A 101,650-nucleotide genomic window follows, 5' to 3' on the forward strand; every position below is an offset into this window, starting at 1 on the left:
TCCCGGTGCAAACAAGCATAACTCAAACATATTGAACTTCCCGTAAATGCCAAACGCACGCGCGAGCCGCGCCCGCCAACTCCACCGGGACTGTACCCGTCCAATATCAGGGGCCACGTTTCATCACCCGGGCGTCGACATTGATGAAGAAGGTGCTGATCCTCTTTGACGGCTTTTCAAAATTAATTCTGTCGCAGCCGCCGGCCCATGTTTTTCATCAGCGGGTGTTAAACCGAGGGGGGGGGTGGTTGCTTCCATGTGGATGCACTGACCAGGGCAAGTGCGGGCGAGACAGGTATATTTAGGTGTAAGAGGAGTGCAATGTGGCGTGAGGAGCTGGCCGAGTCTTGTTGACGCTAATGCATCATTGTTACCTCCCATGCAAAATGAGCAACGGCACCATGTTTGCACTGCAAGTCGTCAGCCGGTGGCGTGAAGTCAAGCTTGTATTCTCCCCCAGAAGGGTGACAACTTCTGATTCAACGCATGCAGTGAACGTCGCCCTTTCTACACCGCTGTACTCGCAGGAACATTGGAATATCTATCACCCTCCATCACTTTCTAGTCTCGGTACAAATTGAGTCTGCCGTTGGCAATACAGCTTCAAGGTTAATTTCTCCCGCAGTGCTAGAAATTGGGTTGACAAGATACGATTCCCTTAGATACAAGGAATAATGAGGTCCGACATAGTAGATGTTGCGACCAGTTGTCTTAAACTACATCTTTCAGAACCATTTCCAATTGAATTTAATACTACGCATTGGTTGAATGTAAGGGCGATAAAGAAACCACGCAGTCAAAAATAATGGTTTGACAACGACCACTACAACCTGTAACCAAGTCTTACAGTCATGCCTAATTTTCATCATTTAGGGCCTACCCGAAGGCGAAGGACCTGGCAAATCTCTTATTGTGTGGAAGATGTACAAACGGGGAACCGTTGAGATATACACTGTAATGCCTTAAATCTCTTTCAGGGTTTTGGTCCTTTGGTCCTTTGCTCCATAATGCATGGCAAAAGTTTTGCATTTCGATCGTAATATCCTCATTAGATTTGCTAATCTTCTCCTTTGGCAGCCATTTATAGTTGCTGAGATACAACGTGAAAGCATTTTGCCAGGTAGTGAAATGAATGTCTCGAGTATGCGGTCATTTGGCACGTTCTCCTGAGACTAAATCCCATGTACACTAAGAGGACTGCAGAACAAGCTGCCCTAAGTTACATAAAAAGTCAAGTGTGTCAATGGTAATCGAATAGTTAAGTGCGTCGTAAGTTGTTCCACAGACTCCGGTTACTAAGTAGTGCCTACGGTGGCAAGAAGGGCCTCTTCACGGGCGGGGAAGTGGCTTGACATTTGGCGGGAAACGTGCAGTAGCAAGCCGTCAAGCATTTTTTTTTTCTGTTGAAGGACCCTGGCTGCGCGAAACGTGCGCTGTGTTGCAGCCTGGCCGGGATCGTACATCGTGCCTTGTTCATCATGCACTCTTGATGCTTGCTTGCAACGTGCGAGGTCTAGGGATTACGACTGTTATCAGCAGGGGAACAAAATGTTGACACATTTGGACTTGACCCACAGGCTCACCGAGCATGTGGCACGGTAAACTTGGAAAAAAGGGGAGGGGGGTGCGATAATATAGGGACGAATTACTCTGAGTGTTGTGATTAGGAGTCACCCCGCTTGAGCCGATATAAAACTTGCCCGAGGTTGACACTTTCGTAGATAGATTAATCCGTCGCGCCACGTATGCTGTCTGTTACCGCATATCGGACGAGGTTCTTTTTTGAGGTAGCAATTCTTTGGTAGAAACGGGTTTTGAACAAGCCGCGTGTATACTTTCAATATCTACTGCCCAAGACGCTTCTCCGTAATTTGTCACGTGGTTCTACATTGTACATGGGCATGCGCGTCTTCCATATAGACCTATCTGCTGCCAATTATCAGATATGTCTCCGTCAGTTGTGTTAATGATCTATTCGCATTTTTCAGGTAGGCGCCTATGTGGCTTGACTGCACAGTAGCTCCTTAAAAGTGAGAATGTGAAATGGAAAAAAAGTTACCCGTGTGATAAAATGGGCGTAATGATGTTGGTGTTCTTCATGCTAATTTATTTCGAGTGCACACAGCTATTGTTGCACGACGTTTACGGGTCACTTACCTTCACCCGTGCAAACAACCTCGAGCACAGACCAACTGAAGTAACAACCAGCAATGTGTCCAATATGCCGGCAAATTTTAGCTCAGCGATAGCTGTAATGTTGACGTTCTTTCCGGTACTCCGCCAGATAACCTCTATGACGGAGGGTGTTCACACATGCAGTCCGGCCTCGGAACACAGTCCAGTCCATTTGCTTAACTTCCCGCCCAAAATCCCGGAAAATTTAATTCTGTGTTGATGGGTTCAATAAGGTTCAATAACGTGCAGTGCTGGTGCGTATCGCACGTATGCGCACGAGGGCATTCCTACAGTATGAGCACGGTTACATTATGAATTATATCAGCGCACGTAGTGACATGCGCTATTATGCGTAAAATCTTGTATTTAAGCCCAATGGAACAGAACTGAGTACAGGAATTATTGTCAGTACACCACATGAAACTTTCTCTCTGCATTAAAACCTGAAACTATCAATAAAACTGTAGGGTATACATACCATGTAAAACCAAGGTACCTAAATGATCACCTTGGGTCCTTACTTTTAACACCTTACCCATTTGCAACAATAATTAACCAATTTCAATGCTACTGAACGCACCACTTGAGGGAAAATGCCACTGTGAAACGAAATTCCCAGAGGTTCCAAGCGTGTTCAGGTTTTGAAAATTCGCAACGTTGACGATCCTTGCTGTTTTCATATAAATTTCAACGCAGGGAAATTCATCTGAAGCCTGATTTTGACCGTGTTGATTGAAGCACCCGATTGGTGATAATGCCAGTGTGTTATTGTATTTATACCAAGCTGCATCAGGAACGTGGGTAACATTTCCCATCAACTTCCTTGATAATGCATGAGATGTGGGTATATAAGGATTGCAAGACGTCCATACGACTTAACAACACACGAACGTATTATAACCTGTACGTATGACTATAACCCATGCACAATCCTTTTCAATACAGCATCAACGGTACATAATTATTTTTACTTAACATAAATCTATAATGTGGAAGTGCAACTCATTTTCCGTTTATATGGTTTAACAGAAGATAGCTGGAAACAGTTATGCAATGTACCGTATATATTTTGCTCAGCAAGGTCTAAATACACCAAGTTGAATCTCTGGATGTGCCCCGAGTGCGTAGTATTCATTAATGCCACTTGTCGTTGTGGCCGACCGTGTCCGTCACGCTATTTCCCTCGTTTATTTGCCTTTCGTCGCCAATCAACTGTTGCAGCTTAATACCTGATACTTTCTCCGTTCCCCGGGAAAGTCTTCACCGTCACTCGCTCCAGTGGCAGGGAAATACATGGTTTGTTTACCCTTGGCCGAAGCGCGGGGGCCAAGTTTAATTAGCTAGGTGAGTCAATAACAAGGGACTATATGAATCGACTCCCAAGAGAAATTAAACTGCCTTGGAAATGACATAATATATCATTCTTCCCATTTTAATCCTAGGGATAATATTTTGGTCTCTGAAGTCTCTCCTAGTTAAAAAACGAAGACAATATGAGCCTATTTTCGGAGCAAGAAACGTTAGTATTTCGGATATTACCACTTGTTCCAGACAGGTGTGCTAGAGTGTTCCGAACCAATTAGAACAACTCGGTTTGACCAAATTAAATTTTGGTTTCGGACGGACGAACTTAATACACACATTTTGCTTTGGGTTCAGCTCATGGGAAGAGCGACGTCGGGAACCAAGCCGCTCTGGTGTCGTTCCGGGCGCCTTCAAGAGGATGTCGATCTTTAGCCTGCTAGTAAACCTGGTCGCTCGTAATTGTTTCAGAGGCCGAACTTATGCCGTACTTAATTTAAGATTTGTTTTTTTTATTTCGTTTGGCACGATTCTAGAAAGTCTTTCGGAGGGGGGGGGGCGCAAATACAAATACTAACAGCATAAATTTGTTGTCATGTATACTTAAGTTCATACTATTTTCTTCGCTTTTGAAGCTTAATGGAGCATTACTCAAAGCTTTACTCCCAGAAAAAAAAAAGGATTTGGAGAATGAAATGAAGATTATTTATACAGATTATCTCGTGTGGCTTGTTCCTGTATGTAAGATTTGACATGGGTGAATGTATGATGTTGATTGCTGAAAACAAAAAAGGTAATGTGGCTTTGTGGATTATTTTCTATTTTAATGCGACTTTCAAAGCTTATTGTCCTCTTCCCCACGACCAAATTAAGAGTTTTGACAACTGATTCTCAAATTTCATCACTAAATACGATTTTTATATGGAACAAAATTACAAGTCCACTACCATTGTTTGATTTCATCGATCTAGAGCAGCAAAGAAGATTGAACAGCTTATACGCCTCCGAAATACCACAACGTACAGCACAAAAAATCGTGACTATATAAAGATTGTACCAGGACACTGCCCCATAAGCCGACAGCACAGGAGAAGACGAGGTAGTGATAGTGAATAAGGCAGATGGAAATAAAAAAAACGTCTGGGCACTCTGCTCGCCTCTAGGTGTCTCCTTTATCAACGATGCCATCTTAAATTGCAGTAATCCGCCATGTCGACGACTGCATTAGCGTGTAAATGCCGTCTCCTCCGGGGCAGGGGTACGAGGCGGGAGTCCACCCCCCCCGCCCGCAGACGCCTTTCCGTACAGCGTTAACGGCGGTCTAATATTCCGCACGTTATAATCCACCCTGGCAGTAATCATGAAGGAAACTAGTTCTTGCCGCAGATTGAGTGCTCATTGAACAGCGTCAGCGACGTGTATCTTGCTTGGCTGAGTAGGCCACTGAACCTCTACATCTGCTGACGGGAACTATCCAGTTCGATTGGTGGTCCACGCCCATTCTGATTTCATACAGAACCATGTTGTATGGCGAGCATCCGTTTTGAGCAGAAGCACCTTCTCACCAATTGAACAGAGCCAGGTTGGTCGGGCCTGTTCATTTTGCGAGTAGCTATGCGACTGTAACGCGTGGATTTCATGATCGTACGTGAACCAGCGAAGTGCAGTTCTGACCCAAAGAGCCCCCACTGCTAGGAAGGTTGCACCCTCTCTTGGTCCAGCTTGGGGCTCAAGTAAACCCACCATTCCAGAGACCATACACGTGCTGCGCAATCTTTCAGGTAAATCCTAAATTATTATTTGTACTTCAATAAAGACATGCAGATTCAAAACGGTTGCTAATCACATGTCTGATGTTGAAAAGAATTTACACTAAATAGACCAGCCTATACAACTGTTGTACGCCAGCGGTCGGTTTGTTGAATTTATTTTTCCCCCATAGCAAAACAATCTGCTGATTACTTACCGCCGGTTTTTTGCTGGGGAAGCATTTTTAGAGCCAAGCCTAAAAAGTATAGTTACAGGCAAACCAAACATAATTTGTCCAAGGATATTAGACCAACACAATTGAGACGTCTGTAGCAAAAAAGGCAATGTCACCCCTTGAACTCCCTGGTATTATTCGAAAAACTGATGTTTTTACGGTCGTATTCTTCTTTGTAGAAAAACCTCTTCTCTGTCCCGTTCTGCAAGCTACCCAGAGACTTCATTGACCGATGTTTCCTGCAGCGCTTGGTATCGCTGGTACCCGTGCGTTGCCAGTGTTTTAGTATATACAATTCCACTCTGAGCCGTCCCTTGACGTTTAACCGTATGTTCCATTCTGGCGAAAAACAGCAAATTAATACCGCTTAGAGCACTGCGGTCTTGTAATATCATGTTTGACACTCGTGGGCGTCTTTTTCACCGAGACTACTATTAAAATACGCAGTCAAGAGTCTGAAACTAATCACATGCAAAAAAATGAAAATAAATAAAAAAAATTGCTACATTTGATATTTAAAGGACCAAGCCCCCAGATCCACGGTATTTGTGAGGTCTGGTGGAGCTGAATTCGGGAAGCTGGAATTGCTAGCTAAAGGCGTCGAAGCTTGATGAGATTTCCCCGTGAATCGTAACACCTGCAACAGACGGCTTCAGTTGAAGGGGTGCCTGTCAGAAGTATGTAAAACGGGATGGATTCTCCGTATTTGGGACTTTCGTTTTTTTAGGTACTGTACGATTTACATTCAATTTTGTATGTCTTTCTTTCGTGAAATCGGTTGGGAGAATATCCCCATCTGGCATGCTGTCGTTCAGTTGAAAACACAAGCTCTTGTGAAATGTGATAGTAAGAGTAAAGCCACTCGTATATTCGACTAGAAACATGGTTACACACCCAGTTCATCCGCGGAATTAATGGCACCAATATGACCAGCTATCTCAAGGGAGATAGGCTTGAAGCCATCTGTCTGATGAATGTTTTCTACCTCGGACAATTCACACCTGTAATAAAGACGCCTGCCTGGAGGGATCTTCGTGTACTTTTTTGTCAATTGTCTTGTCACATATTATTGAAAGAGGTAGTGTAAGATAATGACTCTACGTGTTTTATCAGTTTTTATCAGTTCCATACACATTTACAAAATGAAAAGATTATATATAGTAGTTTTAAAAGGCTCCCTTTTAAACAAAGAGCTCGAAATGTTTTAGTCTCAAGCAAACTTCCCCATTTCATTGTTCATTCCAGATATGTTATGGTACGCCTGGGTGACAGACCAAGCTGAAATTGTATGTGACGCTTTGACGCTGTCATTCCCAAGAGCGAGCAACCCCAAACAGTCTCCCTTTTTTTAACAGCGTGCAACTTGGAAGTGTGTATTAACATTTGATAATGCCTGTAGCATACATGGGAGAAAGGCTGTCCAAACTGTTTATCTGAACTCTCTTTTTATTTCTCCACTTCTAATCGAGGCCATGAACACTGTCAAAAGGTGTACTGCTGTCTCACGAACTGTAGCGGTTGTCTAACAATGTGTGGCAATTGTGTGGTGCACTGTAATAAACCAATTTAAGTAAATTGTCCAAATTTTCAACCCAATTTACACCCTTAACCTCGCCAAATGCCCCAAATTTACTTGAATTTATAAGGATTTCGATAAATATGGAAAGTTTATGAATTTGTGCTCAATCGACTTTGACAAGGCTTTCAACCGTGTGAACCACACTGTTGTTATCGATAAGCTTATCCAGCTTGGTGTTGATTGATCAATTTTGATTTATAGGTTTTTTACAAATCGATCCCAAACTCTTCGTTACTTTGGAGCTTTATCGAGTGAAGTTAGTCTCACTTTTGGTGTACCACAAGGGACTGAGCTTGGTCCTATTATTTTCTTGTCACTTGTTAATGATGCCGCATGTATTTTAGACAACCGTTGGAAATATGTGGATGACCATACAATTCTTGACATCATTGCTAGTAGAGAGCAATCCACCTTGCAGACCCATATTGACTCTCTCGCTGATTGGTGTATATTTAACGATATGTAACCCAATCCTAGTAAGTCCTGTTTTCGTCAACCCCCCCCCGCGCTCTTCCCAGGTTAACCATTAAAGGAAGTCAATTTCTGATTGTCCCGTCGATGAAACTCCTTGGTGTCACAATTAAAAAAATGACCTCAGATGAGACCAGCAGGTGCGGTGTATCATCACGAATGCCTCTAGACAGCTTTTTATCTTGAGTAGACTAAAGAAAAATCGAGTTGCTGTTAGGATTTATTTCTTTTTACAAAATGTATATTCTCCCAATCCTTGAATTCGGGGCAGTTGTCTGGTTATCCGGTATTTCTAAGGCTCAATCGCTTAATATTGAACGTGTGCAGAAACGAGCACTCCACCTAATAGCCTATCCTCATTCTGTTGCCGATCTTCTGAGTAATTACAATGTCCAGACTCTTGCTGCTAGACGCAATCTACTGATTATGCGATTTGGAAAGTCTTTTCTGGTCGCAATCTTAGGCAATTCCATCTGCTCGATACTCCCTGTTCAAGTTAAGGACTCAGCGATGTAAGCAATTTTCCGATTCCATTCAAGCCTACGTTACTGAACGCAGGTACTTGTCTACAAATTTGTGTCTGTGTTTTAATTTGGTATTATTGTTTACCGTTCCTGTATTTATTAAAATTTCCAGTCTGTCTTATAAATATCTTTATAATAACTCTCTTTTTGTCGATTGGATGTAATCTTCATGTTATAACTTTTTATTCATTTGTGTTGTAAATCAGACATTGTTAGTCTTGTGACTTTTTGTTTGATCAGTTTTAAAATAAACCCTGATGAATGAATTAGAAAAATATTGAACTCTTCAAGGTTTATATTTTATAGCAATGTAGACCTAATACATACCGATTGTGTCGAGTCTGGGGGAAATTACACCTGTTTCTGGAATTTCAGGTTATCCTTTTTTGACAATGACATGAAAGTATAAGGGTGCACCACTACAAATAAATTCCCATAGACAGCAGTGATAAATCCCTATACTTCACAAATATTTTAAAAATACTCACAACTCTCACTGGTGTTCAGGCTGCACAGAAAAATGATGTTCCACATGTCCTCTTTCATTTTCCTTTCAATTTTCGGGGGGTTGACCAATGAATTTTTGAGAAATTTTCACCAGAAGCAGACCACCCCTAAAATGCAAAAATGTCCCTGTCCAGAAAAGTAGCCATTTTGAAAAACCCTCCCTCAGAAAAATGGCTCAAATAGTGCCACTTTTAAACCCGATTGCATCCAAATTGCTCAGACTTGGAAGCCCTGAGTCCGGCCCAGAGGTCCAGTCTCATAATTCTTGAATTCCTCAGTTCCATGGCTCTCAGGACCCTCTAATATAGAATATTTTGAGTGTATAACTTTTATTAATGAGCTCGGCGGACATATTTCTGGCCTAATTACCAGGGTTCACCCATAACATGCGCGACCCCTTGACCCAAATCTTGTGAATGAACAAAATATGTGGGCGCCCTATACAAATTATAGTAATAACAAGTCTGGCAGGTCGACGTTACATTCCCAGTCCCAATTGAATGTTGATTTGCAAGAACTCATGCAACGTCCTGACCCAGCTTGAAAACTGAGCCTTAGTTCTTTTCATTATCCACAAGGAACAGATTGCTGATCGGTCGTCTCAAGTAGCTGTTACCGGTCTTAACTTCCACCTGGCGGACATTGCCCTCATGGTCTGGGTAGGTTTGGCTGATTCTTCCCAAAGGCCAACGACCGCGAGACACATTATCATCAGCCACCAGGACCAGATCTCCAACTGGAAGATTTTGCTCTTGCTGGGCAAGCTTTTAACGAAGTTACATCAAAGGCAGGTACTCACGCACCCAGCGTCTACAAAATTGGTCAGCCAAATAATGAGCTTGATGACGCCAGCGTCGACGGTCATATGCATCTTCCTTCTAGAACAAACCCGAAAGCAAGGTAGGACTACCCCTTCAACACCAACAAATGCTTCGGTGTCAGAGGCTCATTGTCACCTGGATCAAAACAGGTCTTGCATTAAGATTGGCTTCAACCTCTGCCCTATCAAGGTAAGCAAAACTTCATTGCACACCATTTGCTCGTCAACAGACACCTCAAGATGTTGCGTACAGATCGTATCATTTTCTCCCATGCACCACCCATATGGCTAGCTGCTGGAGGATTAAACCGCCACTTGATAGCTTGCTGCAGTAGAAAGTCACTGACCTTCTGCTGATTCAGCTCGTCAAGACTGTCTCTCAGCTCTAACTCTCCCTGATAAAATTCGTCCTTTTCAAGATGTATTTTTTTTTTTGCGTTGGGGAGATGTTAATTATATATAACAGGCAAGCTCTCGGACAAGCTCTCGGACAAGCACTGAGCATACAGTGCTTATTAATATACGTTGGGTAAGGGCAAACCTGTTATATAAAATTCGTCCTGTTGTCACTCATGGTGATCTGTGGTTTGATCCGTCTTGCAATAAATCGTCCAAGCGCATTGATGAAGCTATCAGTGTGGAGAGAACGATCAACTTCAAGGTAGACTATACGCATCTATAAAAACGTGAAGACACACCCGTACCGTTTAACACGACTTCGGCCTTGCTTTCACGTAGGTGGGCCCAAAGTAGTCAGCTCCCACTGATGTGAACAGTGGATCATCTGGTGTTCTCTAGCAGCAGCTCGGTCAGCCATGATGTCTTAGCGGAGCATTCCTCTTCTTGCACTCAAACCAAATGCCAATGGTATGTCTAATGGTTGCACCACCTCTGATGATCCAGAACCTTTCCCTCAGCGATGGTGTATGATGATGAGCTCTTTCACCTTGCGTTTGCTAGGAAGAATAATTGGATGCTTCATCTCCATATTATCTGGCACATTTCTGAGGCGACCGCCTACTCAAGATACCACCCATCAAAACAAGATTCAGCTTGGGAAGAGAGGACACTTCCCCCTTAGATTTCCTTTCGCTGACAGTACAACCTTGCTTCGTGAGGTAAGAGCATCTATTTCCCTGGGGAGTGCTTGACGCTGCACGTACCTAATTATTCCTCTTTCTGCAGCCTAGTACTCTTCCACAATAAGACCTCCTTGCTTCAGGGTCTCTTCTATTGCCTTTCCCCTGATGTGAAGGTAGTTAGCAGAACGCAAGAGCCAAGCAACCTCTCTCTGTAGTCGGTTCCATGACAAATACTTGGCCAGGAATTCGTTGATCTTTGCGTTCTCACACACTAAGGCTGCCTGGGTCACAACTTTCTTGACTTCGGGATCCCTTTCAAGTGCATCATTGACTGGCTGGACTCCAGGGTCTTGTACAGTCCCCTGCAAAACAACTGGACGAATTAGCCATTCAACATCAAGAACTGTGGCCCCTTCAGCCAGCTGTCTTCTTTGATCATTTTGTCGGCACTAATTTCCCTGGATCCCTCATCCGCTGGGTTTGACTTCAAGTCAGAGTAGCGCCACTGTGACTCATTAGTGGCATGCTGAATTCTTGCAACTCGATTTGCCACAAAGGTGCAAAAGCGTCTATTCTCGTTCCTTATGTATTGCAGAACTGAAGTTGAGTCAGTTGAGAAGACGACATCGGTAATGACAAATCTAAGCTCTTCTTGACCTATCTTGCTAAGCTGAACTGAGAGAACAGCCGCTATTAGCTCCAATTGTGGGATGGATGTGGACTTCTTGGGACACAGCATTACCTTCCTCCTAATGAAAGAATACATAGTTCTTCCTGTACTATCCACTGTCCGCAGATAAGCCACAGCTGCGTATCCCAGCTCGGAGACACCTGAAAAGAAGAGCAGCTGACTGACTGCTGTGTCATCTAACTCCCACCTGTCGATGGCAAGAGCCTCCAATCTTGGCAATTCGTCCAACCACCGCGTCCACCAGAGAAATTCTTGCCCCTCAACCTTCTCGTTCCATCCCAGGCCTCTGCAGCAGACATCCTGAAGTAAGATCTTGGCTGCAAGGATGAACAGTACGAGAAATCCGAGCGGCTCTAATGGTTAGCTGACAGTCGACAAGATACCCCTGCAAGTAGCAGGCCTTTCCTTCAGAACCATTACGAATCCAAATGCGTCAGACTCTACATTCCAATGTATCCCTAGAGTACGCTCAAAAGGCAAGTGATCTAAATCCATTCAAACACGGCTGATGCCCTCTGATCTACTGGAATAAATGCCAGAACCTCTCGGTTGTTGCTGATCCATTTCCTCAGCTGGAAGCCACGCTTTCCTAGCAGATCAATGAGCTGGCTGAAAAAACTGATACCCGCTTCTTCACTGCTTTACTGACACCGAATGGTCGTCAACATAGAAATTGTCACATACTGCTGCAGTAGTGGCCTCCCCGTATTCAGCACCATGGTCTTCGGCTGTCTTCCTCAGAGCAAACCCTTCACAGCTGGGAGATGACGTTGCCCCAAACAAGTGGACCAGCATCTGGAAGTCACTGGGATCCTTCGCCAAGTCATGATCAGGCCACCACAGGAATTGTAGGGCATTGCTATCTCTCTGGGGAACCCGCACCTGATAAAACATGGCCTCTGTGTCTGTTTCCCAAAGGAAACGGTTGAGCACACGGGCTAAGTTATTTGTGAAATCTGGGTCTGGCAGGAGATTATCATTGAGTGATGTTCCTCTGAATCTTGCAGCACAGTCAAATACCGCTCTCATTTTCCCCTGCTTCTGGGGGTGAAATACAGGATGATGTGGTACATACCACTTTTTCCCAGTCTCGGCATCTGAAACGTCATCCGGTATTGACCTAGCATATTTCTTTTGGATGTAACCATCGATGGTTTCCTTATACTGCCGACATAAGTCATCATCCTTCTGCAGGGAACTCAGCCTCGTCTTGGCAAGCGCTCGATTGTCCAAAATAAGTTCAGAACCTGACTCCGCCACGGCAGACTATTTATTCACACTGCCCCTCAACCAGCCTCACTGATTCTTCCATGGTGGCTCTTGCCCTGCGATCCTCAACCTAGTCACCAGGCATTTTCGGGGGACGAAGGAGAGTTTGATGCTTCAATGTGCATCCTGCAACTCCACAATGACGGCGGAGTCTGCATCGTCTGGCAACATGCCACATAATGAAGCAGTTGTCACACATTTTGTTATCCCTAACAAACTGGCGGCGCTCATCATATGGCCTTTGTGTAAAGGACAACTTGTGTGGCTGAGAACAGCATAGACATTTGATCTGTTTGTTCATCTTTTTAGCTTCTTGAAAACCTTCGCCATCAAAACTAGTTGACAGTGTCGTCATCTTTGGTGTTTTAATCTTCAGACTGGAGCGTGAAGACTGACCGAAACTGGTTGGGCTGAAAACCTTGCTACTATTCTGCCCAAACAAATTGCTGGCAATTTTGCTTTTCTGCTCGACATACTCTGTCATCTGTAAAAAAAAACTTGGTTCTTGTATCGACTCTATGGTTTTCTGTGCCTTCTTTGGCCAGTCTGCTCGTAGATGTAAAGGTAAGAGATGCTGAACCTTAAGTAGATTCTCCGAACTGTTCATGTCTGCACTGTATCCCAGTCGGGACAAGGTTATTTGGCACCTTCTCATGTCCAATGCTAAATCCTAAACGGGGTTGCCATCATTTTGGCGTATCTGACTACAGTTGGTGACCTTGCGCAGCAGAGCATGCACTACCAAGTGTGCCTGTCCAAACTGCCCTCGCAAGATGTCGAATGCAGTCTTGTAACCAGCGGGGGTTCCATCGGTATGCAGTTTTCGACGCTCTCCTCGGCCTTACTGCAACAGTACTGTACCAGGTAAGTCATCTTGTGCGTGCATCAGTCAGCTCAGAGCCAATGTTTGTCTCAAAACGTGTCACAAATGCCCAATATTCTTTGAGGCTACTGCAGGTGATGCAGCACTCTCCCCTGTACTATTTGAAGGAAATGTTGTAATGCCACTAACACCATTCATGTCGGCCTGCGCTCGATCGTGACCGTTGACTGCCAGAGCATTGCTTGTGACTTCTTCACTTGCATCTACCGCTTACGTGACATCCGGTTTGTCTTCTGTGGCATCACCCCCTGCTTCAAGTTCATCTCAAGCGTTATTCTCTGTTAATCCTGTTCTTTCAGCATTCTTTTCAGCTGTTCCTTTCTCAGCAATTTCAAGCCTGGCCTTCGCTTCTCTATATTTTTCAATTGACGCAATACTACATAAACCTCACATTGATCTGTTCGATATCACTGATCCACATTCATACACTCATATTGTCATCCTGAACAGGTTGATTCGGTGCGTTTGTTTTCCTTGTATTCTTATCTGACTTCTCTGATTGTGCCGACTTCACCGATCCAAAATTACTGACAGTGTCTTTCTCTGGTGCTGGTGTTGATGTAACTGCATCTGCCATTTATAACTTACAAATACTATGTTGTACACTTGTGTGCACTCACAGCTAGTCCCAGAAAATCGTGAACCTCTATGCAGCTTACTACATGGGGAGAAGACTGTCTAAACTCTTTACCTGAACTCTCTGTTTATTTCTCCACTTCCAATCGAAGCCATAAACACTGTCAAAAGGTGGAATGCTGTCTAACAATGTGTAGCGGTTGTGCGGTTCACTGTTATAAACCAAAGTGGGTAATGAATAACAATCCAACAAACATACATTTCAACCCTATACACGTACACTCAATGAAGCGATCCAATAAAGTTTGATTCTGTGCCCAAATGTTCCCCCAAATTAATACCTTTTAACCTCGCCAAATGCCCCAAGGTTACTTGAAGTGAACTCTTCAAGGTTTAAATTTTATGACTTATAACAATTTATACCTAATATATACCGAATGTGTTGGGTGTAGAATTTAACATTAACCTTTTGTGACAATGACATGAAAGTACAACATGCGCGCAACCGTTGACCTACATCTTGTGAATGAACAAATAGGGGCGCCATATACAAATCATGACAATAACAAGTCTGGCAAGTCGACATTACCATGCCCACTGAGAAGTGAAAATGCCCGCTGCGTAAATCACACGCTGGCACCTGAATATGAGATAGTTTAATCGATTCTGATTGGTCAAGAGTCTGTGCGCCCGCGGCTCGCCACGCGCGCGACAAGTCCTCATCACAAGATTCTTTTGGACAATGTGCACGTACAAGGAATATACCATAAAATGGACAGGGGCATTCGCCAAAAGGAAAGTAAAATTCTAGAACAAAATTGCTGGAAATCCATCCTATAGGCAGAAACAGAGTAGGAACCACATTTTGTATTCGAGCCCTTTCGAGTCCTACACGTATATCATAAAATGAAGTGGTGCACTGGGGAATAAATTCAATTTAACTGAAAGCAGAACTTTACGGAAATACGAAAAATTTCAATGTTGGTGATGATGGCCTAACTGGTAAGAAGTAGTGGCATATGATTGCAGTATAATGTGAAATTCTAATTCCAGTCAGCTGAAAAAGACGCGTTGTCGGCCGGGAAGCGAAAGGAGGGCAAATCTCATATGGGCGGGTAAAGATCATACTTTCAAAGCGCGGTGTTGCTGTTGACCAATATGCTTATTTATACTGGGCGCGTGCAATCCATGATTGATGGTGCTCAAACACGCCTGCAGGCAGACTGGAACACCTGGTTAATGCAAATTCCACACAGTGGCAGATGTAAAAGCAGCCCTGCATTGCGGCAGATCGCGTGTCACGAGTCAGCATAAAATCAAATGCTGAAATATGTAGAATGCTCGTTTCCCGTCTGACGAATGTCAGCCATTGTGAAAGACATATTCATCCTGAGAAGGATGGAATGGAAAATCTCACCTTGTGTCTCCATTGGAATCAGGAGTAAAACTTGCAGCTCTGAAGAGTTGATGAATAATAATGACGAATGATAAATCATGATGAACAGCAGCCGTTGCAAATTGCAATTACGCGGAAAAGGAACTGTTTGTTTTGCTATGGATTGGTTTTTGTTAGTTTTTTGTTTCAGCTTTATATTTGTTTTTGGTATGTTTTTATATTTTGGCCGGGGTTGTGTGTTTGTTTGATTGGGTAGTTTCCTTCATAAGTGTGTTTGTTTTACTTTCGAAACGTACTCACATGAAAAGCACCTAACCATTTCAATAAAAGTGTGTGTTTATGTTTATGATATTTTTGATATTTGTATAAAACTTTATAGCTAGCTCTAAACGGAATCAAGGAAAATGACTCAACAACCTTCAACATTTTCCCAGGGCATATCCTTGATTTCGGTCCCCTTCACGCCTTACTCAATCTCCTTGATGTAAACCCCTGTTTCGTGAAAGCTATAGACGTTGACACCAAGCATGCAGATATTGCAAATGTTTTAATATTCAACGCCACGGTTATAACCTCTAATAATTTGTTGCTCAGATTGTTTGCAATAAAGTGGAAAGAGTAGATATGTCCCCTGTGGCTACAGCATCTCTCCTCGTGGCAAGGGGGAGTTCATTTTCTTCGTCCGCATTTATAGCCAACATCCGGCCTTCGAGCTGCGGGCCATAAAAACGAACGCGCGCAAGAATATGAACGATCCCAGCCTCGACGGAAATTGGACTGAGCATGGCACTGTTTCTCCCGTCAGCCGCTGAATTCCTGCCCATTGTCACGGAAGTGCTCCATGCAGTATTCTGTTCCGGAAATTGAACCTCCTTTTCGGAGTGTCTTGCATTTTCACTGACTGGCAGATATTATGAGCAAGTCCAGACAGCGGATACCTGATGAAGTCGCAATGGGCGACTGGTTTGTTTACACCAATCTCGTCAGGACAGGGTAAACATTTCCGAGTTCGGCTGGTCATGTTCAATCTATGATTGAAGTCTGTTTGGTGGGGCGGACACGTGGGATGCGTCAGTGAGTCAACTAATCGACAAGGCGAATCTTTGATCCTTCGGTTGGGTGCGTGCGAGTGTCTTCAACCGTGGAGGTATACAAGCTACTCCAGCCCAACAATCCCCACACTCGCTTCCAAGTTACACCCAGTACACGCGGCAATCCTAGGTCGTGGTTGTGCCAGTGAAGCCATCCAAATACACCAACTATACAATTAGACCACAGGTCGACCACCTTGAATTGAAATCGAAGCTACACTGTATTGTTTTAAACAAACAGGGAAAAATAAATAACGACATTAATTTAAATTATGAGTAAAAGGATAAGAGCAGGAAAAATAATCAAGTTCTTGGAAGCAAGGTTATTGGACATTTTTGTAAGTATTTTAAAGTCAATTTTGATGATGATTGCTGCGGTTATCGAAACCCTGAAGTACTCTATGAAATTCCCACACCACTGAATTTATACGCACGTAGATTAATCTAAAGGCAGCATTCCTGTTTTCCAGTGTAATATTGGCTGTGTTCATTCCTTGTGTCCAATTTTTCCCTCTTCGAGCCCCAATTTCCCTTACCCTCGCTGTCTGTCTCTGCACAAAGAAAAGGCTTAATCTTTATTCTCAACGGCGCCGATCTTCTTCCTCACAGCTCTTCAGACGAGCTGATCCTTCACGATGTTCCGCCCTCATCACATGGGCTTGCGGCGAAAAGAAGCCTGGAAATTGTCACGGGCGATTTTTTGGCCAGTCGATCACAGACAAGCATTATTCCAATGTATGAGACCTCGAGCTCTACGGCAAAACGAGCTATGGCGACTGAAATACGTCGAATGTGATGGGACAAGGTAGAAGTCGGTGTATGCAATAACGCGAGCAACGGCTGTTTTTACAGAGGCGATGTAGAAAAGTAGTTAAATGTGATAGACCAGGATTGCCAACTGAGTCGTTCAGAATTCGTGACGAGCCGATTCTGGACATGCAAGAAGGTATTATCTCATTAGTGTCACAGGTTTAATGTCACCGCGAGTATAGTAAATGACGGGAGGGATGCTGAAGGCATTAAATAACGGACTTATCCATATCTATAATATTCCTCGCAGGCGTTGACGCCACACGACATTAAGCGCACGAGGATATCTTGTTCTGGAACCATTCTTTCGGGAGCGGGGAGGGGTTCTGGCGACTGCATGCGCAATGGCGACGGTGCATTACTGACAGACGAAATAACCCATAATGGACAGACACCTGTGGCCGACTGCCAGGGTGTTTCCCGTTTCAACAATACGACTTTTGCCCCGTTTTAAGTTCAGTTGTTGTTGGGACACTACAAGATAGCAGTCGATGTCATAGATAAAACACTAAATGTAATAACCACATATTATTATTATTATTTTGTACAATTCATAACTGATCTATTTTCACTATCCCTGGTGTGCATGTATGATGTACTTTACTGTTCCGGTTTTGGTGTACTATGTGCTGTCGTGGTTTCTCTTTCACTAAGTCTCAACCCGTGTTCTACCACTCTCTCCGCCGCTACTGCCTTTGAGGTAAGGACACCGACACAGTACGTTTAAAATGCTGTAATTCTGCGCGAAATGTGTTCAGAATCCCAACATCTGCAGCTGTACCTCCAACGCTCCGTGTGTTTCTGGGATTGAAACATATCTCTTCGGTGACCTACAATAGAGCATTTGGAAGTTTTAATGACTCGAGTCAGTGACAACTCAAGTCACAATTTCTGGCGACCCCTACTCAAATCCCGTCGGGTAAATAACACGGCTAGACTTGATTCACTGCCAGCAAATAACTCGGCTCGAGTCCCTCATCAGAAACTGGAATCGAGTGAAAAGTAATAGGATCAAGTTCTGATATAAAAAAAAAGCTTTGCAAGAAATGCTTTCCAATTTCTCATGATGCCCGTTCATTGTATACACATCTCGAGAATACCACATGCTATATAGACCCATAACCTACATTGCCCTTCTTCTATGGTGCAGCGAATATGTCACGGACTCCCACTTTGTGGTTCTGTAGCGTGTAATGCTAGCCCGGAACAACAGTAAAATGTATTTCTCAATTCGTGGTTTCATCTTTTTCTTAGGGATAGCCTATAGCTAAATTTATGCCCTAATTTCTCAAAAAATAGCTTTTGATTTCAAAACACAAATTGACTGAGGTTCACATTTACATATTAAGAATCATAATTGCATCGTATTACAATTCGGTTGTGGTGTTGTTTTCATGGATCAAATTTTGCCTCCTTCACTGGAGGGAAATCACTGGCACCCTTTTTATTTCCATGAAGAGTGAGATGTGATGTCATCCATATGTGAATAAAAAGGCCAAAAATAGCTGCTTCTCGTTTGCTTATTGTTGCATTGTGTTCAATTATTAGTGACTCCAACAGACTAGCTGAGCTGAATACTGGACTCGATTCGACAGCAAAATGATTCGAATAACTGCCTTTTTTATGACTCAACTCAACTTGAGTCATAAAATTTACCGACTCGTACGACTATTGCGCATTCCTTCCCTCCCTCATGTTTATTTTTTTCTGGAAAACGAAGATCATACACCTCGATCTTAAACCACTGGGCATGCTCTAATATACATCCCAGTCCCTTTTGGCGCAAGCTGGGGGGGGGGGTTAAGCATCGTGAGCTATCCGGAGGGTGTAAATAATCGACCCCCCCCCCTCACACACACACACACCCACGCAAACAAAATCCTGGGTACGCCACTGAGGCCCCGCAGCCTTGTAATGCTCTCAACTATGACAGTCAGACTCGTTTCGAGCTCCATCTCTCTCAATCAGATCCCACATTTCAACGTTTCCGTGGCTCAGACCGACGCCGATAGGCGTCAAGTGTTCCTTCGAAAGCGTGAAGTTGGGACACGGGAAACCAAGTACGAAGCGATAGCTTTCGAAAGGGTTTTCAGTTGAGCACGTTAAGCCTTCTAAAACATGAAAACAGAAACAAACCAACACTATCCTTACGGGTATACCATTACGATCACTGCGATATTAATCGCGTTAATCTGTAAATATTTTGTAGCTGGCACCGTGTACACGACTTGGTAATGATTGTGTAAACATTTATCATTCCAAAATATCTGCGGTATAAATGTTTTGAGGGTGTATCAACCAAACACGCTATTTAAGAAACAGCCAAGCTCGATGCTCGAAACGAAAAGCCATGTCCGTTGAACTATTTATTTACAGTACATTCAGCTATTAACGTGCACTTTTGTGATCTCGATGATGAATAAAAATGAAAGCTTCTTCACGAGATTGATTCCTGTATCAGCTGCACAAACCCTGTTCATTTAAAAAAAAAACACAACGAAGGCAACAAGGTGCTAAACGTGAATGAAAAACACAGTCATGCGTGATTATGCACGGGAATTGTGTCACATTTCCTGCACACATTATGGCGAACCGGAAAATTTCTGGGCGACCTTTCGCAGCACCGCGGAGCGGGAGAAAATTTCACCCATTCAAGCGCCACCATAAATTGATATATAACGCGCCATTATCGATCGAGCGTCTTGAGTATAACCTGCCTGGCTTTCCTGATTATTGTCAAGGTCTTCCGTGCTCCATCAATAATAACGGAGTGGAAATTGCGAATTGAAAGGGGCGCTAAGTGTATTAAACTGACCTCACAATGCTGACTGGAGAAAAAAAAATAAACGTTGGTGTGAGTTTATTGTTCATGTATTCTCTTAGCAAATTATTCATAGTCCATGCACCATTGAGTTTGGATAATGTAGGCCTACAATGTGCATAGCTATTCGTAAAGATGTTTTATTTTTTGATATCTGACCTTAAGTGTCGCTTTTATTTATTTCAAGGAATTTATATGATTATCTTTTAGATTAACAAAGGCCTGTGGAATAGTTTAAAATTTTGTTCACACAAAAAGCCCTGCGTGGCACCGTATCAAATTTCAAAACTAATTTCACGAAAGATTGTACACAAATCATGCTGTCTGACGATGCCGGTGTTGGGTAGCTTTGATTTTCATGCAGGATTTCTTCCTGGTGTTGTGGTTGTGAAATAATAGAAGTCATTTCCTCGGGCTAGCAAAGGTGACCTTGTGGCTCGAGTTTCTGCAAAAGCAAAAGGAGATGCATGGAATGCAATTCTCTGACTTTTTTTGCTTTTCGGTTGTGTGTAAAATGAAATTCACAGTCAAAATGTATTCCGTGCACTAGTGATGTCACCGGAAGGTCCGACACCAGAGCCCATCAAAGCTTCAGCGTTGGCTACTGTTTACGAGGATGATAATTAATTGGTGAATACCGCGCGGTCTGGAGAAGCTGCACGCAGTTTTTAGTAACCAAAATGTCGCCTTTGGGCCAACCAGAGAACACTGAGAACATGCTATGAACCTGCGATAACTGTTTCCCTACGTTTCACGAGACAAAAGGATGCCGAGTGAATTTCCTGGTTTTAATACGTGTGTAGCGCTGCCATCAAAAACGTTGCGCATAAGCCTATACGACGGATACCGCAGGAGGGCGCTATTTGATTTGGATAAAAGCTTTTGTGCTTACTCCAAATTCATTCACCTCAAATAATGCCCGCTGAAGGTGTCCGTCATGCTTCAAAAAGGCTGAAACAGACGAGCGAACAAATAAACAAATTGCCACAGTAATTTGGTTTATAAAGGGAAAAAAGCTAGATGAACTGCATTTGGGGGCAGAACTACTAGAGTGCATAGGCCTATAGGCGTGAAAGGGAGATTCGAAATGATTCCCAAACGGTATCCACAAGCCTGGAATAAGTTACCTGTCCAATACTGTCTCCATTTCCTCATCTTTCTTGCTGGTGGTACCGATTTTGCTCAGCCTTTCCTTAGCAACCTTCGCCATAATGGCGTGCATTTCGGGATTTTCATCCAGAACTTTAAAAATAGAACAATACACATTCTTTGCGTAAGCTTATAAGTATCCTTGCCTTTCTCAAAATAATAATAATAATAATAAATAAATAAATAAATAAATAAATAAATAAAACAAAAAATCCTGGGGGAACATAAACACTGATAATCAAAAATGAGATTTTAGTATAGACTCTCAGTATATATAGGATCCATTAAACACAATTAAGTACCATCTTGGAAGTCTTCCTTGGCGAGTCTGTAAAGGTCACAGGTCGAGGCAGCCACTACAGATGCAACACGCCGCTCATCAATCAACAAGGAGATCTCTAGAGAAACAACCAGGGATAAAAAACATCTCCGATCGTTGAAAACCCCACAAAGATACACCTATTGCTGGTGGGTCTCGAGCTGTGAAAAATATGAGGACGGACGTTAGTGGGGAAGGAGATGCAGGGACTTACCCAAAACGGGGGCGGGGTCAACCCCTCCCGCTCTGTCTCCCTCAGTAAAAAAAAAAAAAAGATGAGATAACAATGCAATACTCCTAAACAAAGATGGCATCCTATACTCTATAAATATCAGTGCACCATAAACAATTTAACGCATTAACTATGCATTCGTCTGCCCAAATCAATCGGACATAAAGAAAAAAAAATCTTACAAGCCTCACGCCCCTGGCAAAATTCTTGGAGGCCCCTATCCGCCCTAAGATGAAGCGGATTCTCGAGGCCGAAAATCTAAATGTTTCTTCCCAGTCCCGATAAATTAAAATGTCGACAGCTGATATGATCCTGCTTTTAATTATAGTATAGAGTGTGCATTTTTTAAGCGAACCTCCAAAGTGGTCGCCGTCCTGCAGAGTACCCACTACTCGTTCGTTTATACATATCTTCACTGTCCCGTGCTCTATGAAGTACATGGCGTTGCCGCGGCTGCCGGCCTTTATGATGACGTCACCAGCCAAATATACCTCGAAGTGGAGCTTCTCAATAATGTCGATGACGAAGCCGGGACTGCCTTTGCTGAGAAATTCCGCTTTCTTGACGAGCGATCGTAAGTGGTGTTGAACAATCTCCTATTTTCGACACCGTTTACGGAAACTTGCTTAATTAAATACCTTTCGGCGAGAGAGCGCGTGAACTAACAACCTCAGAAATCACGTGATCTGATTGTTCTACCAACTGCCATGCATCACCTGATTGAACTCCAGTGACTTCTCCTAACTTTTCCCCACCTACTTTTTGAGAGAGTGTCAATCATGGTCTCGCCCTGGCAGTGACTGAAACGGGGGGGGGGGCATATCCATCTTCATATGTTTGTGCACAAAACACTACTAAATATACATGTACATGTATGTTAATACACGCAATACCTACTCCCCTCTAAACTACTCCTTCCTCCTGTGGAAAATGTAGCAGGCCACTGTCCAGGATAATTGCCAATGCGGGAAGCCAGCACTGTGAACAGATACAGCGTAAGCCCCTGTGATTGATAGGGCCGAGCATGGGTCAGGAGAGGCTGGCCACGTGGAATTATTTACACTGTCTAGGCCCAGCTGAAGTGCGTTATTTGCCTTGGATGAGTGAGTCATGTTTCAAGCATGTATAGGGAATTTTCCGTGTATTTTTAGTATTGCCGATGTATTTCAGTTTTGTTGAATTCAGCGCCCCCCCCACTGCAGACAACGCCCCTCAAGGGACACTTCCTTCACAAAACATACTAGGAAGTCTGCCAAGGAAGGCCTCCGTCCGATTTGATATTGTTTTCAGATCATACCAAGCACCATCGGGGGCATGAATATTCAACTTCCTATACTACAGTGGCGTTTTAAAGATGCAGCTTAGCTGCGAAAAATTACGGCGATGATCATGGGGTACAAAGGGGGTTTACGGTGGTGAAACACAGGTGATGCGTAGCAAGCTTTCGCTGTGCTCTGGTTATGGACATTCTGGACATGCCAGAAAGCAGTGATTTTCCAGATGTTATAGCCCGGGCAGTTCACTTCGCTGCATGGTTCACAAACGACTACGAAATGCACGCGTTGCGTGCGTGTTGCTACCGATAAAAAACGCTCCCGACCAGCATGGATCTCCTCAACTGGTGATGGGGTGCTTCTGCTCAAAACGGACAGTACAACTTAAGCAATATCTTCTCCTTCCACTGTGCAACTTCGGAAATTACACTCTCGGGGAAGTATGTGTCTGAACGGCAACGACAGACTGCTCGCCTCTTTTTAGGACAATCAACCCTGCACGTACCTTTCTCAGTGGTGCCGACTGCTCTCGCAATATGGTGTCCTCGTCGAAATATTTTCGCTGGTAACGATGCTCGTAGTACCTTAGGACGCGCTTCTGCGTGCTGGCTGGTATCTTTCGGTAGCGCATGTACTCCTTCACTTGGCTTATCTGTCGGTTTCCATCGTAATTGCGCAATTAGTAAGCAAAGATTAAAGTCACTCATGCGTAAGTCCATAAGCCCACCCCAAAAAGGAAGCATTCTCCTAAAGAGCCAAAACTCCAAACAAACCTTATCCTTGGACTACGCATTTCAGATACATATACATGTAGAGTTGTTTGAGAGATCCAAATAAAATGTTCCTGGAAGTAATCTCAAAGAACTTGCCATATGAGTGCAGCGTAGAACCATTCTTAGATAATGGCTTTTCACCTTGTGTAATCAGTTTTCATACGCAAATTTGTCATTTCTGAACGTTCGTCCTACTTTTTCGTTGTAAATGCGGCCGGACGCGTCGATGGACAACAGCAGTGTGGACATGTGGCCGATAAAGAGCGCATAGAAGGTTGCTCCCAGCATCATACTTAGCGTGGCACACCACATCTCTGTCAGGTTCTGAGGGGGATGCTGCCCGAAACCAATGCTCAGCATGTGACAGATGGCCTTGAAGAAAGACCAGGAATACTGCTCCCACTTGCTAGCATTCTGACAGTGATTCCAATGGCAGAAAATGTAGAATATATGCATTGTATTCAGGAAATGCTAAGGAAAAAAAATAATTCGTACATACGGAAAACTATATTGCATGTACGGATTAGTATTTCGAACATACGAGTTACTAAACCGTACCTTCGGATTACTACGCACGAGTTACTAAACCGTACCTTCTGATTACTAAACTATTAACTATTGGTCATCAGTATGTTGCAGTGCATGACTGTTGGGCCCCAAGCGGATCTAAAAGAGGGCGTGATTTCCTTGCAACGAGATTGCATCGACGGTCGATTAACTGGGTTGCCGTGTGAGCATTGTGGACTTTGTTCATGGAATCCGGAGTGAAAATTCACAACAGATTCTTATGAAACGTTTACACCATGACTGGCAGTTTAATCTTGTTGGTCTTTGTAACAATTCAATATACGCCATTGCCGTATGTAGGAGTCCAAGTTAAACTGCTGTAGACCCTAGCGTGTATAACTCACTCAAGTAAATGCAGTGGCGCGCCGGTGTCGCTGGAAGGGGCTGGCTTACACAATTTATTTAGTCCCTACTCATGAGCGCATGATACTCATATAAAAGCCCCCCCCCGGTTACGCCACAGGGGACTGGGATGTACGGCTGTATCAGAGCTAGTAGATGATAGTAGATGTTAGTAATAGATGTAGCACTTTATTAGTTGTACCTTTGTTTGGAGGGAAAAATTAAAAACTCTTGTGAGAGGATTCACCTGCAGCCTCTTTCTTTATAGACATTTGCATGCAACGCATGTCTATGAGTTGATATTTAAATTTATTGACAATGGACGCCAACAAGATCTACTCCCGTATCACAATGAAACAAAAGCATAGGGTAACCGCGCAAAGGATCTTTTTATCAGATTGAGCCATCTTGAAAATAGATTGAGCCAGTTTGGTATTTCAAAAAGGCGAGGCCATTCACAAAGCACGCGCGGGCGGTTCATGGCCGCGCTGATTGGGCAGACAGTAGCGCGCGCGTATTGCTGTTCCCGAATGAAATCGGACGGGCTTCCTTTGGGGCATGCGCTGTTGGAATAACAAACTGACGTTTTTGGGATATTGCCTGGTTGGGCACGACCTATTCAGAAAGAGTATGAGGTAAAACTATTGTGTGTCACTGACCTCGAGCCCACTGATAACGACCCAACTGTCCCGCGGAAAACCCTGAAAGAATGGAACCAGGAACTGCACGCATCCATTCCAGTGGATCATCACCAGCACGACGAGAACGAGGTTTGTTATACGAATCACTTCGCCTTCCACATTCAGTATCTGAAAGGAGGTATTTGTATTTGAACGTCTGGTCAAGTTATTTCGAGATGTCCCAATTTAGTCATCGAGATTGCAATTTCTTCAGAAAAAGAAAATCTGTAAAGTGGTTTTGTACCTAAAGCGAGCTGTACCGAGTAAATACGGACCAATGGGCCGTCCTGCACGGAGCAATGTCAAAATCAGAAACGCAAAAGTTGGGGGGGGGTTCTACACACGAGACAGCGTTTCCTGGGAATCTTTGGACGCCAGCTCCGGCATAGTTGTGCAACATACTGATCACATCCAAAGCCAACACGAGCATTGGGGATTAACTTCATGATATTAAGATGGAGAAAGGGCTAATGTTTTGAAATTGCATATAATCACCGCGACGGCGTTATAATAATAATTTCCCTTCCAAAAGGTGACAGTACAGGCACTGAATCATTTCGAAAGGCCAGAGTTTGTTTTTCTGGCTCGTTCCCTTCGGCAAATACATGTGGTGTGTTCTCTAAAACAAATCACAAAGCAGATCTGCCAATAGAACGTATTATTATGCAGCGCGTCCTCTCCATACGCTGCACTTGCTTACGTTGCGGAATTTGGTCGCGTTAAAGATGCAGATGTAAAAATTTTTAATCAGGTGAATACATGATAACATTGGACGCAAAACAAGATGCACGTCTTATTTTGTAGGGAAAGTATTTTCTGCACAGAAATTAAGAAACTCTGTGGGGTCTATTTGTACCTCTTCAAGACGATGGATGTAGCGCAACAGACGGGTAAGACGCAGCAGTCGAAAGACACTCAAAATTTTCGCCAGCCTGGTTGGAAAAACAGACCAAATCAGTACGTTTTCTATCATCAAGACAGTTTTGAGAGCTCTTGGAACCATGGAACCATTTTCATGAACACGAACACGGAGCAAGGCATTGTCATTTTGTATTCATATGAAAAAAAGGTAGCATGTCACTTGCGCTTTTGAAAAACTAAGTGAGCTTCTTTTATTGAAAAAAAGTCATATTTTTACGTGGGGCCTGCTTGATAACAAGTTCAGAACATCATCCATTTTAGACATTTGTGCGACAAGCTTCCTACTTGATTGCCCGATATTTGAGCGCAGTTTCGTCGAAGTCCGAATCCCCTCTGAAGAGCAGGTAGAAATAATCCATAGGGAAGGACGACGGAAGATCAACCAAGAACCATCCGCGCAGGTAGTTGCTTGCGATCGCTTTACGATCTAAGATGACCTGCGGAGACAGTCGAAATAGTGGCGTTGTGGGAAGTTATGTATGGCGCAGTAACTGTATCGATCGGCGACGATCTGGCAGTACTTTGGTATTTGATGTTCCCCATGACGTCCTTACAAAACGCTGGGATGGGTCACTGCCCCTCAAGCTTGCGAGGCAAGTACGTCATATGGAAGAGTGAAGCACCACAGGCTGGTTTAATACTGCCTTTTAATATACATGTACATTCAGCGCGCATGTGCCACGCCGAAAATTCCGACCTATTTTGTTTAAACGAATTCTATCCAACGTTTTACGATCTAAGATGATCCGCTGGAAATGATGATGTTGTAGCACAGAACAATTCAATCTCCTTTCGCCCTGCCCACTATGCGCCGGCATTCATGTTTCACGCTAAACTAAAGCTTAGAATTATACCAATATTACATTATCCGCCTCGATCAGACGCAAAGCCTAGCGTTAAAAGAGCCATGTTGGTCGGAAGTGTTTGTTTGTCGGTAGCAATGTGATCGTAACGCGTGCACTTCATAGTTGTTCGTAAACCAGCAAAGTTTAGTTCTGACCAAAGGAGCCTCCGTTGTTCAGGAAATTGCACCCTCTCTTGGTCCAGCTTGAGCCTTATACATGTATCGGCAACCACATACGTGCATGCTAATGTGAGCAGGCTAAAAAAATGCTACCTCCTCGTTCTGGTGGTGAATGATTCCGGTGAAGAAGTTGAGCACGATGTCTGCCATAAAGAAGCTGTCGGTAATGCAGTTGGTGATGCTCCACTGCAAGGATATTTGCTCACTGAAGAAGGCGATGTTGATGGGGAGAATGACCAGGGTGATTGCCATCAGCAGGATCATCCAGAGGTCCCAGTACCATCTGGAATAAGGAACGGCAAGTTCAGTGTAACCGCTGACTGTCTTACAGTCTTATTCCAACACTGTTACTGGCGATTCACAACACAGTGCACTACCAACAGGTTGGAACGGAAAGGCTATTTGGTCTACAAATTTATTCCAGCAGCTGCGCGAGGGAAACTAGAATTATTTTCCCAACGCTTTTTTTGTCAGGGAAGAATGCCTTTTAAAAATTAATCTTTTAGTCTTTCTATTGCATGAGATGTCCCAATCTGTAAAATAACTTATCAAAGTTATCAACTGACAAAATACAGCAAATTGCGGGGACGTGGTCATGTTTTTATCGACCACAAAATAGTGCCAGGGGCCCTTTCCGTGGCAACCTCTCGGTGGGGCACTTTCCCCCATTCACGACTTTTGAACCTGCACCAAGGTTTAAACACAGACCTCCATGCCGACGTAGACCTACAGTTACTACAGTAAAAGTAGTATGAATTCTCAATGTGCTTTATAAAAAACGTACAGCAAACAGCTTGCTGGCAACAGTGACCTAAAATATACCAGGGTCTGACATCTCGATCCCGTCAGTACCTTTCTTCTTCCATCTGTTCTTGGAAATGATTCTGCTAGGGGTCAAAATTTCAGGCCTTGTAATATTTATATAATCAGAAACATCTTACAAGAAAGACTGTCGCTGGGCCTAAATTTCCTCATGGAATAAAATGAAATGTGTGAAAGTAGTCGACTAGCATTGTCCCGAATTCTATGCGCTTTTATAACCCTCTGTGGGAACACAATGCCACGAGAATAATGTTTTATTACACGAACTGAAGTGATCTAATGATCGTTCAGTCTCTGGCATAAGTCGAGTACCTGAAGTTACTAAACGGGTGGATAACGAAGCTCTTGATATGCTGCTGTCTCTGTTGCTCCTCTTTTAGCGCCTTTTCGCTGCGGTAAATCTTCTTGACAAAGTCTTTCTCTGCGGCATGGAAGAGATTCTCCCGGGTTAAGGCGGCGCCGATGGTTTCTGACACGGAGGACCGGCGTGGTTTTGGCTTGGGGGACACGGTGGTAGTGAGAGATTGAAGCACGTCCAACTCGCTCTTTGCCCGTTCCGCTGGCAAACGAATTTCACTCAGAATAAATTACATCGAAATAGCTGAGAAACATACTAATGATTTTGACTTCAGTTGTTTTTCTAGTTGAAAATGTAAACACATTCCAGGAATGGGAACGTTAGAAACAGTTCTGGACACAATATCATTAACCTTACCTTTGCGGTATCGCTTTGAAAAAATATTTTAATTAAAGCAAGTAAAAATATCGTAAACGTAGACGAATCTCATAGGAAGTATCTTCACGTTGAAGTTACGAAGACCAGAGAGAACACTTAATACACTTGACACCAAATATTGATATAGGCCTACATGCAACGACCGACGTTCGGTCACACTCTTGCTTGCTTTCTCACTTCGCTGTTTTAGTTAATTTTTTCGGGGGGGTTCTTTGATGCATTTTGGCTTCATTTAGAAACAAGACCGCGTTTTTCACAAACCATACCCGGTAGATCCCGTTCAACCTCTAGCACATGACGGTCCGATGTCTCACCGTCAGCGTTTTTTAATCCTTCCTCGGTTACCGTCTCCAGGGGCGAAACCTTGTTGATGACAAACACAGGCCGGCTCGCGAAAGACATTTCTATCTATCCACGCCTGTCCCGTGCCTGCAAAGCAATCAGGACAGTGATGTGTTCAAAGGCACAGGACTTTGCATGATGGTACACCGCGTCTTGTTTCAGGACAGAAATACTGACTATAGGCAATCTGGGCTTCTTTGAGTTAACTCTTGATCAGAGTCATCCCTTCCCAATCTTGGATGACAACCTAAATGACGCATATTATCAGTGGTTTATTATTTTTTTTAAGATAAATCATTCACGTTGTCATAGGCGACGTCATATCTGGTTTGTAAGTGTGACGTCACTTCAGATTAAACCACGCCCACTGCACATACACCATACATAGAGTTACATGCATTGATCACCGTTTACATGGAACCATGGAACCGGAAGTTAACGCGCAGTTTCAGCGACTGTCCAATTGGAGCCAGCAAATCGTGGCGCGTCTGTCTTTGTGACAAAATACCTTACTAGCCGGATTGTCTCCAGGATCGTTTTAGACGTCACAATCAAAGCGCGTCCTGCGACGCTTTCAAACTCGGCAAGGCTCTACACACGCGCAGCAGTTGTTTAGGTATTGGGCATTGACCTCCATTACAGTACAACGGAGATCAATTCCAAGGACGCGATGTACAATATGAATAGATTGATCTCAATTCAGAAAATGAGATAAGTGACAGATATCTCCTGATATTAATTATCACACGAGTGCGAGTGGAACACCAAATAATGTTGTGCGCGCCTATGTCCTTAAATTATTGAGTTTAGCGCGGCGTGGTAACGAATTTATCGTCAAACAAAATAACAGAGAGAGTTTGCACGGGGAAACAAACATCGGCCCGTCTAAAACAGTAACAGGGATGTAGCACAGTTTTGAAGGACTCGTTCGCAACAATATTATTAACACGGGCGTTTCACAATAGAGCGCCTCCAAGAATTTGCATCGCGTTGGCCAATCACAATGCGCGAAATCTGTCGACCCAGTGCGCGTTCGGATATATTATACGTTATATTAGCTTAAATTAACCTCTTACAACATGAGATTTGAATTTTAATAGCACTGCAGAGTATTGGCGGAAGCAATGGAAATCACTTCTTAAGCGGCTGTAAACAGGTGTTTAATGTTCCGATGATAAACACTTTTTATGTTAAACATGTTCACGTCCTAACACACGGCATGTTCAAAAGTTTAACATGTTTAGTATTCATTCATTAGAATCAAACTCTTTTTCATGTGGATGAGCGATGCGAAAGAGCATGAAAAAAAAAACTTATTGAGTCCGTGATAGAATGACTGCAGACCGACCGATGGGATCAATGCTGATCAGTCAGGGCCTATCTACTGCTATCGAAAATGCTACCTTCTCAATCAAATCTGATCCAAAGCCTTTCGAGCTGATCCATATCTCTCAAAGACTTCAGATCCATGGGATTTTAAGAACATTGTTACCCTGCTTTTTTGAGAAAACGAAAAAAAGATGTTCAAAATTGGAGCTTAGTCCTCCACAATGATGCTTCTACCCACCCCGGCCCCGGCCATTCTCCTCGCCACAATGGTCTAGACACAGCGTTCGCCTTCCAAGCATCCCAAATACTACCCAGGTGTCAGGTGGCAACTGGATGAATCCTGATGAATGCTCGTCCCCCTCACAGCTTTAAAGCGCAATGCAAAGCGGACACCCGCCATTAACAGTCCGAAGCCGCACATAAGGCGGTCATGCACACTGTACATTTTTCATGTAAATTTTCACTGTACTTTACTGGCAGCACGGGCGCCAGTAGAATACTGTTAATGATTTACATTATTTTCTTACGGTAGATCGCCGTCATTTATTGGACAGTAATTAACCGTAAAAATAACAGTATAAGAAGTAAGAAAGAGACATTAAACACAGCAAGTTACCGTTTTTTATTGTTTATGGGTTCCATTCTACATGTGTATTTAGGTATAAATTTTGTTGATAAAGGATTCTCAAAATTCACGTGAATTTTAACACTGCAAATATAATGACGTAATGAGGTACGCGGAACACTGTCGACTTATACACCTTTTTAATACCACACAAACCTAATGTTGATAAATGTTATAAGCACTCAGATGATGTGCTAGCTGCAGCTTAGAACGATTGTTATATATACTTAAGCCCTCTGTAAGACCAGTTTTTTAATCTGTCTTGGATTTCAAGCGTATGTTCGTCTTTTCTATTCTTAATTTTGCCAATAGAATGTCAGTCAAATTACACTGGTGTGGACTTTTATGCCAACGTCCCGCTTTCACCGTTGAAAAGGCAAACAAAATGTGTTATGTCCCAACGGTGCGTTCCATTTACATTAGCCTCAATACATTATTTCTATCCTTAGAACGCTGAGCAGAACGGCCAACTCAGCAGACTTTACGCCCATCAAACTCAATTAGCTTGGAATAACTGAAATATTTCCAAAAGAAGGCATGAGCCTGCTTCCTATTTCTCGAAGGCGCTTTTTACACTTCACTGCGCCACTCCCTGCACGAAGTTGGTCTCTTTATCGAGCATCATCAGTCTGAAAATTGTTCAAATCCAGAGACTGCGGTGTCATTGGCAAAAAGATTACTTCTAATTTCCACGGAAGAACTTTACAGATATTTTTAATAGGCACTGACATGGTATATAAAGATTATGTGCATTGTTTGGCTCCTAAGTGCAATCATGTTTGGAACATGAACAAGTAAGATTTTTCATGTTTGATTTAGTTTTTTAGGCAATAGTTCCCATTTACGTGTAAAACTACATCCAAAAGCACAAATAAATGTCAGACTAATGGTAAGTACTTGTGTAGAATGGAAAACCTCTGAATTACTTTGGCAAAAGTAGCAACGCCCTATATGTGCCATTATGCACATTGAGGTCAAAGCTTAGGCCTATACCGTAAAACATTACTGTTATACAGTATTGTACAGTTAGGTTGACTGGCTTTCTGGCTTAGATGACCAGTGTAGGCGGCATATTCGCGCCCATGACGGTCAAGCCGTTTCATCATCATGGGCCTATTTCATAGGGGTTTATGTGATAGACATTTCCAAAGCTGCTTGTTGGAAGACCCCTACCATATTCACCTCCTGTTATATCTCAACGATGTTTTGAAGGAGGACCAGATATACGGACTGGCTATATTCCGGACGGTATTGCAGTAGTTAATCTGCTGGCCGTCCTCTGCCCTTGCAAGAGGAGGCACTGAAGCATTTTTTTAACGTTCAGTTGGTTTGTGCTCTTGTAATCCTGATAACATGCGCTGTCATTGTTAGGTACATGTGTATGTATTAACCTACTTTGCCTCCTTTATGGTGGAAAGAGTTTAGTGGTGCTTTCTCGCCTTAATTCCCACCATCCACGAGTTTGGTGCTACTCTGCATGGATATATGGTAATCTAGGTTACTCTCCCCCACCTACTGGTAGAGTGGGTTGAGTCGCTACTGCTACCAGATTACCAGTCTCCCTCCTTTCTTCCCACGCGGCCTTGGTGCACTTTGCGCATCAAAAAAAAAGGAAGAACATGGTGACCGCCCTAGCGGGGGTTCAAGCGAGTAAAGGGGCACTACTGGTGATTGAGAATTTAGCAAATGGAAGTATTGGACTAGGAAATAATGCATAGGTAGGTATCTGGTAGGTATGCAGTAGTAGACTTAACCCACTCTAGGTGGGGGAGAAATTGGTGTCAAAATGACCACAAGATGTCAGTGGAAAAAAAGCTCTTTCAGACGTATGTCGCATGATAAAGCAAAAAAAAAAAAAATGGAAACGGTATATGGAATTTAAGTTTCTTTCTAAAATATAGAGTTACATGTTTATAATGCAACAAAGCAAGGAAAATACCAAATTGTACCAGGGTAAGGTGTCTGTTTTTCTAATGGTATACACGTATTTGAACTTCTTTACAATGTCATACATACTAGACACAAATCCATTTTTGGTATTCTTAACCCTGTCCATTTCAATATGACAAATGTACATTAAGTCTCATTTTAATAACTATTAAATAATGCATTGCCACGTTTTGGTTCCATGAATCCTACGAACATCTTTCACAGAATTTTTGTTGCAAAGAAATTTATGTTTGGCTGCACATTTCACAATGGCTTTGAATACATGGTACACGTTTTGCCAAATAAATTGCATTTTGCTTTTAGGATTGAATGTCCATCTGAAAGCAGTACATTAGTACTTCAAACAAGAATATAATTGTTTCTATGCTTACAGTCACCTGTACTGATAGGCCTTTGCCAATACGAGATGAACCCTGTGAAGGCCGTGAAATTCTTGTGCATCGGATTGTTTATTGCCTTCAAAGTGTAAATGTCTTTTTAAATTCTGAAACCTGATATTCACAGCTTTGTATAGTACACTTACATGTTTGCCTTTTCCAACTTTTGTGTTTACCTCATAGGTACAAAATACACGCATACAATGAATACACAAATTATTCTACCTATAATACATTTGAACATATAGTCATCACACTTTTCCTACTGAAAGGTGGTGTGCTCTTAACTTCATTCAGTGTGTTAAAATGTTCCTGCAGTGAAACAACTGCCGAGAAGAAAACTAGTGATGAAAATTTTCCATAGATGTGTTCATTGCAAGTAAGAAGTTTTTCTGGAGAAAGTTGTCTGGTATATACATACATGTGCAGATATGCAAGTGGAACTCTTAAAATTAAATGTACGGGCACAGTGCTTTGATCTCAGTTCGATTTAATTAAACAATACATTTATCTCTCTGATGTATGAAACTGAACAACAAAATTCAAATTACACTCGCGTGAAGTGTGTCCCGTTACTCAGTCAAAAACTTTACACTGTCTCTTCTCTGATAATGAAAATAAGTTGTGTAACACAGATCTCTTAATCTTGTCACGTTTGCATTAATTGCTGCCATATCAATGCATTTGTGTCCCTTTTCGTGAACATGCAGGACATGTACAATATCTGTGCATAGTGCACAGTTACGTGTACAGTATATGAACCGGTATGTACATGTACAGTACGTCTTTGTTCAGCACTATTAGAAGCAAGGTTCTGAGTACATGCAGAGGGAACCGGTGTCTTGAAACTTGGTCGGATCATCAGAGCGAGTGGCATTATTTAATTGGCACACTTTCTGTCCTCCTTGCATCTTGACATTGAAGGAGTAGCATCTTGGCTCCCTTAGGCAAGCTAGTCCACAGTTGGTAATGGTCCCGCAGACAAATTCTCTGATGAGGTGGCCAACAAGGCATTTTGAGCTGGAAATGCGTCCATGGGCGTCAGTTAAGAAACAGTATCTGGAGAGTTTTCTTTTTGAAGGACATGCACAAAGTGCCTTTCGGTTTTTGCAACATTTTCTGTCGTTCCATTTTCCGGATGTGAGGATTTCCGTACAGTCTTCTTCATTACCTGCATTGTTGGGCTCGTTGGTCTTCCAGTTGGAGAATTGGTCAATTTGTCCTTGCCCTTCACACATCCACGTCCCTTCTATTTCTTGGTCAGTGCAGCCAATCCACAGTTTCTTATCTGGCATCATCTTCCTCAAGAACTCATTTTCATAGGGTGAGTGTGGAACAGCCATCCAGCCACCTATGTCTTGGCAAGCCCGTTTGGAGTCATTCCAGGTAGCAGCCTCTTGTGTAAGACGATAGCAAGAGCCCCGCCAGAATGTCCACTCTGGAGGGCAAGGCTGCTCCTGAGCGGCTGTCGGTGATGGGCAAAAGTCTGAAGCCAGTGCAAATGCAACGATGGCGTTAAAAAGGCCAGCAAATTTGATCAAAAACATCGTGTCAAATTGCAAAATGTTACGGTTAAAAACTCTCAAGTGGCTTCAGCTCAGTAAATTACAGTCAAGTACAAGTACACCAGAAACGTATCAATAGTTTCTTTTCTTCGCTCTCCCAAGCCTTGGTAGTTACATGGTTCGGTTTGGATAGACGATGACAACAGACTATTGCCACCTGATGCTTGCAGCGGATCATGTACAGCTCCTGAACTGAGCAGCTCAATAGAATGCCTGGCCTTGCTACAACATGTACCCCGGTTGGCATTGTCCTTTCTTCCATGTCATCTTATCTTTATGTGTGCGATGTGCCTATGATGGATGGTACCCCATAAATGTTGAATTCCGCAATTAATGAGGCATGGCCTCTGGCTTTTAACAGAGTCTACCTATTATTTAAAAATCATCATATTAGTAAACAAAAGCGGCTACCTGTGGTATACAGTGTTTTACAACCAGTACAATGCACCTATATGTACATGTACTGTAAAGACATATATACCCTATATGTAAGTATTTTTATTTTCACTTTTTACCGTGTATGTGCGTGTACAACTATCGTTTAGCTGTAGTTAATTTGTGGAGTTATCAAATTGTTTTCTAGAGTTGTATGGACCCTGAAAAAACACCCTTATAGGAAAGATTATCATTTTTTGTTATATTCATTGATTTTTTTACTATTTTATTTAATCAGGGAAGCCTCGTCAGTACGTCTTACTGCTCTTAATGAGGTCCCTAAACATCAAAAAAATCTACAAAAGTTAATCAAAAATAAGAGAAGATAAGAAATAAACAAAAACTACTTTGTAAAACGAGAAAAACATGAAGTTTAATGGCATATGCATATATGATACACACATTTTGTACAAAAGAGAATTGGATTTACAAAAGCAGTTGCTGAGTTACTCACAATACGGTGTGCCCCATTGTTCAACCCCCACATGCTTTACATACATACATGTACATGTGTACAAATATCATCCTGCCTCAGGGATGTACATGTACAAGTGACCAAGGCTACCATACTTGCTTTGAATGTATCCATCGAGCACAGGTTTGAATTATACCCAATACGGACAATTTGCAAAATTGGCCTGCAAAATCACGGGGAAATATGCAAGGTGTAATGGTCGTCACGTTCGTCAACATGTCTGCACATAAATTATGGGTAAAATAATACGAGTGATTCACAATACAGCGCGCCATCAAGAGTTTGCCGCAGAACACACCGCCTCTTCAAGTTAACGGTTGACATACTGCCGCCATTAAGTGCAATTCGAACATAACCTGGGGACATTTGACTGATGGAGGTGTGCACCACACTAAACCATCATTTTGATTACCTAAACAAATCTCCTCTTCCACGGATCTCGACACATTGGTTACTCAGTACGGGCAAACTCTCAGAGATTTGGTTAATAAGCACTCACCCCTACAAAAACATCAAATCAGAGCCCGTCCTTTTGCACCCTGGTTTAGCAATGACATTAATTTGGCCAGGCGTGAGCTGAGTTGTCATGAGCGACGTTGGAAATCGTCGAAGTTGGAGGTTCATAGGCAGATTTTCAAAGAGCAGTGTCGTCGCTATAACAACTGATATCTGCTACAAAATCTAACTAACATAGGAGCGAAAAGTGTGACTCAAAACGACTGTTTTAAATTATCAATACAATAAGTACACCGACATCATCATAGCAAATTCTCCCCTCAGACTCAACGTCTGAACTGTTACCTGGTAATTTCGCAAACTTTTTCTCAGACAAAATAGAAGTCCTGAGAAATGAACTTGACAACTCAGATACAAATTCTGCTCCTGTCCATGATCCTGGTCCCAGTGCATCAGTTTGCCAACTCAGCACGTTGTCTGAGAATATAGTGAGACAACTAACCATGATCCTGTACCTACCTGGTTGGGTCGCTACCTGACGCCTGCGTAATGTGATGCATACGAAGTGCTGGGTATGTTTGGATCGTTGTCGCTAGGTTGTGCGGTGAGTAAAAACTTTCCCCGTAAAGTACCGGTAATTTGTCCTTAAACTCTAGGTCCAACGTTATAGGGATAAGGATAAGTTCAGAAGACTTTTGTTTGGGAGGGGGAATCGAGTGAGAAAGTGAAATTTTTGATTGCAGTAAAATGTACCGTGATCGGCATCGACATGATCAAACTGGGCTGTGTTCAAAACCCCATAGCGTTACGAACTCACGGAATGTGCCTTTGGGTCCAGAAGTTTCCCAAAGGCTACCATGAATTACCATTTTCACATGATTCAAGGGACGATTTGTCACATCACGTTTTATTCCTCCATGATCACGCTGACTGAACATCGACAAAAGTGCGTATACAGAACCTGCTAAGGATCATTGTGTGTACTTGAATGTGTGCGGCTGGCATGAACAATTAACCAAGAGGAATACGCCATGCATAAAGCGGTACATCGCACGTGCAAGCTTTAAGTTACCTCACATTTTAGTGGTCGGAACAATGTATGAGAGCCCACGAGTTGGCCCATATGCAAGGTACTGAAATAGGTTTGGTCGCTGTGTGGCAACAAATAAACTCAGGTGTGATTTTTTTCCTTTTTTTTTTCTTTTCTTTTTTATTCACCACTAATGACTTCAGAGTCAACGATAAAGTACATCTGTGTAAAAATTATGTAAGTAGTCATGTCTAGGTTGAACATTCATTTATGAACAGGTATAGGGATAACGTTTACCTGTATAAACATCTAGATCAGATAACATGTAAGTGTATCAACCTCTTCTCTTCCTTGAACATTTCTACATTTGCACCTGCAAGCTCATATTTGGTAGTTTTATTCTTATTCGATTTTTCAATTTAACACTTGTCTATGAATTTTCTATCAATTGTATTGTCCTCAAACCTAATGTAAGCAGAATCTGCCTTGGTATTTTCATGTTGATGTGAGTTAATCTACTAATGCCCCTAGTTTACATTATTCAGAAAGGTAATGATGCCTCCTGTTTGTATTTTACTTACAGGATGAAGCAAATTTACACTATAAGGTAAAGCATTCTGATAAATAACACTGAACAGTTTACTTGTATCTCTTTGGTGGACTGATATCATCTACATTTTGTGCATATAACTAACTAACGCCTCCTGGGTGTTTTACGTTTGTATTTTGTGACTTTGTGTGTTTGTCATTTGTATATTATATAATATGTTTGTTTTTATTTATAATTTTGTTGTCTTTTTTGCACCAATAGCCGCCCATACCTGAGCCTAGCTATTTTATATTCACATTTGTAGAACACGAAGTCCTAACTAAGTGTCGTAAATGCAACGCTGAAGTACCATACAGCATTCACAAATAATGCATATAGGCCGTTTAGAATATGTCATTTAGAATAAGCAACCAAAATACATGTATTTACTCTTTTAACATTGAGAACACTTCACAGTGTGTTTAGATTTTTTGGCGTATCTGCTTTGTAGACGCGTCCTTTCAAAGCAAAAGGGCAGGTATGCAAAAAGGTGCACAAAAACTCTGCAAAATGTCAAGTCTTCCATATGTTTGAGCACAAACCATAGAGGTTACATATTTCTATGGCACAAACATAGTTGCACCCAACTCTATTTACACATCCAGTTCAGCTCCAGTAATTGTATTTTATTAGCTCTTTGAGTTCGTGTCACTTTGCTCGGAGCTTTATCCACTAACCCGCATTAGTATTGTTAGTCTTTCAGAAGGGGTTAGTTTGTGACCATTTTCAAGGAAGTTGTGCCAGCCTGTGGTTTATATGTATATCTACGACTTACATTTAAAAAAAAAGTATGTTTCATTCCACACACAAGTCAATTTGTCAAAACTTAACAGACGCTTTTTCGCATAATTTTTATTTTTCACGTGTCAGTGAATGCAGATTTAAATAGTCATGCATCATCAAGTCGGTAATTTGCCGGCTGTTGTCAGAGTGCAACGCCGTGTATATATACCTCAATAGGTCCAAGTGTAGAGTGCGATATCAGAACTCCAGGGAACCTTCAGTGCAACCTTGGTCCTAAGATGGTCCTACCGATTCCCGGACCATGTCGTTAAATGGAGAACATAGCATTGACATTAACCCCCCCCCCATAGGGTGTATGTAAAATCATATTGAAACTGGAGGATTTGTGGGGTTGTTGTAATGCCAGAGCGCTAGTTCAACAAGACAAACACTTGTTCTGGCGACTGGATTATTTCTTTATTAAGGCCATGCAAACAAAAATTGGTGATTATCCTTTTTGCCCATAAAGTGAGGGTATGTGGGGTGTTAAAATTTTCATTTTCTGGTAAGAAATATCCACATGTGTTTAAACGACAGCAAGTTTATGTAGGATGTTGGTGCAACACCAGATCTGAATACCCTCCGCTACTTATAAGCGAGGCCTGTGCAGCAAAATAGCCTGCAAGAACTGTGATGGTAATATATAATCGTATGATGCAATACAGTGCCACTCTTATAAGTGAGGCTAGTCAGCGTCAAAAAAGTTGGAAGCAGAAAGCTCGAACAAGCCTCACTTATAATGTGCCTACTGTATTGCATCATACGATAATAAATTAGCACCGCAGCTAGTGCATGGCTATTTAGCTGCACAGGCCCCACTTATGAGTAGCGGTGGGTAGTCAGATCAGGTGAGTACAATCGAACCCTGCTCGCTTTTTCCATATTTTTGTGCATGCAGCCGCAGCCGCAGCCAATAATTCGGATGCGGCCGTGTCTGATTAGTCAGTGGTGCTGTTCCGTTCACCTCCCTTTCCTTAAATTGAATGGAGCCTTTGCCTGTTCCTAGCTTGCGTATCCGTAGATGGAACAGCCTCCGATAGAGAATGTCTTGCGCTAATTCTCAGACCAAAGGGTCTGTGTGGGGGAAAATAAAAAATATAAATAATAAAAGAGTCTGAAGGGTCGGGCGGGGATGATCACCAATCTTTTTTTTTAACTTGGCCTAATACCAGCCCAACATGTTGCTGGTACATTTTGATCACAGTCTTTTGTCCATGCTCAGTGTCATAGAATGTCCACCAAACGTCACTCAAGTGCACAATAACCACGGCGCCGACAATGCACGTCATGTGTGCATATATTCTATTGATAACTTATCTGGATTTCTGCAGTTAGAATAGTACATTTACACGGTATCGGAGGAAGAAGCTGGAACGCTGGAATGGAAGAACATATTTCACCAAACAGCCACTTGGTTGAACCCTTGTCGGTCAGCAGGCGAGGCTCTCTGTGCAGGAGCTTTCTGGACAGCATCAAGCGGAATGACGTCGACGCTGTGCGGTCCCTGGCCGGAGAGAATAAACCGGAGGACCCCCTCGCCTGTGACGAGCTGGGACGAACCGTGTTGGTTGTGGCTATCGACAAACACAGCTACGGTGAGTAAAAGACATGGAATGAAAACGGCAAAGGGGGTAGAAGCGACAAACAAAGGAGAGGAAAAAATGGAAATCGCCAATGGCATCGACCCTCAGGCTGGTGTGTTGATGACGACTGTCAACCCCCCTCCCCCCTCCCAAAGAGCTTTTATCCTCATGATAAACTCTCTTGGGGGGTAAATCCCGGGAGGATGGGGATAAATGTACATTTACATACTCCCAAGGCCTACTGCTGGATTAGGGGATGGGCCATTGAATCAACCCCTAGTTTTCATTGGTGAGAAAGTGAAGAATTTTGTTGGAGCCAATTCCTAACAACCGAAATTTATTCACTAGAAAAGGAATTAAGAACAATAAAAACTATAAATAAGCGTTCTGAAGTATGATTCTGCATGAATGTAAATACGTACCGGATTAAAGATATGGGCCTAGTATCTGCATTGTGAACATTGCCCCATAGCGCCATACAGTACCCCCATTGTTCTCAAAACGCGGGCAAACCAATTCCCTCCACACAGTTCAAAATTTTTGAAAAGAAACTCGTTATGTTCAAAAGTTCCCTTTGTCCTTCGCCAGCACTATCGATGTTGTGAGCAATGGTTAACAAAATACCCACGCAATTAATGGTCCCTGCACGTTTTGTTCATTCGTTTTTCAATTTGAAAACGGAAATGAAAACGAACAACCCCCCAAAAAATGTGTTTCTGTTTTTTTTATTTGAAAACGACACTTGAAAATCGAAAACTGAATCGTGTTTTGTTTCTTGGTATAAAAAATTCAAAACAGAGAAACAAGCCCTTTCTCGTCTTTTATTTAAAAACGAAAAACGGCAATCACGTCATTTTTCGCTTTTAATGTGACAACGACTAACGTCGTAATTTGATCCAATTTTTGAAGAAAGAAACACAGTTCTGTTTTTCATTTGTAATGCAAGAAACGTCTTTTTAACCAGCCAAATCAAACATGGCTGAACGAGAATACATGAATTCGTTGTTTGTAAAGTATAAAAGAAAGAGCAAAGAGGAAATTTCTCACATTCTCAAAGGCAACAATCTTCTTGAGACCCCCAGAGTGCCAGGGCGGCCAACTGCCATTTCAACAATTCAACACAAATATGGAAAGCGGCTGCAGCCAATTTCCATGTCTTGTGTATCGATCGCAGCCGTAGTCAACTATTCGGTAGCGGCTCGTCTTCGCAAGTACGTGAAGCGCATGACTCTTGGACGCTGATCGGGAAATGTTTGCACTTTTTTTTTTGGGGGGGGGCAAATTGGCATGGTTTCAGCCGGTTTTTTTCTTGGTACAAAGTAGAATGGTATGTAAGCTACCGTACATAGAACTCTTGGGGGAAATGGAGCAGCATTTCTATGGGTACACAACTAAAATATAATCCCTGTTCCTGCCCTGTTATACGTCATGTGTGGCGAAAAAGGCTCATTTTCTGCCGGGTTGATGGGAGCAGGGCGGACCGCGGACCCCACAGTTCTGGGGATGGAGGTGGGGGTAGACTAAATTGTTTGATGCCATAGGAACCAGAGATAAATGTACACCTGATGAGCCAAATGGGTCAGAGACTTTGGTTGCTTTATTTATATGTACAATTGTACATGTGTGATTTACACAACAGATGTGATCAAGTGTCTCCTTGAGCTACAGTATGACATTGGGGATGCCTTTTTCCATGCTGTTAACATTCAGAATGCCACCGCTGTGCGCACAATCTGCAAGAGTCTCCCAGAATCAGTAAGTGACCAGTTTCCTAATTAGGGAACTCGTGCCTAATTGGGCACAAATGTCAGTATCAAATAGTATGCAGAATCCATTGCATGTTTTTAAACATGAAAAACAAAATCACTAGTTCATAAACATGCAGATCAAACCAGGTTCAAATCTCAGCTCAGTTTGCTGTACACTCTAGGAAAAAAAACAACTAAAGGGAGAGAGTAGTCATCGAAACTCCCTTTGTAACGGATTAGTACTTATATCATGGCAAGGTACATGGATAGAAATTGTCTTTGTTGAAAAAAAAATGAAACTCTATTTTGATTCACTTCTTGAACTGCCCCTAGACCCAAACGTCTCCATTGGTCCCAGGAAGATTTTGGACCCCAATCCTTGTGCATCTTAAAACAAAAAGATACAACAGGCATGATCTGACCACTCCCGGGCCTTGTATTGCTTCATGTTTCATTGCAACACATAGCCTTAGCGACAGTTGAAAAGTTAATATGCTCTCCCTGAACTGTCATATGTCAGATGATTATTACAAGTACTTCACTGTAAATCCAGAAGACGTCGATGGAAATTGACAATGAAGATGCTTTCCTCCTCTTTCATAAGTGCTTTGTTGAATGTCATGCTAGATCCACATACGTGCATGTTCACATAATATCCAGGATGTGCCTTCCTTTCTTGTGTAAACAAAGTTGATGTGGATGAAAAGTGGATACCAGTATTGTGATATTAAAAAAATAGGCGGATATCTGCAAAGAGAAGCAATTATGCAGTATTTTCTGGTCTTAAAGGTAATACATGAAGATCAATGAAAGACGTTAAAGGAAATCTTCAGAAACAGGAGGTGAGGGTGGTGCACTGGCTACATGTACAAGAACTAGAGCTTTAACAATAAACTTGTACATGTATCTGTTGGCCTGGGAGCCAGACTTTTGAATGTCAAGGTCTGTGTTGTATTCCCTCCACCATTAGTGCAAGCTGGATGCCATCAATGAATTTCCATCTGGCAACCATTACCCAGCTGTCACGACTCCCTTGCTGCTCGCTGGCAGAACAAACAACTTTGAAATTATCAAGGTATAGTGCCTTAATTGACAAGGAATCCATTGATTTTTCTGATCTTGTTCACTGAATCTGTTTCATTAATTGAAAACCCAGGCTATTGAACGGTATTGTACCTGATTTTTGTAAATGTGCCTCAAAACACTAAAGGTACACTTGCTTGTTCAAAATTTAAAATTACGTGTACCACTGTACACTTGTACCAGCTGATTTGTTGCGAACATGTAAGTTCACTTTGTCACTTTCGTTCTGTTTCCCAATAAAATCACTATTATTATCACGATATGCCTATACAATTTCTCCATTTTCTCTCTCTTTATTGGTAGACTTTAATTGATCTGCACTATTGCGTGTAAAAGATGATAAAGACAACAGAAAAAGACAGCAGAAACATTGTTACTTTACCTCATATTTGGAACGATTATATGAACGAGCATGTATCAGATCTGCTGGTTTCCATGTTTTGTTTCGTTTTTCCCTATACATGTACATCTCATGCTTATGTGTGACACTGGGAATTTACAGTTACCCGAGGCAGACGTTTTTGTGGAGTTCGGAAATGTTCATGCTTTCTCTTAGTTGCGAATTGCCTGCGTGAGGGGTAGGCTAGGGGTGATTGAATCATTGAAGAACAACCTCCTGTCTCCGATCCAAACGTTCTCTTTTTAAGCTGTGCATGTACCTAGTGTACATGTATAATGTACATGGAGATCATTTTGTGCAGTGTATCCACATTTTTGTAACTACATACAGTTGTTGTACGTGTGTTATTTTATTATAAATTTTGAAAGGAATTTTGTTTTCCAAGAGCTTCTCCCGGGCAGATTTTAATAAGGAAAAACTGTCGCTTGATAGGATAACCATCCTACAAACTGTACCTAACCATCCTACAAACTGTAATTTGAGTTCCTCATCAAAACGGGCATGGCGTTATTATTTTTAAAATCCCATCTCCCAAGATTGTGGTGCAAGGAACCACCCCGAATCCTTTACAGTCTCCCACCGTAGAGGAACGCAGAGACACATTTGTTGCAATTTGCATGTAACTTTCGAAATGAGCCTCGAATTTCAAAATCCTACAAAACAATACCAAAGACTGTAAAAGATCCAGGAGCAAAACATGCCTTCCATTCTTCTGCACAACAGGTTCTCCTCAAGCACGGTGCCACGATGCCCGACCTTAACGACCTCATCCGCCGGGCAAGGAGTGACCCGTACCTGAGATTCCTAGCAGCGCTCTATTGGTATGAAGCAGCCAGCAGCGAAGCTTACATCCTGCTTACCTCAGACGACCCCCTGGACACCATCTTCAGACTGGGGAAGTCATTGCAAGAGGCAGAGGAAGCGTTGAATGTGAGCCAATACATACACGCATCAGATTCCACTACACCTGCTGGCGTAACTATGCACCATGTTTAGCTGCGCAATGTACATGTACATGTACTTGCTTAGCTGCGCACAATGTTAAATGTATATGATTCAATATCTTGGACAAGGACGATCACAGCTTTATTTAATGGATGACCCTTTTCAGTATAAAGCAGTCATGAAACTGTTAGTCCAGTTTAAATTCACTCGGCTTATCATTTTGGAAAAGTTTTTGTCTTGTCATTGTCAGAACTGGGCAGAAAATGTCGAAGTTCTCTCATAGTCGAACAAGTTTTATGTAAATTATAGCTAAACATGATTTAGTAAAACCTTTCTTTTCCAATTTGTTCATTAAAACATCAAGCCGCTTGAAATGATCGCCCACAAAGTAACGCAAAATGTGTTGTCCCAGTAACTTTTGTGAAGTGCATCTCAATTTACAATATACAATTTGGTGTTGAAGTTACACGATTCCGTATTAAAGATATGCATGCACATACGGCAGTCTACCCCACAGGTGTGTATAGGCTGTGACTTGCCTTTGCGGGGCAATATTGACGGTTAAACGGTTGGGTCGATTCACTCTTTGAACTCAATTCCATGTATACAACATGTATTTTTATTCCCCATGAGATTTTTCCCCTGTGCTCTATGCCCCTAAAATCAGGTTCCCCTGTTCAACATCGAGAGCGAGAGGATCCAAGGTAAGCTGGTGGACCTAAGTACCAAGTTGCTGAGCCTGGCCAGGGACAATGAGGAGATTGAGGTGCTACTGCGTGGTGGAGAAAAGGGCACGCCCAGCCCCCAGGTGCCTCTCCGGATCCAGCAAGCGTTAGACATGGACAGCTTCAAACAGGTTTCTACCGTTCATTTTCACTTTCCACTCAAAGCCCGTATGCATGAATTGGATGTGAAAATCCTCACAGTGTGGCTTAGGTCGTGTCCGAAACGGGCTTCCAGAGCTAGGTCTATTGTCTATGCATCTCCACGCATTTCCAATGGAGCGAAGACCTAGACCTAGTTTTAGACAAGAGATTCGGATTCAGCCTTAGACTAGTGTTTTCAGATGCTGTACGTGTCAAACTCATGCAAAGGACTGCATGTAAGTAAAAATAAAAGGGAAATATCTGCTTCACGAGATGCAGATTGCTTAGCAGCCCTTGATGGTATGCAATTACAGAAATGCTTAATTGCAACTGACACTGATGCGGATATTTGGCAAGGTTACCTGTAGATCATATTCCACTTCGATGAATGTCTGTTTTTGGCAGAGTAGGCCCATGCTTACACACACGTTGGCCTGACAGGTGTAGAACAATATCCCTCTCGCTTGAGTACCACGTATTTTGCCCATTTGGGCCTATTCCTTCTGACAAATATTTCGATTCCACTTGTCAACAAGAGAACTGACCACAAATGTGGTACCAGTTTTGATTCAAGAAATGGTGTAACTATGTTAAAGATGGACTTCACTAGAAAATATATGACGTTCATGATGCCACTGTGTACAATTTGTTTGTCAGATGACATCACACGCCATCTCTTCCATCACTGTCAACATCTTGACATCTTGGGTGCTGTCAGCATTCATGGTTATGACCGTGTGGAAGCTGACTGTGGGTCAAACAAACTGAAGCTGTGTTTACAGGCTCTTGTCCTCTTCACTTGTTGTCAAGACACTTTCATTGTTTCTCAACCCATCTTGACCGTCTGTAGTTTGTGTGCCACCCAAGTAGTCAGGCCTACATGTGCGCCCAGTGGGAAATTCACCATCCCCGTTGGTTTTCCAAGAAGCCACAACTTGTCCGTTCGTACCTCTTCAACATTGCAGTTGTACTGCTTTACCCTGTCCTGTGCGTCGCCTACATTTTGTTCCCAAAGACGACTTCGCCAATTATGAAGAGACCGTAAGTTGGCCATGCGCTACGATCAGTCATACCTGTGCTGTATTGCAGTGTTCGGCATAAGTGAAAAAGGAAATTTGGGAGCCAAGTTCGATGTAACCTATTGTTTGATACAGCCATATTGTACTGCAGTTATGGTCTAGAAAGAGCAAGCTCAGTTCTCCCAGAGAGGGTTCTGATGCTGACTTTGTGCCACACAAGATTCTTTTTACCCTCAATTCAAAAGTTTCTCAGGCAGCTTGTAACACTTTTGGTTGGGTTAGGTTGCGAGTGGTAAGTTCAAAGTGCTACATGTGGAAGTTTGTTGTATATTATTATTGTACATGTACCTGTACATGCGATTGCTCCACAAATAAGAAAGAAAACAATTTAGAAAAGAGTTGCGAATGTTTCTAGTGCCATGTGAGTTGAGTTTTGTACTTATAAATGTTTGTAAAGTAATGTTAGTATTCATGCTCAGTATAGATAAAAATAAACTTGTTCCTGTAAAAATTTTGCAAATTGCTGACCTTTGTAAGATAAGATGTCAGAAACTACTGCAGCAGTAAAAACCTGAACATTGAGTTTGTTGTCTGCCCTCCCAGGAAAATCCGGTTCTTGATTCATGCTGGCTCGCGGTTGACATTGCTGGCCATACTTATAGTCTCCACCAGGAGTCAGTGGGTGGAGGAGGTGGTGAGTGAAGATAACAGCAAAGCATCCAACAGAGAGCTCCTCCGTTTGTACATTCTGTATTCTGAACATCGGCTTTCGCTGGTGAATGCGTTCACAGTGATGTGGATTCTGGGTAAGCTTGTAAGATACACATGCATTCTTTAGCTTGACGTGCATGCGCATTTGGCAAACCACGGCACCCTATTGGTCAAAGAGGCATGTCACTTGCCTACCATGCATGTACCTGTCTACGAGTATTGTGCCACGCAGGAAGTGTTTCTAATTCTGGTTGTTACACTGTACAGCATATGTCATGATACAGATATGACATAATTATTAACATCACATGTCATATACTGTATGCCATAAGTAAAATACTGGTGGTCTAGCGTACAGGTCCCTGACTATAGAGTCACAGTGTGCATCATGTTCCGATTGGAATGCTCAGCGTTCGACTGAGAGAGTTAGCGCACCACTCTTGCGAGAGCCTTCCAACTTTTGACATGCTCTTTTATGCTGTGCTTGTCTCTGTCCTGTAGGTATGACAGTCAGAGCTGTCAAACAGCTGTGGACCCAGGGTGCACCTTTCTACTTCAAGAATGGCTGGAATATCATGGATTTCTTGCAGCTCATCTTGTACTGGATTTTTCTCATTGCTGCTTTTGTCGCATTTGTTAAGGTGCGTATGCAGTATGTAGTACAGGTATTTTATGAATTTAAAATACCTCAGTTTAATTTCCTATTGTTTAAGAGTTGGTCTTGTTGATTAGTTTAAGAAGCTGGTAAATTAAATTCAGAACCGTTTTCAACACTTGTTCTGTTTCTCACTGTATTTCTCCCCTGTTGTACACTTATAGACTCAAACACTGACCTTGTTATCATCTCACACATACGTGTTTACACAAGCCTTTTATGCACAGTGCAACCAGGAAGTCTGTGTATGCACACTCACATACATGTATTTCTGGAAGATTAATTTCCGCTGTACGCCAACATTGGTTTGTCTTTGCCACTACAGCACGCACAGTAAAGGTACATACTTTGTGATTTCATTGTTAATGGTTTATTTGATTGTACGTGTATTATTGCTGCCAGCAGCAGTGGAATTAAAACACAATTTACTTCATGAAGTTCATAAGTGTACATCGAACACTTAAATTGAAGATGGGGAAGGATGAGGAAGTGGGGAGATGAAAGGTGCAAGGTTAAAGGGAGGGAACAACAAGGGTAAAACAATCAGGACTTGAAGAAATTCTGATTCTAAGATAAACTTTAAAATGTTTAGAGAATGGGTAGAAGAGGGACAAAGGGCAGGAAGAAAACCATGGAGCTTGGAGGAAAGACGGGCAATTCAAAACAAAGGGGCAAGGTGGAAGGAAAGGCTAAAAGAAACGGGGAAGGAAGGGCAAACAGGACAAGAAAACCATTTAAAAATAAATAAGAACTGATATTGAAATGTAACACTCAAAAATTAAACCCCCCAATACATGAACTTAGAAATGCAGGGTAAAACCATTCATCCGTTCATTCATTAGGGTCAGCATGAACTTTTCAATAGCCATACCTACAGTATGGCAAGGGGCTAAATGCATTTGAGAAGACACGAGGTCAAATTATTTTTAAAAATCGTTTGAAAAAAAATAGTGTTTATTAACTGGATGTGTGTTCAGAAAAATAGCATTGGAAAAGAGGTAGAGTATGATTGAGTGGTTTTAAACAAGTACATGTAAAACTGATTTTATTATGCTGGTGCCGGTGATGGACTGAGTTCAGAAACCAACATCTTGTCCTAATATTCTCCATTTTGATCTACAAGTATTTATCAGCCTTGCAATTTGTACATGTATGCATGGTAATGTACTGTCGAATCTCGCTAATAAGAGGTCCTTTGGACTATAAACAGGAACCATGTACAGGTACTTACAATTTTTCCTTGTAATAAGCAGGGTTATCCCTAACAGTCCCAAATCCTCCGATTTCAGTCTGATTTTGCATACACCCTAGGGGTTTATTAGGGTTAACGGTGTTTTTATTAACAGAGTTTGACGGTATAATCCCATGCATTGTAGGCCTTCATGTGTTTATTGTAGAGCTAGCCCCAGGCTCCTCTTCTTTCTCTCAGCAGGTTTTACATGTTGCACAGTATTGCTTTATATAGGCTAGACGGCCTAAAACTGCCCTTAGTTACAGTCTCAGGCATTCCTGTAATTATGATGTACGTAATATGCTAATGAGAAAACAGGGTAGTGGCACCAGTTGATGCACGGCACCATTTCTTTTTCCATTTGCTAGTCCCTTGTGGTAGCTGAAGCAGGAGGCATTTTGGAAAGTCATGGTGATGTAGAGCAAGCCCCGTCTAACGTTGTCAACCTCAGCACTAGGTGAGCGCATAGCCAAAAGTTCTTTTGTTTGTTTGGTTTACACATGCACATTGTTTGAAATGAAGTGTCACAAAAGAGTGTTGTTCTAGTACTTATCCTATTTTTGCAGACGTCAGTGCCTCTTAACTGTTGTAAAAAGTAGAATACTTCTTTTGTATCACTTTAAAAGAGCACATCTTTTATTGTTAGTGCCACACCATTTTATAGCATCATGCTAGAGATATTACACTGTTGCCTGAGGAACAATTGATGTTGATGGGGGTGCACACTGTATGTAGTTCAGGAATATTGTGTCCAAATTATATAGACCTACAAGTTATATTCTGTGCATGAAAATGCACATGTATTTGTACATTTGGAAATTTTATTTTCCCTCTTTATTTTAACAGAACATACCTACCCACCACTGAAAGTACCAGTAGGGTTTCAATTCCTTATGGAGCAGTAGAGGCTCCTGCTAATGGTGAGATGTTGGAAATCATACTATTTCGATACATGCAGTGATATTGACACATCTTCATTACCTCCAGTCCAATGGATTTGAATAGTTTTGCTGGAAGTTTTAATGGTCGTTGTCCAAAAGGTCTCAGTGGTTTTGGTTGGAACAGTCACCACGGTCTGGCCGCTTTGCCATTAATTATAGAAACCGTTCCATTTCACTAAGTGAAGACACAAGTTGAAGAAAATGATACCTGTCAGATCATTGCTGTCGCGATGTTGATGTCATAAATTATGCATAACGCGATGACCATAGAGAATGCAGACATTCTGGACGCTCAAGGATTTCCCCAAGTAAATGTATTCTGAAAATATTCATGGTATTATGTAAGTGGATCAAGTGCAATTGCTAATATTTTTCATTTAATTTGTTCCGTTACTTTTAATTAAACAAGTTATTTTATATTACTTCAAGATATACCTTGTACTTTAAGTTATCAGGGAGATGTTGACTTTTGTTGATTTTGAAAAATAAATTTAGTGACCTATCTCAGTCTTGTACTCAATTCTCGTCCACTTTGCCTGGAAAATATCACAAAATTAATCCTCCAAACAGAGCATCATTTGCCAACCAAACTTACGTAGACTAGCACCACGTGCTAATGACATTGCTATTCACGGAAAGGTGTATCCCATTCCATGTAGGCAAAGTACGCAATACGGACGCTCGAACATGTCGCCAAAGTGGATTGGATCACATCATTACGGTGTGAGGATGTACCCTTAGAACATTTTACCAGCAATTCACACCTTTTATAATACCTTGAAAATTAAAATGAATAAAATTTGATATATTGATACAAAAACGATGTATTGGTATCGGTCAAAATACGATATCGACGATGCCTAGCTTGGTGCTGTTGCAGAATGAACTCGGATGCCTTTCAGTTTGGGCGTGGCTGTTGAATTAATACCGAGATGGCTCATTGAGTGCGAGTCATTTCACATAAATTGTCATCCTTTTTTTGTAAAACACTTTCAGCAGAATAGAGGTCAACATCATCATATTATCAAGCACAACTTTAGTACTGATGGGTGTTTTGATTGAATTGAAGAAAAAAAAAACAATTCCGTGGTTGAGGCTAATGTTGCCCCTCCTTTGCAGTGTTCTCTTTACGCTAACCTCCTCCTCCTCGCCTACTCGCAGGATCGCATCGAGTCTGGCATAACTGGCAGGAGTTCCAGGCCCAGCTAATCTCGCAGGGGGCCTTCGCCCTGGCTAACATGCTCAGCTTCCTTCACATTCTGCACCACCTGCTTGCCTTTGCTCTGCTGGGCCCCCTGCTGGTTTCCTTCATCGGTATGACCCGCGATGTCCTCAAGTTCTTTGCCATCTTTGGCTGCCTGCTGGTCACCTTCTCCATCGGAATGACCCAGCTCTACCACAAGTTTGAGGCCCTAGATGTCCACTTCTGCAACCGTGACGGGGAGCCCTGCCAGGACACGCCATTTCTTACGTAAGTGTAATTTTTATTAGAGGCTTAATTCTCTTTTTTTCCTGTTCTTTTGCCTGCGCAACAACTTCCATTTATTTTACCTTATCAACAAATATTCAGTCAAATGTGTTTTGGGAAAGTAGGGAAAAAGTTTCTATTGCAATTCCTGTAAAATTTTAATGTCCAAGAACCTTGCTACATGCATGTATTTATACATGTACATGTGGATAGCATTCCTCACTGGCAGTGGGGTACAGTGACTCCAGCATTTTGGAAGGAATCTTATTAGTACATTCAGTACTCATCGATCGGAAAATAAAGCAAAACCACCATTTCCCATGGGCGTCTCGGGAGGGACACGTACTCCCTTGGAAAATAACATAAAAATTAAAAAGGGAACAAAATAAAAAGAACTTTTAAAAAAGATGACACTTTGGATTGAAATTACCAGTTTCATTTAAAATAACTGCAAATTTATCTTCTTGCTATGTTTATCAGTTGGCTAAAAACTAAAAATACCCCTGTAGGCCCAAGTTTTGTTTGTTACCGTGTGTGGGCTTAAGTACATGTAGGCTAGATGCTGTTCCTCTGCATTGCATGTAGGTTGTTCATTTCATCCATAGTATAAAGGTGTTAAAATAATACTATTTCATTGAAACTTGATACAGTAAAGCTAAGATTTCTACATGTAGTAGTATAGGCCTACATGTACCTTTTTTTTCAATTTTTTGTGTACAACTCTGCAATATGCACACATCTTTACACAAAGTAGTCTACAATGTACATAGTCATCACATGTACCGGTATACACATACACACATATACATTTACTACTAAAATGTGGTGTGAAATTAATGTACATGTACGCGTGCATTAAAATGTACTGTGAGAAGATTTTCTGAAGAAAGTTGTCTTAAATAAATGTATACTCTTACATAATCTATTGAAATATGTGAAATTGTGCAGGAACAAGTGCAACTCTTAATACTATAGTGAAAAGTGGGGCCCCTCACACACAATTGGAACAGTCAAGCCAGTTTTCCCACCCTAAAGAAGACGTGGACTAGTCCAGGCCACCCAGTCACCACCTTTTTTTGGGGGGGGGGTTGTTTTTTTTTTGTTACCTCGATATCATTTTCATTAAACCCTTTTCAACCGTGCCCATTCTTCAGAAGGTAAGGAATGTTTATTTTACATGTACATATATAGCCTTTGAATGTGTTCTGGGCTGAGACCCCACCCAGGTTTCAAGGCTTGGGTGCCTGGAATCTGAGGTTGAGCGCTCTCGCAGGTTTTTCTGGGTACTCCGTTTTCTTCTTGTCTCTAAAACTGGACGTTCTTCCAAACTCTGTAATGTGATGCTGATTAATACAGGTTATGAATAAACATATAGTTATTGGCGCAAACAGCCTGAGTAGCTGAAAGTGCAATTAAGACAACAACATCTGAGGTTGAGTCCAGCATTTGAGTTCAGGAGGAACACATCTGTTATGGAGGGCGTGGCTCTCGGCACCGACAGATTTAGAGACAGCATACTTGTACATTTTTCTTATGTGCTGTTGTTCTGTTGGCAAAACTGGCGTGGGTAATTTTTCACACTTGTATTTCTAAAAACTTGCAACCTCTGTACAAGTCATTTATGTACCCGTCACTGAATCTTGACTTAAGAACTGCCCTAGTCTCAGCATTGTAAAAAATGTAATTCTTGTTTGCAAACTATTTTGATTTAAAGCCATTTGATAATTTGTTTTGGCAGAACATGTTTTGTCAAATTCTTGACTCTTATTATTTCTCTGTGCCCTATCTACGCTAAAATAAATGTACAGTGCTGCGATTTCGGTGCAGTTAAAAAAAAAACCAGACGATACAGGGTACATTTATCTCTTTGATATGTAAAATTGACCAACAAAACTAAAATTACACATACCTAACGGGTGTACATATACAAGTGAAGTGTGCGTCCTTCATCAGTCCAGCTTTTCACACAAACAGTCTCTATAAACACTGCTTCTCTGATGATAAAATCAAGTTGTGTCAAACAAAATCTCTTAATCTTGTCGCATTTTGCATCGCTACAGTATCAAATCATTTTTGTCCTCTTTTTCTTCAGTATCCAGACAATTGTGAGACAATGATTGCATGCTTGATCAGATACTATACATATACATGCAGTACATGGACAGGTTTGTACTGTAGGGTGCTTGCGTTCAGGGCTGTTAGAAGCAAGGCTCTGCATACATGCAGAGGAAACCGGTGTCTCGAAACTTGGTCGGATCATCAGAGCCCTTGGCATTGTTTAATTGGCACACTTTCCGTCCTCCTTGCATCTTGACATTGAAGGAGTAGCACCTTGGCTCCTTTAGACATGCTGATCCACAGTTGGTAACGGCCCTGCAGACAGATTCTCTGATGAGGTGGCCAACAAGGCATTTTGAGTTGGAAATGCGTCCACGGGCGTCAGTATAGAAACAGTATCTGGGTTGTTTTGGAGAGGGACGTGCGCATATGGCTTTTCGCTGGCTTTGACATTTTTTGTCGTTCCACGTGCCGGATTTCCAAATTTCTACACAGTCTTCTTCATTATTGTGATCGTTAGGCTCATGGTTATGCCAGTTGAGGAAAGGTTTGCCCTGTCCTTGCCCTTCACACACCCATACCCCCTCCTGTTCTTGCTGTCTGCAGCCAATCCAAACTTCTGTGGTGTTAATTCCAACTTCTGCCAGCTGCACTATGAACTCATTTTCGACCGGTGAGTGTGGAGCAGCCATCCGCCCACCCATGTCTTGACAAGCCAGTCTGGAGTTCTCCCAGCTAGCAGCCTCTTTTGTAAGACGATAGCATGAGCCTCGCCAGAAAGTCCACTCTGGGGGGCAAGGCTGCTCTGGAGCGGCTGTCGGTGATGGGCAAAAGTCTGATGCCAGTACAGATGCAATTATACCGGCAAAAAGACCAGGAAATTTGAACAAGAACATCGTGTCAAGTTAAAGACAAAGGTGCAGCTGTGCCAGCGATATAGTCAAATGCAGATTTGTATTGTACATGTACTGCATATGAAGAAAGTCCAGTGCAGATACACCCACAAGGAATGGTCCAACTACTTCTATTCTTTGCTTTTATTCTCAAGCCTGTAGGCAGTTCTGGTCCCGTTTGGATAGCTAATGATAACTGACCCAGAAGATGCATGCAGCTAGATGACAGTAATCATCTGTTAAATTTCTTATCAGCTCAATAGAGCGCCCGCCTTTGTTACGGTCTCAGTCGTCACGGCCCATTTCTTTTCACTTCAATTCTAATTGTTACCTTGCGTGAGATGGTACCACTGAAATTTATTAAATTCTGTAGATTTAACTGAAGCATAGCCTGTGACCGTTACTGGCGTCTGCTTAACCTTTTAGCTTTTAAATGGTGGAGCTCCAACGTATTGCGAACTATTGACAACTTTTGAAAAAATCTCATTCTCCTGCAGTATCTACAAAACATTTAGTGCACAAAAAAGATTAAGAACAAACTTTTTTTTCATTTTCCAAATGAACATTTATAATAAAATAAGGTTCGAGTGGATTAAAAAACAAAATGTTTATTAATTACAAAAATAAATTGGAACATATCAATACATTTTGGACAATTGATGAGTAGATAAATAGCTTGTAATTTGTGAGAGTCATCAGAATGAAAATCGAAACGAACATTGAATTATTTCAAGCCATCGTCAAACTCACGGCTCTTCTGGCAGCGAAGACGGATGGCAACCAATACATTTATATTAAGTAAACACAAAACAGAAAGGCAACTTCAAATCAGCCAGATAATTTTGTTATCTGCGAATGTGAACAGGGTATTATTATGGTCGCACTTGTTTAAAAACGAACCAACGTTGTGTTTCGTCGAAAGTAGTGGAAGTCAATCAAAATTTTACTTTTGGTACGATATTTCCACACAATGACGGGATCGGCGGATGATCGATGTCTGGAGGGAAGTGGACAGTGAGTGGAATTTCCCAAAAAGCTGGGATGTTCTGCAGATTGCATTGCAAGGGTAGCAGACCGGAACGGTTAAAGGACTACCGGAAAACTGCGTATGAGAAGTTGTGTCCTTGAGTTCCGAGCACAGAAGCCTGTTTGAGGACCTTCGCAGTGGGTTTTCTGGTTGGATGTCTTCCAGTCATTTCCATCTTCCGGAGGAAAGGTCGAGCAGGTCTTTGTTGACCGAAGACGGGGACAAAGGAGATGGTCTCTTTACCGGCACATTTAAATCTAACTTTTTCTACAACGTTGAGCAGTTTCCGGTAAAGTCTACAACAGTCTACAAAAGCAACCACAAAAAATAAAGGACCAAACTTGGTCTCTTACACAGTGAAAAACTGACATGAAACGAGAGCCCCAAAATTGCACCGCCTTCAAACAACAAACAAACAATAACCCAACAAACAAACAAACAAACAACCCCAACACCCCCAACAAACAAACAAACAAACAAACAAATAAACAAACAACCCAACTAACAAACCAACTTTCCCAAATGTTTACAAAGAAAATGATCTGCTCTCCGGTCCATACAACTTTAGAAAACCATGTGAAGCCACACAACCTGTACATGTACGGTATATGGACATGTACATTGTACTGGTAGATGGTACATGGACGTTTACTGGTATATGTTAAAATTGCCACGTGTTAAAGTAACTGTTGAAGTAGAATAAGAATTAATCATTATTCCGAAAAGTTAATTAGTCCCTATACCGACAGCCAGTAGAATTACACTGATCGTCTCAATTGAAATGGCCATTCTGCTGTGTTTCATTGAATGCATCCACCTCAGGAATGATGATGAGGTGTCATTTGCTACGGTAGTTGATATCTCTTTATGCGTTGGATTAACCACGAACAAAAGGCAGACTTATGAGGCTGCTTCTGGCAAATTCTAGTCCTGCAACAAATGATGGCGTTGTATGTATTTGACAACTTAACAAATTGGAGACAGTAATGGCAGGATAACAAATGACTCAGTACAATGTCAGTATACAAATTTAGTTTATCCTTTGAAATTATGTGAAAAGATTGCCTCACGTCTGCATGTTTTATTGAAAGCTCTGTAATAAATGATCTTTACTTTTAACGCAGAAAAGTATAATTCCTTAATCTATCCCGGATTTTGGACTTCTTCCTCATGTGTTGCCCGTTTTCTTCCCGTACATTATTTGTTTTAAAGGGGAACGTACCCCGGTAAATGCACTTGATGCACTATACCTTAAGTTGAATTTTATTTTGTCTCTTACTTGTGACATGGATAATTTCATCAGATGAGAAATTCAGTTTTGTTCCATGAAGTTGGCAAAGGGTGAAATGAACATGTACGTCTGCATGTCACTTGTATGTACGTTTTTATACGTTTATTAATTTTGGCAAACCTTTTGAGGGAATTGCAAATCTTTATGGTTATCAGATTCATTTAAAAATTAATCCCATTGTTTCTCGAACAGCGCTGCTATTCTTTTGCTAGCAGAGCAATATTTCTACATGTATATTTGCGTCATGTCCATGAACAGTTCGTGTGTCTGATTACTCTCTGCCCACGATTTAAACTTGCATGTGTATTTGTGTACATTTACCCTACATATTGGATTGAAATGCACATTTGCCAGAACATTACATTTTCTTTTTGTTTCTAAATTTTTCCACATACACTGTAGCTAGCTAGCTAAACAGAATGACAAGCACTTTGCTTTCTGCAGCTCTCTTATCACTGTTTTACTGCTCCGGAGAATGAAGGCCTACCAGTTTTTTGGTCGCTTTCACGCACCAGAACATGCATAACCCTCTATCTGCAATGTTTTCTCCTCTGCTATAAATTTGATCATAGAATTCAACATCATGTACATGCACCATTTGCCCCTCAAATAAACATCAAATCACAACTCACTACTCAGTCAGTAGATGCATATCGAGTGGTGTACGGGATTATATTCTTTAGAAAAGGAGATAAATTCCAATTCTTAGCACTGCATAAATATTGACACATTAAGTTTGCATTTGTTTTTACATTTTCTATGCTGTATTTCAACCTTAATGCTGGCATATTTATAACTTTATACAATTCAAATTCAGATTCCTTGCACTGACTACCCATAAATTCACCAAAATTATTTGTTAAAATTTTAAATATGAAGATGGAGCAGTTTCAGGTTTGAATTATGCTAAAGCCCATTTCTTTGTTGAGAATTGCATCACTATTGCATTGCAATGAATAGACTTGTGATGTCGATTCGGGGGTACAGGCACAGTTAGCCCACGCAGAATGAGGTTCAGTTCCTCGGTATTAGGAAGGCCAGTCTTAACAACAACAAGAAAGATTTTATTGTGATGTCATGCAGTATCTCTATCTATCCCGGTACAGAACCAAAAAAAATCCTAAATAGAAATGGCAACGTTTTATAAAACAGTTTACCACAAGCAATATAATAATCATCACAAAATCAAATATAAATTAATCTCATTGGATGATAATGTACTGTATGTCCATGAAACTCAACCGGCACCCCATCTTGACAGGCGCTGACCGGAAGATTACACGTGTTATCTATAATAGAACATTGCAGTTATCGAGCGTATGAAATACATCAGCATGCACCGTGGTGCTGCTGCATGCATGCACACACAATGATATACATGTGAGTGGTAGGAATCACGTGGGCAACTAATGATTGGAGTCACAAGAAAGGCAAAGAAAAGTTCAATGTTTTCATATGAAAACAACTGGACAATAATCATAAAAGGAATTACTAACACATTTGGTAGTAAGGCGATGCATGGCAGAATATCTTCCCTCTTACTGTCGAGGCCAAAATCCAACCAAAACAGAAAGAATGGTGGACGGCTGGCGTACACGCGCCCATGTTTGCTGAAAGAACGTGAAGAAAGGGCGGAGAGTCTGAAGACGCAAATCTTTATTCGTGAATCCCTACATTATATTCAGGTACACATGGTTTTTAGTTGGCAGTGTAATTTTTTTTAATCACAGTTTCATGAAGTCCATGGGCTCCCTCTTCTGGTCGTTATTCAACATGATGGACTTGACGAATCTTCAGATTGGGAAGGGCCTTGCCTTGACCGAGTCCATTGGCCTTGTCATGTATGCCAGCTTCATGCTGATTGGGTCCATTGTCTTGCTGAACGCGCTCATTGCAATGATGAGCAACACATACACAAGGGTAGAGGTGGGTACCAGGCCCTTTTAAAATTTCATCGTTACAGCAATGTAATTATTGATTAATGTAGGAAGTTTCCTTGTGATACCTTGGATATTGATGTAGTGATGATAAAATAGAAAGTGAAGATTGAAGAGGTAGAAATTTTTGTTGAGAGTATAAATGTCGATATTATTTGAACACTGATGAATGTTTATCCATTCAATGATAAGAATTGACAGATCTCATGTTGTTCGAAACAGTTCATCTTTCACTTAAGGAATATCCTGACAATTGCGTGAAAGCGAACAATTCATTGTCGATCGATTATACCTAATCACTGATAACTCCCGGACAAATCCTCGCAACCACCTGATCAAATGTTTACGAATTTTAGGGTTTGATCAGACAGCATTGGATCCTACATGTACACATACAGCGCATGGCGTGACTGCTCAGGTGGATGAATGATTAAGCATTCAGGTCAGTTCATCAGCAAAATGGAACATTCCCGTAGTTCTGAGGCAACCGTACTGTGCATTGGGTCTGTGTCCGTCCTCTGACAGGGTCAACAATCCACCAATTACGTGAGGAATTGATGCAGGTGCCGTACGATGCAATATATTCGCAATTGTCTATTTTCCCTTCATTCAGGAAAATTCTGAAGTGGAGTGGAAGGTGGCGCGTACTCGGATCATGGTGGAGTACATAAGCGAGAGTGCTTCCCTACCCCCTCCTTTCAACCTTGTACCCACCGTCAAGTTCATGCTCTGGCTGTTCAGGTGTCTCCGCCGTAAGTGCCGCCGGTCCAGCGACTCGGGCTCCGAGGTTGGTACATGTACACACACCGTACATGTTAAAATATTTGCAAAGTATTTGAACGCTTGGCTGTATTAGGTATTTTGGTTGTTGCTGAAATGGCAATCAGTATACCATCAAATGTTTCGTGCTCATAAACTACATAATTATTTGAACACTTGGCAGGTTGAGACTGAAATAAACCATTTTACCAATGTTTGCAAATTTTCGAACGTTTTATCCAGATAACCCTATAGTAACAAGCTTTTTGTGATATCTTTTGCTTGTTATTCTTTAGTTCTTTGTACAAATAGATTACGGTGCTCCTTGTATATATGTACATATAGGGTCCATTCGGTGATCTTACACATTACCTTGTAAAAATTAGATTGGCGTATGGAAAATGCAGTTCAACATTGATACATAGATATGTGTAATATTGAGTCTTGACTGTGGATGTTATCAGTTGTGCTAAATGTAGGCCTGTATGACCTCTCTTGTCTTCCAGCCGCCATCTAATCGAAAAGCACATGACCAGCAAGATAGCTCATACAAGGTAGGGCTGAGCTGAATACTTGAGCATAAGGTTGAACATGAAACAGCTGCATAATGTTATTTTTGGAATCAACCATCTTGTTGATGAACAGAGCCTGCGTTTGAAATATCAAGTTCCATGAGACACATCTGATGACTGCTCATAACCACACAACTCACAAAAGAGAATATGCTTCTATGTAATTCTACCCATTATTGTACATGTGTAGATATGTACCACAAGTTTCATCAAATATTTGGAGATGGAAAACAATGAACTGCCAATGGACCATGTCAGTCAGAAGGCAGTAATAGAGCTAAACCCATGGGATTAGGCTATGGATAGGCCTAACAATGAAGCAAAACCCCACTTCTTACCGATGCACCTTATTTTGTGTGGCCCCACTTTCCATTCCACATTTGTATCTTACACAGATAAGACGTTACACTGTAATTTCTATTTTAAAAAGTTGTTTCTGAACACTTTTCATGTTTAAAATTCTGCCATTGCTGTTTGTGTTTGCTTTCCAATATGTGAGCCGCACTGTGATAATGAGTCTCAAATTGCCAGAGCCACAGAAGGCAATTAAAACGAATCTTGCAAAATGTTAAATACTAGGAGTCATCAACTTTTGAAAGTTATCATGTACAACATACGTTGTCATCAGGTCACCAAGCTGAATAAAACATCAAAACAAGTGTAAACAGTTCATTTCAAACATTATATTATATCATATGTACATGTAGTACATGTAATGGCTTAACACTCCAAAAATCTTAACATTTTATTGCTTGTGGGCATTTTATGGTTGAAATTAGCTTTGCGTAAAGACGTAAATTTCTGACATTTGGTATAGTGCATCGATAGAGTTCTCATTCAGTTCAAAGGCACTGGTGATACCTATTGCTTGCTGGCTTTTGTTGATTATTTTGAAATTGCCAAAATAATCTCTGTTTAATTTCTTACTTCATGACGTGCTTTCTTTTGCCGTAATTGCTTGCCTTTTGCTTTGGCACAAACAGATAGTATTATTTATGTTTTGTTAATTTTTTACTACCTTGGATCCTCATTTATATTCACAATGCATTAGCGACTTTCCTGGAGTTGGCCTTTTCATGATTAATAACTGCACTTAAATACAGGCATATTTTTTGCTGACTCCATGGATTTCTGCTGTCTGTTTGATCAATGGATTGTTAGTTATTCAGGTTGCCCAGAGAGGTTTTTTTTTTTTTTATACTGGTTGAATTATTAAATTGATTCCTTTAATCTTGTTTGCTAGCAAAATTGCTGACTGGTTGGAAGGACAAATGCTGGTGGTTTTATAAAATGTAATCATAGGCCTAATGCTCCCACTGGTTCTAAGATCTCAAATTTTCCGGAGAAGAGCTTGAACACTGGCTCCCCTTTGAGGGTTTATTGAATTGTATTCAGATATGGTAGCTTGCAGGCATGAATGGCCAACTGCCATAATAATACTAATTTATTTTTACATAGCGCAATTGCATTAATAAATGCACAAGCACTCCATCTCAATGCGCTTTACAGATTAAAACAGCAGGAAATAGACCTATAATGATTCCCTAAAATGTCACACAATACATGAAACATAAGTTACAATTAACACACAGGATTATAGAACAATCATTTATAAGCCTGAAAATGTGTTTCAGGGCTGCCTTAAAAGTGGAAAATGATACCAAATTGCGAATATAATATGGTAGGCTATTCGACACACAACGTGCTGATACAGAAAAGGCACGCCTGCCATCGGTCGTTATTTTTTTTCTATTTGGTCCTTGCTTTCCTAGAAATTACATGTAGCTTGCTGTCTTGTTTCCACTCAGCTCATCTCGCTAATGGAATGTGCATGGACATTGGTTCTTAATTCCCTTTATCCAATTTTTACTGTACTTGTCTGCACTGTGTTCCCCATCCCCTCCAAGTCCATGGACTGTGGGGAATAGGTTATCACGGTATGACTGACTAATGTCGCTCCATTTTCTGTGAGTACACATCCTCTTCAAAATCATTTACATTACAGTTAGGCTGATTACCACAGGGCAGGCTCATCATGTGGATCGCTCATTTGCCGACTGCTTTACTTGTTGGTGTTTCTCTGAAGTGTTTTTGTGAAGCGTTTTGATGTTTCAGTGTAAAATGCTGTGTTAAGAATTGCCAGTACTGACTGACCGTCACCTGCCAGGCTGGTATGAATTTATTTGTGCACAAAATTCATATGTAGAGTAGATATCTGGCTACCTTGCTGATAATGCTTCAGAGCTGACTTGATTGAAATTAGGCCGAGCGCTGTGCTGGTCAGTTTAGCTTCTTATTTCAGTGGCTGTTCACTGATAAGCAGTGCACAAAGTGCCCGGTGCTTGATTTAAATGCGATTTTTGTTTTACACTTTGGAAGGAGGTGAGTCGCATTTTGGGAGAGCGTTGCCTACTGTTAATGGACATGGAGAGAGGGCAGTCCAAGACAAGCAGTGACATCAAAACCCTCAAGAATTCAGTCGAAAAACTCAGGTGAGGAGTGGCAATGACTTGTACCACATTACTACAAAGTACGATTCTCTGCTTAGACATCATTTTGGTTTCTTCTATTCATCACATCAGAATTGCGAAGCTCAGTGCGCTTTGAATTGTGGCCGTGCAGGTGGTAGTTGAAACTAACTTGCCAGTTAGTCATGTTAGCAGGCAATCTGTGCATTTTACATGGACACGGCAGAGTCCATCAGCTTGTGATGAAAGTACGTGACGGCACAGATTTTTGTTGACCGTAAAGCAGCTTTGAGGGAAACCATCGGCTGGTAGACATGCAGCAGATACTGAAATCTGTGGCTTTCAGATTTAATGAAAGCATTCATCTCATAATTCATGGAATTTATATTTAGTAATTGTATTGTTTAGTGAAAGAGACCCTGCTGGTAATACTGGAAATCTAAATCTGGTTTTGGAGAGTCAAATATAAAGACAGTCGGATTGTTAACTGTTTCATCTGTGATTTGGATATGTGAACTCATTCAGGGATTTTGTCCCACGAATACTCACTTACAGCTGCGAGGTTCTAGGAATCCAAAGGCAGCTTAAAACCGTCCTGGGACTTCTTAACCAGAAGAAAGGAGTAGGCAAGGGAGGAGACCGCCGCCAAGGCGAGATGGAAAATTAAGACAGGAACGTCTTAAGTAAAACCAGCAGACTTTCTTCCAGATAATTGAGTTCATCTGGCTTACTGCATGTTTGTGTGTATAAATGTTGTGGCTGAGACAGTTTTTAAAGGGATCAGAAATTTTAAGGTCAACATGTCATTCCATTTTTTTTCGCGGGGGGGGCAGAAGGCAAGACGACATTATATAGAGAAGTCAAAGGTCTTATTTGAGTGATAAACTAAGATTTACAATACTCACTATGAAAAAGTCGTTTTTGGAAGTATTTATCATTAAAGTGACGGGATTGTTTTCCAGATGGCCTTTGTAAGGAGCGAAAAGCTGCAGAAATGTAACAATTATGGCCCAGCGGGATGGACAGTGATCGGTCTACAGGTTGGAAATGAATGCCAGTTTTTGCTATAGCAGACAGAAAATGATAGCTGAATATAAACGAAATCCACGTGTGGGCAGTGATAGCCACTGGGTGGGACGCAGCACGCAAACTAAAGAGGGGATAACACGACAAGGCAAACCAGTCTTGCTCAGGTCCAGTTTTGGTAGTACAGAAATATATTTTATTGTTTATTCCGCACTGTGATCATGTTACTCGCATGTAGTATACAGATGCATGCCTACCTTTTAAAAGATACCACATGAGGCTTTCATTTGATACACCTAATGTTAAAATATCGCCGAGGAAAGTTTCATTTGAACATTTTACAGATGTGCAGGGTTTAGCTTAACATTTTATGATCCACAAGGTTTAAACTATATCTGTCAACCTAAAAGCATGTTTTTGATGAAATCAATTTATATTTGATGTATATGCACGTAAACTCTTGCGCCGAGCGTTGTGTGGCTGAACGCAACGCATACGTGTGCTATATTACGTTAAAAAAATAATGGAGTCAATCTGGATGGCTATGAAAGTGAAACGAATGAACGCATCATGTACGCAACGCACCCCAATAACATACATGTACATATTGAAAGGCGCCTTTAGGCTACTCGTTTGCTAAAGTGTTTATGTATTGTTTTTCTTGTACGTTTGGAAGACTTGAAACTTATTACAATGAATTGGATGAATTATTGACTACGCTGAAGAATTGTGAAAGGCAGACTGACATGCAAAGATACCGAAGAATTGTAGGCCCTACATAATCTTATCTCTACAATTTACCTCACTTTTCCTTTTTAATTTTGGCTGAGCGAATCACGCCCTTGCCAAGAGATTGGACGAACTGGTCACAGACTATAGAAATAGTCAGTGATAAGTTTCTTTTTACTACTTTGAAAACAGACGAAAACTCCATAATTTTTGTTCCGTAGACGTTTAAAGCGTTTCTGATTGGATGGTTGTTTTGACACGTACATGTAGCGGGGATGTGATTTTTCAGGATTTTAGCAGATTTAAGATTTTTTTTAATCCGAAAGTCTAATTTATACTGACTCAATCCTTCAGGCTTTACCACCTTTATGTACCGTATAATTATGAAGGCTAAGGTTCACATCCTGGCAGGAGAGCAACAACTCAGGCCAGGTTTAGGGTTTACAAAGCTCTGAAAAACCCACGGTACTTTTTGCTGGTAACCCTTGTGCTGGATATTTCATGGATTTCTTGTCAACCCCTGAAGCACTGATGCTGCAGTACTTTTAAAACATTCCATTGAAACTATTGTTGCAATTTATGTTATCTTATCGTCACCATTCCTACTTATTATATTCAAGATGGCTTCCATCATGCTACTTGTATACTAGTTGTCATATTTTAACATGTACATCTTGTACAAATTTTGGGAAATTTCTACATATTTACAGTACGAACGGGTCGAGGGAATAGTGTTGATAGGTTTTGGGTTTTGGTGTAATAACATTTGTATGGAGTAACCATTATTTCCTAATTCATTTAAAAGACTTTTACAAAATGTCAATAAAATGTAAGCTTATTAAAAAACTTTGATGTTTTAATCGAAAAAGAAGGAATCTGTTCAGTTGAAAATTTCTGTTCCATCTAGGAGATGATGGGGGAACCGGGGTTTTTGACTTTAGGTGCATGCTGCCGCATTAAGTTTCTGTTTAGACAAGAGAAACATTGTTGGTATGGCCGTACATTGAATGTTGAGGAAAAGCGACGCTGAAAAAGGTCTAATAATGGTTTGCAATAATGCGCACAACAGCGGCTAAATACAGGGATGTTGACGCGTGCGCCTCCGTTCCTCGGCGGGATGACTGTATGCCGTGTAGGCTGCACAACAACGGAGTGATGTGTGACGCAGCAAGAAGCGCCGCAGCGAGTACCGACTTTAGGTTAGGCCTAAGATTTTATTCTTTAATCGTCCTGTCGACACACTTAGTTATGAAAAAAAAAATCACTGAGAACAGATCACAAAAGATTAAACTTTGACCATATTGCATGGGCTGCGCTTGATATTTTGAAGAATGGCGGACAGTATAGGATGACACTTAAAAGCGAACACAAAAGATTTTACCCCAACCAATCATCGCCCTCCTATTGCATCCACTATAATGATGCGCCAGGGAGTCATGACTAATGTTTATAAAACTTGCACTGCCGTGTGGGCCCATATGACACGCTGCCTTGAAAACACATGTATGTGCAGTCGTGTGTATTGTGTAGGCCTAGATGGGCAGTGCGTACTGTGACACGCCAAACATTCAGGCAAGAACAGGGAGACCTTCCCCCCGACGTCACATCTTTTTGCCTGTCGAATGTCGATGGCTGCTAAATTACATGGCTTGCTGTAAATATCAATTTAAAGCGAAAGAACATTATTCATAGAAATTTAAGCAAAGCGCACGCAGCTCTTCCACTAGATGGGGTTCTACTGAAACAACTCCCCTCTTCTGAAGTACATGTACATGCATACAACAATCAACAGTTCTACACTAGGGGAACCTTGCATCAACTGTACAGGTGGTAGTTTTTACATGGTTTGCGTGAATACAATATGGGAAAAAATGATTATTTGTGAGAAGAAATTCTCCTATAATAATAAACGATCACATTTTTGTCATGCGAGAAAAATCTGCGCAGTAATAACACAGAGTTAAATGCATCCTTGTATCGAAACTTATAAACAAAGTTTAGGCTTAAAAATTTAAGTCATGACCGTGTGTGAATTGCATGTACCTGTGCCATTAAATTGACCATAGCAGTTTAGTGAGAATGTTACTGGGTCAGTGACACTTATAATTCAAACGATGATTTCATGCATTTTTAAAACACTGCTTGAGCCACTGTATCACTTGAATGTGTCTTAGTACAACAGGCACAGCCCATACAGCTGCTTAGGCGTGCCGTACTAAGATATGTTATAATATAGAAAAATAAAAACAGAAAAAGCAAGTCTTCTTGATTTTTATGGTTTTTAAATTGGTATAAAAATAATCCCATCTTTAGCCTACTCTAGTACAAGTTTCCAAAACTTTGATAAACAAAATGAATATACGTCCCGCGTACCCAACACTTAAGGTTTGCCGCTCGAAGGTGTATCAGCTAAAGTTGGGGAAACACGCCTTGCCTATCGTCCGTTGTTACTAGCCTAATCATTCTGTGGCATACCTTGGATATTCGAATGCCATCAAATATACAGTTTCAACAAGTCAAAAGGGTTTGTTTAATAACGAGAGATACAAGCAAATTAACCAAAGTGCTTCGGGCGCGCAAGCCGTGTGTCTGCCCGGTTTGCCCTTTACATGGAGCTTGTTCCGTCCTCGAGGGTTTCCGGTAATGGTCTGTTGTGAGTTTCGGGGAGAGTAAAAACGAGCAGGCCGGCTACCAGTGAAGTCGCACCGAAGACGACCAGCGGAATAGAGCTATGGAGTACGGTCTGAAATCCAAGCAAATAAGAAAATGCTCCTTAATTTTGCCGGGGAGGAACACTGCAGGCTATATACATGTACTGGGGTGGAAACGATGCAACATCTCTGCAGCACCCAAGGGTGTGAAAATGGAAAAATGAAAGAAACAAGAATGAAGAAGGAAATCACTAGTTTGCCCCTCACCCCCCCCAAAAAAAATAAAATAGACCCCTGCCCATCGCAACAGTGGTTAATGAGTTCTGTGCTAATGAGTGCCTTGTCCCTGCCCCTGGAAATCCTCCTTTCGTGGGGAAAAATGTGCTTCCCCATTTTGCGGGTAATTCATTCTGTACTCCATGCAGGCTCACTAATTAATTCTGTTTCAGTTGACTTACTAAGTAGACAACAAACGGAGCGACGATCCCACCAACGCGGCCGAAGAGAGATGCACACCCTGCACCAATGTTCCTAGACGTGAAAAATAAGGAATGAAGATATATGTACATGCTGTGTTATAACAGAGGTTTTCCTAGCCAATTTCAGCTAAACAACGTTCGATTAATTTAACCCCAGGCCCGTTGAAATTCGTTTTAAAATGACTGCTTTTCCAAACAAGCATTCTAAAATTAAAAAAAGGCATTGCAGTTTATTTGAAGATTCTTTCGAGAAATACGTTCATTCGGATTCAAATATAGTCCTTTTGTTCTTTCAAATAGTCCCTTCGTTAATTCAAATTCGTCAAAGGTCTTCGAATGTCATAGAACAAAAATTTGTTTCAGTCAATAGGGAAACATTTTTCACATGTGAATTCAAATTAGTGGGCTACGCGCTGTCTGACTCAAATATTTGCCTATACAAATTTGGAGAAGATAACTTCGACGGTGGATTTCGGTACAGCTCTCTGTTTATGTGAAGGCTTTACACAAAATAATGGCGGCCAGTGGTCCCTACAGAAACGGGAGCAATGTAGGGAGGGAGAGGCCTTAACGCTTTTCAGGGCATGCAATAACGCAGACTACCTTTCAGTATAACAGACACACTTTACATCAACAGAAATACCGCAAGATCTATCGTGGCCACATTAATCTGCGAACAGGTCATCACTAAAGGTTGCCTACAGGATAATCTCAACAATACTAAAGTGGATCAAGAAATGCGAGATGAGTTAGAAAACCTGCTAAATGAAAACCCAATTCTTACAGAAAAGCATTGAAAAATTGCCTGGGTTAACTGTTACCCTAAGGGAGGGTGAAAACTGCAACTACCCAATAGTTTAGGTTGTTTCAACCCAATTTAGGTGATTGAAATTAATTTCTGGTTTGTTTTTAACCAAACAATGGTTAATATCCACTTACTTTGTTGGTGAAAAATGAAACAGAAAGTAATTCCCATTCCAAAATTGGGTTAACACAGCTCATATTTGGGTAGTTGCAGTTTTCACCATTCATTGGGTTAGAATTTAACACAGGCATTTTTCGGTGAAGATGCTCTGTAGCAAGCTCTCCCAGAAAAAAGCGGCAGTTTCTACAAACTCCATCGCAAGAACCCTAGATGGCATGCTCATGACCCTTAAGCTCACAGAAGACGTGCTTGATGCTCGAAACACAACACGGGTACTTAATGTGCGCGAACAGTATGTACATTGGTTTATTAGGCACGGAATCGTCGCTCACTGCGTCTTCATTGGTGAAACTAGCTACATTTGGACCAGGCGGTCTTTCAGGGAGAGTTCCTCGAGGTATTCAAGCAAGGCACGTCGTCCCCGCACAGCGCAGACGCAATTACAACGTAACCTTCTGCTACTTCTGGGAAAATTGGCCTCGTGAACCACATGCACGACAGCCTTTGAGACTGTGACGAGGGCCATAATTATTTGAACAGTTTCTGGCCGACACAGCCCACGAGTGTAAGAATATGTTTCCTCCACAGGAGCCAGTGTTTGTTGTGCGTGACAATGCAAGACCCTACATGCGCGCCTGTCTCCCACCAGTTATCAACAAACAGATTCATTTCAAATTTCTCCCGACATACTCGCCATTCTTGAATATGACTGAATTGGCTGATTTGGTATTAAGGTTGGCGTTAAAAGAGATCTGGCCCTCTCAGAATGGCAGCGTCGATCAGGCGACCAAGAGGCAGCACATGATGCAGGCATCAATCTTCAACAGTGGAGAGGACGACTCACGATCGAAGTTGCTCAAGAAAATGTTGGAGAAATAACTCTTGATAAGTGCATGAGATGGTTCAACCAAAGTCAGACCTACATGGCAAGATGCCTTGCACGTCAGGACATAGAGGGTCAATCAAAAAAAACAAACTGCCGAGAAATAAATGAAAGACAGAAAAGAACCTGGAGAAAAGTCACAGGGAAACAAAAACATGATATTCTTATGTTCATGAGAAATAACATTAATCTTAATTTTGATTTTAAAACTTGTTGTAACACTTAATTTGAAATGGTCTGGATAAGTGAAATGTATGAGTCGAAGAGTGTCCGTATATATGGAAATGAGCAAACACGAAAAACCTCCTGATTTGATTTCATGTGACTCAAGAGACAGGTGTGGGCACAAACTGAAGATCAAGGGAATTAATTATTTATATCAAGAATATGATCAAGGAGCAAACATATACAACAACAACGAAAGACAGCCATATAACTACTCCGGTGATGCTATTCAGTCACATCTAAACTGAACATTTAGAGTGTGAAACAGATCTGCCATAAATTAAAAAGAAAAGCACGCGCGCACCTAAAAGATCCATAAGGCTTCGAAGACTTACAATTTGATTGCACCAATTGTAAAAAGACAGCAATGTATGATAAAACTTAAGAATGCTTAAACTATACTCTTGAATGCCTATTAGCAAAGTAGAACGGCTTGAACTTGACAAAAACGAAATTGAATCCTATTTTAAGGGGAAAAAATTCAGTATGGACAAAATTGAAATGTTCAAATTTGAATTTGCGTTAGCGAAAATGAACCTTGTTTTGCTGAAATCGACTGGGAAAACCTTTGTCAAAGTAAAGTCATCACAGCGTCTGTAATGCTCCTTTTGTTTATGTGTTTTTAAGGAGCAGTCAACTACACATTATATTTGGGTGAACTGTTAACCGTGTGCAAGTTTCTAATTCTATGCGTTGATCACCAGCTTGTATATGTCTACAGATACATGTATCTGTCAAAACGGCCCTGGTTAGAGTTTGGTGGTGACCGTGTAGTCTACAGTGTATGTCCTACCTCAAAACAGTGGGGAAAACTTCTGTTGTGACCAGATATGTTACATCAAATGCAGCAGTGATGAAAAACTTGCCGATGATTGCCACAACTACAATCAGAACTGTCAGGTCGACTTCCAAAACTGTTGGAGAAAGAGGCGTTGTTCTGCTTCTTCAAATAGGGTTAGAATATCAAGATGTTTTCTTTGCGATTTGTAAGGGTATACATAATTGGAATATATATCCGTGGGATTTTTTCGACTGCTGTTTCCTACTGGTTATCACCATTGGTTGTTGTCAGCCTTTACTGCAATGTCGTGTGTGTGGAGAGACAATTTAAGTGCAGCTTTAAGGACCCTTTTTAAGGCGACCTACGACAAAGAGACCAGGCCCTGATTCCGTTGCTTTAATTTTTGCGTGCGTTGCTGGTCGACTCCTTTGTAACTTTACCAACGATACTGACAAAATTTAACTGTGACCATTTTACCAACGTATTATGCACAAGTGCATTGCCGTACATGGAAACGCTTGTTACCTGTCTGCTTTGGTATGAATGCAGTCAGAAGACAGGCTACTCCACAAAGCTCGAAGAAGACTATCAGGGGTCGTCTGCGCCCGAATCTGAATTAAAGTAGGGACTAGCCAATCAACAAATAATATAGAAGAATGCTGTTGTCATTATCAACCACTGGGTATCGGTCCTGGAAATGAGAAAATACGTATTTGACAGCATTTTCGCCACCTAATCTGTTGCGTGCGCTTTCAGCCTCAGGTACGAATCTCGAAAGAAATCGAAATAAGATCGAAATATAGTTGTGTGTACGATTTTCTTTCAGATGTCTCACTTACTACCAGCTGCGTAGAAGAATCTGTTTTATAATAAATTGAAACGAAATAAGCTCAAACCTCAGGATGACGAAGAAATCGAAAATGAAGCAGGGTATCTCAGTCAGTGACATCAGGAAAAAATTCAGGTACTTGTTCCCTGCCAAATTAGCTACGTTAAGCGTGAAACCATAATAGACAAAGTTACTGGTGAACCTATAGAGAAAGTGGAAAATGAAAAAAGAAACAAGATTTTCAGTCACAAAGTACTGAACATTTTGTGAAACCGATGGCGTTATCTCAGGGACTTTGTGCAGGAAGTGGCGGTCGTTATTGTTTCCATTGCAATGGAACGAATCGAGAAGGTAAGGCGAAATAAGTCCTTGAAATTGTCGCAGACGGACTTCCCATAATGATTTGTAATAGGCCCTAAGCATGCACGATCGATTTTCCATAAAAGAGTACACATGGAAATATTCAAAAAAAGGAAATGAAAGTAGTGTCCATTAAGTTTCGAACGTCAGTATGTAATTGTTGGCATGTCAGTGACGTTCATCCTGACAACTACATGATCTTTGCACCATATATTTTATTTTTTTACCAAAGGATATCATTTGAAATTGGTCCACAACTTTGGTTCCACAAACCTCAGTTCCTGTGTTTTTTTCCTCAATAAAATGTACGACGTAAAATGGCCTGTCAAGAAGTATCCTTATCGGTCATTCATTTGCGTGACCCGCATCACCCATTGGCTCAGTGCGTGTTAGTGTCTCCATGTCACTGCTGCAGTGTCACTGCAGTAGCATCGACGACACTTTCATTGTGTCTGTATTGGTGTGAATCGTACAATATGCCAGAATCTACGGCAGTCTGCATTTTGCCTGCTCAAATCATTGGTGTCAGTATTTCGACAAAACTCTGAGTGTTTTGGCCAGTTGTTACGCACGGATCTGGATGACGATCAGTGACCCCAAAGCTGGCATTAGTAAGCAACGTTGTATCACTGATCACAATTTGGATATGAAGTGAAATGTGACTGGTTTGGAGGCATTTTTTTTCTCATTTAGTTTTCTCCTTCCCGTGATGTTTGTAAATGCTCACCAGCAGTAGAACACCACCAAAGAGCGAAAGATAAGCTGCCGCGTCTTGAACAGATCAAGGGCGGTGTACCGCTGTTGAGTACGTTTGGCCCCACGTGTTTGGCTGTTGTTGCCTGTTACACCTTTGCCCTGAGGTGGTGGAAACTCTTTGGGTCCTGCGGCATTCCCGGGCGGAGCTTCGTCCTGGTCTGGATGATCGTAGACAGAAAGTGAGAAATATGCGCCGGCATCAAGCTGTCGGTGGGTACTCTGCGGTTGGTCAATACTTTTGGAGGCAGCTATTCTCCGGAGTATGCGCTGTGCCTCTGTCACCCGACCCTTTTGAACCAGCCAGCGAACGGATTCATATGAATACCTTTACAAAGGACAACAATGGTTTAATTGAACATATTCATAAGTCGGCAATATAATTCAAAGTGAAGTTAATCTGCTTTTTTGGGGGGGGACCTAAGAAGAAAAATGAAAGCAGTGAATTAAAGTTGTTTACAGATTAAGTTTGTTTACAATGGTGACTAATTAAAAAAATTGTAATGTTTTAAGTACTACATGAAACAATTTCAAGTGGGGTATGGGACCCTAACGTCTGGCACCATCCCACGAAAGATTACATTGAAAATAATGGATTCAGAGAACATGATCAAACTAGTCTGGTTGATTGAGAATAAGGTCTACTGTGAGGTCTGTCGAATAAGTCACTAATGCTCTTGTACATAGATTATGCGTGCATAATTTATACGAACCAAGTACTGTTAACCGGGTTGACCGCAGTTCTCTGCGCTTTGGCTGCGTACGCACATTTTGGCCTCAAAGAGGGAGGAACAGGATAATTTTAGAGAAGCATTATTTTGTAACTTGTCTCGCGTGAGGAAATTGTGAGCATGACGATTCAGGTCTATTGGACTTACTGGTTAGTGCGTGCAGCGCCCTCACATTATTTCATGGGCCGCTAAAAGCCCTACTAACGTAGCCTACAACACGTAGCTCTTATCTGTGCAAGCGGGGATAATGCTGTTACACATGTTCCAACTCGTCTGCCCAAGCGGGTGGGTCATGCTAATGTTACAACATACGGCAGTTACGGGAAAGTGGCTTGCTTGTGGACATTAATTTACGGTAATGATGCCCCTCTGCTGTTTTGATTACTCCATGTCTATGATGCCCTCTTACCGCATGCTCTACTCGTAATAGACAACCTTTTTACACGTCATGCCAAAAGGAGTAATAACAAGACACAGAATAATTCCGGGGAGCATAATGTGAATGGTGAAATAGCTGCACTTACCATACCAGTGGTATCAGGATGAGACAGGGCAATGTGGCCACTAGCTGGAAGTGGCGCCAGTCAGGCATCAGATAGGCAAAAGGGCCGACGAGCACGAGACCAAGACACCACGGCATAGCGCTGAACGTGTGACCGATCAGACGCTGTTTAGGCAGGTACATCTCAATAATGCGCACATATCGGACAACTAAAATTCCCTGGAGCGTTAACATTCCACAGAAAGAAAATGGTAGGAAGGAGATGAACTTTACAAATCAGCAAACATTACTGAGAGACTGTAGTCAAAAGTTCCGGTCAACAGATTTTTTTTACTACCTTGAATTAAAGAGCCGTCTTCATGCATCGCATCGTATCGTCTGGGGTAAGGACAGTGCTGCCCCCAAAACAAAAAGTGTCACTCCACACCAAAAAGCAACTTTTGGCAAGACTCCAATACCATACAGTTGCAAATTTTGGACCACCAAAGGTGTCACTTTCCATTAGAAAAGTGTCCCTTTCGATTTTAGGTTCCAATGACCCCTGAAAACCTGTCTGCCTTTCAGCACCGATGCTCAGTGCTTTTTTTTTTTTTTTGCGCCGTCCCATGGTCCTCCTATGCCACTAATTGGCAATTACGATCACTGATTCTTGTCATGTTAAACAAATATGCAGAGATTTACCAATAGCTGTGTTCAGAAGTTTGATGTTTGCATGTGTCTTAATCCGTTGATGCTTTAAAACCATACCAGTTTACGTGTTTAACTTTTAAACTTGCGGGGGGGGGGCAGTTCTGATTCATTCTTCTGTCCAGTCGAATTTAAAGTCAGAAAGAGCACCTGTCGAATGTGCGTGAGAGCATGTTAGGAGAACCTTGAAAATCATGTGTGGTTGCTCAAGTGGGAGATATGTGGTATCAGAGATTCTCAGCAGGTTGTCAAGAATGATTAGACCAAATGCCCAACGTATGAAAAAGCTATGGGAAATGCAGACGTCACCAATTCAATGAGATTGACCCGACAACGCCTTGCTTACGAGCCTGTATGGGCTCAGCAGATCTCTTGCTTGGGGTATCAGAATTGGCGCTGGGGGGACGAACTGATCAGTCCAAGAACTGGACCTGTCAGCACTTAATGTTGCAAAAAATACACTGATAATCAGTGATATTCAGAGAAGATGGCACGGGGGCAATGTCGACAGATTAAAGGAATTGGCCCAGTCAGCATGTAGCCTCAAGGAAAACACAACACTGATGTCATGAGACAATCAATAGGCCATGCGACGTTCTCAAGACAATACGAAACTACCCGAAATAGTCACGGTTGCCTCGGCTAGTGACCTTTTCCGTCTGTGCGCCGTGCCGTGAAATCGATCAATCTTGGGGCAAGGTGGTTTTAGCTTGACGTTCCTAAATAGTAATGTAGTGGCATATTTTTTTCTTTGATGTGAAGAAACACTGAGGTGGGATTCATGTGGTGGAAACGTGTGAAGCATTCGTTGACACTAAAGAGCCGGTCAAAATCGTCAGCAGGGCAATTCAGCTCCAAAATTCAGCTCCATGGACCAATTCGTGGGTCTTATGGAAAATAAGTATCAGCGCCGGGTTTTTCCAGACCACCTCACAGCGGGGTAGGCATTCCTCAAAATCTTGACTGTCTTAAACTCAATTTTAAAGCAGGCATGCATAAGAGACATTCACTATGTCAGTGAGTCCTTTCTGTAAAGTTTCAACTCAATCTGACACTGGGTTTTGGTGTCGTGGTCTTTGTATTGATATGGCTCTTCGCATAATTTATCGTCCGCATACATAAACATCTATGGAAAGATTAACATTTGGCAGACTTCCTTCTAAAAACTAAGTGTTTCTCGAGAACAGTGCATACAGTTTCGATGTTACAAAATTTATGTCAACATGATGGTATTGGGTGCGGGAAAACTCCTTGAGGCTCAGCGTGAACAAATGTTTCACGACAAATCGTGAAAATGTCGAGAGGGGATCAATTGCAGCTCTTTGAGCGTTACAATTCTCATCGTTCGCTTGGAACACTAAAAACAGCATCCGCTTTCAGTCCGATGGCAGATGCTGGAAAAGGAAGTTGATTATTGATCAAAAGTTTAACTACTTTCTTCATAGCAATTGGACTTGTGCATTGATTTAACGCATGCATTGAACATTTCATGACAAGGTATAAAAAGGAACTCACGGGCAAGAAGCCTCCAAGCAGAAATCCCAAGGCAAACATGAGTTCGTAGGACCAGGTGAAGCTCATTGCCGTCCCAAACACAACGATCCCGGTCAGAGAAACAAGGAGTGCTGGACGGCGGCCGAAGGTGTCGGAAATCTGGCCAAAGACGTACGAACCAACCAGAATCCCCAGGGGTATGCTGGACTGCAGGGTTCCTCCCAGGAAAGCGCGCTCACACACCAGATCCAACTAAATGATATAAGTATTCGAGATTTAGGTCAGAGAGGATCATCGATTGTTATTAATTGTAGTATCAAACTTTAGCAGTCCTGTTAAGTCTCCAAAGCCTTATTTCCCCTTAAAGACGACTTACTTCAGAAAAAAATGCTTTGGTAGTATACAATTACCTGTTGTGATTTTTAAGATTTATCTCTATGACTTGGGTGAGCCTGGAGACAAGACCCAATAATGTACATCCGTTTCAAAGGCTGCTTTTTCATATCCCTTTCGTAAATATAAAATATAAAATACAAATACAAAAAATAACCACAAAGTCCTTTTCACTAGCACTGATACTCCAGTCATTTATTCTAATCAGCTCCAATTTAGACCTTCTGTAGATGTTTACAAAATATTAATGCACCTAAGGGAAACCAATCAATCAGTTTGGTGTCTCAAGATGATTCGGTATGGACGAAATATTAAACAAAACACAAAAACAGAACGCCCAAAACACAATGACTCGATAAGAAAAGTAAGCATTCATTAGTTCGCATCACTGCACAAAACGTTCGCTGGGAAAATAGATACATTCTCATATTGAGGTCTAATTATTGAGTCTATTTCCTGCCTAACCATTGTTGAACTGACAATAGGTGTGGCAGCGCTGAATACCACGCGACCTTGTCCCTTTGTTCCGGGTATTTTCTTTGCAAACGCGCAAGCATGCGGTGGCCTTTCATTTACTCGGTTCCCAGCTGTACTTGCACTGCGGCACGAGATCGGCAGTTGGGCTACTGCCAGCAGCCACTCTGGCATCAGGCCAATATCGCAAATTGCTTCTTTATTTACAGATTTAATACTCGCAGAAACTTAATCAAGGTTGAGGCCATCGCTGCTTCTTAAGTTACTGCAAAAGCATGCTGTCGTAATGCACTACATTAGTACTGTTTACAGGTTTTCATTCAATTTATTGCGAGTCAATAAAAACAAATGTGCGGCATAACACGAAAATTGCGGGAATATAAGTTACTATTTGTACATTGCAGCGAAAAACAAAGGTTTCCAACCTATACCCAGATCGGACTGGAGTACCGAAATCGCACCTCACCAAATAAAATCAACAGCGACTTGGGGTTACCCAAATTGTCAAGCATACTTAAATCAAGTCACGCACAGTACTAAATGACAATAACTATTAAAAAAAAAAACTTGTAAAAAGAACTGTATTATTTTTATCCCTGCACTGAAGGGAAATGAAATAAAGTCTTCAGACAAAATGAATCTTCAGACGTTCAGACCAGTGAACTGTCGAACTATTGGATCGATGAGTGGTTCCTGTTCTGAAGACATTTTTTTCTCAGGAAGATTTTACGTTTTCCAATGATTTGAAGCCAAGAAATCGTTAAAATTAAATGATTTGCAAGGAATTAACTACACCAAGAACTGGAAGACAAAAACGGAATACTGAAAATATATCGAACAGACGACGTTAATGTCACTTTTCTTAATTCTGGCCTTCAATAATCAATAATCTCATGTCTGGACTGAACTTACTGTCATCATAGAACGGGTCTTTACAAAACGACTAAAGGAAATAATTTATAATATAAAGGGTACATTCAAGCGGTCTCGCATGGTCTGTCCTGTAAACTGTATTAGTCTTTGTACAGTGCATATGGAAACCTGTATGGGGGAAAAACACATTATCTGTACAAATGTAAAGTTTTAACTCAACTTAACCCGACCGTATTTCTGATTTTAAAAACATGAACAAGCACTAAATAAAAGTGCATTACCCTTACACTTTAAGGAACAGGTGCCCCATGGAACAGGTCTCCCAAGTCCTAAGGTTTAATCAATGACATTTCGAAAGGCACCTTAAAATTAAACTGTCTGTCGACGAGTCGACTCAAACCCAAATGCATTTAGTAAAAGAATTGGGTAGCAAGTACAATTTAATCTCTTTAAAAGCACTTACATCTGTCACAACGCTAGTTTCACCATGACTCGTTCGGTACTGCCAACCGTTGGCACACATTGTAGTGTTCTCTGTAACGCTTCCATTCCAGACCTCGTACTCTGTGCATCCATCTAGCTCTGTGTCTTCTTCCACTCCTGTCCAGCCGGGCACCGTCTCGTTCGCCGTGAACCCCGCCGGCGGCCTACAATGATACCCCTCGGGTTGACCCATGGTGAAAACTATCCCCGTCAGTTGGAACGCCGCAGGGAGCACGGTCAGCCCGTAGATCAAGCAGTTGATGTTTTGAAGTCGGCCGAAACTCCCTAGAACTCGGAGGTTGGCGTCTACGTCCATGTTGCTTGCTGGGGCAACTTTGCCGAGCTAAAGTAGGAGCACACACCAGTTCAATGTAGGTGCAAACTTTGACTTTTAAGAAGACTCATCAAGATAGGTCTATGTAAAACGACCACAGATCGCAACCGACAAATGGTCCCGCAAGATGTCAGTAGGGGCTGAGGATAGTAGTCGTGGGTCAAGACGCTCTGGTGAATGTGCGTGATGAGCAGCCAATCCCATCCAGATATTGTGTCGAGCAGCTACATTATATTGTGGGACTGGACATTTGGAAATCCAAAACTACTGCATGCGTATGTTAATGAGGAATCGTCTGGTTTCTGATTATGCCTTCACTCAGCATTCGTTCTAGTAATGCAATGTCTGGAGTTAAGACTTCGAGGCATGTATAGTATCGTTGTGCGCAACCGTTTCAGAAAGTTTGTCTCACCCAATCAGCATACAGCATCCATTAAAAACTAATTATAATCAAAATGGAGAAGTGATATTGGAAAGTGGATGTATTTTCTTTTTCACAGAAAACACAAAGACGTAATACATTTTATTTTAAACAACAAATGCACCAGACAAATCATTTGCTCCCTGTTTACTGCATCGATTAAGGACACATTAAGAAAGTTTCTTTCGACGGGTTACCATCAGATCTAGAAACTTAGCTGGAAATAAAGTAACTGCTGGCGGCGAGGTCTGCTAACTAAACTTCCGCCGCTGCGGGGAGGTTACAGCGGTTCGTCGTGTTAACGCCCTCTCTCGGCTGCAGGTTACGCATTGTTAACATTGACAACAACGTGTTGACCAAAAATGAAACTGATTGTGCACTGCATACATGTAATTCCCCTCAAAATACTTTTTCCACCATCAGTGATACTCTGCAACTTCACGCGGCCAAGAACCATGTAATTAGCAACATTCAATAACATTTTGCCCCATTAATTCGAAATATGCATAACACATGCCCCATTTCTGTCATTCCTGGTCCACTACAGTGTGTCAAAATCCAGTGTTTTGAGGACGAACCCGTTAAGACAAACAATTTGCTGTGATGTTCACTTGTGTTTGCTTAGAGCATAACTTGCAAGGTATGTCTTTATTCTAAAATTTATATTTTCTTGGGTGTACAGTGCCCGGAAGCCGTTGTTTTAACATGGAAGGCGCTTTATAAGTAGCCATTATTGTTTATATTTATTGACAATGCCTTTAAGTTCACAGCATAGTGTCAAAAATAGCAGGACAGAGAGAGATCACTGTTGGTTACGATCGATAGGCTGAAAGCATGGTACAAGCCTTACACTCGCTCCCAAAAATTCGCATAAGTGCAAGAAAATGTTTCAGAAAATACTTTTTTAGGAAGAAAATATTTCTCAAAATATTGAGCAATTAATACCACGAGATAATTTTTCTTGTTATATGAAACTTATCAGCTTATGTAAGAAAGCAATTCTCGGAGAAAGGAAATTAAATCTTGTTATAAGAAATCAGTTAAGAAAATAAAGTTTTGGCTAGAAAGTATGTTGCGAAATATCGAGCATTTAACACCACGAGTATGTGATTCCTCTTTTATTAAGAAAGTTACTTTTTTGTAATGCATCTTTTCTTTAATTAAATAAAAAATAAATCTGTATTCAAGAAAATGTAGGTTTTCCCGGGAAATTTTGGAAAATGTGTAAATAAATTTGTAATAGCAGCATTCGTTTTCGAGTGAAATGGAGCGAACATTCATAGCCCCATTTCTATATAAGAATAAAAATTCTATTCAGTCGTATAGAGTCAGCGTTCAATTTCCTAATATTGCACTTGTTTAGTATGCTGACGTTAATTTTTGCGCGATATGGAATGCACCTCTGCACAACTGCAATCGTCTTAATTTGAACTCAATCTATTTCGGGAAATGTGCAGGCAATTTCGAGTGAAGTGTTACTTGAAGTATGCCAGGTCAAGAATTAGAATACGTTTGCGAACCAACAGAAGTTACATTGTTAGAAGTGTTTAGTTGATTGATTAAATGTTTGAATATTCATTATTGAAATAAACCATTCATGTTGTCATTGGAAATTAACGACTATTGTAAGAAACCTATAAACACTGGCGCTTTTTTTCACAGTTTGATAACAAACACACTATAAACATTAATGAGTAACATGACATTCATTATCAAAGTGGTGCCAAATCATGGCACCGCTTTGATAATGAATGTTATCAAAGTGGTGCCATGATTTGGCACCACTTTGATAACGAATGTCATGAACAAATAAGGTTACACATGATTTGTGTAACCTTATTACTATAGCTTACCAGCAAATAAGAATGCACGTTTGTTGTAATGGGCAAGGAATACGTCATCCGAAATCGTAATCACGTATGTGTAACCTCTTTAATGAAACGTGATGCACATTAATTGATTTGAAGGATGCAAAACGAAGTCCAATACTTGTCATTGGGAAAATGAAACAAGGTTCTAAGTCGTTTTCAATCTCTACGCTAAATCCTTGCACGGGAAGACTTATATTCAGACATTTTTACGAAATCGTTTTGGTGGTGTTTCGTGTCGTGTCCGTAGAAGCTCTGCTTTGTATTGTCTACCACTTTTTCGCCAGTTTGTCTCCAGAAGGATCGTGCGTCGAAGTCGAGGAAAAAGAACCGTCTCTGCGCTTCAGTGTCATCATTCCGGTGATGAGTGAATGTCAGTGTGCAAAATTAACATATAAACAAGATTTAACAACTTTGAACTCAAGAACACAACTGGCATGGGCGGATGCACGAATGTTCACAGTGGGGCAGGCTGGGGATTTTTTGTATGGAGTATTTGATTAAGTCAAAGGAATGCTAAGTACTTGGAAAATAAATGTTTGCAAAAAAGACCAACTTCAAATGCAATTTTGTCGAATTTTGTCTCTTCATGAAAACTGTGACGATATATTTGCCCTAATCAGATCGTCAGGAACAGTGGTGTATCTAGCTGGGGGCGGGGGCCAACTTACCCCCCCCCCCGGCCGGTTTTCTTTTTTCTCCATTTTTTTAATTTAATTTTTTTTTCAACTCAGAGTACTTCATAGGTGAGTACACGTATAGGTGAGAAACTAATCAGTATATTTAGTTATCAAATAGATTTACATAGGCTACATTTTTCTCCGCCATTGTCATGTTGCATGAGCCCAAAAGTGCATTAGCTTTTCAACCCCCTCCCATACCAAACACTTGAAACGCCACTGTGCAGGAAGCAAATTGACTATCATGGCATGTACTACTACTGCTAGTACGCTTCTGAAGTGGCTCAGGCACAATTCCCCTTGCACTGATAATGTAACGCTAATTACCTTGAAATCGCAAACGATTATTTGTGCAGTAGGACTTGAGTTAGCTTGAGTCCGTCACAGGGAAATACCTCAAATACACACGATCCATGTAGCTTTCGAGGCGTATTTTCGACTTCCCCTACACACTGTGTAGTTATTACAGGTTTCCTCGGGCAGAAAACGTGTGCGTTAACCTTTTCCCAAACGTGAGGTGAAACCATGCCTTTATAAGAATAGTGCCAAACACAGACACTTGGATTTTTTTTCAGAGCGTTTTGTCGGATAAAACTACTTGCACACAAAAAAGAACCTTGACAGTAAAATGTGAGGTTTCCAACAATACTCAATACCCAGGCTCAACAGGGAAACAAGAGATTGATGTTAACAATGAGTCGGTAAGCGCGCGAGGGTAGACAAGTGTCACACTTCCACCAGTGTGTGGGCCATCCACGTTGTGGTTGTTAATGCGTACAGCGTTCCACAGTAAGTAATTCCAGGGTTGTTGGAAACTTCAGTGACACATCAAAGCCGCAATCTGTCCTCTGTCTCACACACAAGCTCGCAAAAGACGGATGTTGGAAAACATCCATTACAGACCTGAGTAAGATGTTTTAATAAAATATCTTTGATAAAAAAAGACATGATAATAATATCCACTGCCTGTCATGCTTTGCATTGTTACAGTTAATTATCCCTGTTAAAAGTACTAGTGTGAAAGTGGAACCAGGAGAGCCAATTTCAACACCAGAAAAAGGCAGGATGAAGTTTCGTCTGCCTACCTACGTAAACTAAAACTAAATGTGAGTTTTGTCACCAAGACGGTTCTCGAGGACAAGTTTGGTTGTATTAAATCACTCATCTCCTCTGATTTCATTTAATTATTCTGCCAGAGGTATTACAGACCTTTATACAAATCGACCAATATACCAGAAAACCTAGAACCTGGAATAGGTTGTCTTCAAAAACCGTAACGCCGTCAGGCCTCTCCTGTCTGGGAGCTCCAGATATGACTAACATTTTGAACCGATTCTTGGTGCACCGTGACTAGTTTGACTTTGGAGTGGTGATTTCAACTCCAAAAGACATCTGGTTGTGATAGTACCGTAGTACCTGGAACCTTTAACTTCGTATATTTCGGGCCATAAAAAAATAAAATAAAAGAGGTCCAGCAGATCTTTCGATTACGAGATAAAAGTGTTTGTGTCAAAGGAAAAATAACACTCTGGAAGTAATTTTCCACTGATTTTCATATTTGTGTATTGAATTGTTACATGAATTATACATTTCTTGGGAGTACGGGTTGTGTAAGCAAAAAGGGGCTGTAAAATACTGTGAAAATTAGCAATTGCTAAAAACAATAATGCTGAGCTGCAGGTTTTGGGGTATACATCACAGAAACTATTCAGAAGAAGTGTGATTCTGAGAAGAACCGGTGACTTTCAACTCGACGCTTCTGCCAGGATGCTCTGGCCGTCCTCAGGAGAGTTGAAACTCGAAATGTCTACTTGAAACTCAGCAGTTCTTCTCAGAACCACACCTCTTCTGAAGAGATAGTTTCCATGGTGTACCCACAAACCTACGGCTAATGTAATTTCCACCACGCAAAGCTTCAAAGCTTATTTAATGATGATATTAGTAGAGAAACAACATTCAGATTGAGCTTAATTGTACATGCTTTTCAGTGATATTTCACAAAGCCGAACATTTTACGGACGAAACTAATCTCTCTAAAGGCAAAAGAGTGAAAAACTCACTCTTAAAAAGTAAATACTCCAAATAAAAAAATAAAACAAACCTTGAGAGAAAGTGTAAAAAAGAGTGAAAAACACCCCAAAAGAGTGAAATGTCCACTCTGGCCAGAAACCATACCGGTATAAAGAGCAACTTGAAAAAGAGATTATCCTGTTATTGCTCCTCGTGGAGACTGATTTTCACCCTACTGTGACTGGTATTCACTCTTTTGAAGAAGCTTTATATGAGACTCACTCTTTTTGACAGTGAAGTTTCCTCTCTTTTTCCTTTATAAAGCGGCTGCGTTATGAAAACCTGTATTTTTTTTAACTTTTGGTGTGAAGAATGGGGAGACCGCAAGTACTAATTAAATTTTAAAAATACTGTTGACAACAGACGAGTGTTTATTAGAATCTTTTTTTTTAGAAATTAAATTTTACGAAGAAACATAATCCCCTTAAGTAATTGTGGTGTCTGTCTACACACAGTAAATTAGCGATATTTTAATATGATGGCAAAGAAACGAATATTTACTGATTTCCAACAATGTCCCGTAAAATGCATCGAAATAAGGGGCCTTAATCTTCAGCCCGTATCATAACGGGTATCCTTCTTATTCTATGCGAAAGTACCGATTTTTTTCCCTTGAACTGAAGTTCGCGGAAGAGGTTCGTTAATTTGTTTTCAGTAAAATTGTGGATATATTTTACAGTGATGCCACATTCAATTTCCCTGTCTCTTTTGGCAATTCGCATCCGTCTTTGTTTTGCACACCTTACATAATTATAGTATGTAAACCCTTGAATCCCTAATTCGTTACAAATCTTTCCATTTACTGAACTGACGATAAACAGGAAAATAAGGCTGTTCGTCTCACTGTATGGGGCATAACTCCCTCTACTTCAACGACTGGCTGTCGGGTAACCGAAACCATGGTTACCTTCCGCTCTCCGGACAATCTGCTCTCTGTTGAAAGTAGCTGCCCGCTCTTTTTCTTATCATGCATCTGGCAAGCTATCGGGAAGAAAATCAAAAAATAAGCATCAGTATACGCTATGTTGATCCCAACTATTAAGCTGAGGGGTTATTGCCAGCCTTCCTGAAAGACACTGACTGCTAATATGCGCATAGTGCTTGCAGTGGTTTGACGTCATACTTATCCAATCAAGTCAAACTGTGAGAGTGTGAGTGACAAGAGTGTTGTTTTTTCAATACCGGACTCGGTGTACTTCACGTTAGGTACTAATATACATAATATGTCATTGTTGTTTTGATTAGAACGTGTGGTTGGAAATTCCAACCCTTTCAATCCCATACAAGTGACTGACGATGCCGCTTGTTTAACCGGGGGATTTGTATTAATCTTTTAACCCCCCCCCCATAATGAGACGCCGAAAGTAGTCCTTTACAGCGCAATTGTTTTTTGTCGTTATTGCTACTGTGTGCTATCGTTATTTGCTATAATAGGATTTAAAACAATCAAAACATTTTGTTTTTGGCTCTTAAGTACCCTTTTCACGTGAGATCATTGAAAAGGCCTACAAAATGAATAGTGTCCCGCTGTTAAACCTCTTTTATTTTCTACTAACAACTAAACCTGATCGTTGAAATGGTTCAAAGTAGTTAAAGGTAGGTAAACCGGATCAGTTACAAATTGACTGAGGTAAATAGAACTTGGTCAATTTGCGAGAATGACCACTTTCTGTTTGCATCCCTGTTTTTTCCATTGGGCAACTCACGGTTTTGCCCACATGGCTGTTTACGCAATAAGTGAAGGTCTATTTGTACAAATATAATTTTCTCTATGTAAGGCCACCAAATGAAGCGCAGTATCCGGCAAAGGGGGACCCTTCCATCTATTGTGTGTTCTTTTGTGTTGACAGAATCTTTGGAATTCCTTTCAGATTTCCGAGGGGGATGCAGTGTGCACTATAGCCTTAGGGTATAGAGCTTGCGCATCACATCGGGGGCCTTTACCGGATATTGCGCTGGGTATCGAGGCCACGGTTCAGTTCTCTTACTTCATGTCGAAGAATCTTGATCATGGTGGTACGTTCTTAATTGTACATCTCAAATGGCATGTACGTGGTAGTGAATTTTAAAAAATCTTATTTTTGTGTATTTTCCCTGTAAGTTTCATCTTTTCAGGCAAGGGATTGCATTTAGGCATATTTGAAAACCTTCGTCAATAATTACATGCACTTATCAAATTAACGCATAATACTTGTGTTGAGGATGCAGAATGACAAATTCACTGGATGAAAGTAAAGTGATGCATGCATATTAGTGCACGTTACATATGCAGACCCTGGTACATGCGAGTAACAAACACGCTGGTTGCCTGTAAATTTCGCTTATAGTGATTATTATCGATACTGTCGTCGTAAAATATAAAACAATAATATACAATGAACAGAAATATCTTACAGTGACAAGATAAACGAAAAAGGACGGAAATTGACGCGAAACACGAATTAACTTCCAGGAGCCTGTCCCGATAGTCAAGAGGCAACAATTCCACTATCCCACTGGCTTCCGGTCCAATGTTTTCCAAAGCTGTTGCTTGTGATCTTATTTAGTAATTATATCTATGAGGCCAGGGCACAAACATTTCTAATGTCGAAGTACCCGCGGCCCACACAAGACCCAAGCCACTGGTGTTGACACTTGAATCTCGGGTTGGCTTTTTCCGCCTTTTTAGTCTGATCACAAGCGAGAAAACTCTCTCTGAAAATGAAAAGAAATCATTGCCACAAAGTCATCATCACATTTGTCAAAGTAATGAGAATGTGTAAGTGTACTTGAAGAAAATCGATCATATGCAGCACTAGAGGTAAAAACGAAAATCTTACAAATAGGTTGCCTTGGTGTAATGAGAATTTTTGATAGAATCTCGACTTGAGACTGCGGAGTACGGGGAATGTGACAGAAGATGTGTTAAGATAAAAAGAAAAGAAAAAAGAAACTTGCCTGCGGGAGATGGCCAGTTCATTTGTCTAGTCTATTGACATCTGTAGTGGTAAGGAGCAGGTTTCGTTCATTTAAATTAAAACCATTTCTCCCAAGGTTTTGTAAGTATTGACTGTAAATATATTGGACGCCATGACGTCGGCAGATAAAATCCTTACCTGTGAAACTCCTGACAGTGGCGAAGGAGTTAGCCTACAGATGATACTTTAGGAAAATGACTTAACACAAATCGTGCCGGGTGCTATGGTTTGAATGAAGGTGCTCCCTCTCCTTTTTAAGTCTTTCACAGCTACGTTTTACTACCACAGTATTTTATATGAGAGTGAAAGCAATAAGGCTGGATTCAACAACACGTCTTCAGAAGGAAATTCCCGCTCGAAGTGCCCACTGAAATTGAATGCATTTCAGGGTTGCTGTGAAAGATAATTCGAAGTGGTTTGGGGAATCAAGTTAGATTAGGTTTTTTTTTTGTGGTAAATTTTAATTTACTTTTAGGGGTTAGAATGTAATTGACTTGTGTAGATTTTAGGCCGTTTACCTCTCGAAACTTTGGCTCAGAGCGAACAATTCGCTTCAATTCAGCCCTCAGCATCAGCATGTGATCGCACACCGCTGATGCAAATTCGGATCCAGAACCTACTTTTCACAGCGGGCACAAAATTGCGTTGTATAAGAGGGGGCAATTTTTTTCAGTAAATTTTCTGGCATTTCTGAGGTTTGGGGCTAGATTTTGTTCCTTTTTTACACGAGTTTTGAAGGGCGAGAAAGAAAACAGAGTCACAAAATCGCTTAATATCCAATTCACGATATTTGGCTCTTTTGCCGGGTGGGGTGGTCCCCTTTTTCCCCTGCCTTATTCAACCTTTATTTGTTATTCTGCTTATTTGAGTCTCTGACAAGATTTTAATCTGAATTCAACATTGCAAGAGCAAGTTCTTCCAATTAAAACTTAAATCAATCAGTCTGTCCGTCAATCGCCGTATCCGTTATTTTAGTAATCACACTATTAACAATACCATCGCGAGAGTAAGCTTTACCTGTTTTAATACGCACTTTCAGAAATTTGAAGATATGAGAAATTCAGTAACCAGCGCCAGTCCCTATTGCTATATTGCAAGCTTACAGGACAAACCAAAACAGCCATCCGGGCTGCTGAGTTTCTTTTGAGTTGCGTTTGTTACATTTTGCAAATGCTACACATAGACTGCGTTGTGAAAGCAGCCCATACTTACCATAGACAACAGCTCCAGCCTCACGTGACTGTTTGTACGACGGTTTGACTTCGCTTTACCCAATCAGATAAAGTATGACGTTGATTTCCAGCTTCGCTTCGGTCACATAAACGATGAATTCGTCTGGCAGCATAAAAACGGCCAGTAGTTTGTTTTGTTTTGAGTATATGCTGACGAGGTCTCCGGCTCTTCTGTAAGGCACTGGAAGCAGAGGGCAATTCAAATCGTCAACATGACCACTGCCGACAACCAAAACGTGTTTCTTCCTGGTAGTGGGTTTTGGACGCTGACCACAGCGATCAACATGATTATTGTCTGTCTCACTTTGCTTGGTAACGGCACCGTCATCGTAGTCATGATAGCCAGACGCCAGAAGTTCAGCTCCTCCACAAATCGTCTGATTCTTCACCAATCTATCATTGATGCCATCTCTGGCCTGATTTTCTTTTTTCTTCGAATAGTGAAGAGCTCAAATCTTCACGTTTCTGAGAGAAGCAACTTCCTAGATCAGCTGGTGTGCCGTTGCTTTGACAAAGATACCCTGTTGTGGTGGGCGTACGGTGCGTCCACGTACAACTTCGTCTTCATCTCACTGGAGAGATTCCTGGCCACTTGCTACCCGGTCAAGCACCGCAACATGGTGAAGAAGCAGAGGTTGAGGATAGCTATCGGCATTGCTTGGGCCATTGGCTTCTTCTTTGCGTTGCCTATAGTGTTCAAGTCGGAGCCCATCGGAGGCCGCTGCCAGCATGTTGTCTCTATAGGGGCTATGCAAAATCTTCTGGACTTACTATCGATTATGATCAATTACTTAATTCCCCTAGGTGTCCCTTTCTTCGCTTACGTCAAAATTTTCGTCAAACTCAAGAAGGGGCGTGACCACTCACGGACCAACTGTGGACCAGATCGTCGAAGTTGGGCCAAAAAGAATGTACTAATAACGATGCTGGTGACCAGCATCTTGTTCGTGATCTGCTGGACGCCTCGCTCGTGTGGCGTTATCATCAGGATCATAACCGGCGGTAGTGGTACAGCCACTTCGAAGACAGTATACCGAGTAATGACAATGTTGGTCACTTCTAACATGTTTGTAAATCCCATTGTGTACTGCCTCATGTACAAACATTTTCGAGATCAGCTGAAAGACCTTCTGCTGAAACGACTTCGACGCAACCAGGTGCACAACGAGCAGGATGCCATGACCACAGCTTCGCAGTAAAGGGAACCTGTGTAAGCGTACACAATTACAATTTCAATATAATACTAAGTGTTAAATGTCAGTTGTGTTTAGTGTCACTCTCATAACCAATGAACGCTGATTACTTTCCGAAATGTTTCTGTTTAACAACTCAAGGTAAAATACTTAAATAGTATCTTTACTGTGCATGTATATTTTATGTTAATCATTTTCTAAAAACAGCTGAATGTTGCTATTGACAGATTTTCTCTTGGACATGAAACGTAAAGATTCAGTTGTAAAAATCAAAGATCGTATAGAGTCAAATGGGCAAGATGGATAACTCTGCCCAAAATATGTAATTACCATGGGCGCCATGTGACCAAGTGATACGCCTGCGCAATTTACAGTAATGCTTGGGCGCAAGTTCACCAGGTGCACGTGGCTGCCGCGGCGCCTGCGCCTGTGCATTATTGTGCATTGCGCAGGCGTATCGCTTGCTCAAATGGCGCCCATGCGATTACAACATTTTACGTGTATTCACGGTGAAGTTCGCCATCTTGCGCCGCTTCTCAGCGCTATACGATCTTTGTTAAAAAAGTACATTCTCAGCTCATACGCCTGTCGAAATGTTTTTGCGTGCTGTGGTATCCACACGTAAAATTGTGAGTAGCCGCCTGCTACAGCCAGGACTCTCGGACGTATAACCGTTTTCCCCAAGCCAGAATTGTGGCGGTAATTCTGTTGTCTGGAAGCCACGGTGACAGATGCTGACAGAGAGTATTGTAAAAGCATGCTGATCTTGACCTGCAGAGAAAGAAAACGTCCAAAATGCAGACAAAAGGAACGGCGAGGGAGTAAATTTTGTAGGATCATTGTTTACTTTGATTTCTCAACTGCGGAAGCTGATTTTCTAAAGGGCTTTCATATGCTCCCTCCAGTCCGGCGGTTTCCCAGCTAACACTTTGGACACGGCATGGCAGCTTCAGGGGGCTTTTCTAAGGAAAAAATGGACATGGTTAGTAAAAATCCACTGCATAAGGCCAAAACTGCGAATATGGTTAAAAGAAAAACCCACAAACCACAAACGGTGGTCAAAACTCATTCCCTCAAGTGCGCTGGTGCCGGCTCTTGTACGTGTCACGTTGATTGGCTACTCGCCACATCAGTGCGAATAGCTTACATCTGGCCCCTCCTGCTACCACCTTCCTTCTTGAATCACCAACTGAGTAAAAGCTATCGACATAACATGCACGGGTATAATACTTACAAAAATAGCCCTTGCAACTTCACTTTCCAACAGATATCCTCAACAGGACGAATCAGAAGAGAAGTGGATATATTTTGCTATGATGACTTTTCCCATGCAGTATACTGCCCGGCAGTTAATTATATAAACTTTTTCTCCTTGGTAGAGTGTTATAATCGATGCACTTGTGTGCATACTCTTTACGTTTTCGTATGTACCTCAGCAGTCTGATGAAAATGTGTTTCTTAAAAAAGTTGGGGTTTTTTGGCCACTTATCTGGTATCAACACCATTTCCATAAAAACAATATTCTTCCTATTCTTCCCTAGTAGTCGGTTTTCCCCTTTTCACAAAGTTCACCTGCTATGATATCAAGTTGAATATGCGGGCTGGTGGTTTTACTTCTTTTAGACTATTTTCTGAGGCTTTGTGAAATTGTTCTTATTCCTCGCTGGAAAGCATCCCCTTAGACACGATGCCTGGATTGACTAAAAGAGTCTTCATCTTCTGAGCTAATGTTACGTGTACATAGTAAAGATACCTTTGCAAGATATACGTCCCCAAACCACCCACTTATCATCTCATTTTACACGAATTTTCTCTACAGCAACTTAGTTCTAAGCAGTATACATTGAGCAATTTCTAAAAATGTGAGGATGTGTACTGTAGATGGTATTTTAATTGCATACAAACTTGCTATTTTTAAGACCGTGAATGTTGGCACTTTTATTTCCTTGTGGAAATTCACACTTTGAGGATTATATTTAACATCGTGTTTAATGCAGTCAACGGTACCGAATCGTATTTATGTTGAAATATTCAAATAGTAATTTGTAATTTATCTTCGGGCGACAATTATAATTGTCCTGACTACCAGAGAGAAAAGAAGTCCATGTTGTGTCAGTTTAAATCCTTAGAAATTTTATCCGAGATTTGGATGAGCTCCAGAGTCTTAACTACAGTCTATTTGTATGATTAGTAATCGGAATTTTAATTTTAGTTTAATTTCTTTACAAATTAAATGAATTTGAAAAAAATGAAGTTAGTGACTGAACTTGGTTCACTCAAACTGTATACATATACGGATGAAGCAGTTCAGGGTAGTATATTTGCTGACGATGTACCAATGCCTCCGGTTTCATCTACTCAGCAAGTATGCTGGGGGATGCAGGCCAGAGAAATCAGCATCTTCTAGGTTGACTCTTGAATGTGGCTCATTTTTGTGAGTGAAATCAATCTGTGGAATAAGGTTTAGACATATTTGGAAGCTGAAAGGTTTTCTTGGACGAAGAAAGTGATGATGCGAACTGCCATTTTAAGATTTCGATTCACATTATTTATTGTACTCATGGCTGTTTTAATTTAATCCTGGTATGATTAATTTTTTCTTCACCGAGGTATATTTTCTTTCCAAAGTTTCGAAATGGTTCATGGACATTCACACAGAGTTAAGCATAAACTTATTTCTTTTCCATTCTATGAAACTACAATACCAGTAATATACCACAAGACTGGGGCTCAATATTGCCTTAGATCGTGAACGTTGTACCATGGATGTATTTATTTCATAACTCCTTTTATAAGCACTCGGCAGGATTCATGCCTTTGTGAATGCACCTTGAAATATGGTCGCTGGTCGGACTCCATCAGAAAGAGAAAAGCCAACGGCCAAGGGCACAATAAATGTTGAAATTAAAAGGCTATGGATTCATCAACAATGTCTGTAAGTCCATGCACGATGCCGTATCCCCCAAACCAGATCCACAGTCTTACTGGTCCCTGTACGGAGGAAGTCCAGTAGACTGGTCCAAGTCTGCTGGACTCCCTCCGTAATCAGATATTTTAAAGTTTTCATTATAGGACTTTTCTACGCACCTCCCACCTTGGTCTTGCTTGTTCCATGGAAGTGCACCTACCACCGGCGAGTGTGCAGGACCACGCCTGGAGTAATATCTCGCTATATACACTGGTTGATCAGAGCTTTATGTATAGAGAGAGTAGGACCAACTTGGAACCAAAATGGCTGTTCATAATCTGAGCAGTACAGTATGCATCTGTTTCGTCCTAATTATTCATGTGGCTTGACACACAGTCCCACAATGGAAGTTCAACAATTATTGATACATTCATGTTGCAACACTCTCTATAAACAGCCCTGTGGTTGATTAGAGCATGAATGTAATGACTCCAAGTTTATTGAAAGCTACACGCTTCAAGGACACTGCAAACGCCTGAGATCTAAGCAGTCTGGTCTCGCATTTCACTGACCTTCACGTCACATGCACAGACTTTAAATTTAAAAGCAGTTCCTCAGAATTAACACTTAAAAATAAAACGTAACCTCGACACTTGTTAACGCGCACTGGTACGAAGCCTAGACCTACACTAGAGGCAAACTTGTTGCAAGTTACGAGAGAGGGCGCAATTTTTCCTGGAAATAAAGGCTCCTTTGGTCGCAACTACACATCAGTGGTTTGCCAACGACTGTATGAAATGTTTACATTTCTGTCGCGCCTGTACCAGCGCTAAATGAAAAACTGATCAACATGGCTGTTTTCAGCCAATGAGGGGTACTTCAACTCAATGCGGATCGCCAAAGCGTGACGTCATTTTGAACCAGTAATAACAAACGCATGAAGTGTTGGTGCAAATGGTTCACGCACTGGCTCTCGCTCTGTTCCGCCCTTCTCACTTCGGTACTAAGTAATAATGACAGTAACGGCGGTAGACTAAAACAGCACTCTCAATCTACTGTTAGAGAAAACAAATATTTTTGTTCTCGAAACAGGTTATTTCACTTCAATATAATATATATCCTGTAGTGTTAACACACAGAAGTTTCTTCCTATCACTACAGTAAGTGGTATCGTATGTCGTAGGACAGGGAAATTGACAGTCAGGGCTCTGATATGAAACACAACGCAACCCTCAAAAACCTTATTCAAAATCGCAAATAACACATCTAGTTTCTCCTATAAAATGTACTGGCCAACATTAATTGTAGCCAATTTCTAGAGTGTAAGAACTAGGGGCCTATATTTTATAAGCAGTCATTTTTCTTGTTAGGTTATTTTCACTGATTTCGTCGGATTATTGCAACCATTGTGTTATGCTCCCAGTGTTGATATTTCCAAAAGGTTCAGTAGAGGAGAAAAATGCAAAACAAACATTGATCAGGAAATAAAGTAAAAGTATTTTCCGAAGCTTTGAACAAATCTTCCCAGCAGAAAAAGGACAGAATAAATTAATCAACCAACAACTGAAATGAGGAAACTGTGACTGTAATGGAGAAATTTACGAAGCAAAATAATTATAAATTTGAGAATACATTTACAAATTACACAAAAATAATCAATATAATACATCAATAAAATTAAGGAAACAAGCCTTGATGTGACCTGCAGACAATACATAGCATTTGCATGGACGAATGCCCTTTTCATGCTCATACTATCGTTGGATATTGCTGATGACGCCCTTCAATGACGAAAGGCCATCAAATCAGCAATGTCATCTTGTTTCTATGTAATCACAACACTGTTGTATGATTAAAATAGAGGGACCAAACGACATGTAAGAGATTAAAAAAAAAACATTTTCTCTTGTAAGTAAAATGAACTGGAAATTTCGTCACAAAAAATGTTTCGTACACAGTTTGTTATAGAGCCCTCACGTTTCTTAATTTCACAGTGGGTGTTAGGATTCCATTGATCGAACCCCTACACAAGCAGAAGCGAATCCACGCCCTTGCTTGTTGCATTTATAGAACACTCCAACTCGGTACGGTCAACCTCACAATGGCTGAAACTGTATCCAGTGCACGAACAAACTATTGCTTTGGGGAAAAAAAATCAAACAACACAGCAGAAATCCCCCTTCTTCCCCAAAATAACCCCGATCAGGGTCCATGCTAACAGTACTTTAAAGCAGAATGTTGGTGAACGACATTAAGTGCCCTGCAAAAATCGGCTGTGGAGCAGTGTAGTTCATATAGATTGTGTACTATTTATGTTAATGTTCTACGTTTTGCTTAGTAGACATTATTTTCGTTTGCTCAGAATGTTTATGTGCGCCTATCCAAGGACTATGCCAACAGAATGGGCAAACATCTGCAGTATTTACAGGGCAACTGACATAATTTTAGTAAATAATTATGATTATGTCGACATCCTTTGCCTTCATTAAGAATGTTTTTAATGCAAACGTTAATAGTCCGATCTGTAATTATTTTGAATCGTCCAAGTGTTGGGATATTTGTTAAAAGATATACTGAAATTGTGAGCCTGCAAGATATTGTGTCATAATTTTTAGTAATAGCATTTTGTTGCATTAATAACCTCGGCAGATGTCCGCCCAAAGCAGTTGAAGCCATCTCAATTTGTCTAAATCGGAGCAGTTATTTTTCTGCAATAAAATTAAAAATCATATGATTCCTTATGCACAAAGATGGTGCAACTGCATTGATTACGGGCAACTTCCAAGCAATTCCAGACGCAGGGAAACGTCAGTCTCCCATTCAATAGGCTCGGTGCGCACTGCCATAGCCGTGGACACTCTCATCGAACAGGTTAGTGACCGGGGTGTTGGCGTCAGTGTTACCGATGAACGTCTGAAATGAAACCAAGTAAATACTTTGTATTACAAAAATCGACTTTTTTTCCTGCCATAGTGCGTCTCCGCCCTCCTCACTTCGCAATTTTATCAAAAATCAACAAAACTGTCACTACTGGAAGATGAAATTTGTGTGTCGGGGATCCAGTCCTCCATTCGGTCGCGGCCCCCCAAGTGTCGTGGGCCCCGGGTCTGTAGATCTGCTAGAGTCATCCCGTCCTTCTTTGGGGTTGAACCCTCGACCGCTGTGGATCCTGGCTCCGTAGGTCTGTTTGGGATGGTTACATCCTCCACCGGAGTTGAACTCTCGACTGCTGCGGGTCCTGGCTCTGTACGTCCTTCCGCTGCGGGAGAAAACGGGAAACAAGAACGGTATTTTTAGCTAAAAACGTCAGATTTAATTGTCCCTGATAATTATAGTAAAATGAAAGGAGTGGTAGCACACATTCCTGCACGTGTGGCGCAAAGCTGTGTCTTAAATTGGGGGAATGGGGAATGAGGATTTGTGTGTGGGGGTTCACTTGCCAGACTATGAGGAGGGACGGCCTAACATTATATGACACTATTTAGGCGATTATAAAGATGTGCACCTGTAATATATAGGCCTCTTACATTTATGAAAAATCTTTCATCAGAATTGCAAATTTGTGGCTTTTAATTTTTTTGACTTATTCATCTCCACAAACATCATGTTGAATGTGCCCGAAGCCGCGTTGGCTTTAAACATACCAAAACATATCAAAAGCCTTACAAAAAAATCCTGCACCCCGCTGGATACGCCACTGTTTCCACTTCCTTAATATTCTGAAAAGTGACTCTCCCTGAGAGGGCGATTTGTTCAGGGTTCTGTTTCACCAAACGATTCTGATCGAACAATTCCAGACATTAACATTCCAGATATATGAACCTTTCTTCCCGGCTTCCTCCATAACCACAACAATTTAAGCCCAACAGAAAAGGCTATAAATATTTCGACACCTAGAGTTTGGGAGGTAAATTGGCCACCCAAACCAAAATGAATCTATCTGCCTAAAATCAACAAGAGAGAAATAAGAGGGAACTTCATACCACAACCAACTGGGCGGATTTCAGAAACACCTAAGGTTAACTTTTGTGTTTGTGTTGTTTTGATGACGTCATGGGGAGATAAACACAGCAGGCATGCATGAAGCATGCGCACAGATATATGTGTAAGTTGGCATCGTTGCTGACCAAATACAAGTTAAAACGAGGAGTTTTGATGACGTGCAGATGATGCATAATATGTACATAATGAGTGTTCTGAGACTGGCGTAAAATGGAACTCGCGGAAGTCCATTTTTTTTTCCAATTTTTCAACCATAAATGGGAAACTTGTTCCATTTGATCACGTTAATTTTTGAAGATGGTTTTGCACCTGCTGTGTAAAGGTTTTTATTGGGGAAAGAATGTTTCCAACGCTCTTTACTATAAATTCGTTCAGTTGTATATCTTCATTTGAGCTAAAAAGATGCCTGAAAAAGGTTATAAACTTTCTGAACGACCAACAGTAGTATTTCATTAACAAAATAAAACCTTTTACACGAAATCGCTTAAAAAAGATTTATTTCAACATAATTATTGCTGCAGCTTAGCTCAGACATTTGAGACTCCTCAGAGTCGTCGGGGGGTTGAAGCCAGAAGACAGAGAATCTATACTTCACAAATCAAAAAAATATAAATAATTCTTTTCCTATTACACTGCCTTTTTTTTTAATTTGTGTCAGAGCAAAAATTTCTGTTTCAGCTCCTGAGCAATGGCATAATTATTTCACTAGAAGTAAGGGTAACTTACCGGCTGGGATACGATCCCTGTTTCCCGGGCAACGCTCTCGTATCTCTCGCATGACTTGTTGCATCCAGTGGCCAGGGTTATTAGGGTTTGGTTTCGGTGGGGGACCGAAGTAACACGTTCGTGCTGTGCCCTCCACACCACTCATGAGGGCTTGGAATCAAACACAAATGAACATCAATTAATATCACAATGACTTTTGTATTACTGACTGTGGCAATACTTTCTTAAGCCATTTCTTTTAAACCGCATTCGTTGTTAAATTTCTATTCCTTCGGCCATATTCTCTTTTGATTTAGCTGCAGCGAAGACGATATATGTGTATTTAAGTTCAGGACGGACAATGATCATGATAACTAAAATGTCATTCGGGAGAGCTCTCAGTTGACTTATAACTGACTGACATCTCAGCAGAGATTTTCACTATTATATGCTGAATAAAAACACTTGAATTCGAGCGGACAACGTTCACTCCTGCACATTCCAATCTGATTTTGTCTATAAGACTAACTCTATAATATGAATTAAGAAATGTAAGCCGGTGTAGGAGTAAGCTTGTAAAACTGATTAACGTTTTGTGCCATCCTCTTCCATGCTTCTGTCTTTTCTTAGCTATGACCAGAGAACAACTCTACGACAAAATGTTGCTTGGAAACTTAGCAGCAAACTACCAAGTTCGAAGTATTTAAAACAATTCACATTCTTCATTGACTTCACAAATATGTATGCTTTTTAAGGTTTTCTTTGCAGTGCACACAACAATGAAACCAACCTTTATTATTTTGAAATTAGTTTTCTAACTGTGATCGTTTATCGACTTTGGCTTCCTCTTTCCTGTCCGCTGTGATTCATCAGTCAGCACCAGACAAAAACCTAGAGACGTCCCTCCAGTGCTAGTAATTTCATTTGCTTTTCCAATATTCTTCCAAAAAAAGTGAAAGATAATTTTACTTTACTGATTCATACTAGTGTTAATGTCACAGATTTGCCCAGATTGAAGAGGTCAGGTTGGCATGTAGAGCTAACGAAGAAAAATAAACCGTTCCTTTACGTCAACACTCCTGTTAAAGGACAAACATGCAAAACTCTCCAGCGACCCTCTAACGAATCGTCTAAAGATTCACTGGCAAATGAAACGGGGCCTAATTACACTTGGGCATGAAGGAAAATAGGCTTACCCGCTAGCGCGGACACAATCACGGTCAACGTTCCAGCTCTTTCCATTTTGTCAGATGCAAAGACTGAAGTTTTGATTAACAGTCGGTACGTCGCTCACTTTTATCCCCGACTCTAAAACCATCCCACTGTGTCTGCGTCACAAGGCTGATGTCATTTTAGCCAATCCCAGCGAGATTGAACTAGAAACTAGGATCCCTTTCTTTGTGTCTGATTGGTTCAAGGAACATAGGCGGGATCTTTACAGTAAGCGGGAAGCGCGGTACGACGTGAGGTCAAAATACAAACGCTTTTGAAAGCGTCGAACGCTTTGTAAACAGTAAGCCTCACGGACGGTCAACATCGAACAGACGAACGCTTCAGCGAGGCTGGCCAAACCGTTGCGGTCGAGTACACCTTGCACTCTGCAGCTTCCAGTAAACAATGGACAGCTCATCGCATTACGGCATCATAGACTTCTGCGGTCTGGTGGATTAGTCATAACAGTAGCTCTTTACTTTGCAGCTCCACAGCAGGATTAAGATCGGCAGACTGTTTTAAACATCCTGATAAAATATGTGTATTGATTAGTTGTATTGCGCTGTCGGTTTCCAGACCCAGTCTTTTCAGGTCTCAGTACCCTGTAATCTTGATATTTTGTCTCGGTATTGTGAGTTAAATACACACCTAACTGTATACCTGCAGAATCGAATATACTAACTCGAAATAGTATTTACCTGAATCATTCAGGACGTAGTGTTCTGTTCGCCAACATGTAGTTACAGATAAAACCTTTTTTGGCCCGTGTGCACAAGCTGGGACTCAGCATTGCGCGCTCGCAGGTTTTCATGTGTAGGCTCGAGGAAGACACGTACGCGAACTACGCGCTTTCTACTTCGAAGCTGCACCTGCACGATTTAAGGATACAAGTACATCTTTTTCTTGTAGTCAATAGTACATACGTGCACGTTTGCAATATGTTTTGTACGTACCATTCTTTTGTACTCTTTGAATACTTTGTGGCTGCACAAAATTGTTGGTGGAAAAAACAAACATGTCGGGTTTTATACTTATCTCTGGTGGTTGACTTTACCTATTAAACATTATTGCACTATAAATTAAAACAATAAACACAATTTAATCTAGTGCTGCAGGCGAACCGCCGAACCGAGGCAAAAAATATCAAACAAGGCACTTTTGAACCGAACCAAACTGTTTGGTTCGGATGTACGGCTTTAATAAGGCATTTTATTGATGGCACGCGGGGAAACATACAAAAATACAAGAAAACTTAATAAAAAACAACGAAAAATGGTTAACGAGTTATACGGCGTGCTCCACACGTGCGTGAACATACTAAAACTTACAATGGCCCGCATCATGAGATGGTTGTAAAAAGCATGTGGTGAGAATCACTCAGAAATCAACCAAGAACACGCAACGTACGGCATTGTCGCTGCATAACATTTCTAAATTCTCACTACATCCAATCGTGCTCATGTATATTCAGATTATTATTTTATTTGTCAATCTCCGAAAGCCACGCCATTACGTTCCATATCAGGGTAATGACGTTCCATATTAGGCCAATGGTCTCATAAATGGAGTGCAAAACGAATATTGGTTGGATGCCGATCACAGTGGGACTTGCGCTCGATCCAAGGCATCCCCGGATAAAAATTTGGCCAAGCGGTTTGGTGCATGTTGTGCTTCAGCGCAGCGCGCGAGGAGATTTTTGTTCGTGCGGTGGCCTAACTTGTCTTTCATTTGACCATGACGGGTTTGATCGTAGTGCAAATGCATTGTAATGGAATTTTTGCCAGATCCCCAAATAACAAAAATGCTGTTATCCCTTCAAAAGAGGCTGATGGAAAATCGCCCCTTTGGTCACGTGCACGCCGCCCTTGAAAAGGTTCCTCCTCAGATATGCAACAAAAGCCATTTTCGTAATTTACGAAGGCCATTTATTTTGCAAAAATAACCAAAACACAATTTGCTCGAAATTTGATTTTAACCTTGTATTCTGTACTGGAGGAAAGTCCTATTTGAGCATGCTGGGATTTTTTCTATTTGCACAAATCTTACGGTCGTTTTGTTGAGTCAAGCGTGGTCCGAACACAACCGCTTCTGGTCGGCAAAACACGGTCGGGAACTGTCACACCCTCGAAATAACTCTATATGGAATGTACTCGTAAACAAACTCTGGGAAAACGTTTATAAAAAAAGGTATTCAAATCAAAGTTGCTCGCGGATCGGGAGAGATAGCAGATTCATAATTTTACACGTAGAAATACTTTATAGGCCTTTGCAGCTCGATCGTAGCGAGCCTTTCATGTCTCAGTGTGCATTGTACTTGTACATGTGTGTACATGTCCGAACCCAACTGATCCGAAGTTCGGCAAAAAATGTCAAAGCCCTGTCTGAACCGAACACATACTTGCAGCACTATTTGATGCGGAGTTTGACATTTTTTTTATTACCTTCAAAGAATATGGTACACGGGACAGAAGTTCCAAATAAATTCATATTGCGTCTATGTGAATATTTCCTTTCATAGACGATAGATTAGGCGGTAAAATGAGGCAACCGTGTTTGGCATTCCCCGTCACTCCCATATAAACGCATTTATTTTCCAGTCTAAAAAACGCTTAAACACGAACAATTATCTTGGGGCGATGTTTTTTTGTCATGAAACCAATAAGATCTTGCTGTACGTGGTGGGTCGAACATTGCGCTGTGCTTGTCTTAGTTCAACTAAGTTCAACTGCGCAGTCATTGTTTAGGCAGAGGCGCATCATTTGCGTGTGCACACCCCAAAATATTAGCTGGAACTCCTCAGAGACACGTCACCTAGCCTCTCAGTGCATTCATTTCAAAAGCAGCGCCATATACCAACAATTGACAGGGGTAGTGTGCGCCTGTGGTCCCTCTCCCGACTTTCCGCTTGCAGGCTTAAATGGGTCATTCACTAAGCAGATAATTATCTATCGATGAGGTACGAAGTTGAGTATACGTGTACATTGAACATCGGTAAAAATGACAATTTTAAAATCTTTTAACAGAGTACTAGGCCTATATACTCCACTTAGACAAGAAACTAATAGTAAAAATGATTTAATGGGATTTTCTGCAGAAAAATATGAAAAAAATCAGAAAACCTGAGATGATCATCGAAGTCTCACCGCTGTTCATTTTTAATGGCCCACTCACAAGTCTTGCCGCCAAGGCCATTTCTGCGCATGCGTACATAATAATGATTTATTAGTGAAGAGGTCTATTCTATCTGAAGAAGATCCTGGGCCTTTCCTAGAAATTCTCCTGTGCATTAGGCTGAATTGAAGACCTTAGAAAATAATGCCGAGTGACATGGGAAGTTGGTCTTGACTGCAATCTAGCAAGTGTAAAGATATCAGTGAAGGAACTCTTGTAACCGGGCTGGTGTTATTGAGATACTCTGTTCTAATTTCATGGGTGAGACCGAGCACACGTTCAGTTGTCAAGCGACGCCTTCGAATAATTCGGCCCCGATAAGCCTTGCTGGTTGGGTTGATCTCACGTGCGTACTGATTTCAGTGAATGACTTATGACCCGCTTTGTTCTTTATGCATTTCGAGTTTGATAACTGAACTGGCTTACTGACTTAATCGGGTGTACACAAAAATACAACACAACGTCATTTCAACTGAGGCAAATTTCATCCAGTTAGATGATCTTTCCTTATATTAATCCTTGTCTTGTTTGGTGATTCGGGAACCCCGGATAAGACAGGTGACACTTGTCGAATTACAATTGCTGGATAAACGGTATTCAAGTAAAAAAGAGAGAAAAAGATGCGAACCAACCAGCTGCAACTCATAAACCTTTAATCGGTGAAGCCTCCCGGATAATTAACCCAATGATGGCTTTCTAGTCCTTAATGAATGTGGTAAACATAAAATGTCCAGACGTCATTTATAATACAGTAACTACAGGGACAGACAGGGAGGGGACACCTGTAAACTGTCTACGTCCTGTCTCGACATTTTGCTAATGATTCCTGATAGAGGTTTTGAGAACCAAAAAACCCATTAATCATTTATTTGCCGCAGTAAAAAGTGCGACTTACCACTGCCGCGTGTGCCAGTGATAGTCCACTTCTACCAAGGACTGCAGCGGGTAATTGCAGCATGGCAATAAATAAATAAATAAGGGGCGGAGTGATTGCACAACAAGAGTTCCCGAACCTGTCCATAGTTGAGAAGTCTGACAGCATATTAGAATGGGCGAGCAGCGCTGACAAAAATATATTCTCATTCACACCTTGTATTTGTTTCTGTATATTAGTTTGTTTCTGATAGGGTATTCCACGCAAGAATTGGATAATGTGGTTCCTCCCCCCTTATTTTTCTCTATTCCCCT

General features: G+C 41.3%; 6 protein-coding genes and 1 long non-coding RNA gene across 9 annotated transcripts; 3 read left to right on the plus strand and 4 right to left on the minus strand.

Annotated features, from left to right (window-relative positions):
• Positions 1-2,597: 2,597 nt before the first annotated feature.
• On the plus strand, positions 2,598-8,319 carry LOC147796337 (uncharacterized). 2 transcript variants are annotated; one of them, XR_015428114.1, is made up of 3 exons: positions 2,598-5,258; positions 5,641-6,138; positions 6,707-8,319. It is a non-coding gene; the product is annotated as an uncharacterized LOC147796337 (long non-coding RNA). The 2 variants fall into 2 exon arrangements; XR_015428113.1 differs by having other exon boundaries at positions 5,641-6,188; positions 6,707-8,318.
• Positions 8,320-19,507: 11,188 nt separating this feature from the next.
• LOC110973567 (potassium/sodium hyperpolarization-activated cyclic nucleotide-gated channel 2-like) lies at positions 19,508-29,432 on the minus strand. Its single transcript, XM_022224472.2, has 12 exons — positions 29,087-29,432; positions 28,397-28,643; positions 27,356-27,545; positions 26,524-26,675; positions 26,174-26,249; positions 25,297-25,446; positions 23,924-24,142; positions 23,461-23,607; positions 22,037-22,277; positions 21,433-21,528; positions 21,109-21,223; positions 19,508-20,426 (listed from the first exon to the last, which is right to left on the minus strand). Exons 1-12 carry the CDS (start codon positions 29,220-29,222, stop codon positions 20,384-20,386), a joined length of 1,812 nt encoding a protein of 603 aa, XP_022080164.2. The 5' UTR covers positions 29,223-29,432; the 3' UTR covers positions 19,508-20,383.
• Positions 29,433-37,600: 8,168 nt separating this feature from the next.
• Positions 37,601-64,606, plus strand: LOC110973467 (short transient receptor potential channel 4-like). 2 transcript variants are annotated; one of them, XM_087148108.1, is made up of 17 exons: positions 37,601-37,641; positions 40,108-40,371; positions 41,999-42,114; positions 43,078-43,182; positions 44,314-44,520; positions 45,203-45,391; positions 46,252-46,442; positions 47,024-47,226; positions 47,633-47,772; positions 49,386-49,474; positions 49,864-49,937; positions 51,120-51,429; positions 58,426-58,621; positions 59,246-59,419; positions 59,898-59,945; positions 62,343-62,455; positions 62,987-64,606. In XM_087148108.1, exons 2-17 carry the CDS (start codon positions 40,158-40,160, stop codon positions 63,096-63,098), a joined length of 2,481 nt encoding a protein of 826 aa, XP_087004234.1. In that variant the 5' UTR covers positions 37,601-37,641; positions 40,108-40,157; the 3' UTR covers positions 63,099-64,606. The 2 variants fall into 2 exon arrangements, with proteins under 2 accessions (XP_087004234.1, XP_087004233.1); XM_087148107.1 differs by lacking the exon at positions 37,601-37,641 and having other exon boundaries at positions 39,821-40,371.
• Positions 51,452-54,732, minus strand: LOC147796338 (C-type lectin domain family 4 member M-like). The gene has a single exon (XM_087148109.1). The coding sequence runs from the start codon at positions 54,378-54,380 to the stop codon at positions 53,625-53,627; it is 756 nt and encodes a 251-aa protein (XP_087004235.1). The 5' UTR covers positions 54,381-54,732; the 3' UTR covers positions 51,452-53,624.
• A 595-nt stretch (positions 64,607-65,201) lies between the features above and the next one.
• Positions 65,202-81,500, minus strand: LOC110973521 (organic cation transporter protein-like). The gene is made up of 10 exons (XM_022224400.2): positions 81,340-81,500; positions 77,690-78,052; positions 75,508-75,738; positions 73,328-73,524; positions 72,047-72,400; positions 71,027-71,161; positions 70,656-70,741; positions 70,143-70,263; positions 67,296-67,368; positions 65,202-66,929 (listed from the first exon to the last, which is right to left on the minus strand). The coding sequence occupies exons 2-10, from the start codon at positions 78,023-78,025 to the stop codon at positions 66,792-66,794; spliced, it is 1,671 nt and encodes a 556-aa protein (XP_022080092.2). The 5' UTR covers positions 78,026-78,052; positions 81,340-81,500; the 3' UTR covers positions 65,202-66,791.
• A 5,820-nt stretch (positions 81,501-87,320) lies between these two features.
• LOC110973466 (galanin receptor type 2-like) lies at positions 87,321-88,476 on the plus strand. Its single transcript, XM_022224312.2, has one exon. It carries the CDS (start codon positions 87,484-87,486, stop codon positions 88,468-88,470), a length of 987 nt encoding a protein of 328 aa, XP_022080004.2. The 5' UTR covers positions 87,321-87,483; the 3' UTR covers positions 88,471-88,476.
• Positions 88,477-92,280: 3,804 nt separating this feature from the next.
• On the minus strand, positions 92,281-97,345 carry LOC110973536 (uncharacterized). Its single transcript, XM_022224419.2, has 3 exons — positions 97,276-97,345; positions 96,101-96,250; positions 92,281-94,631 (listed from the first exon to the last, which is right to left on the minus strand). Exons 1-3 carry the CDS (start codon positions 97,319-97,321, stop codon positions 94,378-94,380), a joined length of 450 nt encoding a protein of 149 aa, XP_022080111.2. The 5' UTR covers positions 97,322-97,345; the 3' UTR covers positions 92,281-94,377.
• Positions 97,346-101,650: the final 4,305 nt, after the last annotated feature.

Source organism: Acanthaster planci, linkage group LG17, assembly GCF_054643075.1.
Source record: "Acanthaster planci isolate LZ-2023a linkage group LG17, COTS_SCS, whole genome shotgun sequence".
NCBI lineage: Eukaryota > Metazoa > Echinodermata > Asteroidea > Valvatida > Acanthasteridae > Acanthaster > Acanthaster planci.

Coding starts and splice junctions, on each gene's coding strand:
- LOC110973536 (XM_022224419.2), bottom strand. CDS start 97,321: ATGGAAAGAGCTGGAACGTTGACCGTGATTGTGTCCGCGCTAGCGG. Junction 96,251..97,275: donor GATTGTGTCCGCGCTAGCGG/GTAAGCCTATTT, acceptor TTTGATTCCAAG/CCCTCATGAGTGGTGTGGAG. Junction 94,632..96,100: donor CAGGGATCGTATCCCAGCCG/GTAAGTTACCCT, acceptor TTTCTCCCGCAG/CGGAAGGACGTACAGAGCCA.
- LOC110973521 (XM_022224400.2), bottom strand. CDS start 78,025: ATGGACGTAGACGCCAACCTCCGAGTTCTAGGGAGTTTCGGCCGACTT. Junction 75,739..77,689: donor AAACTAGCGTTGTGACAGAT/GTAAGTGCTTTT, acceptor TATATCATTTAG/TTGGATCTGGTGTGTGAGCG. Junction 71,162..72,046: donor TTGGTGGTGTTCTACTGCTG/GTGAGCATTTAC, acceptor CTTTCTCTATAG/GTTCACCAGTAACTTTGTCT.
- LOC110973466 (XM_022224312.2), top strand. CDS start 87,484: ATGACCACTGCCGACAACCAAAACGTGTTTCTTCCTGGTAGTGGGTTT.
- LOC110973567 (XM_022224472.2), bottom strand. CDS start 29,222: ATGTCTTTCGCGAGCCGGCCTGTGTTTGTCATCAACAAGGTTTCGCCC. Junction 27,546..28,396: donor CACCCGTTTAGTAACTTCAG/GTACTCGACTTA, acceptor TCCTTATTCCAG/ATGGTACTGGGACCTCTGGA. Junction 21,529..22,036: donor GGACGGCGACCACTTTGGAG/GTTCGCTTAAAA, acceptor TTGTTTCTCTAG/AGATCTCCTTGTTGATTGAT.
- LOC110973467 (XM_087148108.1), top strand. CDS start 40,158: ATGGAAGAACATATTTCACCAAACAGCCACTTGGTTGAACCCTTGTCG. Junction 44,521..45,202: donor AGGCAGAGGAAGCGTTGAAT/GTGAGCCAATAC, acceptor CCCTAAAATCAG/GTTCCCCTGTTCAACATCGA. Junction 58,622..59,245: donor ACACATACACAAGGGTAGAG/GTGGGTACCAGG, acceptor CCCTTCATTCAG/GAAAATTCTGAAGTGGAGTG.
- LOC147796338 (XM_087148109.1), bottom strand. CDS start 54,380: ATGTTCTTGTTCAAATTTCCTGGTCTTTTTGCCGGTATAATTGCATCT.